Below are 144,179 nucleotides of genomic sequence, written 5' to 3' on the forward strand. Positions count from 1 at the left end.
AATGAGGTCTCATCCTAGTGTAGAAGTACGGTGGTCAATTAAAAATGTATGTATTATTAAATGGCAAGATCCTGGTATGTCAAGGACGGACATTTGCTTTAAGCCAAAAAAAATCCAAGAAAGGATAGACTCCTCACCAGCATCCATCCAAACAAGACAACAAATACGTTAGCCTTGAATGTGTTTTGCAGGTGTCAACGGACTATATCAGTTGCTATCCATGTCCAACTTACAACTTTTTTAACTTAAAACAAATGTTCAAAGTGTACATGTATTCTAGTTTTGTAAAGTATAAGGTGTGTTTTTTTTCAGTTAATTTTAATGCTTGTAAAAAGGTCATTATCCTTCATGGTAGTAGGTTACATGTAAGGTTTTTATATAGCCTTATTTTTATTAGAACTTAAATAGATATTAACATGCATATCATTCTAATCGGAAGTCCGCCACCCCTTTCGATCCAAGTGTCCTAATCCCATTATCAACCCAAAGTTTTTTTGCACCTATATCTCAGCCATATCACACCATAAACTTTTTGCAAAATTGTCCTGCTCTTTCTTAATGTAGCAAATTTCGTTAAACAATTTCTAGATCAATCAAGTGTACATGATATCCCTCTTACCACCTCCATCAAAAAAGCCATCAGGCAATCCATAGTAGCCTAACCTTCAGCATTAGATACAACCATCTCAAGAAGAACCACATATGTCTCTCGTTTGGTTTTAGGTACCAAACTCAGCAAAGCATATCAAAAACAAATCATCCAAACTATATTGAATAAGAGGTATCAAAAACACCCAAAAAAACCAGAGATTGTATCAACAAGTGTATTGTTGCCATGCCTAATGTGACAAAAAATCATAAAAAGCTTGCAGTATGATCAAAAACTCAGTGAATAGTGCAATAACCCAAAAGGTTGACATCATTATTACGCTAGTAGCCCACCAACCGTAACCCGGTAAAAAAAAAACCACCCATTGTAATAGAATGACACATATACTATGCAAAAAACCCTAATCAAAAACCCAAATTACATGTGACCGGCGCCTTTTGGGCAGGGAGTATCTAACGATGCTTACACAAACGTTTTTAGCCTATAAACATGAAGGCTATATTATACCGACTCTTCCCTTACCAACTCAGGCAGCACGGTTCTTTTTAAAAACCAAGCCAAAATCTCTTTCATAAATCATAACAAGCCAATAGCTACAAGCAAGCGGAATATTTCATAATTTTTAGGATAGTAATTTAGCAAGAGCCTCGAAAGCCAACCCAGGTGTTTTTAACCCTCCGAAAAATACTCAAGCCCATTGCTTGACATACAACACAGCATATGAAAAAAAGTGCCTAATACAGTAAAAAGCCAAAGAGAACCAATCAATGCATATTAACATGAGTTGTACGAGCTCGTCTCTTGCACATGGTCAATGAAACACCATACCCAATATCCCAACCACAATCACAATCGCACAGGTAAAACAAGGTCCACAACCATTGTAGAAAATGATCCAAAATCTCCTGAGTGCGGAGATAGCAACACAACCAAACCGTGGTGTACTAACCTCCAACATATAAACCCAGATAGTGCAGCGTAATGAAAAAAACAGAGCCCAACTCAATGTATACATCACATCACCACCCAAGCGAGAGCAGAACCTATGCTTGAAAAAACCAAAAAATGAGATGTTTTCGGTAAGGTACTGACCTGAGAAGTAACCCCATGTTCCACCAATTCCATGGCTATATAGTAGACAGTCGAGCAGAAGATTCCCTCAAAAATACTATCTTTCACATACACACGCGATACGCAAAGGACAAGGCTAAGTGAGGGGCATAGAGCAACACGCACCTCATTCAAATAATGAAGTGTATTCAACTAATGAACTCAGTAGTGCTCGCAGGGAGGATCCATTCCATGCTTGGTCATTAGTAGGTTAGAATCATGAGGCTTATGCTCCAGGCGGTGGTTGCCAAGAGAGCTCCAGTGGGAGAGGGCTAAGGAGCTCAATGCTTGCATGTATAGAAGAGAGAGGCTCATGAGCGTGAGGCAGGGAGTGGGTATAAAGTGCACAATTTCCAACAAACGTTTAAAGATGTAATATGAATATGCCATGTGCCCCATAAGGGTAGGTAAAAATCCTACACGTATCTTTTTTACTAGAGGAGGTCAAAGCTCTCTAGGGACATTAAGTGGATGACCTAAGGGGAGAAATTTAATTTTTGTCATAAGGGGTCCTAGATTGCTATGTATACAAATTATTTTTTGAATTTATATTGTGCACCCATTCCAAGGTCCAATCCTATGAGGGGAACCTAGTTTAAGAGGTGGTGACTAATCTTTTTTTGTGGGAAAAAATCCCCCGATTCTATCAGGTAGTGAGAGATTGTTTATAAGTTGATCTGGTCAGGTGTAGAGCTATTCTTGTATCAGTAATTAAATGTGTGAGTGAGTGAGTGAGTGAGTGAGTGAGTGTGTGTGTGTGTGTGTGTGTGTGTATGTGTGTGTGTGTGTGTGTGTGTGTGTGTGTGTGTGTGTGTGTGTGTGTGTGTGTGTGTGTGTGTGTGTGTGTGTGTGTGTGTGTGTGTGTGTGTGTGTGTGTAGCTGTTAAACTAAATAAATAACACGCCAATTGAACAAGATGTACGAAAAGACGACTGGCTAAAGATGTCAAGGCAAAGATATGTACAAAAACAATTCAGTATATGAATCAAAACTGTACAATATAGTAAGAATGAAGTATCATTCCGAAGGAATTTGTACAAAGGTATCAAAAACTATCCCAATTGCAGCATCAAATGCTTCCAAAGTCGGACTGCAGCAAGCTAAACCTCTTTAAGCCAAGATAGAATTCTCACTTGCATCCATATAGTCAAGACAACAGACATGTTAGACTTGGCTACATATGGCAGGCTTCAAAGAATCTATCAGTTGTTATCCATGTCGAGCTTTAAAAAATTTAACTAGCTATTGTCCTGCACATTTAAAATCTCGAAGATTTTGCATCCTCATTTTTTTGCTAGAGTTATTCATATATTTCAATGTATGCTATTCCTCACAATCGCCCCGGACTTCAGAAGATGAAGTATCCTCCTAATAGTAAAAAGGAGATCACAGTATGTAAAATTTGCAACACATCCAAGTACCATTTAGCGAGAGCATCATATTTAAGTGGTGAACACACCCTGAAGATCAGGCCTCAGAAAGGTTAGATTTCTAATGTTTTTATTAGCAGTGTTCCAGGCCAATCCACTTCTAATTATCTACACTCAACACAAGCTGTCACTAGGATGGCAAAACCTCATGTCGGTTAAGCGAGTCCTACCCAACCGAACTTATTCATGAATGTAGAAAGTAATCTATAAATCAGGTAAAAAAGACCAGCACGTACATAGCATCAAATATCCTATCGACAATTATCTGAGTATCAAGTTCAGTTAGCATGAATGCCTTCCTCAACCAAACAGATGGGGAATCAAAAAATCAGGGCCAAATAGTGACTAGCCATACCATGCATCAGATTCAATGAAACCTAATCTCGGAAACTCAAATTCAAGCCTTCATACATTTTAAGGCAGTATCTCTAAGAGCCAGATGAGTATGCATCAAAATGGTCAGATCCTAGCCACATAGCCAATGCCAACTAATGCCTATTTGTAGGTAAAACAAAGCCAGCAAGCATACCATATAGGTTTTTAGAGAGAATCTTATTTTGTGCTTCTAATCACAAGTGAGCAAGTAGTTAACCAAGTCCTACTGCAATGCCAGCAGAATATCAGTAGCAAAAAAATATATTATCTCTTTGCCTTAGGAACCAAAAAGGACATAGAGCATTCCCCTTTGCAATCAAATTTCCAAGGTAAAAGCAAGAAGCAATCTGTGTAGAACCAGCTCGACCAGGCCAAATCCTCAAGTATAAACTCCCCTATTTTTTTTGGTGAATGTATCATAACCAATTGCAACCATCAGAATATGGCAGCATAACCAGCAACTTACCTTCCAGTAATCAGAATCTTGCATGAATATCCAGCATCCCCACCAGGCATTCAGCCATTATCCTTACTATTAGTGTCAAAAACCAGAATAATAACCATATACATGAAATATTTGATGTCAGCATGCAGCTCACCACCAGTCAAGAAGCCAACAACAAAAAAAATCCCTTTATTAGTGTGAGCAGCCAGTATCCAATTTCCCAAAAGAATTGTTTCCATATACATGTGGTAGTGATGTGTGTGAACACACTAGGACCGTCGGGGCATTATTTCCCTCTTTAGGACGTTTTTTTCCCCGTGCATTGTATATACGCCCATCACTCTAGGGGTATCTATCTTTCCATTGCACACTAAGTAACACACTCTCTATTGTGTGCCTTGAGCTTCCTTCGTCTTCTCCAAGCTCTGTGTGTTTCTCTGCAACCCTAATTCCAACAATTGGTATCATAGCAGGTCACGTCCTCCCGGGCTTAGTCGCCAGCTGCTCCAGCACACGCCTGCTCACTTTCTCCGATTTCAATAAGCTTTGGCAAGCGTTCGCAGGTCGACAAATATTTTGGGAAAACCTCGTAGAGCTTGATTTGCTCAGAATTTTGATTTGGGCTCATTTCGGCCTCCGTTTCCACTACAGGTAGTACTGCACAGGCTATTTTCTCATTTTGTGCAAAATTTTTGTGAGTGTTGTTTTCTGCATAACACATGCCTTATAGTCTTCTACGGTTTGTGCTACATAGCACAGGTTGTTCCCGCTCCGTTTCTCCTATTTTCGGGCAGTTTTCACATCAGGTGCAGCATTTACCATGGCTGACAACAACAACACAGATGTGTTCAAGATGTTTGCTGCTGAGGACAGGTTGGATGGGGACAACTACCATATGTGGGCTTATATGATGCAGCATGTTCTTGTGTCAAAGGGTGTCTGGAACATTGTGCAGGGCATTGATGTACGTCCTGGTTCTGAGGATGTAGGCGATGTTGAGGATGTTGCAGGTCTTGCTGCAAGGATTGTAGCTGTTAGAGTTGTTTTGCCTATGGCAGAACAAGCTCATTGGGATGTTAAGGATGCACAGGCTCATGCATTGATTGCATTGTTGTGAAGCGCACCATTGTTCCTCACATCCGTTTAGCAAAATCTACAAAATAGGCTTGGGATATTCTAGCAGGTCTTTATGCAAGCCGCAATGAGGCTAAAATTGCTTTGCTGCGTAAAGATCTAGAGTCGAAGATTATGCATGAGGAAGATGATATGGACACTTTCCTTGCTAGTGTCAAGGATATCAATGAGCAACTTATTTCTGTAGGTGAAGTCATTTCAGACAGTTCCCTTGTGCAGACTGTTCTTGCCTTACCAGATTCTTACCAAACTTTTGCTAGTACTTGGAGACTTATGACCCAAGGAAATCCAAAAGTTGTCAATTTTGATGCATTATGCACATTGCTGTTGCAAGAGTCACTTTCCAGAAAAATAGGACTAGACAGTGTGCAGTTGAACAGGCTTTTATTGCTTCTCAAAGAAAGGGTGGTAACAGCAATGCAGCCACTTCTTATGGTTCTGCTACAAGTGGCAAAATTTCTATTCCTAATGCTTCTACTGACAGCAATTCGTCTGGAAATTCTGGTGATAAGGGCAAAAAGAAGATGCGTTTCCATTATTGTAAATCCAATGATCACTTGATCAAGTCGTGTCCTAAGTTGAGGGCCAAAGAGGCTAAGAAGAAAGAGGGTGGTTCCACTGCAAATGCTGGTTCCACTACAAATGCAGCCATTGTTGAGTCTTCTTTGAAAGGAGACTATGTTGCTGATGTTGATGCAGAATGGGCTTTTAGCACAGAGTGCACTTACAATCCTGCTGTCCATGATGCATGCTTGTCAGTTGCTGCAGATTCACATGTGTGGTAATTTGACAGTGGTGCTACAAAGCACATTAACCTCACATCGTGAATTGTTTACCTCTCTCGAGTCTGTCCCTCATGGGAATTCAGTCACTTGTACCAACAACGCCTCTTATCCAGTTCAGGGAGTTGGAAAGATTGTGCTCACTGTTGCTAATGGCAGTTCCTTCACACTTGTTGATGCACTTTATGTACCTGGGATCAAGAAGAATCTCTTGTCTGTATCCACACTTGCTAGACTTGGACTTGTAGTCAAATTTGTGGATGACAGATGTACAATTCATGATCTCAGTTTTGGTGATGAAATTGTTGCATCTGGGCTCTTGTGTCGTGGGCTATATAAGCTCACTTTGTATGACAAGTGTGGAAAAAATTTTGCAAATGCTGTTGCAGATTCAAGGGCTATTTCAGATGCAAAATTTTGGCATGCACATTTTGGTCATCTGAATTTTGCCAGTTTGCTGCGTTTGTAGAAATCTGATATGGTTGCTTCTTTGTCGCCTCTTGAAGCACCTGTCAAACATGTTTGTGAAGGCTATATTTTGGGTAAGATGTAGCATTCTAAATTTCCAAAGGATGGTTCAGTTCGGGCCACATGCAGGTTGCAGCTTGTGCATAGTGATGTTTGTGGACCCATGCAAACTCCGTCCTTGGGCAATTACCTGTACTTCGTGACTTTCATTGATGATTACTCCAAGCATGCATGGGTATTTCCGCTTAAAGCGAAGTCTGAAGTTTTTATGTGCTTCAAACAATTTCTGGCTATGGTTGAAAATGTCTCGAAATGTACTATGGGCACCCTCCGTTTCGATCGAGGGGGGGAGTATATGTCTCATGAATTTAATGCATTTCTGGCTAGTCGTGGGATAAAACGCCAATGTACAATGCCTTATACACCTCAGCAAAATGGTGTTGCTGAGAGGAAAAACAGGTCACTGACGAAAATGGCACGATGTATGGTCAAAAGTCAAGCTTTGCCACATTCTTTTTGGCTTGAGGCCATCATGTGTGCCACTTATGTACTTAACAGGTGTCCTACGAAAGCTTTGCAGTCTATCGCTCCATATGAAGCATGGCATGATAGAAAGCCTTCTATTGAGCACATGCATGTTTTTGGCTGTTTGGCATATGCTTTGGTGCCACAAGTGCAGCGCAGAAAATTGGATGATAAGGCTGTCAAATGTATTTTTGTTGGTTATAGTGCTGAAAGCAAAGGTTACAAGTTGTATCATCCGCAAAAAAAACGTATTCTGGTTTCTCGGGATGTAGTGTTTGTGGAAGATTCTGTTCAGCCCTTACTGTCATGTACTAAAGACAGTAATGTAAGCTCACAGGACATTTATGACACTTTGTTGCCTCTTTTCAGTGGTGGAAATACGAATGTAAGTTCCAATGAGGCAAATGTACAGCCTATGGGGGTTTCTGAAAATGTTTTAGATCAACCTATTACTGATGCAGATGTACATGATGTACTTGATGAGGAAAGGGCCGAAAATGAGCAGGCTAGAGGTATGCCAAAATGGATGGTGCACACTTTGCGTGACAGTAAATTGGATGCACCTTTGTCTAGTCGTACTCGTTCAGGCTCTCGCCATGCATCTTATGCATCAGATTGTTATGCTTTGGCTGTGTCTAACTTACATGATGTTGAGGAGCCTCTGTCTTTTGATGAAGCACAGAATTCAGAAAATTGGATGGCTGCCATGCAATCAGAATATGATGCACTTATAGAAAATGACACATGGACTTTATGTGATTTGCCTCTTGGCAAAAAGGCCATTGGTACAAAGTGGGTTTACAAATTGAAACGCAAGCCGGATGGTGAGATCAATCTCTATAGGGCTCGACTTGTTGCAAAAGGTTATGCATAGCAAAAAGGCATAGATTATGAAGAGACTTTTTCTCCCACTTGTCGTATGACTACTGTATGTTTTCTATGTGCATTGGAAGCTCATTTTGGTTGGGATGTACATCAATCAGACATTGTTACTGCTTTCTTGAATGGTGACATATTTGAGGAAGTTTATGTAACGCAACCTCGCGGTTTTGTCATAAAAGGACAAGAGGACAAAGTGTGCAGATGTAAGAAGGATTTGTATGGGTTGAAGCAATCTCCTCGTGCTTGGTATGAGAAAGCTGACACTCATTTGGTTAAACGAGGCTTTCGTAACAGTCCAACAGAAAGCACATTGTATGTAAAGTGTGAGGGTGATGTACTTCTCATTGTGGTTCTTTATGTTGATGATATGCTGATCACTGGGCCAAATGAGACATATTGCTGAATTTAAGGCTGATTTGAATGCTACTTTCAAGATGAAAGATTTGGGGCTGTTGCATCATTACTTGGGTATACAGTTTAAGCAGCGTGATGGTGGTATTGCCTTCTGTCAGAAAAGTTAGATAGAGACATTGCTATGTAATTTTGGACTTGAGGATTGCAAACCTATTGCCACTCCCATGGAAACAGGTTTGAAGTTCAGTCTACATGATGCTGGCGATCCTGCTGATGTCACTCTTTACCAAACTGTTGTTGGCTACCTCATTTATGTATGCAACACGAGGCCGGATATTCAGTTTGCAGTCTCACAGGTCGGCAGATTTATGCATAGCCCTGGGTCTAAGCATTGGCAAGTTGTTAAGAGGATTTTCCGCTACCTTAGTGGCACTTTACATCTTGGCTTGTTTTATCCCAAGGGGGAATCATTGCCGCCAGACTTACATGCTTTTTCGGACTCAGATTGGGCTGACACACGAGTGTCCACAAGTGGTTTTTGTTTCATGCTTGGCAGTGCATGTATATCATGGTTGAGCAAGAAGCAACCTACTGTGGTCACTTCGAGTTGTGAGGCTGAGTACAGGGCAGTCTTCACAGCTACGGTTGAGTGTGTATGGCTCAGACTCCTTATGGCTGTATTTGGGTGTTGGACAGGACACTGCCAACACTATCTACACTGACAGTCAGAGCGCATTGGCAGTTGCGAGGAACCTAGTTTTTCATGCTCGCACAAAGCACATTGAGGTGCATTACCACTATGTCAGGGAGAGGCTCTCAGCAGGAGAGATCAGCTTGGCTTATGTCCCAACACAGGACAACCTTGCAGATCTTTTCACAAAGGCATTGTCTCGTGAGAAGCTTGAAGCTTTCCGTAAAGCTTTGGGCTGACTCCCCTTTGTGGACTGATCCTGTCCCCCCTCAGGGCATGGCATTTCCCTTTACTCATGTGCCAGCTCTTGTTCACTGCATCACTCCATGGGGGATTTGTTACCATATACATGTGGTTGTGATGTGTGTGAACACACTAGGACCGCCGAGGCATTTTTTCCCTCTTTAGGAGGTTTTTTCCCCCTTGTATTGTATATATGCCCATCACTCTAGGGCTATCTATCTTTCCATTGCACACTCATTAACACACTCTCTATTGTGTGCCTTGAGCTTCCTTCATCTTCTCCAAGCTGTGTGTGTTTCTCTGCAACCCTAATTCCAACAAGAATCCCAAAAAGACCAGTATCCGAATATGGCAGTATTCTAGTAACCAGAGAGTTTTTTGCATAATCAGCACCATCACCAGGTTTTTGGCATAGGATCAGTCAGTATCACATACAGAAGCCCAAATCAGTATCATCACCGGAGTTAATGCATAACCAGCAACATTACCAGCTTTACTGTCATCTTTTATCAGTCAAGCGGCCAAGAAACAGATCTTTTGCTAATGTGAAAATACAAAAAGAATCCCAAAAGATCATTTCTTAAAAAAGGTTTTTTTTAATCCTGTATTATAGTCAGATATCAGAGCATGAGATTAACGAAAACCTGTGAGCAGTCGCCATGCCAAGTAATTTTCCAAGAAGCTAAGGAAACCAAGCCTAAGTGAGGGGAAAACACCCTCACCTTTTATAGTGGAGGAAGCAGGGATGCAATCCGATAGATATTTATTAGTGGTGATGTTGCGGCCGCCTAGAATCAAAGAATGTAAGAGGTAATCTGGGTAGGATTCCATCAATGAGTGGGAGGTAGGGAGGCCAGGGCCGGCTACTTTTCCATTATGCGAGTTTGACTGCGTTGGGTAGTGATGTAGTATGACTGTCGTGACAGCACAATGATAACCTAAGTAGGAATAGTGAATTAGAAAGCCCCTTAGGTTTTTTGGAGGGGCCAAAGAGTAAGTTTTAGCTAAAAACTAAAACTGGTAAGAGGTAGATTAGGGGATAGTATCCATAGGGTAGCCAGAACAAAATGCTGGACAGCTTTAGCTTTATGGTAACTAGCTCGAGTGTTAACCAATGTGATCCACATAACAAATTAAGCATTTGTACAGCACAGGGCAATCCCTTACTCGGCAACAACTCAATTTAACCTCTTGAGCTCAGACAGTGATTCGGAGTATAGTCTACCACCCCCTCCATATGAGGTGCTAGAGCCACCACAGCCCCAAGGCAGTAATATAGCATGTAAAACATAAGGTAAAATCCCCTAAAGCCACAATAGAACATTAACCAAGCCCCATAGATGCTATCTAGGTCAGAAGTCATGACCAAGCATTTAGGGATTGAATGATGTAGTGTGTCTCTTGGAAGTGGGAGAGCAAGGAGATCAAGTGTTCCCATCTGGCGTTGTTTTTTAGTCTCTCCAACTCAGTGAGCACGATTGCATCAACTTTGATTTGGTTTGCAAGTATTGGTTTGAGGATGTGAAGATTAACGGGATCCTTGACTCGAGAAAGAGCTGTGTAAACCAAGCCATGCGCATTGATTGCTGTTGGGTCAAATGAAACCGCTTGTATTTGCAAGCCTTGTGACCTATGAATAGTTCATGCATTTGTTGCTTGAATGGGGAGCTGTTTCCTGGATACGCTATTCAGCAAGCTCTTCCCAACCTGGAATTCTTTTGTTGTTTCAAAGATGGGTGTCCAGCGTTGTTCTATAGATTGAGTGTAGAGACGTGCATTTTCAGCTCGTTGTTTTGCCCTTGTTGAAATGTCGAAGAAATGTATCCATGCGATATGCGAATTGTTCCTTTCTTCTACGTGTTTGAGAATACCATCTGCACCATTCACTAGACCATCGTCTATGTTGATGTTGCCACTAGAAACCTCAACTATCATTTCGCGTTTTAGCTCCAAGGTGGTTGTCAAACCCGCAGTCATCTGAGGATCATTTGGAACGATAAGATTTTTAGAGCATGTTTTGTGGAAAGTGTCTTTCACGTGTACTATGTATGTCTGGGTAGCCAAGCCGTTGAAAACAAGTCGATTATGTTCGTTCTTCAATTTGTTTGTGTAGAATAGATGAGGTGTCATGAATTTGTCAAACAATTTGTTTCTAAGAGTATAGTTCACATAGAGAAAATCTTCGTCTGTTTGTTGAGCCTTCTGTATTTTGTTGAGAACAGAAATAAAATTTGTGTCTGATTGGTGCATTATTTGTGTTAACTCGTGGCATTTGATATGTGTGTGCCAAAAAGAGGGTGTGAGCAATTCAACTGGTTCTTGTGGCTCGCAAAAGATCCAACGGTCCCGAACTGGGCTAGCTTGACAAAGATCTCCACAAAAAATTACTTCCAAACCACCAAATGGTTCAATGTGGTTATGCTTGATGTTGCAAAGTCTTGTATCTATGATTCTTAGAAGTTTGTTGCCTATCAAGGAGGCCTCATCAAACACAACTAGTCTGAGGTTTTTGTATAATTGTGAAAGTTCAGCAAGGCTGCTAGAAGAGAGGTTGACATTAGCATGAAGCACGAGTGGTAGACGCAATGCAGAGTGAATTGTTGTCCCACCAAGATTGAATGCTGCTTTGCCAGTATATGCCATTAGTAAAGCTGTGGGGAGTTCAATGTCAAGTTGAATCACCAAGTTGTAGTGTCGAATCAGCCCTTGGACTATAGTTTGCAGCACGAAAGTCTTCCCTGTCCCTGCACCTCCCGTCAAGAAAAGATGAATAGGCTTCAATCGTTTCCTGGTTAAAATGTCATCATAAAGGGATCGTTGATCAGTGTTTAATTTTTCAACTAATGAATGGTATTGCTCGTTCGGCAGTGCGAGCGTCTTAGAAAGAGGGAGCAACCTCGCTGCAAGTGGAGGTCCTTGAAGATCAAGATCTAGATTGTATTTGTGAATTTCCATTGTTTCTGCACTTGATGAAGTGTTCATTGAGGACTCCACAATGGTTGAAGTTGTGGTCTCCAAGCTTGAGAATTTTTTACGGTTCTCATTTATTGTTTGAGAGTGTGTGATGTATTTCTCTCTCCAAGAGCTAGGTGTCGGTTCAAAGGTTGACTCTTCACCAATGAACGGTAAAAACAATAAACAAAGCTCACGATAATGTCTCTCAGAGTCCTTCTCCAATTTGAAATTGATAAACCTAATAATGCGAGTTTTTTTGTTCTTTTGAGGACAGCCACGAACGAGCTTGTAGTTGCTAGCGTATTCAGCCAAGCATAAGCATTGTAGATCAGGTGGACGGCGTGTGTACTTTGTGACTAGGTCATCGAAGAATATATTTGTGTCCTCAGGCTGCAAAGAATCCAACATCGCTCTTCTTTTCAACAACAATGTCCTCTCGGCGCTCCAATCAGCATTTATAAACACAAATTCTCTGCTAGCACTATGCAAAGGTAGCGACAATGCAATGTATGTTACTTGTTGTGATGTCATTTCTTGTGCGTTGATCAATGCGTCACCAATCTTTTTCAAGCGTTCCAACGTTGGTAAGTTGTTCTTCTTGCAAGCTTCAACCACGTGTTTGATTGCTTTGCTTACGGAGCTGTCAATTTTTGTCATGTATGATGTGCAATATGCAGCTGCACCGTGTCCATTGAAAATAAATTGAATATCAATATTTGCATCCCACAATGCACAAAGTTTCTTGTTTAAGTTATTTGTGAAAATGTCCTTGGGGTCTCTTTTCAAAAGAAGTGTTGGCTCTGTTATGTTTATGCAAAGTGCTTGGAGGTAGTCCTCTTCGTCCATATTCAGTGTTTCTAACCAAGCATCAAACGACAGTGTCGCTTCACGTTCTAAAGCAAGGAGCTGCTAATCGATATGTCTCTTCCTGTCGACAATTTGTTGTCTTGTTGTGTTGTTCACATTGTTTGGGCATAAGATAATTGTCCTTCTTGAGGGTGGTCGTGGGAAGCCAAATCGACACAAAGTTTTGTGCTTTTTGTATGTCTTGCGATGTGAGTGAATCTGGACAGCTCTCAAGGATTCATCAAGCTCATCCTTGTTTGTCGTTATATATGAATCAATAAAATCCACCACCTCGTCATTCGAAGCAATGCCAAATACAGGTGTGTTTTCTATCCAAAGCAACCCATGGTCATGTTGGCTTCCTCTTTGTTGGAACTCAGTGACAAAGAAATAATCCATCAGCTCACCGAGAATGGTGTTAACCCTCATGGCACACGGACACCCATCACCTACGATGGACGCGTATTATGTATTCGATAGAGTCAGGTACCGGGCTTGTCGGACCAATAGGGAAAGGTAGAGTGATCGCCGATGAGAGGCGCACTTTAACTTGGACATTCAAGGGATTAGTTGGTTAAGCATGGGCGCCCAAGTGTGAATGGGGTGAGCTCCTATAAAAGCCAACTAAACCTAATTTTTACTCATTCTCTCATTTGTGCAATTGAAGAGTGCTCTTGCTCCATCTCCATCTTCTTCTTCTTCTTCACCTCCTTGTGTGTGTGTGTGTGTGAGAGAGAGAGAGGGAGAGTGTGTGTGCGATCGAGCATTGCGAAGGCACGACGGCGGCGAAGCGGTTGAGCGCGGCACGATTGCAGCTTCTTCTTCATCGCGGCGAGGAATCCACCACGAAGGCGAGCGTAGAGCGGTGAGTGACACACCCTTTGTTTTCTTGAGCTTGCTAGTTTAGGCTTGTTGTGTGCTTGGAGCCGTTTGTGGCTCGCATACGGTGTATTGGCAAGTCCCTTGCTTCGACAGTGCGGCAAGGAGCGCACATTTTTGGCGCCGCTGCCGGGGATATGCCCTACACTAAGCTCGGTTAGCACTTTACGCTTCCTTGTGGTGCAATTTCTATCATAGGAAAGGCAGGGAAGGAGTGTGTGGAAGATTTCTGTTTTTTGCGTTTTCTGCAATTGCTGTCAAGTTTCAATTTCTGCTATTGTCTGTGTTTTTTCAATTTCTGCAATTTCTGCATTTTCAAGTTCGGCGTTTTCAATTTCTGCAATTTTCTGCATTTTTGCTGCATTTTCTGCAATTTCTGCGTTTTTTTTGCATTTTCTGTCAATTTCTGCAGTTTTCTGCATTTCTGTCAATTTGCTGCAATTTCTGCGTTTTTTCTGTTTTTTCTGCATTTTCTGCATCAAAAAAAAAAATAAAAATATAAAAAAATAAAAGGAAAAAATTCGGAAATTAAAAACGCGAGCGAGCGGGCGGCGAAATTTTTTCGAAAATAAAAAACGTGTCTCTTAAAACGGACGGGTTGGTTTGTATAAAAGGTAGATCGGGATCGGTTTCCCAAGCCCAAGCCCAAGCCCAGGCCCAGGTTCAGGCCTCAATCCTCAGTCTTATGATATATATTAGACTCACTCTTATATATATACCCTACTCCCTCAAGAGAGAATGAGAGCATGTGGGACAAGTCCTCCACTCTCCTTCTTTCTCTTCCCACTTGCACCCTTAGACTTTCTAGTTTGGGCCTAGTTCCCTACTGGAAATTGACAGTTTTAGGGATTCCGAGGGCATAGAGTGACCAAACGGAGGGCTGTAAAGCACGGCACGACCCTCTGACCGATACGCTCGTTTTGAGCTATCACACGGCCCATTCCACGACACGCTCTAAAAAATCTAGCAAAAAAACAAACAAAAAACACGCTAAAAACTAGTCACAAGGCCTCCTAGAGCAGCTTTTTTGACACCTTAGGGTATCAAAAGCACATGCACTTACGCTCTGGGCGGGTGCTAGAACACGAGCATATTGAGGGTGCCTCTGTTCATACGGACACCCATTACCCATCCACGATAAGCTCTAGACCCTCAGCGGGGACACAAGGTAGCACCACCCAAGACCCTAAAATAGCCGCTAGTGATTCCTCCTCCGACTCAGAAATCATGGAAGCATACCCTACCCAAAACACTGAGAGAGAAGGCCATGCACCTCCCGAAGCTCCACAGCCTAGTACTAGTATGTTTAGCCGTTTCATGGAAACATTAGGTAGAGCTACTCGCTCGGAACCTGAGGCAAATGAAGCACACGAAGGGGGTGGGGAAGTGGAATCTCCTTTCACATCGCACGTGGACCCCACACCCCCAAAGAGTGTCCATGTGGATATCCTACCAACTTCTTACCAAGAAGGCCCTGTTGAGCTGCCTCCTTCAGAAGTTCCCTCTAGAGTACCGTTGGTGACAAGTAAAACCACGGGGAGCAACATTGCTTCTACCTCACAAGAAACCGTTAACACGTCGACTCTAGAAGGATTGTTCATTAATGATCATTGGACATACGACCTCCACACTGAGGTGTTGACGGATCTACACTCTGGCCACGCCTACCATGTAGGATGGATAGAGATTGTACAATCCACCTCTAGTGCCACGAGCATCGAAGATCAACAGAAAATGATCTGTAATGTTATCCATGGCATTATTCAATCAGAAAGGCAAAACCGAGGGGTAAATATACTCTCAACTGGCCCCATGAGATTTCTGGATACGAGCAAGGCTCAACAGCCTACTCTATCACAAATGGAGACTCCTCTAATGAGCCCCATGGACCCATCTTACGTCATTTCACCCGGGGTCTCTATGCAATCTGAGCCTCCGAGCGACAACTTTAGCTTCCCTAACTTGGCTCAACCCTCTATTAAGGAAAACACAGTGCTCACTCCAGGGATAAGCCTGACAGAGAATGTACCGATGACATCTACGGTTAGCGCAGTGCCACTACCTAGTGTCGTAGTACCTAATATGGGGCCTCGACCATATGTGCCTCTAGCCCCTTATGCACACATGGCCCCCACACCTCCAATTGTACCACTTGCTTATGCTCCTCGAGTGCCGCTCCCTAGCTCTTATCCGAGTGAACCTATGCCCGGTTATGTTCCATATCTTGCATCATCCACACATATGCCAAGATCGGTACCCGTCCCTCTCCCACATATGATTCCAAGAGTACCTCCACCGGCCCTGCCTCCTCACATAGGTGACTTGGCAGCGTTTGCTCAAACCATAGGTCGATCTATCGCGGAAAATATGCATCATGCATCTGATAGAGAGCCTAGAAGTAAGGCAGTACAAATTGCCAAACTCACGCAAAAATTCAATGGGGACGAAGATGCTAGAAAACACATTGAAGTGTTTGAACAAGTATGTGATTCCTTAGGGGAACGCAACGAACTACATAAGTGCAATGCCTTAAGCTTGACATTAAGTGGGAAGGCTGGAGATTGGTATAGGACCCTAAGGGTGGACGAGAAAACAATCTACCCTACCCTTCGAAGGTTGTTTCTAAAGGAGTACATACGAGAAGGTGTGCTTTGGGGTGTAGCATCTCAGCTACAGAAGGCCGAACGTAAGGAAGGAGAGTCAGTAAGGGACTTCATTAGTCGTTTAAAGCACTTAAACTCTCGCTGCCCTGTAAATGAGCGCTTCAACAATAACCAACTGCTTGATCGATTCATTCGAGGGTTGAGGAATGAAGGAATCTATAATGGACTAGTGATTAGAGGTATCACAACCTGGGAAGATGTCACTGCCAATGCAATCCAATTAGAGGACAACTTGATGATAGCAGGCATGAGGGTGTCTACTGACACGAGATCCACTAGCTCACAAGCCATTGAGTATGAACCCATGACTGCAAAGCCTATTGCCAATGAGCCAAAGGTATTTGAGACATTCTTGACAGACCTCACCAAGGCAATCCAAGAGTCTCTTAAGGATAATCGACCCCCTCAAAATAGTCACATGTATCCAAGAAGGGAGCAACAATGGTGTTCCATTTGCTTAGGCCCACATAGCACTAGTGAGTGCCCTACGTTTAGAGTAAAATTTAATGGAACTTGCAACGCATGTGGTAGGTATGGTCACCAAGCTAAGGATTGTTTAATGATCAAACGTATGATGGCAAATAGACCACCTGTAGCCTGGACGGATGCGCCTCGAGCTCCTGTATTGATGCCTACTCCACCTGTTGAGCAACTACCGCAACACATGGTCCCTAGATCTCAAAATGTTGTACAAGCTACACCGTTACCACCTCCTGTGCTAGGACCGCAGCCCCCGCATCCAAGAGTCGCCCCTATGAACCAAGTGGGTTGCGAGCCATCAAATGCTTATGCAGATGGTTGTGAGGAGGAAATAGACACTAGTATTGCCTACGGACTTGATACATTGGAAGAATGTCCTATATACTACATGGAAGATTGTTGGGGACAAGTCAAGCCGGTTTATCAAGCTGCTGCTCTCGCATCCAGAGGTCAAAATATCAACACCCAGGCTAGGAGGCCACCTCTTCAATGCTACGAGTGTGGTGGACCACATCGAGTAGCGGAGTGCCCTATTAGGCTGCAAAAGAATGCTGCACAGATGCAAATGAATCAAGGGAGCACGTCTGCAATGCCAATACTCACATGTAATCGTTGTGGCATAGATCACTTGATTGCCCAATGCCCCTATAACCCAAATGCGCCTAAAATCACACCCCTAAATTTGGTCGAAATTGCTAGTGTGACATCGCCAATACCACCCGTCGCACCCGCTTATGCGATTACACGGTCCATGCTTCAAGGGCCAGGACATATCCTCGAAGAGAGAGATACCGCGTCAGTTATCCAAGCAAAGAAAAAGAAGACACGAAGGAAGAAGTCGCAGAATACGGAAAATTCAAAGCCAAGTTCCAAAACAAACATAGGAACAGGAGATGACCCCGTGTATATGAATGACCTCGAGGATGATTCAGATTCAGTCGAGACAATGGAGACTAGAACCAATACCACAAAGGGAAAGACCGACAAAGAAAACCGTAATATGGGACCAAATGAAAACCGAATGAGAGAAAACCATAAAGAGCCTCTGAAAACACCACAAGTGTTTCCAAATCCAATCCAAGACCCCCAAGATAAACCGCAGGGGCAAAAAGGGAAGAATCGTAAAAAGAAGATTGGGACGTACCCAAACCCAGTAGACGAAATTGAGCAGGTGAAACATCTAAGAGGTTTAGTGGAGGAGACTCAAAGGAAACTAGAACCAGAACCCATGCAGGTCAAAATTCATGACACGGTGTTTCCCACGCAAGTTCATCCACCCCACATGAACCATAGACCGTTAGCCATATCTAGTATCATCCAAGAAGGGAGTGAGGACAGGACATCAGAAAGTGAGCATACACCCTTCTTGTTGGAAAGGATGTTTAACGAAGGAATACCTGATCCCATTGAGGAATCTGAGATTCCATCCTCACCAGTTCCTAGTCAAGGACCTACACCCTGCAAAACGCCAATGAATGTTGCCAAACTAGTGGACTTCATGTCTTCTGAGGTCCGAACCACGATCATAGCAAAGCTGTATGGAGATCCTGAGTTATTCCTTGCACTTCGAGCATTCCTTAACGGAGAGCTACGAACGGGATTACCGCAGTTTGCGCAACCAAATAGGCCTGACTCGATTATGATTGATGAGGAAAATCATGTGCAATCACTTGACTTAGATGGACACGAGTCTGTGATCGAGGTACCCATTAACGAATTAGGGCAGTATTTTGAAGGCGACGAGTCTAATGCGACCCTACCCATCACTACCAAGGGATTAACTATAAAGGGAATTCTTGATGGTGGTGCGGGAGTTAGCATCGTTACAAAAGATTGTTGGGAATCCATGGGAAAACCCCGCCTCAGTGTTACTAACATTGTGGTAAAGATGGCAAATGGTACCATAGCCAAACCTATGGGGATGCTCAAGGATCTTAAGATCAAAGTTCTAGGACACAAGGTACGACATACGTTCATTGTAATGGATTTCTCTAAACACCTTATGTCATATGAAATGATTTTAGGACGACCATTCATGAGGGAAGCACAAATGGTTCATGATTGGTCTAAAAATCATGTCTATTTGCAATTCCAAGACTCTGTCCTTAGAGTGGATTTGGTAACTGGTAAGGTACACCCCTTAGGGAGTAAAACCATTATTGATCATCGCTCTGACACCACAGTTCACTCGGCCCCACTACAATATTGTTACACTTGTAAGAAGGATACAGACATTGGCCAAGATTCTCCTTACATGGATGTGTTACCGGGTATGACGGAATCAGACAATGTGGATTGGGTCCACCTAGCATCAACCATAGATACCTGGGGAAATAGAGGAACCACTTGGGTCACACCAGAGGGGGAAGAGGTACCACAAATTGCACCTCTGAACATGATAAGTGCCATACATGCATCTTCTAAGGGCAAGGCAATTGTGGACCAATCTGACAGTGACACCGATAGCTCAATAGAAGACTTTGACCAACACGACTTGGACACTGACTCCTAGAGTGAAACGGATTCTGAATCTCATGAATTAGAGAGTGGAGCAAGTTCAGAGTCAAAACATTCGGAAGGACCGAGCACATCAACCGATGATAGCTCCTCCGAGAGTGAAGAGGACACCAACGAGGACTCCTTTAGTGAGCCAGATCTAAATGCAAATCAAAAGCAGGTCTCAAATAAGAAAAAGAAAAACCTTAAGAGGCGACGATATCGAGCCAATGTACGTGCTAGGATAAACGAGAAGAGATCCTCAGCAGAATGGCTCAGTTATATAGGAGCATGTGATGCTCATCGAAAATTGGTAGACAATTGGGGTGAATATCTCCAAAATGTTATGTGGTGTAGACCACGACCCCATGACATAGCCCAATTAGAGATCATAGACAAGCCAAAGTTGAGCCGCACTGCAAGGAGGCGTCAAAACCAAGAGTTAGCTCGACAACACAAGAAAGCAGAAATGGAAGCACAAACCAACGCACAACCAGAATCCACAGACTTGCATCCTGCACCAGAACATTTCAAATCTTACACCACAGGGGAAGCAAAGGTTGTGTACACAAAAGCCCAAAGAATACCTATCGATGGGAATAATGGAATCTATGATGGTCCGGCAATAGTTAAAGAAATAGAATTAGCTGACCCCGGTGAAGAATCAAAACCTGTTTTTATTGCCCAAGACCTCACAGAAGTTGAAGAAGCGGTCCTCAAAGAGCTTCTCAAGGAATTCAAGGACGTATTCGCTTGGACATACCATGATATGAAAGGTGTTCCGCCTTCTGTGGTCCAACATACAATCCCTATGATTAGCACTGCGAAGCCCGTACAACAAAGACCCTACCCGATGAATCCTAAGTACGCAAAGATCATTCAAGAAGAACTAGAAAAGCTTATCAAATGTGGGTTCATATATCCTATTGAACACTCTGAATGGGTGTCGCCAATAGTTATCGTGCCAAAAAAGAATGGGAAACTCAGGGTGTGCGTGGACCTCAAAAAAGTTAATGCAGCTACTAGAAGAGACCATTACCCCCTACCATATTCCGAACATGTACTCGAAAGAGTTGCAGGCAAGGAAGCTTATAGCTTTCTAGATGGGTACTCAGGCTACAACCAAATCACGATAGTGCTAGAGGACCAAGCTAAAACTGCCTTCATCACAGAATTTGGCGTGTTTGCATTTCGTGTGATGGCTTTTGGCTTAACAAATGCCCCTGCTACATTCCAACGATTAATAAACACTGCTTTTAAAGAATATTTGAGAGAGTTTTGTGAAGCTTTCTTAGACGACCTTTGTGTTTACTCTTCTTGGAAAGAACATCTATCATGTTTGCGGAAGGTGTTTGAAAAATGTAGGTTATATCGTATCTCATTGAACCCGTTCAAATGCCAATTTTGGGTCAAGCATGGAGTTATTTTAGGGCATATAGTATCCAAGAATGGTATCTCAACCAATGAGAGCAAAATTAAAGTGATTCTAGAGTTACCACCACCAACCAATTACAAGGGAGTTCAAAGGTTCATGGGACACGTGGGTTATTATCGACGGTTTATTTTATTTTTCGCTGAGATAGCACGTCCTTTGTACAAGCTTCTCATTGAATTTAAATGGACTGAAGAGTGTGACCAGGCCTATGAACAATTGAAGAAAACACTAGCAAGTGCTCCAATTTTAAGGACACCTAACTGGGATGTCATTTTCCATGTGCATATTGATGCATCAAACTTTGCTATTGGGTGTGTTCTCACTCAACCAGGAGAACATAAATTGGACTATCCCATTAGCTTTGCAAGCCGTCAATTGAACGATGCTGAAAGGAACTACACCACTATAGAGCGAGAAGGTTTGGCAATGGTTTATGCAGTAAAGAAATTTCGCTACTACCTTCTGGCAAACAAGTTTGTATTTTATGTGGATCATCAAGCGTTGCTGTATCTGGTAAACAAGCCATGCTCCACAGGAAGAATCACACGATGGTTGTTAATTCTTCTTGAGTTTGATTTCACGATTGTAGTGAGACCCGGTAAAAGGCACGTCATGGCTGATCATTTGTCTCGCATACCCAATGGTGAAGCCCCTACAGGAGTTGATGATGAATTACCCGATACTTCCCTATTCATAGTTGAGACTATGCCTGAATGGAGTGAGAACATTGTTAACTTTTTAGTTAATGGTTTTCCACCCAAGGAACTTCGTAAGGATATCGCTCGAAGGCTAGTAAAAGAATGTGAACCCTATTGTTTGATTGCCGGAACCCTGTATAGATTGGGCAAGGACGATATTCTTAGGCGTTGTGCCCGCGAGGATGAATATTTGTATATCTTGCAAGAAGCACATATGGGCATAGCAGGAGGACATTTTTCAGGGGACCTGACTGCTAGAAAGGTGCTGCAATCAGGCTATTGGTGGCCAACTTTATTTAAGGATGCATCACTTTTTACAAAAGGGTGTGATGAGTGCCAACGTTACAAGACCACACAGCGCAAGGACAGAATGCCCTTACATCCTATTAAAGTAACCCAACCATTTGAAAAATGGGGCTTAGACTTTGTAGGTCCAATTAGTCCCGCAGCTCGCAACACTCAATCTCGATATATTCTAGTTGCTACGGACTATGTAACAAAGTGGGCTGAAGCTAAGGCTTCACAAAAAGCTGACGCGAGGACAACAGCTAAGTTTCTTTTTGAGAACATTATCACAAGATTTGGTTGCCCTTTTGAAATTGTTAGTGATAATGGTACCCATTTTATAAATGAGGTAATAAGAGAGCTTACCACGACCTTTATGATATCCCACCATAAGTCTACACCTTATTACCCGCAAGCTAATGGACAAGCCGAGAGCACCAACAAGACTCTAATCTCTATTTTAACCAAGACGGTAGAAGCTCATCGCACTGATTGGGATTTGAAGTTGACATCTGCTCTATGGGCTTATCGTACTGCTTATAAAGTGGCTATTAATTGTACGCCATTCAAAATGGTATACGGCCAAGAAGCGGTTATGCCTTGGGAGTTTGTCATTCCTAGTCTTAGGGTAGCTTCGCAAGAAGGATGGAATGGTAACCCCTTAACCGAGCGTTTGTTTATCTTAGAAAAACTAGACGAAGAGAGACAGTTGGCTGTGCAAAATGCTCTTGTGGAAAAGGATAGGAGAAAGAAGTGGTTTGATCGCCATGTGAAGGACAAGGATATCAAAGTTGGTGATAAAGTCCTTATGTATGGAGTACGTAAAGAGAAGAAAAAGTTGAAATATGCTGGTAAAGGACCATATAGAGTATGTGAAATTACCCCACAAGGTACCCTTCGTGTGGAAACTCTTGATGGAGTTGAAACCATTGGATTCCTCAATGGGAGTAAATTCAAAAGATATTATGATCCTTTAAGCCAAGAGGAACTACGGGCCATTCATCAAAAGAAGGCCGCCAAAGCACAAACCGAGTTAAACAAGATACAAGCTCAAGCTGAGGCTAAGGAGCAACAACAACGTATAAGACAAAAACGAGAGGCTAACCTTGGGGTCACAAATGCATTCCACGTGGAAATCGAAGAGGATGGGTTGGACTCTGACACACCTCTACGATACCCCATTGAGTTAAATAGTGCCTATGGAAAAGTGCTATATAACGCCTTATTGGACACGGGTGCTAAATACAATCTGCTATCCTATGGGGTGTGGTGTCAGTTAGGGAAGCCACCTCTATCTGAGAGTATTATCCAAGTCAAGGGTGTCAACAAGAAAAAAACTGCGGTTTTTGGAATCTGGCACACTTCTGTCAGTTATGACAATGGGGTGGTAGCTCAAGACTTTTTGGTCATGCCTACTGGAACTATGGAGGGTAATATAAACCTAGGCCGCACGTGGATGATAGCCACCAAATGCACTATTGATTGGGGGACTGGGGGTGTTACAACGCAAAAACCAACTCTTAGCCCTACCACTCAAGCCATAGTCCCTGAGATATTGCCCAAGGAAATAAAACCCAAGACATTGCATGTCCAGGAGGTTGAACCATACGTCCCCATAGCCCAACTCTCTAGAGCTTCAACTGATGTTATTGAAAGAAAGCTTGAGACACACAAGAACCATCCTAATATAACAGAGAAAACATACAAGTGGGTCCCTAAAACCTCTGTAGTGAGCATGGTTGATGCAAAAAAACGGAAACCTAGTAAGAACCGTACCACTCACTCCAAGAAATGTAAAGAAACGCTGCGTTGGATTCCTAAACGACTATTGGAAGCCCAAGGATACTATGAAGGAAATGATCAAATCTGGGTGCCCAAACGTAAAGTGTACTCTTACCTGTCACCTGGCCCATGTAAACCCAATCCTGTGGCTCCAAAACAAATTGAAAATCGCGGAAAGGAAAAAATCATGGAATGTTACACACCCGTTCTAGAGCTAGTTTGGGTACCAAAGAAAGAACGATTTGTTCCACCTAGCTCAGGAACAGGGAAATCAAATGAAGCTTCTTGCTCTTCATGTAGTTCCTATATGCAAATAGAAGCTTCGACACAACCTCCACCTACCACTGTACATATCCATCCAAGCACGAAAGAGTTTGCACCTTCCGGGGTAAGTTCACCACCTACAACAACGTTGCAAATAAAATCCTGGGAGAGTACCTTACCACCCTTACAACTTGACGAGGCACCTAGGGTAATAGAAAACTACTGGCAAAAATCCTCACCTATTACCAACTGGAACAATTGGTTTCAAAGGGTGACAAGCTCATTTCAAACGGTATGATCTACCCAAGGAAGGGGGGAGTGTTTGCTGATAGTCATCATTCATTTGTTTCCCTCTCAACCTTTTTCCCTGACCTCTCAATCTCCGATCTTAGGGAATGTATATATATAGCCTTATACTCACAAAAAAACAAAAATAGTAAAGAGCAAGAGCACCTAGCAATGAGAGAGCACCCTATCAGATCTTACATATAAGTCTAAATTCACCGTGTCAAGTCAAGCAACACACAAAAACAACTCTTATGTTTTAAAGGCCTAACCAAATCTATCTGTCTTGTCAGAAATGGCTACTTCACCAGAGGCATGCACTTCTATTTTTGATGAAAGGTACCCCTTGTCTTTTCAACAAGTGTTCTACGTATGCTACCCTATACTTTCTTGCGAATGGGATTTGATAGAGAGCCTTGCATGTGAGAGAAATTTTGAGGAGTTAGAATGGCTGATACGTCTATGGCTAACTAGTGATCCCTACCCAGTGGCGAATGTGTCTCCAATGGCACATGCTTATTCTTTTGCACAAGATGAGTATCCACGCATCACGAGGTTCTTGATTAGCATGCTTGCACAAGAGGATGATGAAGAGGAACTAATAGAGACCGAGGAAGACTATGGCCTCACGGACAACGATTTTATTTATCTAGATGATGAGGATAGAGGCCTGGCCTTAGGGTGGCCACCCGGTTTATATAATATCCTCTTTCCTTGATTCTAAAAGGGGTGACAGATAGGTAGGTTAGGGGTCTAGATTGTGTTTTGAGTTTTTTTTTAGGAGTTTTAATTTTTCCCACTAATGTGCCTCCTGGAAGTATTCCTTTTGTTTCCTAGTGTGTACAGGAGCGTGTTGCTATTGATAGGATTTGGACCTTCATGGAACCTTTCTCTCGTTCACACTTCAAATCAAGCGCGACCATCAACACAAACAGGTGTTTCTTGTCCATTAGCATTGCCCTTATCTTTTTTGCATCCATGTTTGTCTGCTTTGATTGTCATTGGTAGCATACTATTCAGCGCATTGGCTTAGTATCCAACATTTAATTCAATGCAATCTTTTGTCATAATCACTTGTTTAGGTGTAAAAATCAAGCAGTCCGACTAAGCTAGTTTGACCAAGCTAGGTATTAGAAATCTTCTCTTAATACCATGGGGAATGCCTTCCTAATAATCAATGGTTACTTAGGTTCTTAATCCGATTTAGGCAGCATTGTATGAAATGTACTAGGGCTTTCTAGTGGGCTTAACCCTATCGACCTTTAGCTTAAGTATTATAAAGGGAGTTTACTAATGTGATGAGCCTGGGGAATGTAACAGTGTTATATGACCTCCCAAAGTTACAAAATTAAAATGATGAAAATGAACAAGCAAAAAATCAAAGTGCCACAATGTAAAATTTTAAGCTGGAAGAGAAATCTCAGCTTGATTTGGTACTTCACTCACATGTATTGCCTATGGTACTAGAGCCCTAGAGGTTCCCAGTGTGGGCGCTTTTCCTTGAAAAGCAAAAAACCCAAGGCATACAAAATAAGCACACACATCATAATTGAATCACTGTGAAAAGACCTTGGGGGGTCAAAGAAAAAGTAATCAGCCAGGCGATGATTTCATGAGAAATTCCTTTTATGGTAGCTTAACTACAAGGTTTTCTAGATATAGCCTCTAGTCAGCCCTTGAACATGAATACTTGGCTCTCGCGATTAAACAACTTAATTGACCACTGAAAATTAAGAAGCTTACCCATGGTATTAATATTCGATCTCTAGTGCTTTTCGACCGTCAAATTAGTGACCCCAGACTTGTTTAATTTTTTACCTTTACATCTGTTTATGCATTTGATTACATTGCAATTTAATGTTCATTGCTAACAAATTGTTTGAAATTCTTTGACCAATCAATTTTTCTACCTAAAACTGCATATGCTTTTTAAGAGAATACCATTACTGTGCCAATGTTGTTTGATTTTGCAGTGACTGAAGAAGGCTAAGGACATTCATCTCAACTGCTCTTCCACCTCGACGAACCAGCTTCAACTCAATAGCTTCCGAGGACGGAATCTACATCAGGAAGGGGGGCATGTTAACCCTCATGGCACACGGACACCCATCACCTACGATGGACGCGTATTATGTATTCGATAGAGTCAGGTACCGGGCTTGTCGGACCAATAGGGAAAGGTAGAGTGATCGCCGATGAGAGGCGCACTTTAACTTGGACATTCAAGGGATTAGTTGGTTAAGCATGGGCGCCCAAGTGTGAATGGGGTGAGCTCCTATAAAAGCCAACTAAACCTAATTTTTACTCATTCTCTCATTTGTGCAATTGAAGAGTGCTCTTGCTCCATCTCCATCTTCTTCTTCTTCTTCACCTCCTTGTGTGTGTGTGTGAGAGAGAGAGAGAGGGAGAGTGTGTGTGCGATCGAGCATTGCGAAGGCACGACGGCGGCGAAGCGGTTGAGCGCGGCACGACTGCAGCTTCTTCTTCATCGCGGCGAGGAATCCACCACGAAGGCGAGCGTAGAGCGGTGAGTGACACACCCTTTGTTTTCTTGAGCTTGCTAGTTTAGGCTTGTTGTGTGCTTGGAGCCGTTTGTGGCTCGCATACGGTGTATTGGCAAGTCCCTTGCTTCGACAGTGCGGCAAGGAGCGCACAAATGGTTTTGTCACGTTTTAGTTCTTTCTTTATTTCTCTAAATCTGTGGACATAATATCGAGCTGTTGTAGTAGGATCTGATCGGACTAGTGTTTTCATGTAAGCACACCTATTGGATTGATTGTCGTCAACAATGTGTGGATTGAGTTTAATCAAGCAATCCATCAACGGCTTCCACCTTTGCTCTGCGCATGAGAATGTAATAAAGACGTGGGTTGTCCTAATTGTCGAATCATGGGGAAAACATTGCGCTTAAGTTTTTCTTTGTAGTCAGTGGAAGTCCGCAAATTCTCAAAGTCACTATATCCGACTTGGGATGAAAGTAGTTGTTCGACATTGGTTGTTGATTGAACGTCTTTAGCTTGTAGCTGCTTGCCTCACAGCTTACCTTTACATAAACGCACCCATATAGAGCCGAGGACCTTGCTGATGATAATCTTCATTGTCTTAAAAAAAATACTCTCGATATCTCCTGCAAATCTTCTGTCCACATTCTTAAGCTCCCATTGCGCGACTTTCTGATACCTTTTTTTTGCCAAGAGATGATATTGCCTTCTTTCGCCAAAGAACAATGCTGGGAAAGATAACTCTTCACAAGCTTCATTGTCAAAAAGGCTCAATGGTGCAAACCCCTCGCAAGGTGCAACACTCTTGGCTTGTGCATTGTGATCTACAACTTGCTGAGGTGTAAAGGCCATGGATAAGAGTGTCAGATGGTTCTTGGTCATCTATAGAGTTATCAAAGTTAGGAGAGATGGCAATGTCGGAGCTTAAAGAGAAGGCAGATGACCAAGAAGAATTGATAGTGGCACCATTTTCAAGATACAATGGCTTAAGCACAAGTTGATACAATGCTCATAGCACAAATGTGGGCCGGACAGCCCCACTTAGGTATGCATGATCATATTCTAATTTTCGCTTGATCTCCACAAGGACAGTAGCTTGATCGTCTGCGAAGCGAGGCAATACAGTTTGCACCCTAGACAAATCTTCCATGATGTTGACAATGCTTCCTCGCAACGCATATTGCCCCTCATAAGTAAGTTCTCTTATTTGGGCAAATGGAATTCTAAGAGACACAAGACGGCGCTCTATAGCATTCAATTGTGAAACACTCTCCATACTTCGATTGAAAACTAGCAACCCTTGCATGCAAAAAGGTGGAATTTGTTGACATTTCAATGCCCACTTGCAAGCAACACATGCACGAGAGTCCATGTGCGAAGTAGTGACAAGGACTCTCAACTCCTTCAAGAGAAGCAAGTCACCATCTGATAATAGCCTCAAATTCTTACGAAAAAACAAACCATTGCAAGAGGCACATGGATAGCATGGAACATCTAGAATTTTTCTTGCGTAAAGAGTTGTTCATGATTTTGACACCCTCACGTCACTGCTTGGTTGTAAACTCGGGTCTTTCCACATTTTATAAACCTTAGTTAAAATTTGCTTGCTTGAGAATGAAGAAGGATAGGACGCTTGAAAGAGCTGAACAATATCTTTAGCACTTGCAAATGGATTCTCGTTAATCAACGTGGTCAAGCAAGCAATGACATCTTTGCTCCAAACACAACGTGACTGTTTAAAATGCTTCAACGACATAGGAAGCCATACACATTTTGGTTCAGAAATAATGGAATCAAGTGAAGGTATTACAGATGTGGATTCTATGCTTATGCCTCCACAAAAAACATATTTGATAAACTTCTTGTTTTGGAAGACATGGACAACACATGTCACATTAAATTGTCGGCAAAACAAGATAACCAAGTGCATGCTCAAGAGCCGAGATGTTCCTCGTGTATGTATCAAAGTGTTCAAGTGGTCATGCAATGCGGTGCTATCAACAGCACTATTTGTCCATGGTGCAATCCATACAGCTCGTGTTTCATTTTTATTGTTAACAAGGTCAAGCATTATAAGGTCAAGAAGATGTTTTTCCAATTCAATGAGAAACATAGAACAATTGAAGATACAAATCAAAGCTTGCAAAACATCATCGTTACTATTATATGTAGACCAAAAATTTGGTAAAACATAAAGCTTTTTGTCATTTACAAAAAAGGATGAAGGATAGGCAGGCATACTAGCGTTCTTCAAGCAAAAGGTTAGGAGGAAAGATACAATTTAGGGTGCCTTGTAATCAATCACAAAACCGTGCTTGTCTATAGAGTATGTCCAGCTTTGCTAAAGGCAACAAGAGATGATTTCAAGTCTAACAAATTCTCATCAAAAAGGCTGAGAAAAGGTTTGGGAAAATTCAGAACTACATCCACGATATTTCCTTGCAGAATTACTTGTACAGCTTCTCCATTTTGCAAACACATTTTAGCTTGAAGAGAAGGCAACTTCACAAACTGCACAAGCTTTCCACAGGAGTAACAAAAGGGGTTGCAAATTTGACGACTAACATTTCTGCCTTTGCAAGAGTCACACACATATTCCACCTCCAAACTGTTGATGTTAACAATCTCCAAAGTTCCAAAGACCTACAAACAATTATGAGATTACAACTTGCAAGCAATGCTCACGCAAATAGATCTAGTTAAAGTAGATTACCTTCTTCCCAAATCCCATACTAGTGACTTGTTTTGAGAGATGCTGCGAGAAAACACTGTTTAACTTTTCTGGCAATGCACAAATAAGAGTTGCATCCACCACAGATAATATGCTTGATGCTGCTTTGAAGACGTTGATGTTGTGCGCAACACATGAAAAAGAACCCTTGGTTTTCAAAGCATCAACCATGAGATGATAATCGACACGCCTGGAAGGAACAAATAGCAACTGCACAAATAATCCAGATTAGAGATAAGCCTTAAGATATCAAGGCAAAATAGGTCAAATTGATGACTCACACTTGCTCTATCACTGGATGCAGGGCCATCTGCGATGGTTAAATGATAACTATCACCACCTCAGACCTTGTGGAGGTCTCAACCTTCACAACAGTGAACGCGATAGTGGGAGCGAACTCAATCATTGCCTTATCAATAAGCAACTCCTTAATTCTATGTTCAGGGTAAAGATGTAAACAGCAATCAAAGCTTTCACCTTTTACAACAATAGTGGCAACATTTGCATAGAGAGCCCACAAGCTAGTACCTCCATCTCTCCACACTTTTCTCTTGACATACGCCTCCTCAATACACACAAACTCCCCGACTTCAAAAGATTCAACAAACTCATTGACAAACACTTCTGTGACAACAAAGGTGACAGTGTTCTTGGAATCTCTGTCTATTAAGTCAGCCTTCAAATGTCGCGCATAGCTAGATTTAGGTATTTTATAAGTACCATACTTGCATAGCACTTTGCCCTCAAATGCAAAACGAAAGGTAATAGCATCAGAAAGCTCTAATATGGACAAAACCCTAAGAGAAGGCACTAATGCCAATTGCGAGCCAAAGTTGTCACTTATTGGTTCATCACTCTCCTTTGCTGCGACAAAAGCGGAGCTCGAGTCACGAGGATGTACAGAGAGGCCTGTGACATATATATGTTATTCACAACCTTAAACAAGCTTCAAATTGTGGACATAATAGAAATACATTACCACGTTCATAGCTTAGAGCTTTTCTTAAGGCTTTAGAAGGGGATGACCTCTTCAACTTTGGAGCAAGCTTTTTCGAAAGCTTTGGGGACAAATCGGATTTGAAAGAAGGAGAGAAATGTGTTTCAGGTAACTTTAACAAACTAGAGGAAGCAGGAAGGTCTATCGTAGCTTGCACACCCTCTTTACCCACATTAGAACACTCAAGGTTGTCTTCAAAATCGAAAGCAAGTTCCTCCTTATTCAAGTTAGGATCTGTAAGAATGTATTATAAGTTTCGAGCAAGAAATCAAGGCAAAACGTGTAACAATAGCTCAAAACTCAATAGAGACAAGTTCAAAAGGCCCTAACCAGACATTGGATGATCCATGGAAACCTGGTATGTAGGTAGAGCTGAGACTTGATAGTACAAGTCCACAAAAGGGAGAGCTGAAGTGAGGAAACAGCAACACAGCAGAAATATCCCAGCACGTTATCGCGAAGACCAAAGGAGCAGAAAAAGCCTTGCAAACTCAATGTATAAATGGATGGCTAGAGGCTTTTATAAAGAATGCAAACGTGATGGATATTAAAACAATAAGCTGGACAATCATAAGCTAAATATCAAGGTCTTAAAAGCAGATCTCTAGAGAGAGAAGGCTACAATTCAAGTCTTTTAAAAGCCACTTTCTAGAGAGAGAAGATAATAATAAACAAAATTGGCAAATCGAGGCAAAAAAGTTTCTTCTTTACGGTGGGTGACAGCTGGCACCGAGATATGTAACAATATCCAAGCTAAAAACAAAAGCCGATAAGATTTTTCACTGTTAACAAGGCATTTATCAGACATACAGAAAGATATAATACATCAAGGACCAAACTCGATTTAAAAATATAAACCCAAGCTCAATCAAAACACCATATGGTCACTTTCATATCCGCAACGAACCCACAGCAGGAACAACAATCCAAAATATTGTTCAAAAATAATAACAAGAAAATAGAAACTGCTTCTTCAAAATATTATCCGTTCAAATAAAGCCAGCTCAGAGCTAGATTTTCCCGAGTATCACAACTTCTATCTGCAGTGAGGCAGACCTGCATATGCCATACACCAAAACTGAAGGCTGCAAACGAACACCAAATTACATCTCTATATAGCATGCCAAATCACAAAAGCTAGAAACTTGTTACAAAATTCACAGAAAAACCAGAGCATGTTAAGCATAACACAAACCATACACAAATTTCACCCAGCAGATAACTTACAAAATTCCTGTTAATTCTGCCAGCAACCTGGAAAAGGTACAGATAACCCTCCATCCAGAAAAGAACCCAATATTTGCAATAATAATCTGCATACAATCATAGAACAAAAACGAAGCGAAAGCTGCACCATCTTGAAAGATTTCCATCCACATGATTTCTGATGTTCACGCGCATTGTAGCTGATACCCAGCAACTCACTGCCAATATACAAACATGTAGACAGTCAGATGCTCAAACCTTTTAGCAACAACCAAAAAGGACTTAAACAACCACCTGCATCAGCCTATTTCACATGCTTTCCGCTATCTAGCAAAGCCGGCACCGTCCTCCTCACGGTTAGAATACATTAGACGAGCAGAGGTCAAGCATGACATGCCTCCCATCGCATGGAACAATGGGGCACCATTCTTCTCACGGGTAGCACACATCAGGACGACAGAGGGCAAGCATGAATCGGGCCGAAGCAGCATTATTCAGAGACAGTGCTTCGACAAAGGGCAAGCATAAATTGGCCAGAATCAGCGAGTCACAGCACCAACAACAATGCTTCGGGAACAAAACAGGGGCGAAACCATCGTTGTCCACATGGCAAACCCTAGCGCTTAACGCAGGCAGCACCTAACACGGAACACCAAAACACAAGCAGAGAAACGTGCGCAGAGTTCTGCAGCTTACTCAAGGAGCAATGACACATCCCCTGTCGAACAACGACTTAAGGCACACATGGAAAGACCGACTGAGGATACGCGCGTGCCTTCAAATGCCTAGATGGCTACCACAAGCAGCAAATCAGAAAAAACAAGGCCAACACGTACTCACGCCATCTGTGCAAGCAAGCTCACGGACGTCACTAAACAGCAAGCAAGCATTCTACAAACAGAAGCCTAACCTAAAACATAACAAACAAAGCTTTAGTCTTCATTGCACAAGCTCAGACACGGGCTCGGAACCCAAAAGCAATGCAGACACAGAGGTCTCGCAAATGGCCTTTGCCCTTTAGGCAGACCAATAATGGTTGGCCAAGGCTTGAGCTCACCATGTATCGTCTCAAGAAAAATGCCTTGCCACTACCCTAGAATACACTATTTGTCACGCAAGGAAGATGGTAGTATTATAATGATTACTTTTGGCTTGCATGCAATCCTATTTCACACCAAGTTCAGTTTGTATTCACTGCGAGTTTATGTGTAGTTCACATCACTAAAGTGTAATATAGAAATCTTGTGCAGTTGACAAATCGTTCACAACTGGCTGGCATGCATGTTCACAATGAGTTCATATCCGTCAAGTGTAGTATACAAAGCTTGTGCAGATGACAAATCGTTCACAACTAGCTCGCATGCATGTTCACAATGAGTTCATATCCGTCAAGTTGACATTTAAATCACACCAAGTTCACATCTTGATTCAAGGGCCCAAATCTTTGCTAAGATGGGATGCCATTTTTGAAACATCAAAAGTTGTAGGGTCCTTAAGGCAACGTTCAGTTTGCACGAAAAAGAAAGAGAACCAGGAGTGTCCTACTTCCTGGGCAGCTCACAGGATTGAGGAAGAGGGAGGGACTACTTTTCGGACCCACCAAGAGAAAGGATCTCTAACGCGCCTTAGGAAGGCAAAGCTACATCTGAATATTTTTTCTATCGAGTCCTACCTGAAAGACCCAGTATTTGGGAAAAGTGTGTCAGCTTAGCCTTGAGCTAGTTAGAAATTCAAGACACCCAAATGGAAAAGGAAAAATTCTTCTAGGATATTGCAAGAAAATAGTACGAATATAGCTAAATATATAATTTAATTTGCAAAAAATAAAGCTAAAGAACTGGCTCTAAGGGACTTGTGTATGTTTGGGATAAGAGCAAACAATGCCTTTAGGGTAGAAAGGGGTGCATATACAGGGGCCTTTAATGGTGCAAAGGGAACCCATACACAGGAGGAAGGCCTTCTCCATGCTTTGCAGTAGCAGTAAACACATCTACTGTAGAGGGTGGTTCAACGACCCTCCAACTTCACGAGCACCATTGGCAACCTCCCATCGCCGATCAAAAGGGCAAAATCACATTAAATGTACAACACTATAATGTTGGCATGCACTATTTGCTAGCAAGGTAACAATATCTAGCGTCAAATAGTCCCTAAAGCCTAGAGTGTATTCGCAGCAATAGAGGACGAGGGTTAAATTGACCCTATCTCTTTTGTCGCTATCGTTCTAACGAACTCTTCGCTAGTCCAACTCTATCAAAAATGCAAGCACAGGTGCAGCAGGCTTTCCAAACTGAGTGACGCCATCATTACCCCCTCCAACGATGCGTGCGAATGTGCCCCTAGTCGACTTTCAGCACCACACGGGCTTTTTTAGAAGGGGATCAATGGCCAATTTTAAATTGGGGGAGCGGAAGCATCGCGGGCCGTCGATCTTACGATGCTACTCGAATTTACCAATCGGCCCGAATTTTTTAAACTAACCCGAATTTAGCAGGAACATGTCTCCCAATACTCTCAAGAAACACACGCATGCGATGTGGTTAAGGTGATAGGCCCTCAACGATGACGCCGTGGGTTCGAGTTTTTTTTTTTTTTTTGGGGAGGGGGGGTGTGCAGGCCACCCGAATTTACAAGTGGCACCCGAACTTACAAGTTTTGGTACACCCGAATTTACCCGTTTTCCCGAACTTACAAGAAGCGGATCGAATGGCTCACATTGCACCTAATCCCCGTAGTAAACGCCATTTGATCCCCTCCTAAAATGCCAGTGTGAGATAGTGAGGAGGCTAGTCGACGTCTCCAACAGCCTATGAGCTAAATTTTTTTAAGCGGACAATTGAGTCGTCCGGACGGTGGGCCGACGTGTGTGACTTCGCGTTTCGCTTAAGCGTACATAGCATGCAAAAATCATGTGGGGAATTGGGGCGTCCTGAAAATACGTCATCCGAAAACATTCGCACGGATTCGCCCGAGTCGGGACTCCGGGAGTCTTCCTCCATCCCCGTCTGTTGTTTCTCTGCTACAATCGAGCGTTCGCCATCGCCCACCTGGGTCGTCACCGCTTCCTCCGTTATTTTTCGCTGTTGCTTCTCTTAAGTTCTTCGCGAGGTCAACCCGAATCACCCACCGCCCTCACTGCGGAACCTTCGTCAAAGCCGTTCAACCCTACCCTTCGGTCTTTAGGGTTCCTGGGTCATCACCGCTTCTTTTTGCTTCTTCTCCCCCCTTCCAAACTCTTTGCTCGGTCAACCCGGATCTCCCACCGCCCTCACTGCGGAAGCTTCGTCAAAGTCCCTCAGCCCTAGCCTTCTTCCAACTTTAGGGTTTCTGCTTCAGCCATAACCATCGCCTGTAATCTCTCTGCCCTTGCTACCGATTCCAGCGTTTTGGAATGCCTTCATAGAAGACACTCCCATTGTTACTGATTTGAGGGTTTCTGCGTCAGCCATAGCCATAGCTTGTGCGCGGTGTTGCTTTCTCTTACGTCTGCAGGCTTTCTTCTCCATTGCCGTCCTGTTGTTGTCACTGCCTTCTGTCATCGTCCCTGAAAAGGAGTTGTCTCTGAACAAAAAGTAGATAGGTAAAGCAGAAAAACGAATAAGCGCGTGGAGGCTCTCCTCGTCAAAACGGGGACCTGAAAGAAAATAGCAGCAAAGGACTTTCTGTTGAATTCACTCAGCCAGAACCATAAGCAAGTTAACAGAAGATAGAGCGTCCTTGTTTGACAGGGTACTTGCAGGAAGCAAAAGCAGAAAGCAGGCAAATTTATCCATGGCGTCAGGGAACTCGAAGAAGAGAAAGTCTCCTTCAGATTCGAAGATTGCAAGTTATAAGAAGAAAAAACCCTTCATCTCATCATCAAAGAAGACGTCTGCATCTGCTCAAGACAGCCGGGGATGCATGCTGCTTACAAAGCTCATTGATCAAGGAATTGTATCAGAGCATGAACCAGTCTTCTACTTGAGAAAGAGGGACAAGTCTGTGATGAAAGAGGGCACATTGACGCGTGAAGGTGTGCTTTGCGCTTGCTGTGGCCATACCTTTTTATTATCGCGGTTTGAAGTTCATGCAGGCAGCGGGCTACATCGCCCGAGTGCGAACATGTTTCTCAAAGATGGACGGTCTCTCATGCAATGCCAGCAAGCTTTGGACATCGGAGGTGTTGGTTTTGTAATTCCTAAGCAGAATCGGACTTCAAAACACAGCCGAACTAATTCGTCTTCTTCCATTGAAAGTAGTGTTGTGCAAGCAAATTTACCGCTAGACAATGATGCAAATGACAACATTTGTCAGATGTGTGGAGATGGGGGCCGGCTTATACTATGCGACACATGTCCTTCTGCATTTCATGCAGGTTGCTTGTATCTTGATACAGTTCCAGATGGAGAATGGCATTGTCCAAGGTGTCGATGTGGCGCATGTGGAGGCTCAATCTTGAAGGTAGGCTTCCGGAGAAGTGGATTGACAGCCTCGCCAGCGGAAGATTTGCATAGCTCTCAAGAAGACCATTTGGAGGTGCAAGCAAATCCTTCTAGTCACCATTTGTGCCTGGAGGAAGATGATGTCAGGGTTTCGGCTCCGACTTGTCTTGAAGACATTACTAGCAAGAAGTCGGCAGTAGTTTCGTGTGCACATTGTCAGGTTCCTTATCACTATGATTGTGTGAAGGGGGCTCAAGAGGAAGCTTATGATGGCCACTGGTTTTGCTGCAACGATTGCGAGCGTGTTTTTAGGAAGCTTCGCAACCTTGTGGGTCATCCGTTCCCACTCAGCAGGGGCTTAACATGGCAGGTAGTCAGGTTTTTCAGAGAAGACAGGGGCTGTATAGAGAAGAGCAGTGTCAGTACAAGCTTTGAAAGTAAGCTTTCGGAGGCAAACAAGGTCGTGCAGGAATGTTTCGATCCTGTGATTGATTATGAAACAGGGGTGGATCTGCTGTCGCAAACTTTGTTTAATAAAAAGTCAGATTTGAGGCGCTTGGATTGCAGTGGATTCTACACAATGTTGTTGATGAAGGGAGAACGGATGGTTTCGGTGGCTACCTTCCGCGTGCATGGAGGACTGCTTGCAGAGATGCCATTTATTGCGACAAAGGATGAGTTCCGACAGCAGGGAATGTGCAAGACACTAATGAAAGCGTTGGAGATGATGCTGACCAATGTAGGCATTTACAAGCTCGTCTTGCCTTCAATAGACGAGCTGCTTCCCACATGGAGGGACTCGTTTGGGTTTAGATTGATGAATTTGCAAGAGCGCAAGCAAATATCGCATATTGGTATATTACCTTTCGCCGGTACCACACTACTTCACAAGAGCTTGACAAAGTCAGAAGCAGCGCACACTCAAGAACCGGTGGTGAATTCGGTCCTTGGAATCAAGGAAAAACCGGGTTTTGTTCGCATTCGAGTAAAGTCGCATGCCCCGAGTAAGTCGGCAACAACAAGCTTCCAACCTATAAGCTGCCATTGATCACAGTTCACAATGTTTTACTCTTTTTGCGCTGTGTTTTGTACCGAGCAACGGAGGTTTCGGAAGGTCAAGGAACTCCAGCCTCCGTGTTAGCAATACATACATTTGTTAACCAAGTAAAAGGTCCTATGTGTCCTATGTTTGCGAAAGTTATGTTCTATTGGGGAGGGTTGCATGGGCGTCCATGTAAGCCGCCATTACTCCGAGTGGTAAAGAAATATAATTTTACACGTGCAATTAACTAAAAGAACCCAAGAAGGGATTTTTGAAGAGAATTTCAAGTTTGTGGCAATAAATGTCTCCCTATGTACATTATTCCAATGCCCCATAAAACAGCCAACCACTGGTTGGTTTGTACAAGAAATTGTGAATGTCTTCTGACACAGCAATTTTGGTGTTGTCTGCCTGATCATAAGAAAGATATTTTTATTGGAGGTACAGGACCGTCAGTTGCTCGCCTGATTGGCACACATCCCAAAGTCAATTGCAAGATGCTAGGGATATTTAATCAGTAGATAAGTGAGGATAAGCCATATTAAAAATTTGCTATGAATTTCTTTATTTCATTGGATCTGGATGCATTAGGAAGTGGACTTTGAAAATGAGCTTACATGTCAAAGTAGGTAAAATGTACATGTGTACAATGCCCGCAAATTCCATAAACCCCGCTTTTTTTCATTTCTTCTGTGAAAGAATTCCAAGCTTCTCAACTTTGAGAAGGTATTTACTGTGAAGCTGTCTTTGCTAGCATCTGTGTCTATGTGATTGCCTCAAGGAGACCTTTGGGGGTGTTTTCTAAACATTATTCACATTTGAGTTTCAAACTCCAGGACTTTCAAAAGTTTGAAACTTTCCTTGTCAGGAGTAGCAGTTCCTTTTGACTATGCTAAGGTTTTTTGAGCTTGTGTACAGTGGGCTCAATAATAGCATGTACTCTCCCTCTCTCTCTCACGCTAATCGAAAGGCAGTGCCATTGTCTGCCGCCTTGTTAATGAAACATACACTTTGGAGGATTTTGTCAAGACAAGCTTAAAAATATGGCTGATATTTTCAGAAGTTTTAACTGGCCACTGAGACAGCGAGATCAGGATATAAGACTGACTATTTGGTGGATCAATATGACATCCAAGGAATGCCGGATGTTTATGATTAACTCTCGAGTCCGCTCATAACAGAAATTGCTTGTGTGGATTTCCTGTGGTATTTTGTTCAGCAAACAGCTTGCATTTGAGTACTTGACACCCTGTTAAGTTTTTGACAGAAGGAAGCTTTCTAGACTCAGACAACTGGAGGATCATTTTGTATGATAGCAATTCATGCAGGTAAAGGTATGCTAAGGTAGTGCATACATAAAGTTTTGTGGAAATGAGCTCTTTCCATCTATACATTATTTCTCAGAAAAATACAGTGCTTGAAGTCCAGTGCAAGAAAAAGGATGGGCAAAAATAAATTTCATACCGACTCAAGCTGCGATTGTTGGAAGCAAGATGCTCAACATTTTTAAGCCATGATTACAGAGCAGCTTTATGCTCAACAAAATATATCTCTGTACTTGCCTCTCAACTTCCAGGAGTCTTCTTCGACACCAATGATCTGTCTCTGATCTCTGTAGGCTACTACAACGTCCGCTCCATAGGCTGGCTTCCCATCAATGCGCAAATGCAATAACAAGACCAACTCTTCCTCAGTTGGATTGTAAGGTTCTTCACCTCCTGCATCCGCAGTCTTCACGTCAATTACTGCCATCTTCCTTCTAAACATGTATCTCTCAGCTTCAAAATCGAAATTGGCAGTTAAGCTCATCAATCTTGTCCTGTCCATTCCCCTCATACATGCATACAGCATTTGCTGAGTCGTCAATTGCACCTCTTCATCCTCAGTATCCTCATTAACTTGGTATTGGTTAGCCTGGAGAAATTACATACATGTCTCAAAAAGTTAGAATAAATCGGTTTTAGAGCTGGTGGTTACTACTAGGGCACAAACACGTAAAAAAGGTAATTAGACTCCAAAAATCAAAACTTGCATGTATGCAGTTGGGACGATCCACAGTTGCAGAGATGCATGACCAAACCAAAAAAGCAAGTCCTTTGATCTGAGAGTTTGCATTCCTACCTAGAGCAAAGACAGCATTACAGATTTACAGCTAAGTGCATGCTATTGAGATTGAAAGAATCTATGTCCTAAGGCAAGAATCTAAGATCCATTGTTTCATCATGAGAATTCCCCTCTTGACCCTGAAACTCTTGAAAGGTTTCAAGTGGTGCTGAAATGTCCCATTTGAAACCTGGGCCAAAACACCCCCATAATTTGTAGTGCCGCTCACAAAATTGAGCCGTTTTGGCAATGAATTTCTTTTGGGTCCAATGCTTTTGTCTCCAACTTTCCCACGGGGTGACATGTTTTAGGGCTGAAATCATTTGGCGGCTATGATGTTTTTCTAATTAAAAGAGTCAAACACCATGGGCTATTGTGTCTTCTTCAAGTACACCGTGCGCATCAGTAGGATCGGGCTCCCTATCGTCCTCGCCGTGTGCAGCATTGACCTGACTGGCAGATTTCCCATTCTGTATGTATTTGGGGTCATCGCATCAGCAGGTGTATTTCACATTTCATGTTGTTGGCACCTAGGCTGCCTAATCTGGCATGATCCGACTTGTCAGCCGTGCACTTTACAGATTGATGGGTGCTTGCGACATTGCTTTTGGGTAACGTCCATATGCTCATGTCGCTTGGCGAGCGGCATGTATGCTGCAGGCTTGATGGTTTTACGACATGAGGGGGACTGTTACTTGGCTTCAGCACTTCAGCAGTTTCCAAGGTCGCAATGAGGGGGAAGCATCAAATCCAATTTCAGGCTTGCAGACTTGGAATATAGACGAAGCACGTAGGACATGTTGCTTTCTACAATCCATGACTTTGATCCCTATCCGCATGGCATCGTCTGTGTCACAATTTGCAATTCATTTATGGATTATTTGGAAGGCTAGATGCACACATGTTTTGCGTGCTACTTTTAACTTGGTTGAGAATTGGTCAGAGTTACTGCACACCTTGCACAGTCAGTGGGATACCTCAGCCGGCTCTTCTCGGACAATGGAAGAGCGTCACGGATCTTTTCTCAGGTAGTCGTTCCACACCTTAGTCTTCTTCAGTACCTCCCGGTGATGCCTCCTTGATGTGACATAAAGCTATTTCACAGTGGTTTTCCTTCAAGTCTTGTCTCTTTAGGTGACAGCCTCACACGGGTATCCCGAGTGGTTTACACGTACACAATATAGAGCTCCATTGAGACAGAGAGAGAGAGAGAGATTAAATTATCGTCCCACAGAGGTAAGATATGATCCATAGGACCGAAAACAAAACATTACAACGCCTTCTTCTAAGTGAATGCATCGGATACATATCAATTAAGGACTGAGAGTCCACCTAGAAGGTAAAAGAAAAGAAAAGAAAACCCAAGGGGGGTCATGTGAGGAGAGAGCTGGTCTGGGAGTTCGAAATTCTTGGACAATGGCTTTCCCACCTCGATAAACTACCCATTTTCCTTGCTTGCGGGCTTCATGCATCTTCTTGAGTTCGCTTGCTTTGATCTTGAGTTGAGCCGTGGTCAATTCCTCGGCAATCCAAAGCTTTGTTCCCTTCAAGAATCGGGATTGGCGTAGCAACTTCAACCGTTCTTCTTTATCCTTGTGAGCGTCGTCAATCCAAGAAACAGTTTCAGGTTTGATGTTAATTGGTCAAAGAATGTCATTAAGCTTGATGATTGCTTCTTCTAAAGTATCCTCGTCAGTGCACCATGGTGAGTCGAGCCCCTCAATCCTAACCTTGAGCCCAAGAGATTCTTGAAGTCGACATTCTTGTAGGGCTGCTTGTATCTCGGTGTCAATCTTCTTATGTGCTACCTCATGGGCTCCCTTCTCAATGGCCATGACACTCTCCCTGAGGGAAACTTTGGCTTCGTGTACTTCAACAAGTATAGCTTGGCTCTCTGATTCCTTCCTATCTTTGAGCTTACGCAAGCGCTCCTTTAGTTTTTCATCTCGAAGAGTTCAACTTTTCATATTTGATGCTTTTAGGCTTTAAGTCTTTAAATCTGAGCGTTGGAAAGGCTTTTACATCTTGTTCGCATAGGAGTGGCCGCCCAAGTTGGGCTAACCCCAACACGCCAATCCAGCACCGCACGTATCTTTTCGAGGTCAATGGATAGACTAAACAGATTTTAGCACTTCCATAACAACTGAACTGAAAGAGATGCACGACACACGAACAGGGAGTGGCGGAATTCCACCCCAAGAGAGCACTAGCCCCAAACCTTGGAGTCCCTTTTGGTATTTCTTTATATTGCTTTAACTCAATACATTGCCGGTACTCCATCCTCTGCACCTCATGCAGAGCATACCAGAGAATGAGCCCTTGGCCTATGAAAAGCAGTTTACATGAAAAGCTAAAATTTAAAAGCAATTGCTCCTGTCAGCGCAATTCTCGGAAATACGTACAGCCTATCTGCGCAAAATCCGGGACTATCCATATAGTCTGCCACGTGGCACTGCTAGCACAAATCACGGACGTTCGTACAACTACCACATCATCATCTTCTGCACAAGTTCTTTGGATGCTTCATTTTAATGCCTTTAGTCACTTAGGCCCGATCAGAACGGTCCCATAAGTTGGTGTTCTTTTGCTGCTTCTGGGTTTACTCGATCGGGATCTGCAAGTTTTCTCCGTTCTCCAGTGGCTTGACATACCAACAGTTTGTGACATCCCTCCTTCTTGAAAGAAAGTAATCGCGGAAATCGTCCGCGATTGCAACATATCTACAAAACAACTCAAGTTAGCTCAAAAATTACCGAGGGTCATTTCGAGGGAACAAATCAGAGCTCTTGATGTCCTCGGACGTTGACTTCCCATAAGAATCTCAACCAATAAGGAGTCTCATTCCAGATCGGAACTCTTCATATCCTGGGTCGTTGGTTTCTCAGAAGTATCTCATCCAATAAGGAGTCTCATTCCAGATCGAAGCTCTTGATATCCAAGGTGGTTGATTTCCCAGAAGTATCTCATCCAATAAGGAATATTCAATGGTTGGCACATCACAGTGCAACACAAATGCTCACATATGCATGTTACAAGACATAGAAACATAAAGTCGCCGATGAGCACTCCCCCCGTAAATAACCATCCAGGTTCGGGCCATGAGTTGTTCAACGACTCCTCCATCACTCCTCCCGCATAACCTAAAAGGTCTTGGCCAGGAGATATAGAGGCCTTTTACAACGAAACGCCTCCCAGACCGTAGCCTATGTCGCTTGGAGGTGCTGAGAGTAACCATTGCTCGAACTTCTTGTCACGTGCACATCTAACCCTACGTGTACGTGGACAAACCACTTCATGACATGGGTTCAGTTCAGCAAGGTTAGGAAGTGTTCTGGCACTTTTGTGAGTTTGTTCGCAGACCGTGCATGTCCAGGCACTTAGATTAGATGCATATCCTCTAGTTGCACACAACATGATCATCAAATTTCCATCAGAACCCATCAGGAGCATGTTTACATTGCATAGACCTATTTCCCCTATTTTAGCCAATTTTCACTTATTATTTTTAAGTGACTTTTGTTGGAAACTAGGTAGGGCAATTTTGATAGCCAAGTATATAAGAAACCCTAGCGCTAGCACTTTCTGGCAGAAGAGGCAGCAGGAACGCTTTGTTCATCAGGCACCTTCTCAGCAAGATTCCCCCCCCCCCCCAACACCAGCCTAGCGTTTTTACCAAGATCAGCCAGCATTTTCATCAACAGCAAAGCACTGGCGTTTTTGCATAGCAAATAAGCCCGGCAATAGTAGGTTCCATCAACCAGCTTAGCATTTTGCATTTGCAAGACAATCTGGCGACAACAAGACAAATTCAGCCCTAGCGTTTTTGGATCATACAACAACCCTAGCGTTTTGCAGATTCTCCGCGACGGCTTCAACATATGCACCAGCGTTTTCAATTTTCAGCATAGACACACCGCAGTAGAGTCCCCCAAACCTCGCAGATCTCACCTTCCCGCAGTAGATCCTCGTCGCACGGTAAAATCCAACGTAGTTTGCAGATTCAGCCCGGAATATGCAGATTTCAGCATCTGCGTTTTCAGTGCGTTGTCGTCACATCGTCGCCATCGATATCGTCATTGACATAGAGTCAGAATTCAGCAGATACAAGATTTGCAGATTTCAGCCATTAGCATTTTCAGATTTCAGTCCGTCTCGTCGTCTTCCTCATCGTCGTCGACATCGTCGGCAAGTCCAAAGCATTGTAGAGATTTGTGCAATCAATAGTAGACCGCTCTCGCCATAGAGAGTGGGGCCTTCTGAGGAGGGTTTGACAACATTCTGGTGTCGTATTCTTCTCTCTCTATCTCTAAGTCTCAACACCTTCATTCACAGTGTTTATCCACTTTGTTTGTGATCATTTACACTCTCTCACTAAAGGAACGGAAGGCTCTCCTTTCCGTAAGTAAAAGAAACCCTTGAGCACAGTTCGAAGCACTCATCTTGAGCAAAGTTCAACATTCACTTCCGCTACACCTTACACTTCTTAATACTCCCCCCGCAAATAACCACAAGGGTCCGGGCCATGAGTATGAACAAGCATTCTCAAACATTATTTCTCATTACTCCACCAAGGAATAAAAATCACCAATCATTGAAACCAGTATTAAACAAGAGTGAAACAATTCAAATCGGCACCAAGACAAGTTCAAAACAAATACCATCCATTTCAAACAAATTCCAAACACAATCACCAAACAAGTTCTTAAACAGAACTCAAACTTAAAAAGAAATCTCGACATCAGTCGAGCTCAAAAAGTCGATTGACTTTCCATCCTGAAACTTGCATCAAAAATTAGGGTTAGGTTCCTTCCATAAGGTCGTAGCCGATAGCACCATGGTCCATAAGCTATTGGACAAACAGTACTCATGTGGCGATGATGGTAGTCTCAAGACATAGCAATCACACTAGACCTCCAAGGTTATCAGCTTGAGAAGAGACACCTGTTGAGAGATGTCAAGAAATTTCAAGTTTTAATCTGCTAAGGTTTCTATGGCAAGCCTTTCAGGATACCCCACTCTGCCAGAAGCTACACTCCAAAGAAAGATATTTGAAGGCATATGACTTCGCACAAAAATTTCCTTCAAGGTCCTTCAAGTGTGCGGCTTGGTAGCTATAGACATTTACCACTGCATGGCATTGCCTCTTGAAAAAAACAACCGCTTCAAAATTCCTTGATCCTTCTCTTGCAAGTGATCTTTGTTGCTTATGCCCTATAGGACAGAGCGATGAAGATGTGTCACGTGCATATCTAACTGAAACCGGCCCGTGGGGTGGTAGGCGTTGGCTTTCACCCGAAATTCTTTACTTTAGACACACAGAGTACTTTGCAAAGGTAACCTGTAACAGGAATTAACACTTAATCACACACGGCTCGGAAGCTAGAATGCTCCGAGCAGACGCTGACAACCTGTAGGCCCCAAAATTGGCGCCCCTTTCCGTATTTCTTTATTCTTTAATAGAGGGAATAAAACATGTGATCTCCTACAAGCTGCCCCGCACAATCTAGGCTAAGAAACACCTGTTCTGGCCCGATTTCGGCACCATAACTATACTAGGACGCTTCACAGTCAGTATCCCCACGCAATAGGTGACTTTCCCGACGCATACGGACACTTTGCAAAACCTGGCAAGAATCTGCAGCACGCTGAATTCTCTGTTTTCTGCCCCGAAAATGCGCCAGTTCACCTGTACAGCGGTCCCCTAACGTCCTCGAACCTCTTGGGGGTATTAGGGTCCATTTAGGGCTGCAAAAATACACAGCAGGCTGTAATTCCCTGTTTTGGGCTCCGTTTCGTGTGCCGGTCGCATCTGTAGCAAGACCTCGAGCTCCCGCACCTGTAGGGCTACTTGCCCTTTAAATCGGACGAGATTTCTGGCGTGAAACCTCTCCGAATTCACTCGTACCTGCGGGGGATTAGCCGCTAGCTAATCCAGTACCTGTGCAAGAGGCTCTTGCCTCGGCAATCGTGCATGAACCCACATAACTGTACATTGGTCAAATGAAAAGCCCACTAGTGGGGTATAAATACTGCTCATAGGGGAGAGAGGGGGCAGTGCATAGCGTGCACGGTATCACTCCTGGCACCGGACTGTACATAAGAGGGAAAGGAAGCACTCCATAGCTCTTAACCTGTGACAAAAGCTGAAATGAAGTCTCTCCCATCATAAAATTCAGCGCCACTTCTTCTGCAAGAGGAAAGTCCGTGAGAAAATGACACTTGGCGCATTTACAAGCATTTTCCCGTTTCGGGTTTGCCGCTTAAAAATATCCTGACAGGTTGCCCAGTTGACTTCGCGACAGAATTGTAAAATGTTCCCCTAGTCATACCGGAGGTAATGACGCGAACACATTTCTCGGCCCAAAATAGCAGTTCCCTAAATTTTAGGAGATGCTTCCGTTGGGCTCCGACTTGTCTTCTGACCATCTATCCTCATTGGGACCGCATCCAAAAATGCAATGTGGCCCAACTATCGGATACTTTCAGTTGGTAGTCACACCTTGACTTTAGGCCTTTATTGAGTTCGCTTCCTAGTATCCACCAACTTGCTAAGTGCGACGGGGGGACCTATATGATCTTGCTCTGAGCCTAGACATCCTCTTACCATACGAATTCTAGTGCCGACCAATACCCATCTGCGGGTGAAACTACCGTTCACATTGGCCATGCAATGTCCGACCGTTTGCTACTTCAAGAAGAGGGTCTCAAAAATAAAACAAAACCCCTTGGAAAGAAACCAACAACTAAAGTTAGCAATTGCCACGTCCTCGTGACATAGTTAACAGTTGCCACGTCTCCGTGACACTAACCCTATGTGCATGTTGTCACAAACTGCTGACGTGACAAAGCCTAAAGAATGGAGCCAACTTACAGATGCCGGCCGAGGGGCCTAAACCCTAAGAAGAGCAAATAACAGAAGAAGTCCTACCAACTTATGGGGACCCCGTCCGATGGGGCCCCAAGTGGCATAAAGGATTAAAATAAAGCAGGACCCGCACACACGCAAAAACTGATGATGTGGCAGATTTTCGAAAATTGCGATGGCAAGATGACATGGCAAGCTGTACGGAATTCCGCGTTTTTGTGTTGGCTGATGACATGGCAGGCTGTACGGATTTTTGTAAATTATGCTGGCAGCTTTTTGGCTTTGCTTTTGGACCAGATCCTTTTGAGTTTGAAGGCTTTTCACTCTAATTGCTTTTGAGGCCAAGGAACTTTAAATATGAGGTTAGGGCTCATTCTCTGGCATGCTTCCTCGAGAAGGTACAGAGTCTGGAGTACCAGCTTGTACTGTGTTGATGCAATATAAAGAAATGCCGAAAGGGGCGCCAAGGTTTGGGGCCAATACTCTATGGGGTGGAATTCCACCACTCCGTGTCGCGTGTCATCTCTCTCTCTCTCAGTTCTGTTTCTATTGAAGTGATAAAAGTCTATTCAGTCTGTTCTTTTCTATTGACACGTGGTGCCCATCTTGTGACAGTGGTATCAAAGCCTCAGGCGTGTGCTTTTCTGAAAGCATACCGGTCCTACAAAAGAGCAGACAGAGCTATTGGAATTTTATTTGAGGTATCTCCGACCTTCGACCCCGGACTTATTAGCCACTCCCACCCTTACTTCATCGAGCATCGGGCGCGCTCCCGTCTTCATCGCTGTGTCTTACAGGGCATAAGCCATCAAGAACCCAAAACTTGGAATTCATGGATTCAGCAAAATAATTGCAGTTTCTGCTCAACGAGCTTCACGACATTCTTTCGCGACATCCTCAGCAGAATCTTCCAATGCTGCAAAGTTTTCAACAATTTTTGAGCTACATGTTACCCCCTCTGATGCCCCAGATGGTACCTCCTCCTCCGGCACTAGAAAGTACAAGAGCTTCCAACCGGCAACCTTCTCAACCATCTGTTCCGATCGGGGGAGTCTTCAGGAATATGGTACAGCCATCTGACCCTGATCCAGTGCAACCGCCTTTGCCACCGCCATTGCCCCCACCTCCACCACCAGGCTACAATGTTTGGAGCCCATATGAATACCCTTATTATCCATATTTGGGACATGCGCCTAACCAACCCAAAAATTTCAAAGATAGTGGCACGACAGTCAAATTTTTCACTTTTTCCGAGGTGAAAGATCGCAAGAAAGCATTGCAGTTCCTACAACAATTCGACAACATCGATGCTTTGGGAACTATACAGAAGAATCCAAGATTTCTCGAGCCGCAAGATTTCTTAAAGATAAATGCTATGCAATGGTGGAGTTCAATCGCAACACAACCGCATGCTCCAAGGACCTGGCAAGCTTTCAAGACAGTTTTTGCACGTAGTTACATGACTTCGATGTTTGAAGTCCGGATTTTGGCAGAGTGGGGCAACTTGAAAATGCTTGCCACCGAAACCATGGACGACTATAACCAAAGGTTTCTCGACGTGCACCTTCCAGTGTCCTTTGGAGGACCAGTGCGAGCGCTACACCATTGGACTACCATCACCATTGCAAGAATATTGTCTCTCCAAGCAAGTATCTACCATGCAAGAGTTTATGGACCATGCCACGGTCGGCTACAAGCTCATGAAAGGAATGTTGGAGTTTACCACAGAAGAACCTTCGGCCACTAACCAAAACTCCCGACAACAACGAACAAATTCTCGGGAATCCCGTGAAAGCCAATCTCAGCGGCCTCGTCTGACACAACGTCAACGAGACGCCTTGTTACAGGAAGGCCGATGCTTCGAATGTTTCCAAACATGGCATACGTTCAATACATGTCCTGAGCGAGCCTCGACGTCCTCAGTGCAACCTTCTGCTCCCATGACATACAGATCCCCAGGGCCACCTCCGGCCAAGAAGGCTAGACCTGCTATTGGACTAGTACCCGATATTTATGGTATACACTTCGAGAGTTTTAATGAATTATGCAGAGCTTATGGAAAATTCAACGGCTTGAAAGCCCTTATTTTCTTTGACCCCGGAGCTATGGAGAACTTCATCCATCCAGAATTCTTGAAGCAGATGCACTTTGCTTATGATGCAGAGGGTGGAGAAATTGAAGTTGAGCTAGCCACGAGGCAAACTCAGAAAATGCTACCGCTCATTGGTGCACTTCCAGTGACTATACAAGATTATCATGGAAAAGCCGATTTCCACATTATGAAGTTGGGCAATTGCGACGTTCTCTTGGGCATGCCCTCGCATGACAAGAATGATGCAACTCTCCAGGTCCAGAACCGAACCATCACCGTGATGCAAAAGGGCAAGCCCGTTGTCCTCAAAGTTCGGTTCTCTGAACAAAACCCTGAATGACTTCTCTAGTTGTTTTCTAGTTGTATACTTTTGAACATTGTTTAAGAAAGTATTGTTTGAAATTTGTTTGAAATGGATGCTATCTCTTTTAAACCTGTCTTGGTGCCGATTTGAATTGTCTGACTCTGGTTTTAAATATTGGTTTCAATAATTGGTGATTTTACTCCCAGGTGGAGAAGTGAGAACAACTGTTTTGGTATTGTTTGAAAACCTCGGAACGACGCAGGCCGATGCCTGGGGAGCGTTTGGTTGTATGCTTGAACCTCCAAGCGACGCAGACTGCGGTCTGGGGAGCGTTTGGTTGTACAGTCCTTTGAGCTCATGGCTCGGACCTTTTTAGGTTATTTGCGGGGAGGGAGACGAGGTAGTCGTTGAGTAGCTTCATACCGCAGACCGTTTGTCTCGGAGGAGTGCTCAACGGCGCTGTTTGTTGTGTCTTGTAACATGCATATGTAAGCATTTGTGTTGCATTGTGATGTGCCAATTACTGAATATTCCTAATTGGATAAGGTTGCCTGGGTATGTAATTTAGTGCGGAAGATCAGTACGGTCTGGGTGTGATGGCTAATTTTACTACGCCGGAATATCAAGAGTTCTGATCTGGACGAAAGGAGAAGCTAACTCCTTGATTAAAAGAGCAGAAAGGAGAAGCTAACTCCTTGATCAAAACAGCCGAAAGGAGAAGCTAACTCCTTGATTAAAAGAGCAGAAAGGAGAAGCTAACTCCTTGATCAAAACAGCCGATAGGAGAAGCTAACTCCTTGATCAAAAGAGCAGAAAGGAGAAGCTAACTCCTTAACAAAAAAGAGCAAACTGATTGTCCCTCGGGATGACCCTCGAAAATTTTTGAGGTAACTTGAGTTGTTTTGCAGATATGTTGTAATCGCGGACGATTACTCTCTTTCAAGAAGGGGAGATGTCACAAACTGCTGACGTGTCAAAGCCTAAAGAATGGAGCCAACTTACAGATACCGACCGAGGGGCTCAAACCCTAAGAAGAGCAAGTAACAAAAGAAGTCCTACCAACTTATGGGGACCCCGTCCGATGGGGCCTCAAGTGACATAAAGGATTAAAATAAAGCAAGACCCGCACACACGCAAAAATTGATGACGTGGTAGATCTTAAAATTGCGCTGGCAAGATGACGTGGCAAGCTGTACGAAATTCTGCGTTTTTGCGCTGGCTGATGACGTGGTAGGCTGTCGGATTTCCGTAAATTACGTTGGCAGTTTTTTGGCTTTGCTTTTGGACCAGATGCTTTTGAGTTTGAAGGCTTTTCACTGTAATTGCTTTTGAGGCCAAGAACCTTTAAATATGAGGTTAGGGCTCATTCTCTGGCATGCTTCCTCGAGTCTGGAGTACCAGCTTATACTGTGTTGATGCAATATAAAGAAATACCGAAAGGGGTGCCAAGGTTTGGGGCCAATACTCTCTGGGGTGCAATTCCGCCACTCCGTGTCGCGTGTCGTCTCTCTCTCTCTCAGTTATGTTTCTATTGAAGTGCTAATAGTCTGTTCAGTCTGTTCTTTTCTATTGACACGTGGTGCCCGTCTTGTGATACATGTGGACAAGCTACTTCAGGTCTAGGGTTCAAGTCAGCTTATGAAGTGTTCTGGCACCTTTGTGAGCCTGTGCGCAAGTCGTGCATGTCCAGGCACTTAGAGTAGTTGCATATCCTCTGGTTGCACACAGCATGATCATCAGCATGACATTCAGTACCCATCATAAGCATTTTACTGTGCACAAAACCCATTTTTCCAATTTATCCATTTTTCACTTATTATTTAATAAGTGAATTTTGTTGGAAATTTGGGTAGGGCAATTTTGCTAAGCTACTATAAATGAGACCTAGCGCTAGCACTTTCTGACAGAAGAGGCAGAAGAAGTTCCAGCAACTTACAATGCACCTTCTCAGCAAGACCGGCATTAGGGTGGTCTCGTACGTCACGTACGTTTTGTCCACGTATGAAGACGTACGGTACTCATCGAACTAGAAAATTTTATGTCGTACGACATGGTTACGTACGTTCAAAAATAAAAACATGCGATTCTTAACCATAGATTTTACACTTGGGACAATTAGACAATTGCTTATAACAGTGGGGATGTCGTGGTATTTAGTCAATACTATGTAGGATGGAGCTGATGGTTATATTGTCTTGTGGGTGACTACCATGGGTCTATACCTTGCACTTTCCTTTAAGGGTGAACCTGGGCTTATCCTGGATTCATTGAGCCATTGAGCAATCTCTCATGACTCATGAGAGAGCTTGAGAATGACTCGTGAGCTTGAGCCTTGAGTTGGAACATAATGGAGAAGAACAGAAAGAGGGCATCCATATATAGATTTAGAGTGTAGATACTTGCCCTTGAACAAGGGAGAGTTAGATGAGAGGATGAGAGAGAGAGAGAGAGAGAGGAGCCTAATGGAATCCAAGGTGAAGGACCAAAGCAATGAGAGAGAGGGAGAGGGAGAGGAAGAGAGGAGTCTAATGGAATCCAAAGCAATGCGTGTGTGTGTGTGTGTGTGTGTGTGAGAGAGAGAGAGAGAGGAGGCTCAGGGCATGTGGGAGGTGGTGGGGGGGGGGGGGGGGGGGGGGGGGGGGATCCTAGGCTAGGTAGGAGGGATCCTATGCCAAAAGGTAACCCAAAAACCTCCCAAAAAAAAGCACAGTCAACGGACTAAAAAACCGGTCAAACGTACTAAAAAACCATCGGACGCAATGGACACCTTGATCGGATGGGATGCCACCGGACGCCACCGTACGCCTCGTTCCGTCTGATGGACGAGAACAACCCTGACCGGCATGAGGCCCTAACGTTTCCAACCAACAGATTCAACATAGCGTTTTCAGGTTGCAGATCAGCCTTGGCGTTTTTGCTACTGACCACCTGGCGTTTTTCAGTTGTAGGCGTCAGATCAGCCCCAGTGCATCAGCGTTTTCAGATTTCAGCACTTAGACACCGCAGATTCAACCCTTAGCCTCGCAGATCTCACCTACCTGTAGCAGATCCTCGCCGTGCCGTCAGATCAGCCAGCGTTTTCAGATTCAGCCCGCTGTCTACAGATTTCAGCATCTGCGTTTTCAGCGCATCGTCGTCACCATCGCCGTCCTCACAGACACAATGTCAGAATTCAACTGAATGTCAGCAATTGCAGATTTCAGCCCTAGCGTTTTCAGATTTCAGCCTGTCCTCGTCGTTGTCATTGTCGTCGACATCGTCGGCAAGTCCATTACATCTAGACCATTGGTATCAGATTTGTGCAATCAATAGCATAGACCTCTCTCACCATAATGAGGGGTGCCCTTGGAGGAGGGTTTGAGAACCGTCTGGTGTCGTATTCTGTTATCTCTCTCTCTCTCTCTCTCTCTCTCTCTCTCTCTCTCTCTCTCTCTCTCTCTCTCTCAGTCTCAGCACATTCATTCACAGTGTCATTCACTTTGTTTGTGATCATTGCACTCTCTCACTAAAGGAACGGAAGGCTCTCCCTTCCGTAAGTAAAAGGAACCCTTGAACATTCGGAGCACTCATCTTGAGCAAAGTCAACATTCACTTCCACTGCACCTTACATTTGTATCAAAGCTTTGGCAGTGTTCTGTATCACTCAAGGAAAGGACCACAAGAAATTTTTTGCTTGTTGCAGTCGTACGTAACCCAAGTCCACTTGGGCGTGTCGATTCCTCATCGTGTTTTTGAAGAGAGACAGGTAACCCAAGAAAGAAGGGCTTGTTCGGCCTCCCCTTGTTCCTCTTTTCCTCATTGAGAGCGGACCGTGCACTTAGTGGCAGGCATCGATGTGAGGTGGGATAAAGAAACCTTGGTGTGAGCACAAGGCCGCCAAGGGGTACACCCGCAGGGAAGAGTCAAGCTCGGGTAAGAGAAAAGCCTTCTCTAACACCAATTGCAAGCCCAAGAACCTCAAGAACCCAAGTTCCTCGTGAACTGAAGTACCAAAGATCTGTGTATGGTCATCACCCAAAGCGGAATGAATACTTTGCGTGAAGGTGATGAGCATTGAGGTGGTGAAGAAGAATTTTCCCCACCATGAGGTTTTTCCGACCCTCCTCCTTCCCCATCTACACCACGGGTTGTACCAAATCCTATGGAGGCTTTGGTCAAGACAATGATGAACATGATGCTACAACAAGAGGCGCAACGCGCCACCCTGGATCGCGACCGCGAAGACAGAAAGATAGCCTTAGAGTGTGAGCGTGAGCAAGCGCGCTTCGCGGCCAAAGAAAGAAAGGTAGCCTCGGAGCGTGAGCGTGCGTAAGCGCGCTTGGCGGCCGAAGGAAGAAAGGCAGCTATTGAGCTTGAGCGTGAGTAAGCACGCGAAGCCCAACGCATAGCGGCCGAAGACAGACGAGCAACCTTGTAATTAGAACGTGAGGCGTAGAGAGACCAACGCATGCAAGAGTTGCTCCTACACGTACTCAACTCGAAGTCCGAGCCACTCAAGGACATGGACGAATCATCAGGTAGCACAAGTCAAGAAGCGAATTCCAACAACCCCGTCACTAAGAAGTTGACGTTCAATAAGTATGACAATAAGATGGATGCTAATGTTATTCATTCTTGGTTGCATCAATTTAATACTTACTTTGCAACAACTAAGAAAACAGGAAATAGCAAAGTTTTGACGGCAGCCATGTATCTTGCCGATGATGCCATTAAATGATATCACACATGCCAAGAGGCACAATTGACCGCGCATTTAGAGGAAGCCGAAGAAGGCGTGCCCCTTTCCTTCGATGGGACCGACTTCCAAGACAAGCTCAAGGCGTGGTTTATGCCACCTCAGTACTTAGCGCGGTTGAAAGAAGATTGATACAATCTCAAGCAAAATGGTATGCCAGTCATGTCTTTCTCTAACCGTGTTTTGCAGCTCGGTACCCAATTACGCAAATCGGATGTTGAGCGCAAAGAGGCATTCCTTTTCGGGTTGAACGAGTATATGAAGTTTGATGCAGAAGTCTTTGATCCCGTGGATCTCAACAAGGCGGTAGCAATTGCTCTCTCCCAAGAGATGAAGCACAACAAAGGAAAGCCTAAGGAGAACAAGTCTTCCCACAGTACCTCTCAGACTCCTCAGAACCCACAGAACAGTAAGAAAGGTAACTCTTCTAGCCAATCTTCTTCTATTCCTTCGGAAAAGAACTCTCAAAATGAATCTAAGGGTAAAGCTAAAACACCTGCTAAACCTAAGCTAACCCCGGATGAAAAAGCCGCACAAGGAGTTTTAGGAGGATACATAACGACAGAAGAACAAGTCATTTATGCTAAGGAAGGTCGATGTTATCAATGTCACGTCAAGGGTCACATTGAGAAGGCTTGTCCTAAGACAGCACCACCTAAAGAACCCATAGCACCGACAGCTACCACAAGCACTCTAATGAACCAATCTGAGTCTCCACATGTTTCGAGCACACACATTGATGAGTCTCTCTTTAAATGTTATGGTCATGTGAAGGGTCGGCGTTTTGCCATATTGTTTGATTCAGACAGTATGCATGATGTGATTGGTGCCTCTTGTACAAAGAGCCCGCTTAGAGGTTAGCCAGACAACTCCTCTCGAGGTGTCTGGCTTCGCTCTCGATATGGACTCTCTCGTTACGCAAGAGTACCTAGATGTGATTTTCACTGTTCAACAAGCTGCCTTCCGTAGAAAATTTCTCGTGTCTCCTCTCTCAGGATGTGATATGCTTTTGGGGTTTCGTGACCATAACCCTCTCATTGATTGGGCGGACGATACTCTCACTCTAAATGCCAAAAGTGACTCTCCCATGATCATTAGTGTGAGGAGGATCTGCATTCTTTATCTCTCATTTCCCATGTGCAAGCGAAGCGTGAATTACGAAGAGGAGTACAAAGCGACATTCATCTATGCCTCTCCAGTTACCCAGAGCATTCGACGATATTCAGCTTTGGTTACCAAGTGTGAGCACCTCTTTTTGCAGGATAATCTACCACCTCGTCTCCCTCCTGAGCGGCCGAAGGACCACCACATCGAACTCACGGAAGGAGCACAGCCAATCAGTAAGGCTCCCTATCGTTTGAACAAGACTCAGTAAGAAGAGTTAGAGCGGCAACTCACGGAGTTGGAGGCCAGAGAATTCATACGTCCTAGTGTAAATCCTTTTGCTGCTCCTATTTTATTTGTCCGCAAGAACGATGGTTCATCTCGTCTCTGTGTTGATTACACGACATTGAACAAGATGACCGTCAAGAACAAGTTTTTGATGCGTCATATTGAGTATATCCTCAATAGGCTCAATGGGCCAAAGGTTTTCAGTAAGGTCAGGTAAGGGCATTCAAAGGCGACATCTATAAGACCGCTTTTCGCCCAGAGCGAGGGCAATGGGAGTATGTGGTCCTGCCTTTTGAATTGACAGGTGCTGTGGATACATTTAACCGTTTAAAAATAGGCCGTTTTGGTGATATGGTTGGCGTGTGTGTTCATCTTTCTTGATGATATTCTCATTTTTTATGCATCGTGGGAACAACATGAAAAGGATGTAGAAAGGGTTTTAACCCGTCTGGATGAGAGTCAGCTGTACATTGCAGCTAAGAAATCTAAGGTTTTTCTCACTGAAGTTACTTATTTGAGTTATATCATTTCTGCAAAAGGCGTCAAGCTAGATCCCACGAAGGTGGTACAGGTACATAATTGGGATTTGCCCAAAACTACATATGATGTGCGTTCTTTTCTTGGTTTATGTCAAGCATATAGTTCGCATATAGAGAATTTTGAACGCATTGCCGCACCCATGACCGATGTTTTGAAAGGGGTAAAGACTCGCCGACAACACGTGGATTTGCTCGAAGCAGTCATTGAGGCTTTTGCAACTCTCAAGGTTGTGGTGACAGAAGCGTCGTGTCTCATCCTTGCCTCTTGGGATGATCCCTTTGAGGTCTGGACGGATGCAAGCAATGTCGCGATAGATGCTATGCTTCAACAGAATGGTCGTTTAGTTGCATTTCTTGGTCGGAAATTGAATAGTGCAAAAAAGAACGATTCAGTTTATGACAAAGAACTTTTGTTTGTCATTCACTCTCTCAAGCATTGGAAGCATTTTCTGTATGGTAGAGAGTTCACAGTTTGCGCAGATCACCAAGTCCTCAAGTGGCTCCAGTCTATGCCTAATGCACATTGGAGTGATCGCCAAGCAAGGTGGTCACAATTTTTGAGCAGCTTGGAGGTTTGATTGAGAATGTGCCTGTTAAAGCTAACCCCAGATCCTGGCTCTTGGGTCGAGATCCACAGTTTCTCTTCAGGGTGTGTCTTTCGACAGCATGAAGAACCAGTATGCAGATTATGAGTTTAGTAAGCAATGGTTGCAGGCTCTTGCTTCCCAAGGGCCTAGCAACTATCTCATTCGTGAAGGTTCGTTGTATTTTCGTCACCGTCAATGTGTGTTGCCCTCTCTCAGGGCAACCATATTGCACGATGCTCACGACTCTCTCACGGGTGGGCACCGGGGAATAAACACCTCTGGAAAAAATCAAAAGATTCTTCGGTCCAATGCCTGATGCTAATGCTGAAAGTCATCGTTGGATGAGATTTCTGAGAGTGTGAAGCTTCGGCTAAGCAAGGCTGAGGAGTCTTAATCACGACAGGCTAACAAGCATCGTCAAGATGTTTCTATCAAGGAAGGGGATTGGGTTTATTTAAGAATCATGAATCTTAAACAAGTCGTAAAGAAGTGTCCTAAGTTGTCTTTCAAAATGTATGGTCCATTTCCTGTCATTAAAAAGATCAATGAGGTTTAGATGAAATTGCAATTGCCTAACTCATGGTCAATGCACAAGTTTTCCATGTTTCTTGGCTGAAACTGTTTCAAGGAACACCTCCGAAGGACATTTCCGAAGAAGAAGAGCCCGAGATCATCGATTAAGCTAAAGTCATGGAGCCCGAGCAAGTGTTGTTGCATCGGTTTCGCCATGGCTCAAAGAAGCAAGTCCAACAGTACTTTTTGAAGTTCAACGATTGAAGAACCCACAAGGCAGTGTGGGTTGATGAAGAGTTTTTCAAAGATTACCCAGAGTTGTTGACAGACTACAAGGAAGCCATGCAGCTCGGTACCAGTATCTCACTTTGAAAAGGAGGGGATGTCACGTGCACATCTAACCCTATGTGCATGTAGCTACTTCAGGTCGAGGGTTCACGTCAGCTTAGGAAGTGTTCTGGCACCTTTGTGAGCCTGTGCGCGGGCCGTGCATGTCTAGGCACTTAGAGTTGTTGCATATCCTCTGGTTGCACATTGCATGATCATCAACATGACATTCAGTACCCATCATGAGCATTTTATCGTGCACAAAACCCATTTTCCCAATTTATCCATTTTTCACTTATTACTTAATAAGTGACTTTTGTTGGAAAACTGGGTAGGGTAATTTTGCTAAACTACTATAAATAAACCTAGCGCTAGCACTTTCTGGGAAAAGAGGCAGAAGAAGTTCCAGCAACTTGCAGTGCACCATCTCGGCAAGACCGGTAGGAGGCCCTAGCGTTTCCAACCAACAGATTCAGCATAGCGTTTTTAGGTTGCAGATCAGCCTTGACGTTTTTGCTACCGACCACATGGCGTTTTTCAGTTGCAGACCTTGCTTAGCGTTTTGCAATTTCCAGCATCAGATCAGCCCCAGTGCATCAGCGTTTTCAGTTTTCAGCACTTAGACACCGCAGTGTTAGCCCTTAGCCTCGTAGATCTCACCTACCCGCAGCAAATCCTCGCCGTGCCGTCAGATCAGCCAACGTTTTCAAATTCAGCCCGCTGTCCGCAGATTTCAGCATCTGAGTTTTCAGCGCATCGTCGTCACGTTGCCATTTCCATCCTCACCAACACAGTGTCAGAATTCAGCAAAAAGTCAGAATTTGCAGATTTCAGCCCTAGCGTTTTCAGATTTCAGCCCGTCCCCGTCGTCGTCATCATTGTCGTCGACATCGTCAGCAAGTCCATTGCATCTAGACTATTGTACCAAATTTGTGCAATCAATAGCATAGACCTCTCTCGCCATAGAGAGGAGGGCCCTAGAGAGGAGGGTTTGAGAACCGTCTGGTGTCATATTCTTTCTTTTCTCTCTCTCTCAGTCTTCTTCTTCTCTCTCTCTCTCTCTCTCAGTCTTCTTCTTCTCTCTCTCTCTCTCTCTCTCTCTCTCTCAGTCTCAGCACCTTCATTCACAGTGTCATTCACTTTGTTTGTGATCATTGCACTCTCTTACTAAAGGAACGGAAGGCTCTCCCTTCCGTAAGTAAAAGGAACCCTTGAACATTTGGAGCACTCATCTTGAGCAAAGTCAACATTCACTTCCACTGCACCTTACATTGGTAACAAAGCTTTGGCAGTGTTCTATATCACTCAAGGAAAGAACCGCAAGAAATTTTTTGCTTGTTGCGGTCACACATAACCCAAGTCCACTTGGGCCTGTCGATTCCTAATCGTGTTTTTGAAGAGAGACAGGTAACCCAAGAAAGAAGGGCTTGTCCGGCCTCCCCATGTTCCTCTTCACTCATTGAGAGCGGACCGTGCACTTAGCGGCCGGCCAATCCACATGAGGTGGGAAAAAGAAACCTTGGTGTGAGCACAAGGCCACCAAGGGGTACACCCGCAAGGAAGAGTCAAGCTCGGGTAAGAGAAGCCTTCTCTAACACCGATTGCAAGCCCAAGAACCTCAAGAACCCAAGTTCCTCGTGAACTTAAGTACCAAAGATCTTAGTGTATGGTCATCACCCGAAGCGGAATGAATACTTTGCGTGAAGATGATGAGCATTGAGGTGGTGATGAATATTTTTTCCCACCAAGAGGTTTTCCCGACCCTCCTTCCCCATCTACGCCACGGGTTGTACCAAATCCTATGGAGGCTTTGGTCAAGACGATGATGAACATGATGCTACAACAAGAGACGCAACGAGCCGCCTTCCGAGAAGACAGAAAGGCGCCTTAGAGCGTGAGCGTGAGCAAGCACGCTTGGTGGCCAAAGAAAGAAAGGTAGCCTTGGAGCGTGAGTGTGAGCGTGAGTAAGCGCGCTTGGCAGCCGAAGGAAGAAAGGCAGCTATTGAGCTTGAGCGTGAGCAAGCACGCGAAGCCCAACGCATAGCAGCCGAAGACAGACGAGCGGCCTTGTAATTAGAACGTGAGGCACAGAGAGACCCATGCATGCAAGAGTTGGTCCTACAAGTACTCACCTCGAAGTCCGACCCACTCAAGGACGTGGACGAATCATCAAGTAGCACAAGTCGAGAAGCGGATTTCAACAACCCCGTCACTGAGAAGTTGACATTCAGTAAGTATGACGGTAAGATGGATGCTAATGTTATTCATTCTTGGTTGCATCAATTTAATGCTTACAAGACGGGAGCGCGCTCCTTACGCGATGAAGTAAGGGTGGGAGTGGCTAATAAGTCCGGGGTCGGGTCCCGAAGATTCTTTGATAACAATTTCCACGGTGCCAGAGTGCTCTGTCTGCTCTTTGGTAGGACCGGTATGCTTTGAGAAAAGCACACGCCTCAAGCTTCGATACCACTATCACAAGACAGGCACCACGTGCCAACAGAAAAGAACAGACTAAACAGACTTTTAGTACTTCCATAACAACTGAACTGAAAGAGATGCACGACACACGAGACGGGGAGTGGAAGAAATCCCCCCCAAGAGAGCATTGGCCCCAAACCTTGGCGCCCCTTTCGGTATTTCTTTATATTGCTTGAACTCAGTACATCGTCAATACTCCATCCTCTGCACCTCATGCGGAGCATGCCAGAGAATGAGCCCTTGCCTCATATTTAAAGGCCCTTGGCCTATGAAAAGCAATTTTCATGAAAAGCTAAAACTCAAAAGCAACTGCCCTAACAGCTGACGCCCAAAAGCTTTCGGCGCAATTTTTGGAAATCCGTACAGCCTATCAGCGCGAAATCCGGGATTGTCCATATAGTCTGCCACGTGGCACTGCCATTGCAAATCACGAGTGGCTGTACAGCCACCACAACATCATCTTTTGTGCAAGTTCTTTGGATGCTTAAATTAATGCCTTTAGTCACTCAGGCCCCATCGGCCATAAGTTGGTGTGAACACTTCCACTTCTTCTTTTGCTGCTTCTACTTCTACTTCTTAGGGTTTACTCTGCCGAGATCTATAGGTTGGCTCCGTTCTTCAGTGGCTTGACACATCAGCAGTTTGTGACAAACAGCAATAGTGCTGCCAAGTACTACCCCAAAGACTGCAATTGAAATGCGGAAGAGTCCTGAGTTGGCAACAACTTCTGAACAACCTGCTGTCATTACTCTACTATTAATGAATCATCAGTAGAAAGGTTGTAGGCATTGCAAAAGAGCAAATTGGTAGGCAGCATGGTCATGAATACATCTCAGAAGCTGCCAGCTCCATATAAAGTTCCTGTACTCACATACAAAACTAACAAGATAGATCCAGAAACCATCTTGGATGGTTGTGTTGCCACGACCCACACGGGTTGGAAACTATACTCAATGCCATCGGTCAGACAATGGAAGCCCAGACTTCTATCAAGCAGTCTAACATTACCCATCTGAAGGCTGAGCTGGAAAGAGAAATCATCCAATCTGAAGAACAAAGAAAAGAGCTCCTTTCCATGAAAGAAAATTTAATTAATGTTGAATGTTAGTAGGAACAGGAGCCGGAAGACCATTAAGGCACATCAACAACAAGTAGAACAAATTGTCACAACTTGGTGACGAGGCTGCCCAATACACACACAACCGCCCTGCTGTTCCCGAGAAAATGGCGACTGTGAATGCTGACGTGGCCTGCGGTACGGACTGATTGCTAACGTGGCATACCCGGAATTTGCGGCGCGATTTGCGGGTTGCTGACGTGGCAGCAGCGTACGGCACTTTTGCTTTTTGGCTACGCATGGCAAGGCTGATTTTTCCTACGCAAATGAAGGGGTAGCTTTTAGGAATAGGGTGCTTTATTTTAGAGAGCTCTTTGCTTTTATTTTTGAAGGCTTTTGAAACAGCTTTTGGGGCTCTGCTTTTGGCATCCCTTGTAAACTCTTTAAACAAGTAGTTTTGGCTCTCACTTCTCAGAGCATTTGGACGCAGAGTCTAAGAGTGAGTCCTGGCTACTCGCTTGTACTCTGAGTTGCAAATTAATACAGAAAGAAATACCGAAAGGGGCGCCAGTCTTTGGGGCCAATATCTCTAGGCACGGAACTTCGCCGGGCCAGGGTCGAATCAATTGTGAACTGTGAACTGTTTTGAAGTGATTATTTGTGGTGTCACGGTAGATTCTCGACTTGGAGTGTCCAGTCTGCTACAATGGTATCAGAGCACGGCCGATTTCTCTTCTACAGAAAATCCGATCCTTTTTACGCGGCACTTATGGCTTCAGGCATAGATCAGTCGACTTCCTTTGCATCCGGAGATGCGGAAAGAGATCACAACGAAGATTCAAGCGAGTACGGCCCACCTCGGCCTACTCAGGCAGAGCCCGAAGAGATGGAGTGTCGACGATTGATCAGCGATGTAACAAAGATGATGCTTAATTTTGCGAAGGATCAAAATTTGCAAAATATATGAGCGAGACCTCTTTCGATGAGGTGCACTCACAGTGGCGGAAGACCAGGGAACCACCCCTCAAACCGGCTCTCAAGAAACCTCCTACTCCCAGAATGTACACAGATCAAGAATTAGAAGAGGTGGTTGATGCATGAATTGCTCAGCTTTTTGACGCGCAAAAAAAAGCTAAAAAGCAGCAGAAGAAAGGCGCTGAATTCCTGGGTTATTTGGGTCGTCAGTCTACTTTTGAATCGGCAAGAAAGCAGAAGAAGCATGTTCGATTTGAAGGAGTACCCAGTTCTTCTTCTTCTTCCGATAGTTCTTCCAGCTCATTTGACTCGAGCGAAGAAGACCGAAAAGGCAAAAAGCGAAGCAAAAAGCAAAGCTTGACATTAGCTTTTATGCAAAGAAGAAGAATTTTTATAAAGCCAACCAGTATGACTTTCTGGAAGACAAAAGCAAGAAAGTCCGAGAGTTTAAGGAAGGTGGACAGTCAATTAAATTTGACACATTTTTTGGTTATAGAGATGCTTCGAAGGCTTTGTCTTTTATACAGCAGTTTGACATAGCTTTTTCGGGAGGGCATTACTCGAAGCACTCTAAGATTCGGAGGGCTACCTCTTACTTAAAGGGGAATGCTCGAACTTGGTGGTTCACGCTTCTATTAAACAAGACAGCGCCAGTTAAATGGCTGAAATTCAAAAGACTTTTTATTTCTTCATGGCTGACTCGAGAGTATGAAAGCGATATACGAACTGCTTGGAACCATCTTCGGATGACCAAGAAGGATACAGTGGACGCTTATTGCGAGAGATTCTGGAGCTCTTTTCTATTCGCCTCTTCATTTAAGAAGATCTCGTTCAAGGAACAGATTGAGCGGTTTACCTTGGGTCTGCCTACAGAGATCCGAGATCACTGCTTCGAACAAAAGTCAGCTTCCATTCAAAAGTTGATGAGTCATGGAAACGGGGTTCTGCCATTCACTCGGGCAGTTTGACCTACCCCACAGATGAAATCATGAAGAAAAGAGCCGAATAGACTTCCACAAATGAAAGTAGAAAGAGGAAGAGCAATCCAAAAAAGAAAGAAAAGGATGCACGACCCAAACTCACTCCTCGAGAGAGAGAGCTCTCTACATCAAGGAGGGGAAGTGCTTTGGATGCGGGGAAACTGGGCATATCTCCACGAAGTGCCCTAAAAAGGCACAAAAAGAACAGAATGACAAGGACGATGAGAGGCCTAAGAGTTCGAGAGCAGCTGAGCAACGTGGAAGAAAAGGCAAGATGAAAACACGACTGGTTCCAAATTGTGCGAGTATTGATCCCAGCACGATGGACGAGAGTACAGAACTTTGCCAAGCTTGGGGCAAAGTGAAAGACCAAAAAGCCTTGATCTTCTTTGATGGAGGAGCCAAGGCCAACTTCATTTCACCAGAATTGGCGGCGCGGCTCGAGATCACTCCTGATCGGATGGGACCACTAGCAGAGGCAGTTCTAGCGACACCTGACAGGGACGTAGCCATTACACCTATCGTTGGCAAACTTCGGTTGCATTGTCAGGGCTATTTGGGGCATGAGAACTTTTACATAATGCCTTTGGAAGGTTGTGATGTCCTCTTGAGAATTCCCTGGTACCACAAGAACAACGACGTGGTCGACTATCGAGCGAGGAAAGCGACTTTGACCATAAAGAAGGGCAAAACCATTGTACTTGATGTAAAACTTAAGGGCGAGTGTCCCTATTGTATCGGCTTCAGCCATTTCAAAGTTAATGAAGTCCAGTTTGTTTGTTTACTCGATCTTTTTAAAAGAGTTGAGTGATGAGGATAGGACAAATATGTCTGAACTTGATAAAGAACGCCAAGATTTTCTCCATGTTCATGTCGATTGCTTCTCAGAGGGCCTTCCAGGCGAGTTACCACCCACTCGTCCTGAAGATCATACCATTGATCTGATACCTGGAAGTACACTACCGAACCGGCCACCTTACCGTGTGAGCCGAGCCCAGAACGAAGAGATTATGAACCAAGTGAAAGACCTCTTGGAAAAGGGTCGTGTCCAGCTTAGTACTTCACCATATTGCTCTCCAGTGTTGTTGGTTTTGAAGAAAGGCGGATCTTGGAGAATGTGCATTGATTATAGAGCTCTCAACAAAATCACCATCAAGAACAAATTTCCGATTCCTAGAATCAATGATTTTTACTTGACCAACTTACAGGGATCCTCGTGCTTTAGCAGGATCGACTTGAAAAGTGGATATCATCAAATCCGAATCGCATCGGGAGACGTCTACAAGACAGCCTTTCGGACGACTTTTGGGTTATTTGAGTTTTTGGTGATGCCTTTTGGCCTAACCAATGCTCCTACGACATTTAACCGGATGATGGACAGGATTTTTCAAGAGTACAGACTATTTGTTGGCACTTTCTTTGACTACATCATTGTTTTCTCCAAGGATGAGGCAGAACATAGAGAACATCTGCTCTAGGTCTTTCAGGCATTACGAGATCACAAGTTAGTGATTAATGCGAAGAAGAGTGAATTTTTCCTACCAAAGATACACTTTTTGGGACACATTGTCTGAGCAACAGGAGTGCAGATGGATCCGGCCAAGATAGAGACTATCCGTGATTGGCCCGATTTTAAGAATGTCCATGAAGTTAGAAGCTTTTTGGATTGTGTTCGCATTGCAGGCGGTTCATTAGAAAGTTTGCAGAGGTTGCTTCCCCTTTGCATATCTTGACAAGAAAGGAGTCCCTTTCTCGTGGGGACCCACAGAGGTGACTGTCTTTCAGACTTTGAAAGAGAAATTCACTACGCGACCAGTTTTGACTTTGCCGGACTTGCAGAAGTCGTTTGAAGTATATTGGGATGCTTGTGGTCGTAGTCTGGGTGCGGTCTTAATGCAAGAAGGCCATGTCATTGCTTACAAGAGACGATTGTTCTCAAGGCCGGAATTGACAGCACAGATTTATGAGAAAGAGCTTTTGGCGGTTACCAATGCTCTTACTCAGTGGCAGCATTATCTACTCGGAGCGGATTTTACTGTCTTTACAGACCATGAGAGTTTACACTACTTGTCACAAAAGAAACTATCGAAAAAGCAGATACGGTGGGCGAACATCTTGTCACATTTTCACTTCCAAATTGTCCATATGCAGGGATAGAAGAATTTGGTGGCAGATGTTTTGTCTCGGAAGCCGTTGGTTCTGGCTATCTCTGCGATACATCATAGGAGCTTCGAGGATATGGTCGATCAGTATGCCACAGATACAGATTTTGCAGACATTTTCACACGAAAATGGGATGGGGAGACAGTAGCGGGATATTCCATTCGGGATGGCTACTTGATGAGGAAAACCATGTTGTGCGTTACACAGCCGTTGAGGGAAAAGGTTATGACCGAATTTTTACAGGTCACCGCGGCATTGCTACCACCTTGAAAGGGGTAGAGAGATACTTCTTTTGGCCGAGACTCAAGAAGGATGTGGACGAGTTTGTGCGCAGTTGCTTGGTATGCCAGAAAGTCAAGTTTGACAGGCATAAAGCACAGGGATTGTTACAGCCTTTGCCCTTACCCACCGCCCCTGGGAAAGTATTGCAATGGATTTCATTTTTGATCTCCCAAGAACGTAGAGTCGTCACGCTGGTATCCAAACTGTTATTGAGAGATTAAGCAAGCAGGCTCATTTCATCTTAGTGAAGAAAACAATCACGCCAGATCACTTAGTGAGACTGTTTGTGGCCCAGATTTTCAGATTACATGGCATGCCTGAGATGATTGTCTCCGACAGGGACCCCAGATTCACAAGTTTGTTTTGGAAGGCAATTTGGGAGAAAATTGGCACGCGGTTGCAATTCTCATCATCTTTCCACCCGCAGATTGAGATTGCCAATTCAGTGCTTTTAGATTTATTGAAGTCTTATATCTTGGATCAGAAGACTCAATGGGAAAAGTATCTACCTTTGGTGGAATTTGCCTACAATAACACGATACACTCTTCAACGGGAAAGGCGCCATTTGAGATTATTGAAGGTGCTGCGAAGGTTCCACCCTTTCTAAGCACAAAAGATAAGATTTTTGAAGGCGATGAGTACACGCGCGACTTGGACACGGCTTTTGCCAAGGTCCGCAAGGCTTTGCAGAAATCTCAGGAAAGACATAAAAAGGCAGCAGATCACCATCGTCGTGATTTGAAATTGAAGGAGAATGATTGGGTGCTCTTATGTTTTGAGAAGGCACGCCTGAGAAAGAAAAAGGGAAAGGAGAGGCTTTTTCCAAAGCTTAGTATGCGATACTACGGACCTTTCCAGATCTCCAAAAAGATCAATGATGTCTCCTTCCGACTGAAGCTGCCTGACACTTGGAGGATTCACAATGCTTTTCATGTGTCTCTTGAAACCTTTTAAAGGTGATGTGCCTAAAGACGGGGAGCCTGATGAGCAACCCGAAGTGGAAGAAAACGAGGAGATCCTTGTTCCTGAACAGATATTGGCACATAAGAACAGAAAGAATAAGGGTAAAGTCAAAAGGCGGTTCTTGGTTATATTCAAGAACTACCCTGCATTGGATGCGAAGTGGATGGAGGAGGAGGACCTAGAAGATACTCCTCAGATTGTGAAACTTTACCTTGAAGCTTTTGGTTTAGCATAGTCTATTCCAAATGGAACCCCGAATTCAGCTTGGCCGGAGATCTGGTGCAATGGGTATGCACAAGAGGGGAGTTACTCCGCTCCTTTGTCAACAAATGCCTCGATTTTTGAATACTAGAGTCACTGATGTCTCTTTGAGCTTCAGGGATACTTAGAGCTGACAGTATTATGTTGTATGACTTTATGAAATGGAAATTTAAAAAGTTTTGAAATTGATTTGTTCTTGACTTGTTTAAGTGCACGGACTAATAGACGAAATGACTGCAGCATTTTGGTCTGAATGATCTTGATAGACATGGTTGCAATAGGGATTAGTCAATCGGACATTTATGAGGTCTTGAGTGGATCTAGATACGATTGCTAATTGCATTGCCGATAAATCATGGTCTAAGATTCGAATGAATGTTGAATGTGATTTGTCATGTGATGTCTTGTGATGTCAAGTGATGTCCGGTGATGTCATGTGATGTGACTGTCGATTTGGTACATGTGTTAGATGTGTGTTCCTAGTGCGTCGGTACTAACAGTCTGTGTCTGCTAAGACAGTTTATGGCTTCTGTCTGTTTTGCAGGCGTAATCGAGGGCGATTACAATGCTTTCAAGAGGGGGGGTAAGTCACAACTTGGTGACGTGGCTGCCCAATACACACACAACCGCCCTACTGTTACCGGGAAAATGGCGACCGTGAATGCTGACATGGCCTGCGGTATGGACTGACTGCTGACGTGGCATACCCCGAATTTGCGGCACGATTTGCGGGCTACTGACATGGCAGCAGCGTACGGCACTTTTGCTTTTTGGCTACGCATAGCAAGGCTGATTTTTCCTACACAAATAAAGGGGCAGCTTTTGGGAATAAGGTGCTTCATTTTAGAGAGCTCTTTGCTTTTATTTTTGAAGGCTTTTGAAACAGCTTTTGGGGCTCTGCTTTTGGCATCCCTTGTAAACTCTTTAAATAAGTAGTTTGGGCTCTCACTTCTCAGAGCATCTGGATGCAGAGTCTGAGAGCGAGTCCCAGCTACTCGCTTGTACTTTGAGTTGCAAATTAATACAAAAAGAAATACCGAAAGGGTCGCCAATCTTTGGGGCCAATATCTCTAGGCATGGAACTCCGCCGGTCCATTGTCCGATCAATTGTGAACTGTGAACTGTTTTGAAGTGATTATTTGTGGTGTCGCAGTAGATTCTCGACTTGGAGTGTCCAAGTCTGTTACACAAATAAAGACCCAAAACTCCACTCTCAGTGCAAACAAGTGGAGACTCACCAAAGACGTGAATGCGCAAAGGATGCAATTAGATCAGAAGACTGTTGTCCTAAATAGTCTGAAAGCACATACTGTTCTGGAACAATCCATCCTAGATAAGTACATTTACGAATCCCTAGTGGATATATCTAATGCAAAAGGCAATCTCACTTCGAATTTCGAAGACCTGCAAAATCTGGTGAATACTATAAAGGAAGATCCGGAAGAGAAGACCTCAATTTATACTGGCACATTGGCCAATCATGCTCTTATTGAGCGTTTGACTCATGATGTGGATGAGGATGAAGAAGAGGAAGATGAGGAGCAGGATAAAGACAAGGAGACTGGGAGGGGGGGGGGGGGGGGGGGGACTACAGATAAGAAGGATAATGACGATGACCAACCTTCACGAGCTCCAGGTTCGGCAACAAGGGACAGCCAGCCGACTCCACAGAGTCCACACAAGAAAGAGCTAAGGGTCCTATGGACCAATCAGATGACCAAGGACAAAATCAGGGTAAACAGACCCAAGGTCAACCACAGACTACCACAAAGCAGCCACCAATAGGTCAGCAACAAAGCAGGGCATTGACTAAAGGGAACGTTGTGCAGATCGAACTCAATCCAGAGGTCAACCCCGATCCAGAGCATTCTAATCAATGTCTACGTCTAAACAAATGCCTGTGTCACGAAAGGCCCTTCAAATTCATAATTTCTTACATGATGACAATGTATGTTCAAATTTGGAGAGGTTTCGTGTATGGTGCAGCGGAATGAATGTTGTATTTTCTCAAGATTACCGATCCATATTGCTCAAGGTTCCTTTTTAATTCTTACGAAAGGGAGAGCCTTCCGTTCTTTATGGAGAGTGCTATGATCACGAACAAAGTGAGTGGATATTGTGCGTGCAAGTGTATGAGACTGAGAGAAAGAGAGAAGAGAGATACGACACCAGAGACATTGTAAAACCCTCCTCCGAAGGCCCCACTCTCGTTGGCGAGAGTGGTCTACGATTGATTGCACAAAGTGGTACAATGATGATGCATGGAACTGATGCAACTTGGGACTATGTCGGTGACGAAGACGGGGACGATGTTGACGACTTAAGGGCTGAAATCTGCGACCTTCTATCTGTTGTCCATAAAAACGCTATGGCTGAAAATCGGGGACTGTTTTGGGGCTGCTGTTTTGGCTGCGTTTTTGAAGGCTGAAAATGGCGATCTTCTGCAAGTGGCTAGGGCTGAATCTGCTGCTGTTCCTAAGGCTGAAAACGCTGCTGCAAATGCTTCACTTAAGGCTGAAAATGAAAACGCTGGCAGATTGGGGTAGCGCTAGCAAAAACGCTAGGCAATCTGGGAAGTTGGCGATGACTGCAAAGCTGAAAAACGCCAGGGCTAGGGAGGATGTGGCGATGACCTAAAACGCTAGTGCTGAGGGTGGAAAATGCCCAGGGCTTGATGGTGCTTGAGGGGTTCTTGCTAAGAGAGAGGGAGTACCTGCTCCCTGAGGGCCTCTTGTGCTCCTTGCTCATCTGCCAAAGAGTGCTAGCTTTGGTTTGTTTATAAATTTTCTTACCCAATTTGCCCTACCTACTTTTCTTGGGAAGTCACTTAAATTAATAAGTGAAAAATGTCAAAAATAGGGAAAATAGGCTAAATGCACTGGAAAAATCCCCTAACTGATTCTAATGGATTCTGATGGGAATACTGATGATCATGCTATGTGCAACCAGAGGATATGCATCTATGCTAAGTGACTGGGCATGCACGGTCTACGAATAGACTCACAAAAGTGCCATATCACTTCTAATCTAGACTGACTGGACTTGACGGAAACCCTGTTATGGTGTAGCTTGTCCACGGACACATAGGGTTGGATGTGTCACGTGACATTTCGGATGCTTTTTTGGGGGGGCAAAGAGAACGATCAAACAATGGAAGATTATCAACTATCACAAACAAGCATCCTACAGACTACCCCCACACCCCAATACAATTCAAGTACTGGACAGGTTTCAAGAGTTCGTGTTCACTAAAGATGATATGTTGGTGAACCTCGGTCCCCGAGGCTCAACAACTAACCACAATAAGCATGCAAAACCTGGGTGTTCAGTTGAATATGTTGCTAGGCAACTGGCCTTCTTATAAATGTATGAAGGACATCACATTGGAGATGCACGCTCTCTTGACAAAAATGCAGATCGTCGGGCGACTGCTCGACCGGAAGATAATCATTCTGCTAGAGAACAATGCGTCCAGCAACAGAGGCCCCAAAACAAGAATGAGTCTCCAGGAATAGGAAACTGCTACATTGAGGCAGTGTCTGATTCCTTGGTGGTCATGTATCCCTTGCCTATGAAGGATGATGAGCTTCCCACGTTTTACCCAGCCTTATACCAAGTACAAGGAACCGGCCGATCAGCACAGGTACATCAAGATAGTAGACCAAATAAGAGAATGGAATGAGCAAAGCAAGGCTTATTATGGGTAGCCTAGAAGAACATGCTCAATGATACAGAACAAAAAACGACATTCTCCGAACTAAAAGATGAGCTCATCAATTTCAGAGGAATGATGACACAGTGGCGGAGCCAGATCAGCATGCTGATAAAGTATACCAATGAGCTGCTCCAACTTCCAGTAGATGCCTCGAAGATACCTGAGAAAGACCTAGCCTAGCAAAGCAAGCGCTGAACCCCAATCTAGAGAGATGGTCGAGATACTCTTTGAAGCTAGGATCAAGGCCAACCAACCAAATCCAGCTGGTTGGATTCACACAGCATCCATATGCCACAAGCTGGCCAGAGCCAAACTTACTAGAGGAAAGAAGACACTTTATTCTCTGACCGTAGACTTGGAACGCGCTGACACCCTACGCGGTGGAGATGACGATTGAGCGCAGGGAGCAGCTAGACCAGGAGGCCATTTATCGAATCATCTAGGAGGAGTTCACACGGCATCGATATGCCACAAGCTGGCCAAAGCCACACTATACACAAGAAAGTAGACACTATGATCCTGACACGCAGACCTAGAACGAGCCAGACTTACTAGAGGAAAGAAGACACTTTATTCTCTGACACGAAGACCTGGAACGCGCTGACACCCTACGTAGTGGAGATGACGATTGAGCGAAGAGAGCAGCTAGAGCAGGAGGCCATTTATCGAATCATCTAGGAGGAGTTCACACGGCATCGATATGCCACAAGCTGGCCAAAGCCAGACTTTCCACAGGAAAGTAGACACTATGATCCTGACACGCAGACCTAGAACGAGCCAGACTTACTAGAGGAAAGAAGACACTTTATTCTCTGACACGAAGACCTGGAACGGGTTGACACCCTACGCAGTGGAGATGACAATTGAGCGTAGGGAGCAACTAGAGCAGGAGGCCATTTATCAAATCATCTAGAAGGAGTTCACACGGCATCGATATGCCACAAGCTGGCCAAAGCCAGACTTTCCACAGGAAAGTAGACACTATGATCCTAACAAGCAGACCTAGAACGCACTGACGCCCTACGAAATGGAGATGATGACTGGGCGCAGGGAGCAATTGGAGCATTAGGCCATTTATCGACTCGTCTAGAAGGAGAACACCAGCTCCAACGCTCAAACGCTCAAGGAAGTGGTCGACCTACAACACTTCAGATGCCACCCCAAACAGTTCAAAAGACGACTCTGAAGAAAGCTCCAGATAAACAGAAGCGTGAAAGCTGATATTAGTGCGCTTTTTTGAATTTAGGAAATAGACCAAAATTCAAAGAAAGGAGAGGAGAATGTACGTTGTGGGATTTGGACTTCTATAGGCACTAATATAAAGCTGGTATCTACCAACAGTAATTATTGTAGCAACTATATCAGTGCACAATCGGTCAAAACCCAGTATGGGCACCTATGAACCATTGAGCTCTTCCTTACATACAACAGTTTGACATCGCTTTCTCTAAAGCCTCCAAGGTACAAAAGGCAGCGTCTCTTCTTAAAGGTAATGCACAGATATGGTGGTCGACCCTACTTTTGCACAGAAAGTACCAAAGACGTGGATAAAGTTCAAAAGACTCTTAACTTACAGCATGGTTGATGGAGGAGTATGAAGAGGACGTCATCACGGCTTGGAAACATCTAAGAGTGACGAAAGACGATACTTGGGCGTCGTATTGGCAACGATGTTGGAACACCTTTTTGCAAGTTACTTTTTTTCAGAAGATTCCTTTTCTAGAACAGATTGAGCGGTTTTGCTATGGCTTACCAAAAGAGATCAGGCGGTATTGTTTGAAGCAAAAGTCCAAGAGTATTCAAAAGCTCATGGCATGCGCAAAAGACCGATTTTTCATGCATTCAAGCTCCTTGACTTAGCCGACAGACTGTTAAAGTTTTGGCATCTCAAGTGAACTGCCCAATGTGATCCCATTATTTAGTTTGGCTTTTAGGTATTTATTTTACTTATTTGTCAACGTCTTGGGTAGGTCAATTTACTAGGATTGCTATATAAGCAACCCCTTACCTCCATTGTATACACTTTCGGTTATTCATTGCCAAGGTTGATTGGTTCAGGAGACTCTCTCCCTCTCTCTCGTGTGCTCACTCCCCTTGGTCTCTAGGCTTCCGCATCGTCAACTTTGACATGGTATCAGAGCGTCTTGGTGAAGCTCCGTGCGTGTGAAGCCCTTGGCATGGAGGAGCGGTCATGAAGAGGAGAAGAAACTTACCTCACGGCATTTCCCCCCCTCGCACCCCACTGTCGCTGCCCACTCTGCCCATAGCATTCTAAAACGTTTCTGCCCCTTCCGGCGCCGGTCTCCCCCACACTGCCCCCCCTGCAAGCGTTTCACAACGCTGACTGCCGACAGCCTCCTCCCCTTGGCGCAAACTCCCCTGCCAGCAAGCGTTTTGAAACGCTACCAGTGTCACACTGACCTCGCTCCCTTCCTACCCAGTGTTTTGAAACGCTATCTGTAGGACAGTCACTCCCTCACCCCCTTGGCCGGTCCGCTTGGTGAAACGCCGACAACAACAATACTAAACCCTCACTCCCCACAACTTTTTAAGACGCTAGGATCTGTAGGCCATTGAAGTTCCTCTACGTCAGCGTGTCAAAACGTTGTGGGATGTGACCTAGTGGGGCCCTTTTGAGAAGCAGTGGGAGAGAAGATTGACTACGTCTTGTTGGCTTGAAGGGAAGTAAGGAGCAAGGCAGAAAAGTTGTTGAGGTGTAGCTTGGGAGACCAAGAGGTGGATATTGGAGCCACTTGGGAATTGAGGACAGAGGGAACGGCTTGGGTTCTATTTTTTGCGGCTTGGATCGTGCGGCCACACTTTGGAGTGTGAGAAGTTTCCCGGAGTTCCAAATCTAGCAACTTCACCATGGCCCTCCCTTGCTCGAGCTCCAGCGACAAATTGAACAGGAATAACTACACTCATTGGAATTTGATTATGCGACTCTGGTTCTCACGGAAAGGCTTATGGATGTTGTCGACGGCTCGAAGCCTCGTCCCGCATGGGATTCCCACAACAAGTACACCCGCCTTCAAGATGACGAATATCTCAAATTGTGTGTCGATTGGGATGCGGCTAATGCGAAGGCAATGTCGGCCATTGAGGAATCTCTTACAAAGGACCTTTCTCCAGCTATTCAGACCTTGAAGACTGCCAACGAAATGTGGTTCAAGCTTGTAAGTATGTTTGATCGGGATTCTACGATGCAAGCAGTCACCTTCTTCGACAGTTGTTTGCCATTCACTTTCCACGAGGCATGCAATCATTCCTTATGAAGACTAAAGTTATTAATGATCAACTATTGGCTATGAAGAGTGCACTGACGAGTACCCAGTTAGCTGCTTTGGTTCTCACGAAGTTGCCTCAAGAGTATGAAACAGTGGCTAGGACACTTTGACTACAAGTCACGAAGGAAAAGCTGGAATTTGATGATCTCAGCTCTTTTCTCATTGAGGAGGAAGCCGTGTTGGTAACTCAAGGCAAAATTCAGATTTCTGAGACAATGGAAGCACATGGTGAAGCACTTGCTGCTTCGGATTCCAGAAAGAGGACAAAGTACCGTTGTTACAAATGTAGAAAGCGTGGTCCTCTGGCCAAGGATTGCAAATCCAAAGGCAAAGATAGAGATTCTACAAAGGACAAAGGTAAAAGCAAGCAACAGGAGGAAAGCAGTGATAGTGACTCAGGGAAGGACAGCAAGGAGATTGCCGGTGTGGTGGTGACTACACTGGCACGACTCTCGCCCTCTAGTCACATGAAGATCGGTGTCACCACTAGCTTCAGCCAGAGAGAGGCTTATGAGTGGCAGAGAGGGGCAAGCAATGCTCCCTTTAATTAATTTGGACCCTTGTGTTGGAGTTCAAGTTATTGATGTTTGGACCCGTAGGTCGGAGTTCAATGCACATGCATCTGGTAGGGACCCAATCACACGTCTAAAACACTATGGATGAGTGCACCAATCCATTGTTGTTGGTCAGATTATGGGCAGGATGTGTTCCAACAGTTCATTATCTTGGAGTTTTATATTTTGGACGTGATGTGTTCGCAATTCACGAATGGGGATTATTGGGCGTAGTGTGGTCTACAGTTCAAAGTTTCTACAAAGGCAACCGATGCTCAAGATGGCATTACTTTCAGGTACAAAGTTGAGGAGAGCAACACCGAGGTGTATCCAGTTGGTGGCCACTTTTTGGGGTGTCCATTGTAGCTTCTTCATCGACTTGGTTTTACTATTGATGTCCACTATGAGCTGCAGAGAGGGTGTTAAAGTTTTGGCATCTCAAGTGAACTGCCCAATGTGATGATATTATTTAGTTTGGCTTTTAGGTATTTATTTTACTTATTTGTCAAAGTCTTGGATAGGGCAATTTTCTGGGATTGCTATATAAACAACCCCTTGCCTCCATTGTATACACATTCAGTTATTCATTGCCAAGGTTGATTGGTTCAGGAGACTCTCTCTCTCTCTCTCTCTCTCTCTCTCTCTCTCTCTCTCTCTCTCTCGCGCGCTCACTCCCCTTGGTCTCTACGCTTCCGCATCGTCGACTTTGACACAGACAACCCAATGTCCAAGTCAACACGAAAAAGGTCTTCCGAGGAGAAGAAGGGCAAGAAGAAGATAAAGAAATCCACAGGGCCCAAATTGGCAGAAGAGCGGCGTGCTGAGTACTGTAGACAATACTACGCCCAATAATCCCCATTCGTGAACTATGAACACATCAAGTCCAAAATATAAAACTCCAAGATAATGAACTGTTGGAACACATCATGTCCATAATCTGGCCAACAACAATGGATTGGTGCACTCATCCATAGTGTTTTAGACGTCTGATTGGTTCCCTGCCAGATGCATGTGCATTGAACTCCGACCTGCAGGTCCAAACACCAATAACTTGAACTCCAACACAGGGGTCCAAATTAATTATAGGGAGCATGTGGTTGCCCCTCTCTGCCACTCACAAGCCTCTCTCTGGCTGAAGCTAGTGGTGACACCTGTCATTTGACTAGAAATCTGACGTCGAGGCCACGGTGGCCACCACCACGAGTGCCATGGCGATCTCCTCTGTCAAATCTATATTACCATAACCTCTGTCCAGCTTGCCTTTGTCCTTGTCTATTTGTGAGTTCTTGCTTTCGACTTTGGCTTCAAACGCTCAAGCCAAACAAAGCATCGAATCACAATCATGACTGTGGTCGTATCTCTCAGGTACCGAGGCAGCTAACTGAGTATTGGTACTTCCATCTGTGTCCAACTGACCTTTGCCATTGTCCTCTAGCAAACTCCTCCATTTGCTTCTGACTTCATAAACTCGAGCCAAACAAATTGGCGGGTTCCTTGAGAACTGTGCCGGTGTATAGGCCGCTAAATGGATGGGTGACGATCCGTTATCCATAGCTTTTGGTTGTCTTTGGTCGATGTCATCACGCCTCAAGCAAGATAGGGACATATTGAAGTTGCAAGATTTGGTAATCGAGCACCTTCTCGCACTCGAAAAAATGGCCGTCAAACCAAGCCGAAAAAGATCCAAGTAGCTTCAACTCCACCGCAAAGGGAACTCCACACGCAATGGGCTCCACACAATCTGCTATCCCTCTCTGACATCCGAAACTTTGTTTGCCGATATCCGCTCCGCACGTTTGCCCTGTGGTAGGCCTTGAACAATTCCAAAGCTCCACAATAAACTCCAAGAGCTGCAAGATTGACACCAAGCCAAGGCCCAAAGCCGATCTTTCACGCCCTCTCTTGATTCCGGCTCTTAAGCCAAGACTGCTCCTCGAATGGACACTCCTCAAGCTGGTCACCACCATTGCCCAGTGGGCAATCACAAGCCCGCAGCACATTCTCCAAAGCCTTGTCGATCTCCTGCACCAAAGAGCCCACTGCCTTTAGCAAGCAGCGTTTTAAAACACTAAGGCCAATAGGGAGGCGGGAAGGGTCGTCGCCTAGGGAAATTACCCCAGTCGGTGTTTCAAAACGCAGGTGAGAAGGAGAGGGGTCGCCAAGACGCCGTCTGGCAACGTTTCAAAACACTGGGAAAGAGGGGTCAGGGCAAGGCACTATCTGTCGGCGTTTTAAAAGCGAGCTCACAGGGGAGGGGGGATGTCACTGCCGGGCAGAGGACAACGTTTTAAAACGTTGTCATGCGCTATGGGGGCCTCTGTCGTTGTCGATGGCAGGTGACGCCTAGAGGAACAACGCGTTGCCTTCCTGCTGCTAGGGAGCGTTTCGATACGCTCGCAGGGAGGCTAGGCCAATAGAAACGCTACCGGGCGCTAGCATTTCAAAATGTCTGTGACACAGGGAAAGCCGACGCCGCTGGGTGGTGCCTTTCAAAATGCAAGAGCAAGGGGGGGAATGAGTGCTGCCGCGCGGGGGGGGGATCCCTTCTTCTCTTTGCTCCGGTCTGCTCCTCCAACCCAAGGGCTTCAAGCCTGCTACTCTCCTACCATGTCAAAGTTGACGATGCGGAAGCGTAGAGACCAAGGGGAGTGAGCACGAGAGAGAGAGAGTCTCCTGAACCAATCAACCTTGGCAATGAATAATTGAATGTGTATACAATGGAGGCAAGGGGTTGCTTATATAGCACCCTCAGTAAATTGCCCTACCCAAGACTTTGACAAATAAGTAAAATAAATACCTAAAAGCCAAACTAAATAATGGGATCACATTGGGCAGTTCACTTGAGATGCCTAAACTTAACACTTCAAAGAGGGCAAGTGTTATGGTTGTGGTGAACAGGGACATGTCTTCTCAAAGTGTCCAAAGAAAGAACCGAAGGAAATAGCTCATAATTCATCGAAGTTCCGAAGATTCAAAATGGTGCCAATGGACAAGGGGCCAGTGTAGCAACCATCAGGTCCCAAGGCACAAGAAAAAGAATAAAAGGGTAAGCTAGGTCCACCCCTAATTTGGTGGACGGGAACTTTCCAACTCTCGATGCAAAGTGGATAGAGGAGGAGGACTTTGCAGATTCTCCTTAATTTTGAGTTCTACCTTGAGGCTTTTGGATTTTTTAGCAGTGTCTATTCCTTGAGTGCACGTCCAATCATCGGGTTGAATCTAGTGCGGTCAGTGTTGCACAAGAGGGGAGCCATTCCACTCCTTTGTCACAGATTACCTAGATTGAATAAAGTCACTAATTCATCTATGAAATTTTAGGGGTATAGGATGACAGTATTCTGCGGAATGACTTTTGAATTGGAAATTTCCTAGATTGAACTTGTTCATGTGTGCTCTTTTATGTGTGTATTGCTGAAAAGATGAAATGTCTCCTGCATTTTGTTTGAAGAATGATCTGATGAAGTTAGTACATCTAGCCATCTACTAGAGATCGGTGAGATCTCGATGTGACGGGTAAATGAGTCAAGGATGTGATTCTAGTGCATCGAGACTTCTATCTAATGAAATGATTGGATAATGATCTTTGTGCATCTAGAGTTCTGAAAGAATGAGATGGCTAGATAGCAATAATTCTGCATCAAGAGTTCTAGACTAGATGAGAAGACTAGATTGATTGTTTGCACCTCACTGTTCAGAGTGAACCAAGTGTTTGATTTGTGGAATGCATGCTCTATGAATGTATTTTCTAGAGTGGATGTTCATTGGCATGCGTGCTTGAAATGTGAGAAAGAATATAAATCTAATAGTGACAAGATTTAGTGGATCAAGACATCCATAATTTGTATTTGAGATCTCGACAAAAATGTGATGCGATTGTTCAATGACTCGTCTTTGTGCAAGTACAAGATGTGTGCAGTCTAGTGCATGGGTACAAAGAGTCAATGTCTATCTAGTTAGTTTATGGCCTTTCTCTCTTTTGCAAGTGTAATCGAGGGCAATTACTTTTCTTTCAAGAGGGGGATATGTCACAAGTGGCTGACCTAGCATGGCCTGGCATGGCAAGGATTAGGGCCCACCAGCGACCCACTGCAAATGGACAAAGTCAAATTGCCCTAAAAAAAACTTATTTTTGCGTAAAAGTTGCTCACATGGCAAAAAGGTACAGATTTGCGCAAGGCTTTGGAACGCCAACGTTTTGGAGTTATAGCTCTTGGAAACAGATGCTTTTTGGGAGCTCTCTTTTTACGCATCCCATGTAAGTTTATAAGGAGCCCTTGGGCCATTCTCTTATTGGAACTAGAATTTGGATATAACTTCTAAGAGTTCTTTGCTAGTGGTTGGCCCTCGGGTACACGAGATGCATTTTCGCTTGGGATTTCATGATGAGTTGGCCAGCACGGAAGACCTATCGATTGCTCTATCTAGCATGGAGGCTAAGTCCAGAGATGCAACATTTGCTTCTTGTGAGGAGTTGTGGCTCAGACTTCCCTTATCAAGGTTGGGTATCAATATTGGAGGGAAGTGTTTCAATAAACTGTGATAACATCAGCAGTATTTTCTTGGCGAAGAATCCGGTTTACATGAACGGACGAAGCATCACGAGGTACAATATACGTCAGGGAGAAGGTGTTGTGTGGTGACTCGAATTTATTTAAAGTATGTGAAGATGAATGAGCAAGCCGCTAACTCCAAAATAACATAATTTCAGAGACCCTTGAAATTCATCTTGTCCAAGCTCATTCTAAGTTTGAGAGAAAGTGTTGAAATATGGTCCTTATCTAGAGTCCAGGGCCTGTGTGCTAATCGACATCAAAAACCATATAATATACAGTTAAGAATGACTCAATATGATACAAAGTGTGAAAGATAAGAGGAGTGAGATAGAACTGCAATGGATGAGGAAGACAAAGGAGGTTGAAGACGTGTTCTCTGTAATCTCGTATATCTACACACGCACTTGTAGCCAGAACAAGGATAAGAGTGATGCCAACAAAAATAGCCATTTGGGCAGCCCACTTGCACCACCATGAGACGTAGACACATATTTTTCAACAACTTACAATAATTGAGTCACAATAACAAACATGCTTCAAGAAAATTACAGTTGCCGTGTAAAAATAGCCCCCAAAAAACCAAGAAAGATAAAACAAGATGCTGACTGTGAATACCTTCTCAATTGCTACTGATTCACTTGATTCAACTGTATCAGCTTCAAGGCTTTCATCAAGCAACTCCACGATAGGGCTAGTAGCAGCATGAGTGCTACCACCTTTTATTGACGTGGTGCCTTCTTCAAGAAAATTGGCAGTAGAGACATTAATTTCTTCCATGCCAGATACACTACCTTCCAAAACCATAGATTCCCTCAAGCTAGATATACTATGGGACTCATTGTTGAAATTTGGATAGTCATTCTGCCCTTCCCTAATGTCACTTTGTGTACAGTGCACGGCGTCATTGTTATTATCTTCAGACTGTCCAGTTTCATCCACAAATATAGGGTCATTAATTGCATACAGATCTTTCTCATACTGTGTGTCTGTTGATAGAGAATTGAGAACATGAGACTTGGCTTGGCCATCATCATCAAGAAAGAGTGGAGATTCATGATTATCAAACCTCTCAGAAGCATTTGAACAACTGGCGTCACTGTTATCATCCAAATTCTGCTCTGCGTCCCTTCCAGTTCTATTGAGATTAGAATCAGCATTCTTACCATCCAAGCCAACGATACCATCTTTATCAGTGTCATCATCCAAGATGATCAGAGAGTCAGTAGGGTTTGTATCACCCTCTGTGACATCTTCTTCAGTTGAGTTGGTATCACCCTCTTTATCATCCATATCAAGTAAGGAGTCATTGTTGTCTGCAGCATCATCCAATTCATCTTCATCATCCGAGTAAAATGAGTACACATCTTGGGCTTCGCGAATGATTTCTTCTATATCAATGACCTTGTCACCACTGTCACCAGTTCCCAGCATACTATCTTTGTGCTCTCTTGCTGCAACATCAATGATCTCATTACTACCATTTTCCACCACAACACGGTCAGCATTATCATGTGGCTCCTCTGCTACGTCTTCCTCTGAGGGAGCTTTTCTAGGATCTAAAAGAAACTCTCTTGGCAGGTAAACCACGTTATACTCGAGTGTAACAAAGTCAGGAACCCTACGTGAAGACTTGGGGGGCTTCGAGGTAAAGCCAGTACCTGGGCCTCGAGGGCGGGTCTGCACTTCTTGGAAGACAAGCACACATCCACGCCCATGCTTTGCTAGGCCCTTGCAAGAGAGGTTCCTTATCTCTGTAGCCTTAACAGGGTCTGTGCAGCAGTGCTCGAACACTTCATCCCACAGCACCATAAAGTGCTCGTATGCCCAATCTCTTGTGGGAGTCTTGCGTCCCTTCTTCTTCTGTTTGGTAGAGGCTACTACGCCATGGAAGCTTGTCTTCGAAGGTGGGCGATGAGCTACCTTTACCGCCAAAAGTTGAGTGCATTTGGGCAAGAAGGAGCTCGTGAGAGCTGTAGTAGCAACCCCAGCTCTGCTTTCCAAGTTCACGATCATTCTATTCTATCTACAGAAATATCCTCGCAAACGGCATTAAGTTCAAAACAGTTTTTTTTGGCTTTCTACGTAGTGATGTGTTTGTTCCCTTTTTGTTAGTGAAAAATGGAAGTTTTTTCCTTAAAAGCACAATTTTCTCATTGGTTAGTAAGATCTGCTCATTACAAAGATAATGAATGCTCTCAAATCATGAATTGGATTATTTGAAATCGGACACGGACATTCTCAGTTGGGCTCTCATTAAGAGAAGTCTTCCGCTTTGCGAGATTCCTCCTCCTCACTTTCATGACACGTTAGGGAGCATAGCACCCTTTGCAACCTTAGGGCTACACTCTGCACTCAGTAGGTTTAGGTTACTTCCCTTGCCTCTGGCATTCCCCTGCACGGTGCTCCTAACTCCCTTATCACGCTCACTTACAGATGGACTCCCCATTGCTGTGTGTGGTCCTAACTCCCTTATCACGCTCACTTACAGATGGACTCCCCATTGCCATCAGGTTCTGTCCTTCCACTTAACCAACGCATTGCAAAAAGCCCTCCTCAACTCATTCGAGACAACCATTGCACAGGCCTCGACGCCCCTTGCATGTTATGACTCCACAAACCAAACAACAGAGAGAGATTATGACCAAAGTCATATTGCAACTGCTTCCACTTTGCGAGAGAGAGAGAGAGAGAGAGAGAGAGAGAATGATTGTTTCCCCCTTGTACTGTTTGGGGACTCTGGTCCCACCTCCTTGACTCAACCATCGCACCTGCATCTTTAAGCTTAGCTTGGGAGCTACTATGCAAAGCAGGGATGGCCAAGGATCCAGCAATCTTCGCTTTTAGCATATAAGCAAAGCAGCAGCCACCAATGATGGGAGTGAACAAGTCCGTGGCTTTGTTGACGTGCCCCTTGGAAATGTGCCTCCACATCAACACGATGAGATGCTCTGTCTTGGCTGCATTACATAGTTGCAGATTCGATCGACATAATGGAAATGCCTACGTCTTGTGGTTGGCAAGGAATGTGGGTCTCATAAGAGCTCAATAGCAACATGGGGCAAGCTATGCAGCTCTATGCGAACAAATCTGTTGAATAATACAAGTCTTTGGAGAAGAAGAATTGCTCGCAAGAAAGGGGAAGGGATGATGGCACTTCTCCTAGTAGGACCTCAGCTTCTTTTGAACAAGATGGTAATTGGCAAAACAAAGGTAATGGAGCTAGCCACCGAGAGAGAGAGAGAGAGATTTTTGAAAAGACAGTCTTGACATTTGCCATTGCTACCTGCATGCAGACATACCTGCGTTTCTCTCTCTATAAGCCATCTCCTTGGGTGCTATTTATTTCTCGTTGCTTGCCCCATCGCCCTCAAAGTTCTCAAGTCTCTCACAATGCAGGTGAGCTCTACCTGGCCCAACCTCGCCCTTGGCCCAGCCATGTCTTCATCGCTACATCCTCTTGTACTTGATACACCATAGGGCAGTATCACGTAGAGTAGCAAGCAAACGGAGATCAGCGAGGGAGAGAGCGAGAGAAGCGAGAGACTGCCTCGTGACCTTTGAGCTCTCACTCCATGCCATGTTGCAGCACCCCAAGAGAGGTCCATCTCCTCTCTCTCTCTCTCTCTCTCTCTCTCTCTCTCTCTCTCTCTCTCTCTCAAAAAGTTGTTTGTTGACAAGCACAAAAGGGCCTTAACGTTCAAAGAAAATGATTGGGTCTTACTTAAGTTTCGCAAGGCTTGATTGAGGCAAACGACGGAAAAATCCTACGGGCCATCAAAAGTATTATTAGCAGCAAGCTAACACGGATACCATTTTTCGGAGTTCTCTTTATAAAACACTTATTATTTTGATAAATCGGGAATATTGTAACTCCTATTTTCTCGGATAAACTATGTAATTAATGAGTCGAGGCTACAAGCTTTCAGATTGTATCAACCTGTCATTTCCCAGCTTTGGTAGAACTCCAGATTATTAGTTTTGACCGCTCAAAAACCTTGGCTAAGGTATAAAATCCAATTTTTTGTAAGTTCTTTATAAGTTTTTGGATAATAGAAACGCAGTGTGAGCTAACGGTGCTCACTCCTCTCCTTCTCGCGCTTCCTACTCCCTCCCCGGTTGTCACATTGCAGTCATGTTTATTGCATTGCAACCGCAGGTAAGAGCTCTACGCATTGACGTAAGCAGTTCACAGTATTTCATAGCTTTTGGGTCGCCGCTAATTTCATTATACCTAGGAATTTACACTTTCAAATCAAAAACTGAGCATAGGCGACGGGGTATTGGGGCATCATTGCTAAGCATTTAGATGTATTTTGGGTCGAGAATGACTAGGTCAAAAATCCACTACTGTTAATAATCGCGATTTTGAAACTTGACCTAAAGTGGGGTTTGAGACCATAAGCATGTGTGCTTAGGTCTTATAAACTTGTCCTAGAAGTTTCGTTACGTTTGGATGTCATTTGATGCTGTAACGGATGTGATTTGTTTGCCGATGAGCAATTGGCTTTTGGTGATTTCAGTCACTTGAGTGTAGCGTCAGATTGGCAACCTCTTGTAGCCTCTATGCACTAGCCGAGTCAGCTTCATCCCATGGATTGACAAATTAATCGTGGTTCTCGCTAATACTACAATAAGATAGGATGGTGAGATTAGACATACGTCCCACATTTGGCGTCGCTGTCGGGGATCGAAGAGACCTAAACTAGGAAAAAACACGAGCGTTTTGTGAAGTTATCCTTTGACTTCCTCTAGGTTCACTCACCTAGAGTTCAAAACTTTCTTTTAGAAACCGCATAGCTTAAGATTGTCGTCTTTTGCTATGTAGAGGTAGCTTGGAAGTAATCTATTTGCTGAGTGCCTTTAGGATTGTAGGATAGTAGAAATAGATTAGGATTTTGAGAATGATTGGTAGACGAGAGAAGTCTTAAGATCAGTGCTCAAAAAAACATAAAAAGACAAGAAAAAGAGTTTTTGTGGACACTTTCCACAACCCCATTGCATGAGAATCTAGGAGTATGGTAAGTAGGATCCGATGTGGATTTCAAAACATTGCTCTCTCTAAAAGAATCAAGTGTGAGTTGTTTTTGGAAGTTGCAGAATTTTAGGTCTACGGCTAGAAATAGCTCGAAAAGACTCGAAACCACTCAATCCGACTGGAGAGTAAGCCAGAAAGTTTAAACCAGTTAGTAAGCTCAAAGACACTTCGAGGTAAAAATGTCAAGAGTTGACCAAAACTCAGATTATTTACTTTTTCTTGACATTTTAGGTCAAATTAAGTTTTGACTTGATTCATAGGCTTAAATAGCTCATATAAAGACCGTCTTTGAAAAAATTGCAAAAAAGTGTTCATTTCAAGCCTGAAGTTAATAATCGCGATTATTAACTTTCTGCTCTAAATTAACCAAGGTTCATACCATTGACTCATTGCATGTGTACAAACAACTTTTGTAAAGGCCCAAGAAATTTGGATCACTAAACTGGGTAAAAACTAAAGTTTGTATTGACTTTTTGCATCTTGAGTATAAATTTGGAAAAAATTTGTCCAAACTTGTTGACAGTTGATTCATAGGCTTATATTGATGTGATAAACATGTGTATATGCTAAGTTGACCAAAAAGATGCAAAAACTTGTCAGTTGTAAATAATCGCGATTATTTACATCTACCCCCTTTTTCAACTTTTTTGACCAAGTCATCATATCACTAGTCATGTTGTAATAAGCCCACAAACCAAATTTGGTAAGATTTGGATCACTGGTTTGAAAATTGTAACCAAATTTGCAAAGATAGTCTGCAGACAGATAATTGATGACCGTTTGACCAAAAATTGTCCAAACTTGATGAAACTTGGCTAGTGACCTTAACTTGAGGTGCTTAACAGATCTGTGTCAAAGTTGAGAAAAAAAGTTGCAAAAACATAGCTGGAGTAAATAATCGCAATTATTTACAGCTGCTTCAAAACTTGAGAATTTTGCACATTTGACTATACCACAAGGTCAAGCATATCAAGTGGACCTCACAAATCAATTTTGGTGAAATTTGGATCCCAAAAGTGAGACTTAAGCCAAATTCTCGAAATCAGAGTGTGTGGACACAAAACAGTAGATAAACTTGATCAAATTTTGTCCAAATTTGTTGAAACTTGTCTACGGACTTTAACAAGTTGTATACTTGCCAAACCAATCCAAAAAGTGCAAAAAACTGACAAAACTAAATAATCGCGATTATTTACTACTGCTACCCAGAGACATCAATTTTGACTTTTGAACTTACACAGTGTTAGACCAACATAATATAAAGCCAACGGGCAATTTTGGGTTCAATCGGATCAAAACTGGTACATGTTCACTCAGTTTCCAGGTTGCATATTAAACCTTTGATTTTTACTAAAGTCGAATCTGGAAGTCAAATTTTGACTCACATAGCTCAATCTGAAGTGATACACATAGACCAATCACGGGAGTTAGCAAAAAACTCTACTGTCTTTATAGAAGAATAGCTAACTTCATCAAATTTGTACAGGAATCAGGTTGTAGACGAGGAATCAGTGGCTTGACAGAAAGTTGCAGTCGAATCAAGTGGGAATTGACGACAGGTCAATCCAAAGGTAAGTACTCTAACCAGGGCTTCATAAGTCTTTATGATCCTTAGATCTGGTCATGTACTAGGAAATCAGGGCATACTCAGAGAAACCTCTAGTAGAGTATCCACCGAAGAAAGCGTAAATCAAGGCAATTTCTTGCACACAATTCTTGAAGAAGTCTTAGATACTTTTTCAGATTCTACATCCGAAATGTCTTCTTACTCGACTCACTCGAAAACCAGAACGACAATGAGCTATAAGCATATACTATCTTTTTACAAGACTAACCGTCATGGAGCCCAGGTTTACTTGGACCCTAATGAGGAGTATGCTATTCGCATTGATGACCATGGTATTGAGTTTGAAGAAGAGATTATGGCAAACAAACAAGAAAAAATATACATGGACAGAAACGGAACTCAGTATGTACAAGTTGAAAACCCTAATGTGGTAGACAAATGGGGGTTAGAAGTAAACACCATAATCCCAGATATGTCAGCAAAAGATGGACCACCAACTTTAGAATTAGAGGGATACGATCAAGTAGATTTGAAGCCTTTGAAACGGCTTAGTACGGATAATCCTAGGATCGGAGTCTATTGTTGGGAAGATAGACACAAAAAGAGATCTTTTATGGACTTCGCATGCCAAACCAGGACAACTAACGGCCATGAAGATCATCTATATCTTCAAGATCAAAGATAAGGGATCAGCGGACCTACCAACCTACCTGTTTAGGAATTGTTATAACAACAACTTTGTTATGATGACTCCTGAGGAGGTAGAGCAAACCAAATACCAAGGGTATTCCATACGGGATTGGATATTGGGACAAGGACCAAAAATGATTCCAAGAGATGAACACCGTGAAGATCATCTGAGAGTAATGTACAGAAACCAGAATCCACCTCATCACGTAGAAAACCCGGTGACACTAAGGCCAGTTTAGGGCTACATGAGTCACTATTTCCAACAAATTGGTTTGAAGGACTCGAAACAGGACCACCTGCCAAGAGACCGGGAGTTGAACCAAACAGACACGCCAGACCAGCTGATTTTCAAAAATGGTCAGAAAATACAGCGGATCAGGGGATCCATATGACCACTTAGCAAGCTTTAAGCAAGTGCTAAGAGCAGAACGTATATTCGATTTCCATACTCAATTCGAGGGGTTTGGAATGACATTAGAAGGAAAAGCATTGACATGGTTCCAAAACATTCCACCAAGGTCAATCATGGACTTGAACACATTACCTCAAGGATTTGTAGCTGCTTGCTCCAAAACAGGGATCAAACATAATACAGTAGCTCAAATCTACAACTTTAAACAGAAACATGGTGAGTCTTTAGGGATTGTGCAACTCAAATGAAACAATACATTTCCAGATGCCCAGAGCTAAAGATACATGCAGAAGAACGACTAGTGTCATTGTTTCTAGAGGGATTGCTAAACAAAGAACTCCATGCTATACTCTATAGCAAGAAGCATACAACCCTAGAAGAGTGTGTGTCAGATGCTATTGACGTAGGAGACAATTGTGATATTTTCAACGAAGAAGATGTCCCTAAGGATAACCAAAGCGAGAAAACAACATCCACTAAACCAGCACAAGTGGGAATGGTTACTGCAACACCACTTTCATCCATAGAAGACATGCTTAAAAGGATGAATGACACAATGAACAACATGCAAAAAGCACCTATGAGGGAACCAGGACAAGGGATACCTCAACAGGGACAACCAATTAGGCCACAAAAATGGTGTGCAATCGAGGAAAAATGGACCAACCATGAGACCCACGAGGGCTACTTTAGACCAAACTATGATGGGAATGTTCAGTACGTGCCTAGGAGGCCACATGGACAACCCATGTACAGATATCAACCTAATATGACCCAAGCTCAAAGACCACCAATGGGTGTGGAAAGACCTCAATTTGTGTTGGGACAACAACCTCCGTATCCAGGACATAATGCACTGCTTGTAAAGTACATGCACTCCGAAGGAGTCATAGATGAACAAGTATTAGTGCCTGTTACATCCTATGCAGAGCCTAGTCCATCTACAGTAATGGTAGAAGGAGATTGGTATAATTCACATCCACCACCAATGGAAGAAACTGTGACTTATGCTCCACCAGAGCTCGCACCAATGTATTATGTAGCTACTCAAGGTTTCAGACCTCCCATGGTAAGACCCATGATTAAGCCAAGAATAGAAAACTGTCATAACTGTGGTGCAGATGATCACTGGAAAAATGAATGTCCAGAGCCAGACAAAAACCTCAAACCAGTTGAAGCCTATTGCATACAATGTTGCAAAAAGGGAGGACATTTTCCGGAAGATTGTCCTAAAAATCCTTTGAACAAGCGTAAAACGGTAGTACACGTAGTCTAAGTGATACCTAGTAGCTCAGTAGAGAGTGAACCGATTGTTCCAATCAAGGTAATCACTAGAGCCCAGGCCAAGAAAAAGAAACACAACTCCTCTGATGATTCATAAAATACGAAAGTTTCCTCTCAAAGAATCAAAAGAAGCAGAAGCAAAAGATATGAGATAAGAAAACAAAAACAACGGGTTGAAATCGAAGAGAAAGCAAAAAAGATATTCCAGGAAAAGTTGAAAGAAACTGGAAGTGAAATCAAGGAAACAACCGTGAAATCTGGAGGATCCATTCTGGTTGATAAAATTTTTGAGCCTATTAATGCCACCTTGGAAGCCTACCAAGCAGGAATTAAAGCAAGCAAAAACATGGAAAACAAATGGAAAAACTATCCTTCTCCAGACATGGAAGCAGCTAAGCTGGAAGCTTATCAAAATTTGGTAAGAATCACGCTAGAAGTGCTTGAAAAACAAAAACCCAAGCTCGAAAGTATTGCAAAACCTGAAGAGCTTGTGGTAAGAGACACTAAAGAAAAAGCCGATGTGGTGGCAGAACCCCACCTTGAAACAAAAGAACCAGAGCTTATAGTGCCTGACAGCGAAGAGGCCTTAGACGGAATTGTATTCGTAGAGGAAGACTGGCCAGGACACTTATGGGAAAAAGTGCGAGAGATCAACGATGGGAGCGTAACTCTAAAGTAAGCTCCTATAGAGGAAGTCTAGTTGGATAACCTATCTTCTAATGTAAACATGGATGTACAATCCTTGTACGAGGATTGCGGATCTGAAGCTTTAGGAATGTCGAAACCTTTGACCTTGAAAACATTACCTTCTTACTTGGGAGATAACGAAGATGAATCCATAGTGTGTAAGACCACTTAAGTAAAAAGAGTTGAACAGACCCTAGAAGTAGACAACATTCATTCAATCATGTCTACACCCATCCAATGCACTCTTACCTTGGGAGAATTGTTAAAACTCATACCATACTTATGGAATGATTTATAGAAAACCCTAGAGAAGGTGGGGATAACGGGGTTAATCTCAAAAAAATTGGGAAAATTGAAAAATGAATGGACAACAAAGAGATTCGATCTGTTCCCATGAACAAAGTCGGAGAATATTACGAAGGGGAAGAAGGAAACACCACCCTCCTAGTGAAATATAATGACATTGAAACCATGACAATACTGGATAGTGGAGCAGGCATAGCCATAGCCACAAAAGCGGTATGGGAATCCTGGGGACAGCCAACCATTAGACAAACTCGAATGAAATTGCAATTGACTGACGGACACATTGAGAGACCATTAGGGCTGCTTGAAAAAGTGGTAGTCAATTCTTGTGGAATTGAATATTAACTTTTTCCATAGTAGACTTTGGGAAAAAACTCAACTATGAAATCATATTGGGAAGACCTTTCATGCGACAGGTACAACTTATCCAAGATTGGGAAAACAATTATCTATACTTGAAGCAAGTGGGATCTATAACAATAGTAAATCTAAAAGATCACACTTATAGAGATGTCTTGAAAACACCCATACAAGAGTTTGATTCAGTCTCTTCGGCTGAAACTAAGCTTCCATTCTGGTTAAACAGAGACACTCCTATTTGGATGTGTGGAGCTTCAGAAAACGAAAGCTTAAGACGAGAAGAATGTATCCTAGAAAGGGACTGCACAGACGAAGCCTATGTACATGAACCCTTTCCAGAGCATTTGTTTGAGCTATTTGAATGGACTCAAATTTTAGTGACCATGGATGTATGTGTGAATACGTCTATGTCTACTCAATTTTGCAATGAGGACGGCTACGACATAGTTCCCATCCAAATGATTTCAATCCTCAACATTGAAGATGAAGATGAGGAACCCAAGGACTTAATGAAACCTCAACAAGTCTTTTCAGAACTCTATTACGATGCAACTGATGAGTTAGATGAACACTCAGCTACCTCAGAAGGTTCGGGGTCATAAAAGGAGCATATGAGAGCTAAGCTACTCTTAAAAGGAGGGGAGGAAATTTTTTTTGACTTTCCAAACCAGAAATCAAGAAGACAAAAATGGTATAGACGAAAAAGAGACACCAGAAACGTGAAAACACGACCTATGCCATCAGTCTCCAGTAGAACACAATTCTTGATGCAGATAGATGCAAATGATTGTGTCAAAGACAAAATCACTGGTAGATATCCTTCAAACAAAAATTCAGAAATGTCTCAAACATCGAGGAAAACAAGGAAGGGTACTCAAGCAAACCCACAGGATAAGAAATCACTCATGACTCGAGTCTAGGGGAAAAAGAAAAATCAAGAGTTGAAAAAAGCTCTAAAGGAGATATACACAACCGAATGGAAACCACGTAAGAGGATGGTAAGGATGTAATGCGTGTTCCATCCCATTACAAAAAGTATACTCTCCAAGATCGAAAAATCATAGTCGAACAACCTGTTAGGGAACTACGGAAACATGGCGAGTCTTACGAAGGACGTGAAAACGCTAAAAAGATAGACTTGATTGAACTAGGAGAAGAGCTCAGACCGTCTTACATTGTGAATGACCTAACAGAAGAAGAAGAAGAGCTCTTGTTGAGCTTGTTAAAGGAATACCAAGATATCTTCACTTGGTCTTACAAGGATCTCAAGGGTGTTGATCTAGAAATCTGTCAACATACCATACCCATGAGAGATGATGCGAAACCAAGTAGACAAAGGCCATACACGTATATTGAAACATTTGCCAGGAAGATAAAAGAAGAGATTGAAGAACTAAAGGAAGCCGAATTCATTTATGAAATAGAACACACAGATTGGGTGTCTCCAATTGTGGTAGTACCCAAGAAGAATGGAAAATTACAAGTGTGTGTTAATCTCAAAAAGGTGAATGCAGCTACCATTAGGGACAACTTTCCTCTTCCAATCACTGAGCATTTTTGAGAACGAGTTGCAGGAAAAGAAGCTTACAGCTTCTTAGATGGATTTTAGGGATATAATCAACTTTTGGGTGACCCAAAAGATTAGCATAAAACTGCTTTTGCAATAGAATGTGGTATATTTGCCTATCGGGTTATGCCGTTTTGGTTAACAAATGCTTCATCCACGTTTCAAAGGTTGATGAGCCATGCTTTTAAAGAGTATCTTAGGAAATTTTTAGAAGTGTATATAGATGATCTATGCGTACATTCATCAATCCGGGCTGATCATTTTGAACACCTCAAAAAGGTATTCAAAAAATGTAGACTTTATAGGATTTTTTTAAATCCTGAAAAGTGCACATTCATGGGTAGACAAGGGAAAATTCTTGGACATATAGCGTCTAAAATGGCATAGCTACTGATATTGAGAAAGCTAATGATATTGAGAAGATTCATGTCATTGCTGATTTGCCTAGACCAACAACAGTCAAAGGGGTACAAGCCTTCATGGAACATTGTGGATATTACCGACGGTTCATCTACATGTACGCTATAATTGAAAACCCATGTATTGCTTGATTACACACTTTGAATGGACCGAGACATGTGAAGAATCCTTCATGAAGCTTGAGCAAGCTCTCACCTTAGCTCCAATATTGAAAGCACCATATTGGAATAAGGTATTCTATGTACATGTAGATGATTCCAATTTTGCTATCGGTTGTATTAGCCCAACCAAGAGATGGGAAAATTGACTATTCTATTTCTTATGCTAGCCGACAATTGAACATGGCGGAAAAAAATTACACCACCACCGAAAGGGAAGGATTAGGAATGATCTATGCTGCTAAAAAGTATAGACATTACCTATTAGCCAACAATTTTGTGTTCTTTGTGGACCACCAAGCCGTGTTGTATTTGGTCAAGGAGAATAGTGAGATGGTTCATAATTCTTATGGAATTTGATTTTACTGTGGTGTAAAAGAGGGCACTACACATCAAAGAGCAGATCATTTGTCAAGGATTGTTTCAGGAGAATCGCCTAAAGGGGTAGATGATGACCTACCAGATGCCTATTTGTTCTCCGTGCAGATGATACCTAGATGGTCGAAAAACATTGTGTCATTGATGACAATAGCTCAAGTGGATTCATAAATACCACTTCCTATCACAATCGGATTAATCCAACAAATCGGCTATGTATCAATTACTAGCTGGTAGGCCATACAAAAGAAATCGAGACGGGATATTGCTCATGCATTAATCCTGAACAAAAAGAACAGTACCTAAGTTAAGCACATGTTACCATAGTAGGACTTCACTTTGCGGAAGACCAAACTATGCAACAAATCTTGAGACTTGGAGTATTTTGGCCGACTATGAGTAGCGATGTTCGATTTTTTGTAAAGGATTTTCCCTCAATGTCAAAAACAAACACCCATACCTCATGTAACATTGTTTCAAATGTCACATGTTCCTAAGTGGAGTAACTATCTAGTTACTTACTTATCGAGCCGAACATTTTGTGAGGATATGAGTAAACCCTGTCAGAGAGCAATTGAAACTAAAGCAAGAGATTATGCTCTTATTGGGAACCAATTGTATCGGAGAGGTAAAGATCAATATTTGCGTCTTTGTGCAAATGAAAACGAGTATATTCCAATTATAGAACAAGCACATGCTGAATTAGCTGGAGGTCACTTTTCTAGTGAGACAACCGCAAGAGCAATCTTGATAGCAGGCATACGGTGGCCAACACTTTTTGCAAATGCCAAAGAATATGTTCAAAGGTGTGATGCTTGTCAACGAGCAAAAATGCCAACACGTGTAGATAGCATGCCCTTAAGACCAATGATGGGTGCTAGAGCTTTCACAAAATGGGGTATAGATTTTGTTGGGCCAATACAGCCACCTGCTTATAGAACCCAAGCTCAATATATCATTGTAGCTACAGACTATTTGACCAAGTGGACCAAGGCTAAAGCAACTCAAAAGAACGATTCCAGAACCACTGCTGCATTCTTATATGAGTATGTATTCACGAGATATGGACTCCCAATAGAAATTTTCAGTGATCAGACAACTCGTTTCCTCAATGAGGTAATCGAGTATTTGCTTAATGAGTTTATGGTCATCCATAACAAATCAACTCCCTATCACCCACAGGCAAACGAACAAGTTGAGCATACGAATAAAATTCTTAGCTCGGTGCTGACTAAAGTGGTTAGTTCAGGAAGAACAGACTGGGAAATGAATCTCCATGCTGCTCTATGGGCTTATCGAGTTTCATTCAAAACAACTTTAAATGCTACGCCCTTTAACCTTGTTTATGATCTTGATGCCGTACTTCCAGTAGAATTTCTATTGAGGACATTAAGGGTAGCACAGAATCTTGAATGGACTGAACATAAATTGTCAGAAAGACTTGAAGACTTAGAAAAGCTAGACGAGAAAAGGCTAACTGCTGTAGCTCACACCTATGCACAAAAGCGAAAACAAAAACAGTTTTTTGATTCTCACTTAATCACAAAAATCTTCAAGAAAGGGGACTTAGTTTTAGTTTATTCCCTTAAGCAACACATTTCCAAGTTTAAGAAAAAGAAAAATGGTCCGTTTATCATTGAAGATGTATCTCTAAGTGGAGCAGTAAAATTGTCCACCCTAGACGGTGGGCCAATGGCTAATTGGATTAGTGGATGCCGTTTAACCAATGAATTGCTGGAAAGAATGCATGCAGCCAAGCAAAGGAAGACAATAGGTTATTGATGAAGCCCAAGAGGAAGCTATGCTTCGGGTACTTAAACAGAAAGCTACTCTCAAAAATCAGCAGATACCGATCTCCATCAACACTCTGGAAATAAATGACCGACAATGGGAATTACCTAAAGACGCAGTTTCAACAGATGATGACTGGTTAGACGTAATAGACCTGTGCATCAAAGTACAGCTCAACAATCATAGCACCAATGCTTTGGTCGACACAGGAGCTAGAGTAAATGCAGTCAGTTCCACATACAAGAAGGCAACAAGTCAAGCATTGACAGCAGGAATAGCAACAATCAAAGGGTGCAACAAGAACCCAACCCCAACATTGGGAGTAGTCAACTTGAACGTGATAGTACATGGATGTTCATGTCCTCATTAGTTTGTATGCTTACCATATGAACACATGAATGAGATGATGATTCTTGGAATTCCCTGGATGCAAACATACAAAGCAGTACCAGATTGGGATACAAATCAGCTAAAGCTTTCACCTAAAGGAGGGCAATTCATTATTCCAATTGCACCAAGCAAGGAGGAATGAAAAAGAAGCAATCAATAGACCAAACCACGAAGTAGTCAATCTTCTCCATCCCCTCGACAAGCAAATGCTGCAAGTAGCATGCAAGGAGTTAGGCAAATTTGGGTACCAAAAGCACAGCTTAAGGATAAGCCGATTCAAATCTGGGTGCCTAAAACTTCACCGACAAAACAAAAGAAGGTTCCAAGGGTTAAAAAACAGAGACAAGCATCTCCGAGCAAGGAATCTAGCATGAAATTGGTTTGGAAGAAAAAGGAGCACTTATCTTCTCCACCAATCGTAACACCAATCAAGCAATGGCGAGTTAAGTCTCAAAAGACTACACCATAGTCTTCACCGACAGATTCAAAAGTGAAGAGGGAGATTAGGTGGAGTTGCAACTCCTACCTAAAGAAGTATATGATGTCGTTGCGAAGCCTGAGACCAAGGAAGCCAACCGTAGGCTGGGACTCGGAGACATTTATGAACAGGAGCCTTGCGGAGTGGATTTTCAGAAAGCTTACGAGCTTTTATCCACAATTAAAGAGGATGGAACGGCCCAAATATCTGACACTCAGGGAAACAAGGTCGAAGTGGTCATAACTAAAGATATACTAGTAGAGGCACTCAGACTGCCTACAAAGGGAATGACCATGAGAGCAAGGGACAGGAAAACAACAAGGACTTTAACCAAAGAGACCGCCGTGGCTACCTTTGCACGCCGAATCATACCACAGTCTTCACCTGCAGATTCAAAAGTGAAGAGGGACATTAGGTGGAGTTGCAACTCCTACCTAATGCGAAGCCCGAGGCCAAGGAAGCCAACCGCAGGCTGGGACTCGGAGACATTTATGAACAGGAGCCTTGCGGAGTGGATTTTCAGAAAGCTTACCACTACACGGGATTCTTCACTTGGTGAACGAAGATATTTGCACCAGTGATCAATAATCTTACCTCAAGATTTGTAGGCTACTCAGCGGTAGAGCTGAAGAACAGAGTGACCATGCAGTTTCTACAAGTGCCAGATAAAGAAATAAGAATCAGATACCAGAAGGCACTGAATGCGCTTAAGGACCGCCTCGCCAGCCGCCAGCTCGAGGACTATTTCAGCCCATAAACCTGTGTCAAGGGACGACACAGGCGAGGAGGGGGGGAATGTTAGCAGCAAGCTATCACGGATACCATTTTTCGGAGCTCTCTTTGTAAAACACTTATTATTTTGATAAATCGGGAATATTGTAACTCTTATTTTCTCGGATAAACTCTGTAATTAATGAGCCGGGGCTACAAGCTTTTAGATTGTATCAACCTGTCATTTCCCAGCTTTGGTAGAACTCTAGATTATTAGTTTTGACCACCCAAAAACCTTGGCTAAGGTATAAAAGCCAATTTTTGTAAGTTTTTTGGAAGTTTTTGGATAATAGAAATGCAGCATGACCTAACGACGCTCACTCCTCTCCTTCTCGCGCGTACTACTCCCTCCCTGGTTGTCACATTGCAGTCGCGTTTGTTGCATTGCAACCGCAGGTAAGAGCTCTACGCATTGACGTAAGCAGTTCACAATATTTTATAGCTTTTGGCGTTGTCGACGCTAATTTCATCATAACAAGGAATTTACACTTTCAAATAAAAAACTAAGCATAGATGGGGTATTGGGGCATCATTGCTAAGCATTTAGATGCATTCTGGGTCGAAAAAGACTAGGTCAAAAATCCACTCCTGTTAATAATCGCGATTTTGGAACTTGACCTAAAGTGGGGTTTGAGACTATAAGCATGTGTGCTTAGGTCTTATAAACGTGTCCTAGAAGTTTCATTACGTTTGGATGTCATTTGATGCTGTAATGGATGTGATTTGTTTGCCGATGAGCGATTGGCTTTTGGTGATTTCAGTCACTTGAGTGTAGCCCGAGTTAGATGTGAGTTGTTAGTTGTTTTCCCAGAGACTAACAACCTCTTGTAGCCTCTAAGCACTAGTTGAGTCAGTTTCATCCCATGGATTGACAAATTAATCGTGGTTCTCGCTAATACTGCAATAAGATAGGATGGTGAGGTTAGACATGCGTCCCACATGTATTATGCTAAACTAGCAAAAAGATACTATGGTCCTTTTAAAATTTTGAAGCCAATCAATGACATGGCTTATCAACTCAAGTTGCCCAACCATTGGTTCATACACAATGCTTTTCATGTGAGCCTACTTAATCCCTACAAAGGAGTGCCACCAAGAGAACCAATTATTGAAGACCCTCCAGAAATTGAAGACCAAGAAGAGGTGCTACAAACGGAAGCTACCTTTTTGCATGAGGACAAGATACTACGTCATGGTAATATTATCTAACGGTGTCTTATTAAGTTCAAAAATTATCATTTTGAAGATGCTAGATGAACACAAGGAATACAACTTAAGGATAGTATGAACCTTGTCAATGCTTACAATGCTACATTAGAGTAAGCAAATGTACATGCTTCTTTTAAATGATCAATGTTTTTGGCTTATAAGAGTAACTCTCTTTTTATTGTGCACAAATTTAAGTAGCATGCATGCTTAGAATCATGTTTGTGATGACGACGTCTCTCAAACACCAAGTATAATTTATCACTCTACTTTGCAAGAATGAAATGGACTTGTGACATTTAATGCACTAGTAACTTGTATGTAGCGTAAATTGATAACATAGTGAGCATTTCATTAAGAACAAGTTCCTAATGAGTAAAGAGAGTACTTAATTTGAGAAAAAAACATACCAATTTACACCTAGCTAATTTGTCATTTGACAATACTTGAAAAGAGAGAGAAATAGAACAATTGACAACAATTGAGGACCAGATTTACATGGAGCCGGTCCCCCCTCCATAAAGGTTTTGTATTATAGCTTCTCCCATCAAAGGAGACTTTTGCACAATACAATTCCTGTGTTCCTTGACAAAACTCATTGGTGCCATGAAGATGGAAGCTTCATCCACCAAATTATGCTTGAAAAACACACCAGTGTCCCTAGCCTTAGTCCCAAGACCTCACACACCTTCAAAAATGGTGAGAGCTAGTAGGGAATGAGGATGATTGAGAGGAAGAAGTATTCTCCTCACATAACCACTCTAATAGCATAGCTTAGCTTAGTAATTAGCATGGTAGAGGAGATGAGCATGCGATTGAAGCTTGGCTCTTGGTTGGATTTGCATTCCATAGCCAAGAGTTTTTGGTGTAGGCCTCAACTTCCCAATGCTTGGAGAAGGAGATGAATTTCTTCTTGCACACATGAATTGTGTGTGTGTGTGTGTGTAGCAAAGTGTTAGACTAAAATGCAGCCCTCTCTCTCTCTTCTTGGTCGACCTCTCTTGCAAATTACTCATGTTGGCTTCCCATTGGCCCCTGCAGAGCCTAGGCAATCACAAATTAGAAGCATAATTGATAGCCTTGTGACATGTGTCTCCCTTTCCCGTTTTGTGAGAGCTGTAGGTAATTAAAGTAATTTATTAAACTCTCATTGGACCTTTTAGTCTTCTCGCCAATAGGAATCAGGCAAGCCATTGGGCTGCTTGATGCTCATTGGACTCTTGGTAGAGTGTCCAATAGTCTTCTGGGGAACTTAACTTCTATTGGTTCTTTTATCAAGCATTTTAAAATTAATTAAGCTAATTTTACTCTAGCCTAATTCTCATTGGTCCACCTCTATGGACATCCAATAGGATTTGAGAGGAAATTGGGGGCAACTGGTCTAGGAGCCTGCCATGTGTCGATTCTTCCATTTGGGGAGAGCTTGGGAGTGTGTGTGTGTGTGTGTGTTTCTCTCTCATCCCCTACAATTAGGCCTCACCCCCTCCTTCCTAGGGATGTGGGAAGAAATTTTTGGTCTTCCCATGACCATCTAATTTTCCCCTACTTTGGCCTTTGGCCAATTGAATTAAATTTAGGAACTTAAGGCTATGGAAATCTTAATGGAGTTGAACCTTAGGTCTTTTAAGCCCCATTGAAGCACCTTCCTCTTTTGCAGAATGTCCCCCTTTGGATCCCTATTTTCCCTCCTTTGGATCCCCGTAGAGACCGGTCTGACAGCCTTACCGATATTCTAGCTTTTACTACTCCCTTGGTACTTCCCTATATTAAATGATCATTTTAACATGAGAACATCATTTGGGAGAATTAGATATTAGTTTTTATGACATTATCTCTCTCTTGAAGTCATAGTCGTCCTCGACTATGAGGTAGAGAAGATAAAGCCTAGTCATTAATCCGTTTGCCAGCGGGTAGAGGATCCCTATTTTACCCTACAACACCATCGCTAGTCCGTTTGGTGCTTGAGAGCCTTAGTTGCCGCAAGCATGTCTGCACTTTAGTCCGTATCAATCTTCCATAGTAGAGTGAAAAGCTCTACTTGGTGTTCGGGAGATGTCGTCTCCACAAACATGATCCTAAGCATGCATACTTATTAACATTTGTGCACAATAAAGAAAAAGAGAGCCTTTTAAGACAAAAACTTTGCTCATTTAAACATATTTACAATTGCTTACTCTAGGGGATCATTGTAAGCATTGACAAGGTTTAGGTTATCCTTTAATTGTATGCCTTGCATCCATCTAGCATTTTCAAAAGGATAATTTTTAAACTTGATAAGATATCGTCAGATAGCCTTACCACCTCGTAATACCTTGTCTTCGTGTCGGAGAATGGACTCGAGTTGCAACACTTCTTCTTGGTCCTCGATCTTCGGGGGGTCTTCAATGATTGCTTCTTGAGGTGGCTCTCCTTTGTAAGGCTTTAGTAGGTTCACATGGAAAGCATTGTGTATCAGCCAATGGTTGGGAAACTTGAGTTGATAGGTCATCTCATTGATTGGCCTAAGAATCTGAAAGGGACCATAGTACCTTTTTGCTAACTTAGCATAGTACTTTTGGTGTCCTGTAGGATTCTTGCCCGTTGTGTACCTTAATTGAGCCTTGGGAAACTTAAGCAAGACCCAATCATTTTGTTTAAAAGCTAAAGCTCTTATGTGCTTATAAACAATAGCCTTTTGCCTTTGCTAAGAGATGGAAATAGAATCCTTGATCTTTTGGAAAGATTCTTGCAGGTCTCGGCTATATTCATCTGCAACGAAGATCTTCCCATGTACCTTGAGTAGCAAGGGACTTTTTGATCTTCCCTCTATTACCTCAAAAGATGCTTTTCCCGTGGAAGTATGTAATGTTATTGTACGCATACTCCATAAAGGTAAGTACTTCTCCCATTGGGACTTTTGATCTACTTTTGTGAAATAAGCTTTTAGTAGATCAAGAATTGTTAGGTTAGCTATTTCACTTTGGCCATCCGTTTGGGGATGACAAGCCGAAGAGAAGTTTAACCTTGTACCTAAATTCTCAAAGAGACTCTTTCAGAAATTACTGGTCATTCTAGGATCTCTATCCAATAGTATGGACGTTGGCAAGCCATGGTACTTGAAGATTTGTGATATAAAGAGGGTTGCCATTTGATGGGCTTTAATAGTCTTTTTGACAGGTATGAAATGTGTTTGTTTGCTAAACCTGTCTGCTATCGTCCATATTCCTGTATTCCCATGGATAGACTTGGGTAATCCAAAGATAAAATCCATGGATATGCTCACCCATGGTGAATTAGGAATTGGCAAAGGTTGAAGCAATCCAAGTTGCTTCCCTCTATCAAACTTCGTCTTTTGGCATACCACACATTTTGAAACATACTCTTGTATGTTTGCTTTCATGGTAGTCCAATAGAAGTATGTTTCTATCCTTTTTAGGGTAGACTGAACCCCTCTATGCCATGTATGAGGAGGAGCATTAGATTCATACATTACTTTCTCATGTAGTGAGTTAGTAACGCATAGTCTATTGCCATAGAGAAGATAACCATCTTGTAGGGTAAATGGTTCTTCCTTCTTCCCCAGTGCAAGGAATAAAATCATATCTCTAAAATCGGGATCGATACTTACTCATCTATCATAAAAGATAGATCATTGTGAGTTGCTATGGATACTGCATTCACTCTCAGTCGTCTTGAGAGTGCATCAACCACTTGATTATGCTTGCTAGTAACATGAGCAATATGAAAATGAAATTTGCCCACCTCATTTATTGGTCGGAGAGCTTGGTCTGCGCTATGAAGTACTTAAGGCTTTGGTGATCCGTTCGCAGAATGAAAGGCGTCCCCAATAAATAGTGCTTCCATGAGTCTAAAGCATGTAGAACTGCTAAGAATTCCTTCTCATTTATCCCTAGAGCTTGCTCAATAGGGTCGAGCCTTTGACTTTCATAGGCTATGGCGTGCCCTTCTTGAAGCAAAACAGCTCCAAGGAAATCACCACAGGCATCGCATTGGACCTCAAAAGGCTTTGAGAGATCCGACAGTGTAAGCACAAGTTGAGAGATAAGCTTCTCTTTAAGCTTTTCGAAATCATTGTTCTCCATGGTGTACCATATATACCTAACGTTTTTCTTTGTTAGGTCATGTAATGGTCCTGCCATTTGTGAGAACTTTTCTATGAAGTGTCTACATTATGTACACATACCTATAAAGCTTCTTAGTTCATGCAGATACCTTGGATTAGGCCATCCTTTTATTACCTCTAGCGTTGATGGATCCATTTGGATGCCATCTTGAGAGATAATGTGACCTAAATACTGAATCTCTTGTAGGAAAAAATCACTTTTCTTCCGATTAATATAAAGTTTATTCTCTTATAAAACTTAAATATTACCTGGAGGTGTTGCTTGTGTTCATCTAATGAATTAGAGTAGATGATTATATCATCAAAAAACACTCCAGTAAAGGTTCGATGAGGTGTGAATAGATTCTCCATTAGACGATCAAATGTGGCTGGTGCATTGGTCAAGCCAAAAGGCATGACAATGTACTCGTAAAGACCAAACATAGTGCAAAATGTGGTCTTTACGATGTCTTGATCGACTATCCTCATTTGATGTAGCCATTTTTTAGGTCAATCCTACTGAAATAGGTCGACCCCTGTAGCTTATCAAAACAGGTCTTCTACCCGTGGAACGGGAAACCTGTTCTTGATAGTGATCCTATTTAGTGCTCTATAGTCGACACACATACGATATGTGCCATCTTTCTTTTGCACTAATAACACTGGTGAACAAAATGAAGATGAAGTAGGCCTAACCATTCCTTTCTCAACCAACTCATGCACTTATCACATAATCTCCTCTTGTTGAGCTTGGGAAACTTGATAAGGAGGTTTATTAGGCGGTGAGATTCCTGGAAGAAGTTCAATTGTATGTTCGTCGTCCCCTCGTTTGGGAGGTAGTTCCCAAGGGATGTCGTCAATAAAAACATCTTGGAACCCCTTGAGGAAATTGGATAAGTACTCTAATCCCTTTTGATTGTTTATATTTTCTTTTGCTAAAGCATTAGGTTCATTTCAAGAATCTTTAACAAAAATCATATACACGGAAATAGAGCTCTTTATTGACTTATTGAAAGCTTGCTTATGTACAATGGGTATGGTACCACCCCACTCCTTAGCATCTATGCACATATCTTTTTCCCTGAACCTAAAGTAGATTTTTCTTTCAGGGAATTTAACATTGGCAGCCATGTGATCAAACCATAGTGCCCCGAGGATTACATCCTCATGCTTGAGAGGAGAGATAAAGAAATCCTCCTTGTCCACATAGCTTTGGACATGGATCCTCAATCTCCGAATTAAGGGAGTGACTGAGGCTTCTTTCCCCTTGAAAGCACCATCGGCAGGTTCCTAGGACATCTCCCATCTCATAGGCTTGGATGCCTAGCTTGGTGGCCAACTCTGTGGATATGAAATTGTGAGTAGAACCAGGGTCAAAGAGAATGAAAGCATCACGTTTTCTTACCTTTCCCCAACATGACATAGAGGAGATCCTTTGTGATGAGCATGCTCTTCTTGAATTTTGACCAAGGTAGCTCTAGGATTCTCATTATGTGTATTCTTGTGGGGGCAAGCATGATAGGCATGCCCTTGCTCCCTACACTTGAAACAATGGTTATCTTTTTGATAACGCTCTAAATCTTCAGGAGAGAGTTTATTTTTGCCTTTATAAACTCCCTTCTCCTTATCTTTGTTGTTGTTGGCGTTGCCTTTGGGAGACTTTTGGACATCGTCCTTCCCTTAGGCTCATTACGGTCTTTGTTTTCGATGGGCTTAAGATTTCTCTTAGCCCCTTGTTGGAAGTTGATTCTTGAAGCCACCATGGTATGGTGTATAACCGTAGATATGGTGCGTGGCCTGTTAAGTATGGAGCCTGATTTACCCCTTGTAATTTTCTGTGTTAAAAACACATATTTGTAAGGCCCCCATTATGAGGAGAAGCCATCGTGCGTGAAGAAAAATAACTCGTCGAAAACCAAAATTTTATCAGAATATTCATTTTTGTCGGAATATTATGGCCGGACGACGGACGGAAAGTGGTTGGAAAACGATCGATCGGCTGGCCGGTAATCAATGGCCAATGGCCAGTGGCCAAATTCAATGGCCGGACTTGTCTTCTCAAGGGCTGCCACACATGGGCGGATTGGAGGGTCGGATTTGGACTTATCTACACAAGGGCGGCTACACATGGCTTCCTCTCATGAGAGAGGGCAACCCTTTTGGCCTATAAAAGGAAGCCATTTCTACACACATTTCATAGTGTGAAGTTGATGCAACAAGGTGGGTGTGAGGTAATGAGAGTGAAGCAAGGCGGGAGCTCCAAAAGGATATAATCCCTTTGTAACCTACTTCTTGTTTTGAAGTACTGAAGCCATTGAGTGGCTGCTTTTCCGTGGACGTAGCCCACATTAGGTGAACCACGTATATCGTGTATACTCTCTCTCTCTCTCTCTCTCTCTCTCTACTCTATAATCTCTTGTGTGTGAAAATTATCTCTCTCCATTAAGTAATCTACTCAATTATCTACTTAGCTACGTCATATTTCCTAACATGGCCTTTGGGAGTTAACATACACAGTCATATCCTCAGTTAAATTCGCACAAAATTATTGTTTTTGCTCTCCAAATTCCATCTTCTTGAAGACAGTGGCTTTGAGATGTAAATCCCAAAACTTGTCTACATATTTGTGAATAGATTTGTAGGGAGAGAGCTTCAAGCTTCGCCATGCGGTGAGTACTTTGTCTTTGACATCCGTCAAAAACTGCTTCATGATGGAAGTTCTTAAAGCTTTCCATGTTCGTGGAGCTCTACCGTTTACTCGTAAGCTAGACCACCATTGCCTGGCGGACTTTTGAAAATGCATAACTACATGACGTAGCTTGAAGGCCTCCGTGAAGCCCTCATCTCCAAATGTCGCATTGATTTGTTGGATAAAGGCCAAGACTTTGTCCGTAGTACCAAAGGTGCCATCGTAGGTAAGGAAAGAGATGTTCTTTCCTCCCTCTTTGAACTTTTTGAGCTTGGACGAGATTTTCCAGGCAGTATAGGATTTGCTATGGCCTCTTCTTTTGGGTGGTTTGAGAGCTGCACCATCATTCTCTCCAGAAGAGGAAGAGTATGAGGAGGATGGAGAAGAGGGTGACCTCTTTCTCGCCTTTTTCTTCCCTTGTTGCTCCAAGTCTGCACCATCACTTTCTTTAGGAGAGGAAGAGGATGAAGAAGAGGGTGACCTCTTTCTTGCCTTTTTCTTCTCTTGTTTTCTCTCTTCCCTCTTTGAATTATGGTGTAGAGAAGTATGCGATGGTCTTCTCCGTTTAGGGGGTGTTGGAGAGCGTTTTGTCGGGTGTTGGAGAAAGTTTTGTCAATTGTCTTCGTGGAGCCATCTCCGCCGAGGTGGTAGGAGACTTGCTTAGTTCTCGTTCTTTTGGTGGGGCTCTACCGTTGAAACTTGGGTTCTCCTTTGGGAGGGATATGTCTCGATCTTTGGGGGGTCTTCAATGATTGCTTCTTGAGGTGGCTGTCCTTTGTAAGGCTTTAGTAAGCTCACATGGAAAGCATTGTGTATGAGCCAATGGTTGGGCAACTTGAATTGATAGGTCATCTCATTGATTGGCCTAAGAATCTGCAAGGGACCATAGTATCTTTTTGCTAACTTAGCATAGTACTTTTCGTGACCTGTATAATTCTTGTTCGTTGTGTGGCTTAATCAAGCCTTGGGAAATTTAAGCAAGACCCAATCATTTTGTTTAAAGGCTAAAGCTCTTATGTACTTATCATCAGCAACAACCTTTTGCCTTTGCTGAGAGATGGAAATAACATCCTCAATATTTTGGAATGATTCTTGCAGGTCTCGGCTATATTCATTTGCAACGAAGATCTTCCCATGTACCTTGAGTAGCAAGGGACTTTTTGATACTTTTTCCGTGGAAGTATATACAGTGTTATTATAAGCATACTCCACTAAATGTAAGTACTTCTCCCATTGGGACTTTTGATCTACTTCTGTGATGTAAGCTTTTAGTAGATCAAGAATCGTTAGGTTAGCTATTTCACTTTGCCCATCCATTTGAGAATGATAAACCGAAGAGAAGTTTGGCCTTGTATCTAAATTCTCAAAGAGACCCTTCCAAAAATTACTGGTCATTCTAAGATCTCTGTCTAACACTATGGAGATTGGCAAGCCATGCTACTTGAAGATTTGTGATATAAGAGGGTTGCCATTTGATGGGCTTTAATAGTCTTTTTGACAGGTATGAAATGTGCATGTTTGCTCAACTTGTCTGCTATTGTCCATATTCCTGTATTCCCATGGATAGACTTGGGTAATCTAAAGATAAAATCCATGGATATGCTCTCCCATGGTGAATTAGGAATTGGCAAAGGTTGAAGCAATCCAGGTTGCTACCCTCTATCAAACTTTGTCTTTTGGCATATCACACATGTTGAAACACACTCTTGTACGTTTGGTTTCATGGCAGGCCAATAGAAGTATGTTTCTATCCCTTCTAGGGTAGGCTGAATCCCTCTATGCCCCGTATAAGGAGGAGCATGAGATTCATACATTACTTTCTCACGTAGTGAGTTAGTAACGCATAGTCTATTGCCACAGAGATGATAACCATCTTGTAGGGTAAATGGTTCTTCCTTCTTCCCTAGTGCAAGGGCTGAAATCACATCTCTAAAATTGGCATCGATAACGTAGTCATCTATCATAGAAGATAGATCATTGTGAGTTGCTATGAATACTGCAGTCACTCTCGGTCGTCTTGAGAGTGCATCGACCACTCAATTATGCTTGCCATCAATGTGAGAAATATAAAAATGAAATTGCGAAAGGAAATTTGCCCACCTCATTTGTTTGTCGAAGAGCTTGGTCTGCGTCATGAAGTACTTAAGGCTTTGGTGATCCGTTCACAAAATGTGGATAACGATATGCATAAGCAATTTTTTTTGCTTAAGTTACGATTTTTTACTTTAATACATGATATTTTTGACACATGTTTATACCATTGTTTCTAACAAGTATGATTTGAAGATTCTTAGCTTAGCTATTGAGGAGGATTATTTTTTTAATGGAGGTGTGTAATGAAAATGATAAATATATATATTATTACACGTGACATATGAAAAATTAAGATTGTTCTATGAAAAATATAAAAGATTACCAAGTTTATTGATATTGTAGTATTAAAAAGCTCTTTATGAGTTATGGTCACTTTATGTCCGAACGGACAATTTATAATCATTTTGAGCATTCAAAAAATCTATAAATAGATACGTGCAAATAAAAAATTCTCACTCTTGCACGGGGGGAGATTGGAGCCAGTGCTCTGTGTTCTTTTTCTTTTCTAGGATAGTGAAAGCGAGAATTGTTTTAGATAAGCAACACAAGGATTATTTAGGAAGAAAAGTTAATACTATTGTAAGAGATTATAAAATATAATTGCAACTATGCGACTATGCGCTATGTAGTTCAAGATAAAGGTTTTATATATCTCTTGTAATGGAAGCTCCTTTGGAGAGTAGCTTGTACCATCCTTACCCCACGTGTTTTTTGTTCTAGTTGCATAATCGTAATAATAACCTGCTCCATTCCAATAGCCACGTAGGCAAGGAGTAACAATGACACTTAAGGTTATCGGCTCGCATTCAAGCAATCAAGGCCTAAAATTCTTGCCATTGGTGCTTGTAGTTAGGTTGCTAAGGCATGTGATTTAATCCTATTTCATTGGTATAGCACTCTTTAAATGAAGCTTTTAAGTGTACTCAAAAACTTTTTAAAGGTGAAAAGGCTATGTTTAAAGGTGATCACACTAAATCTAAATGTTTCAATTTTTCAATTTAAATTTAAGGTAAATGTCAAACTTCATAAATGAGAAATTTAGAGGTGAATGGCCTATGTTTGAAATGCTTACACTAAATCTCTCTAAAGATTAGTTTTTCAATTCGAATTTTTAGGAGAAATGTAAAACTTTGTAGATGAGATTGCATTAAGCGTAGGTTTTTCTTCAGTAAGGGGTGTGTATATAAGAATAATTTTGAAGTTTACAACATACGAATTATATTTCAATGATTATAAGATTAATTTTGAACCTTATAATTTTCACCATTTCAATGATTATATATACAAGATTATTTTTGAACCTTGTAAATTTTCTACCTAGAGCTTGGTCTAATCATTCTTAGGTGCAACTTGCTCATTGGAAGAGCTCGTGATTTTTTCACTTGTTTTTAATCTCAAGATCAAGCATTAAAAAGTAATCAATAATATAAAGGTATCCACTTACAACCATCTTTGCCTTTTCTCTTGAGAGCTTAAAGAAATTGAGAGCTTAAAGAAATTAAGCAAATGCTAAGACCTTTTCCACTAGCTCTTAAAAAAGTGATGACCTAAAAAATGTGGAGAGAGAGAGAGAGAGAGAGAGAGAGAGAGAGAGGGAGAAGTAAGGAGAAACAATTAGACAAACAAGATTGTTGCTAATTGTGTGAAAGCAAAGTATGGTAGCAAGCATCTATAAGCAAGGAGGAGAGCAAACCACACAAGATAAAAGATTGAGAGAACATACACCAAGCGAGTATCTATAAGAGACGAGGAGAGCAAACCACGAGAACGAGAGAGAGAGAGAGAGAGAGAGAGAGAGAGAGAGAGAGAGAGAGAGAGAGAATGCATAACCTACCATATTGGTTGTTATTAAGATCGACAATATTGGGCAATGCCAACAAAGAACACAAGATAAAGTGTAAGAATATACACAAGCGAGCATCCATAAGAGACGAGGAGAGAGAGAGAGAGAGAGAGAGAGAGAGAGAGAGAGAGAGAGAGAGAATACATAACGTACCATATTGGTTGTTAAAATCGACAATGCCAACAAAAAACACATCTATAAGAGACGAGGAGAGCAGAGAGAGAGAGAGAGAGAGAGAGAGAGAATACATAACCTACCATATTGGTTGTTAAAATCGACAATGCCAACAAAAAACACATCTATAAGAGACGAGGAGAGCAAAAAGAGAGAGAGAGAGAGAATGCATAACCTACCATATTGGTTGTTGTTAAGATCGACAATCCACGATATTGGGCAATGCCAACAAAGAACACAAGATAAAGTGTGAGCACACATGCGCGCGTCTCTTAAGCATCTATAAGAGACGAGGAGAGCATACCACGAGAGAGAGAGAGAGAGAGAGAGAGAGAGAGAGAGAGAGAGAGAGAGAATGCATAACCTACCATATTGGTTGTTGTTAAGATCAACAATTTGGTTGTTGTTAAGATCAACAATCCACGATATTGGGCAATACCAACAAAGAACACAAGATAAAGTGTGTGTGTGTGAGAGAGAGAGAGAGAGAGAGAGAGAGAGAGAGAGATAGATAGAGAGAGAGAAAATGCATAACCTACCATATTGGTTGTTGTTAAGATCAACAATCCACGATATTGGGCAATGCCAACAAAGAACACAAGATAAAGTGTGAGAGAACACACATGCGCGCGTCTCTTAAGCATCTATAAGAGACGAGGAGAGCATACCACGAGAGAGAGAGAGAGAGAGAGAGAGAGAGAGAGAGAGAGAGAGAGAGAGAGCATAACCTACCATATTGGTTGTTGTTAAGATCGACAATCCACGATATTGGGCAATGCCAACAAAAAACACAAGATAAAAGTGTGTGTGTGTGTGTGAGAGAGAGAGAGAAAATGCATAACTTACCATATTGGTTGTTGTTAAGATCGACAATCCACGATATTGGGCAATGCCAACAAAGAACTCAAGATAAAAGTGTGAGAGAACACACATGCGCACGTCTCTTACGCATCTATAAGAGACGAGGAGAGCATAGAGAGAGAGAGAGAGAGAGAGAGAGAGAGAGAGAGAGAGAGGATAACCTACCATATTAGTTGCAATGTCTACAAGACTCTTTCCTTTCGCTAAAGCATTAGGAATGTCAACAAGACTCTTTCCTTTCGCTAAAGCATTAGGTACAAGGATATCAATGTTGAAGAACAACCCCAACAGAATTAAGAGAAAAAACAAGAGAAAAAAAACAAGTAACAATGCAAGAGACCTTATAGACGTCAATACCTACTTAAAATTATGTGGAATGCTGAACAAGACATGAAATGTACACATGGCAGGAACTCAGCAACTCATTGGCCACGGCCGCCCGTAACACGGTTGATGGCATCCTTGGTGGCATCGACGGCCCCGTTAACGGCCCCAGTCACTTGGTCCTTGGCAGCCACAGCAGAGTCCTGCACATAGCGAGCAGTGGCGCCCGCCTTCTCTTGCACGGCGGAGCCTGCCCCAGCAGCTTTGCCCTTGGCCTGCTCCCAAGCGCCCTGTCCGGCCTCACCAGCCTCTGACGTCTTCACCTTGGCGGTCTCGCCAGCCCCCTGTATAACAATGCCACAGTCAGGAATCACATCACATGACACACACACACACACACACACACACACACATACACAGATTTCCCTTTATGTATTGATTGGTAAATGTACCTGGGCGGCCTCCTGCGCCTGGCCGGCCGTCTCCTGGCCAAACCCCTTGGCCTGTTCAGCCTTCTTGGCTGCCGATTCCTTCATCTGCTGTGCATGTAGGTCTGCCATCGCCGATAATCAGTCAGTCAGTCAGTCAGGAAGCAGGATGAGCGATACTCTAGAAACGATGCCCTTCCTGATTCAAGTTCGAATGCTTGAGTGACAGTGACTCCTCGGCAAGAAGGTTCGGCCCGTTTATATGGAGCCAAGCCCAGCTCATTCGTGTCAAGCTCCCAGCGCTTGGAACCTCTTCTCTACGACGCGTGTCTCTATTCCAACTGACGACCGAGGCGCTTGCCAAAGATCCTTTGACACGTGTCTAATTCGCTAATCCTTAAAGTGGAAATTTCGCAAATTAAACTATGGGCGATTACACACTGTGAAGGCGCCCGCCAAACCAAGCGAATCAGGTTGCACCACATCAAAATTGGGCGGTGGACAGCTTACACGATGCCAAAAATTGGAGGCGACGTAAAACCTTCCTGGCTGCCAAATCTGTGCCATTTCGAGCAACGATTTGGACGGGGGTCTTTCAACGTCCAAATATGGCTGAGTACTCGGCATTTGGTCTTCTTTCTTCCTCGCCAATCACACGTAGGCATTTTCCATGTCCATTGTAATTAGGAAATGGCTGTGTGTAACGCATGAACTTTGTTCCCCGCGTGCCACTTTGAAATTGGGCGCCATCTGATGGGTAGTCTGTGATTTGGAAATGGCTATGTGTAACCTCCCTATATTTACAGGATTTCTTGCCCTTTCCGCTCAAGGCTAAGCTTTTTAGTGAGACACACTTTTCCATACAATAGTCTTTTTTTTTAATTTGCAAAACTCACGAACGTGAGTATATTATATTAGTAACCCAACAAAATTACAAATACTAGTCGTGCTCTTGACGAGCCATGACATCTTACAATAGACACTAGTACATCAGCTTAAAGGGGAGCCACCCCACGACAATGGTGAAAAGTTAGAGGCATATCCTTACCCACGCAGTTTCGACAATGCTGCAGTCACCACCATGTCCCACTCTTCACTATTTCTCCTTTTCCCAATGGCAATTATCGCTACCTTGCTTTCCTGAATAATATCCATAAACGTTGCTATTTCAATGTGGTTCTCGAAAAGTCGACCATTCCTAGCCTTTTAGGCGTGTTTAAAGTAACAGAACCTGACGATTTGAGTACTGACGAGGATTGGTTGGCTCGTGATTGCCTTCCCCCCAAGAAAAAGATCGTTTTTGTAGAACCCAACCTTCCATGTCGTTTGAATCCACTTGCAAATCTTCCCTGCCAGGCCACATATCCCCGAACAATCCTTGAGTAGGTGAGGGAGGTTCTCACTTGTATATCTGCATTGTCGACATCTATCTGGCCCAATACCTCTAGCTAGGACCTTCACCCCAATCAACAACGTCCCCTAGAGCACTTTCCACGTAAAGACTTCATCCTAAGCGACCATCTTGGGCACAAGATGTTCCATACAATAGTCCTACCTTCTCAAGAATATCCCCAAGCTATAATGAGGAGGCTTTCATGCTACGACAAAATATTTCACATCTTTTTAGTGCATGGAGCTTGGAGTTGGGAAACGCGTTAGATAGTGAGGCCCATGCTCTTAAGATGCTCTCTCACACACATAAAATAGGTTGTCTAATATGCCCCCTCATGACTAGAGGGTTTGCATTTCGTTAAGAAGGTTGCCCAAAGGCCCTTTATGTCAAAGCCCCATGACAAAAAATAGGTTGTCTAATATGCCCCCTCATGACTAGAGGGTTTGCATTTCGTAAGAAGATTGCCCAAAGGCCCTTTATGTCAAAGGCCCCATGATTTAGAAGTGGAAAGCTCATCCATTAGATTAAGAAATTTCATTAAGAATCCCGTCTAAAATGTAAATGTACAACCTACTTACAACCCTTGTGCAAATAAGTTCAATATGTACTTCACAATCTACTATATCTAATGTGCCTTGTAAAGGTGTTGCCATGTGGCAAAAGCTAAGTCTCTTTGCATTGCCCCTTGCAAAACTTGCCCACGCTAGAAGAAAGATTTGAAAAAAATGGAGGGGTGTGGGGGCCAAGCTCCATGGTAGGAGTGGTAGCCAAGGCAGATAGGGGTCTTCACTCTCCTCCTTCGCCCCCCTTCCCCTTCTCTCTCTCTCTCTCTCTCTCTCTCTCTCTCTCGTTTTTTTTCCAATAGCCCTCACTATTAATACCTTGTGAATTCTTTTGCTAATATCAACATCTTGCGTAGTTCCATAGGCCTTCAAGATGCACGCATACATGATTGAAACGGGAGAGATGTCCCCTGGTTCGCATATGTTGAAAGCAGCCCAAAGCTTCCTGACCTTGCCCATGTTTGGTATATCCAAAAATCAACGCACTCAAGAGTTGACATTCTGGACAGGAAGCTCCTCAAGCACTTTCCGTGCTTTCTAAAGTGCACCACACCTCGCATACATGTCGACCAAGGTAGTGCAAAGCACTATATATTCTTTTTAATGGCACATAACTATTGCCACACGCCTCAAGATGCAAGCATAAGTGATTGCAACTAGAGAGACGCCCCTGGTTTGCGTATACTGAAAACAACCCAAAGCTTCCTAGCCCTGCCCCTGTTGGACATATATGGAAATCAATGCACTCCAATAGACGATATCACAGAGAAGAACTTTTGTGCTTTCTGAAGTAGACCACAATTGGCATACATGTTGACCAAGGTAGTGCCAAGCATCACGTTTGTGAATTCTTTTGCCCATATCAGTGTCTTGCGTAGTGCCACATGCCTCCCAAATTCAAGAGTATTTAATTGCATCTGGAGAGATGTCCTCACTTTGCATACTCTAAAAACATCCGAGAGCTTCCTTGCTACCCACATTGGGCATATCCTACAATCAAAACACTTCAAGAGATGGAATCTCAGAGATGCATCTCCTCAAGCACGCTTTGTGCTTTCTAAAGTAGACGACATTTGGTTGACATGTCAAACAAGGCATTCCCAAGCACATTATTTTCTTTCAATGGCCCGTGACTAACAATATGATCATGAATTCTTTTGCCCATACCAATGTGCTACATAGTGCGACATGCCTTCAAGAGAAAAGCATTAAGTGATTTTTCTTGAGAGATTTTCACACTTTGTGTCCGCTGAAAATATGCCCGTGTTTGGCATATCCCACAATCAGTGCATTCCAAGAGTCCACATTCTAAAGAAGAATCTCCTCAAGCACTTTTTGTGCTTTTTGAAGTGCACCACTATTAGCATACATGTCGACCAAGGGAGTGCCAAGCACTCCATATATTTTTGAACAACCCATAACTATTGCCACATGCCTTCAAGATGCAAGAATAGGTGATTGCAACTAGAGAGATGCCCCCGATTTGCATTAACTAGAAACAACCCAAAGCTTCCTAGCCCTACCCCAGTTGGGCATATCTCGAAATCAGTGCACTCCAAGAGAAGACATCATAGAGAAGAAGCTCCTCAAGCAATTTTATGCTTTCTGAGGTAGACCACAATTGTCATCTGTAATGAAATTGGCCTATTTACTAATTGAGAGTAGCGGAAATTAGAGAGAGTACTTTTGTGAAATTACTCTGTGAGCATAGTGGGTGGACATAATTGAAGGTAGCAACATAAACATAGCATTTAGTCAACTTGGCATGAACAATACTTTTGCAAGAGGAGAATTTAGAGAACATGATAACAGTTGAGGACCAGATTTATGTGGAGCTGGTTCCCCCTCCAATAGGCATTTGTATTATAGTTTCTCCCATCAAGAGAGACTTGTTACAATACAATCTTTGTGTTCCTTGTGACCTAGGTGATGCAATGAAGATGGAAAGCTTCATGCATCACGAGCATAACATAAACTTTGTAGAAAGCATTAACTATCCCAAGCCTCAGTTCCAAGACCTCAAACACCTTTGAAGGTGGAGAGAGCTAGCAGGGAATGAGAGTAGGGAAGAGGAAGAAGAAACATTTCATAGGAGAAAGAACTAGTTCCTCACTTATCATCACTCTTCTTGCTAGCATACGTAATAGCATAGTAATGAAGATGGAGAAGATGGAAAGCTTAAGCATTAAAAGCATGGCTCTTGGTTGGATTTGCATTCCATAGCCAAGAGTGTTGGTGTAGGCTCCTCTCTACTTGCTTGGAAAAGGAGAGGGAGCTCTTGCACTTTGCAATTCACACAATGAGAGTGTGTGTGAGTGTGTGTGGGAGAGTATACCCCTCAAGCAGGCCCCTACTTGCTTTGGTCGACCCCCCCCTTGTAGCTCATGCTTGAAGCTCATTGGACCCCTCCAGGCCTAGCCAAGAGTGTTAGTGTAGGCTCTCAACCTCTCTACTTGCTTGGAGAAGGAGAGGGAGCTCTTGCACTTTGCACTTCACACAATGAGAGAGTGTGTGAGAGAGTATACCCCTCAAGCAGGCCCCCTACTTGCTTTGGTCGACCCTCCCCTTGTAGCTCATGCTTGAAGCTCATCGGACCCCTCCAGGCCTAGCCAATCACAAGCAAGAGTCCTACCAAGCAACAAGGGTAGCCTTGGGACAAGTGTCCCCCTTTCCCCTTTGAGAGAGAGGGCTTGATAAATGCTAAATCAATTAATTAAATCCACTAAATTATCATTGGACCCCTTGGGTGGCCAACCAAAAAGATTTAGGCGCACCACGAGGGTAACCTAGCTAGGGGCTTGACATGTGTCCTACTTGCCTCTTGGGCAAGGGGTGCCCTTTGGGGGAGAGAGTGCTCAAGCAACCACCCCCCCTTCTTGCATGGCTTGCCCCCTCCTTGTAGAGATTTGCTTTGACTTTTATGCCACCTCAAGCCTCTCAACCTTGGGCCTAGTTTCTCACCACAAGCTTGGTACTTAAGCCCCTCAGCCACTATGGCTCCTTTGTTGGAATTGGGGTTGCAGAGAAACGCACACAGCTTGGAGAAGACGAAGGAAGCTCAAGGCACACAATAGAGAGTGTGTTACTTAGTGTGCAATGGAAGTATGGATAGCCCTAGTGATGGGCGTATATACAATGCTCAGGGGAAAAAACCTCCTAAACAGGGAAAAAATGTCCCGCGGTCCTAGTGTTTTCACACACATCACTACCACATGTATATGGTAACAAATCCCCCCTGGAGTGATGTGGTGAACGAGAGCTGGCACATGAGTAAAGGGAAGTGCCATGCCCTGAGGGCATGATCAGTCCAAAAAGGGGAGTAAGCCCAAAGCTTTGCGGAAAGCTTCAAGCTTCTCATGAGACAATGCCTTTGTGAAAAGATCTGCAAGGTTGTCTATGTTGGCACATAAGCCAAGCTGATCCCTCCTGTTGAGAGCCTCTCCCTGACATAGTGGTAATGCACTTCAATGTGCTTTGTGGGAGCATGAAAAACTGGGTTCCTCGCAACTGCCAATGCGCTCTGACTGTTAGTGTAGATAGTGTTGGCAGTGTCATGTCCACAACACCCAAATCAGCCATAAGGCGTCTGAGCCATACACACTCAACCGTAGCTATGAAGACTGCCCTGTACTCAACCTCACAACTCGAAGTGGCCAAAGTAGGTTGCTTCTTGCTCAACCATGATATACATGAATTTCCAAGCATGAAACAAAAACCACTTGTGGACACTCGTGTGTCAAAACGACCAGCCCAATCTGAGTCCGAAAAAGCATGTAAGTCTGGTGGCAATGATCCCCCCTTGGGATAAAACAAGCCAAGATGTAAAGTGCCAGTAAGGTACGGAAAATCCTTTTGACAGCCTGCCAATGCTTAGACCCACTACAAGAGGTTGTGTGCTCTTGTGACGCTTATAGCGACGAAAATACACTGGGTTTTTAAAACCCCCGGCGTCACTAAAAGCGTTGCTATTAGCGTCTATAAGAGAACGTCGCTATAGTAGTCGCTATCGCAGTCGCTGTAAGCGTCGCTATATAGCGACGCTTATAGCGACGCTGCAGAGCCTAATATAGTGACGCCCGAGATTAAAATTTTTTGGGGACAGGGCATTGAATGCCCTGCACCCATCAACCATATTGAATGTTTCATTGGTCTATTTACCTTTGAAAAAAAGTGCAAAGGTAAATATAGACCCAAAATAGTCACCCACAAGACAATATAATCATTAACTCCAACATCCATAGTGCGTATTGTTTGCAAAATAAAGATACAAAAATGACAAGCGTGAATTGATGGAAGTAAATAAATGACAATTGTACACAACAACAAAATCACTTGATTGTTAATCATTGCAAATGTAATAGTTACAAACCATTGTCATTATTTAAAAAATATACATGGTTTTCAAAAGTACAAGTTACATGGTCTCATGATACATAAGCTAGGGCAAAAAGAAACTAATGCTATCTAGCTATGGCTAAACTGACGTCGTCTAATCAGACGTCTCATCGTGTCCAAGCGGTGTATCTGTCAGATTCTGAAAAAAAAACAATAAGATAGCCCATTGTAAGTATAAACATATAGCGAGCGACGTTTATAAAACAATACAATAAATAGAAAAGAATAAACCCTAATACTAACCATGCCGCCGCGAGAAGTCAGGATGTCTATAAGGGCGTTTAAGCCCTTCCTGCCTACGTACTCACGCTCGTACGGAGTGGGATCACGTCCTGTAAACGACCACTGTCAAAACATACAAAGAATCCATTATGTTAGAATTTCAAATCCCATAAACCCTAAACTATCGAACATAGATGCGAAAACACTTACAAAATCGGCCTCAAATGATGCCCACCCACCGCTCCCCAAGTGGTGCGAGCTCCCTACCTCTACTCGCGCTCTGGCTGCCTCCTTTTGTTGCTTCCACTTGTCGGGATTCTCGCGCGCTTCTTTCTTCGCATTCTTCCAATCTTCTTTGGCCAGTCAATCTAGTCTGTTCCATCCATGCTTGATTGCTTTTTGCACTTCGGAACGCTTATGCTTGCAGTATTCGCGCATTCGAACCTTCATCACATCTTCATTGAAGCAGTCATCCCGTGTTGGAATGGGAAACTCGTCATGAAGCATGCCGATGACTCTGTTTTAATTGATTCGGTACTTCACTCTAGGTGTTTAGTATGTAGTGTCTAAACACCTGAGAGCAAAGACTGCGCATGCGTGAAATCACCTTCTTGCCGTCATCATCCAAGATGATGCCGCCGCTGAAGTTGACGGAGTAAGGCAAGCCCTCTCGCCGCTGACGCGTGAACCTGGGTGTCTCGACAGGGGTCTCTAGCGGTGTGTCAACGGGGGTACGGACGCCAGGTGTCTCCACTGGAGTCTGAGCCCCGAAGCGAGGAGTGTCCACTAGAGTGACTCCTGGAGGAGTAGCTAGTGGTGTGTAGCTAGTGGTGTGTAGCTATGGGGAACGGCACTCAGCCGCGCAAAACCTAGTGTCGATGGCGATGCCGTGGCTGGTGTCGGGACGGGCAAATAAGGGGAGGGTAAAGAGCCTCGTCGAACACGAGGCGGTGTCGAAGCATCGGTGGTGCCACCCCCACAACAACCGCCACCGCCACCACTAGAGCGCCGGTGCCTAGACGAGTGTGAAGATCGTCTCGTCGACACTGAAGCTTCGGAGCGCGCTGAGGACTCCGAAACAGAGGGAGATGCGGATGGAGTAGGAACGCGCGATGACGCTCCACGTACCACTGTCTTTGCTGGGGTGACAAAGAAGAAAGAAACTCATCATCATCCATACCTGCATTAAACACACGAACATTTAAACTTAATATTGAATGAATGGAGTAGAAAACATGGACAAGTAAATAGAGAGAGAGAGAGAGAGAGAGAGAGAGAGAGAGAGAGAGAGAGAGAGAGAGAGAGAGAGAGAGAGAGAGAGAGGAGGTGCTCGTCGTCTCTGCTAATGAGAACATACGTAGAGCATACGTACCTGGAGTGGACGCAAAGACCATTAAATACATTGACGCAATGACGCAAATACTTAAAGAGCCGGAGAATCGTACAAGAACTTGAATGTGCATGTAGCTTTGGAATGTTCAAAGGCTAGCAGCAACAGAAAGCGTTCTTCTTCTATTCAACTTGAGTGATGAAAGAGGCAAGTGCATAACTCTGAATTTACAAAACGGAGCCATCTTGTTCAAATACAATATTTATGGCTTTAAGAGATCTCTCTCTCATCCTCACATAGCTCAGCATAACTTCCTATATCTATATAGAGCTCTCCGTGAAACAGATGTCCTCTGTTTCATTTTGTAGATCCTCTGCATGCACCCCATAGAGAGTAGCAGCTTGATGTTCGTCTGGCACCACCTCCATGGCTGCTGTGTATGACTTATACTACAACCAACAAAGATTATGAGTGGCCGTTCAAACATCTAGAAAGTTACTAGTCGTACATTGCAAACTTACCTTGGTCGCGCAACCCCTAGAGTACTCCCACTCTTCCTCAATCACTTCTTCACCGCACTGTTGTGCACTTTTCAGTTGGTTGTGCAACCATCTTAAGCTCATGAATGTTGGTAGGCTCTCTAGACCCGTCGGATAGTGCATCGGTGGTCGTCCATCCATAGCCAGGTCTAAGTGCAAATTTCGAGCTTCCCTGGCAAAATCCGTCCATGTTCCATCTATATGTTTCTAGGCTGCACAATCTGCAGGAATCCGTAGCACACCATCCGAAGATTTATTCTCATCATGCCATGATGCTAGGGCGGCCATGGACTTACATTCGTAGAAATGCTTGATGCGAGGAAGCAGAGGAAAATGTCGCAAAACCTTTTGCAGAATTTTTGTTCCGTGGAGATCTACTCAATATCTTTCGGAATCACATTTCGGACACTTCTCCATGTCTATGTATTCTCTTTGAAAAGAATGCAGTCATTAGGACAAGCGTGGATCGAATTGTAATCCATCCCCAAGTTTCGCAAAATCTTTCTTGCTTCCTCTCGAGAAACTGGAATCACATTATCAACTGGTAGTATGTGCTCTTTGAGCAATCTACACAACATAAAAATACGGTACAATTGTGTAAAAATCTATTAGATCATTATACATTTAGAGTTTTATTAAAGTAAACTAATTGTAATAGATCACCTGAAAAGCGCTGTGACGCTAGTGTCACTCCATCCAAACTTTGTTTGCATGTTGAGAAGAACCAGGAGTGCTTTCAATCTAGACACACGTGCTCCATTATACAATGGCGTATCAGCTTCACTTTTCATATCATCATAGACAAGCCTTTCTGAATCCATGATCGTCTCGATCATTTCATCAATTTTGGGCTCAAAAATTGCCTCGTTGGGAATGTGGTATGCATGATCATCCCCCGACCTGTCAGAGGCTACATCTTGTGGCCTCACATATGCTGCTTGACCAAAGCGCCTGCGAACACGTCTATTGGGTTGCAAGATTGCTGCCTGTTGGCCAGCGTCAGAGTCTGACGAGTTATAATTGGCAACAACTCGATCTATAATAGATGGATCGAACTCGCCAAATTCGTGAATGTGCTGCAAAGAAACGCGTCTTGTCCGTCGCACAACATGCTTGCAATGGTTACAAGGACATAAGATCCTCGCTGAGAGATAGGTGTTTCGGTTGGACGGCCCCACATCCTCGTCACTACTCATAATGAGGGAAAAAATCTTATAACCTGGACAACAAATTTAATCTTCTATTGACATTTAGAATCTTATCTCTCTCTCTCTCTCTCTCTCTCTCTCTCTCTCTCTCTCTCTCTTTGTTCACACTGTAAACTACCTCACATTCTCTAGTCATGTCCAATCCCCGCACACCTCGGTCTAGAGGTGCACGAAGATCAGAACCACCGGGTTATAATCTCGTCTTTATTGGTCAATGCCTATATTTGTGGGTACAAGAAATCTACACACCCACGTCTACATGATACTGCATGTAGTGGACAAAACCCCTTTGCCTCTTCTCTAGCTGTAGAATTTCACAGCATCTTAACATCTTTTCATAGTAGATCTTTGTTTGTAGCATGCAGGTACGTCATTCTTGCAATGTAGCTGATGTCTGCTCAAGGCACTTAATTCTTATTCTAGATTTGACGGGATGTGCGTGGTGTGTGTGTGTGTGTGACCCTTGAAATCGTCATCTTGCATCACTAATTTCTGTGTATGCTCAATTTTCTCTTCCATTAGCTGAACATTACGGCTTATTGTATGGTAGCAGCAGTCGAACATGCAGGTGGAATTGCTAGTCCGTATGGACTGCAGAGGCTATGAGCGCAGGAAATTTTCTCACCATTTCTTCTAACCTTATCTTAAACGATTTCCTCGCCATTTCTCCTAACGTTAATTAAATAACCTAAATCTAATTTAATATAACAACCCTAAACCTAAATTAATAAACCTAAATCTAATCTAAAATAACGTAAATCTAAATCTAACATAAATAAACCTAAATCTAATCAAACATAAATCTAACTAAAAATAAACCTAAATCTAATCTAATTTAACTTAAATAAACCTAAATCTAATTTAACGAAAGTCTACATCTAACCTAATCTTTAACGTCTTTTGGGATAGTTTTCTACGACGTTAAAACTCTCTTCTTCTTGTGTGTGTGTGTGTGTGCGCCAATAAAAAGAGGAAAATGGTATAACCTTTCTATCACCCAAGTGTGGTAGATTGGTTATGCCATTTTCCTCTTGAATAACAAGTCTTGGTTTCAACTCCTCGTCGGCTAGATATTTAGGTCTCTTTAATTAGTTTCCTACGACGTTAAATTAAACTCTCTTCTTTTCGGGTGTGTGTGCACGCCAATAAAAAAAGGAGAAAAATGGTATAACTTTTCTATCACCGAAGTGTGATAGATTGGTTATGCCATTTCTCTTATGAATAACATGTCTTGAGTTCAACTCCTGTCGACTAGATCTTTAAGGTCTCTTGGGATACTTTCCTACGATGTTAAGACTCTCTTCTTCTTCTTCTTCTTCTCTCTCTCTCTCTTTGTTTTATCTCTCTCTCTCTCTCTCTCTCTCTCTTTTCCTCTCTCAACGTGTGTGCATTTTTTGATTATTCATGTATGTGTGCATTTTTTTGGTTTATATATGCATGCTCTCTCTCTCTTTTCCTCTCTCAATGTGTGTGTGATTTCTTTGATTATACATGTGTGTGTGCACATTTTTGGTTTATGCATGCTCTCTCTCTTTTCCTCTCTCAATGTGTGTGTGCTTTCTTTGTGTATGCATGTGTGTGCGTTTTTTGTTTATCCTTGTGCTCTCTCTCTCTCTCTCTCTCTCGTTCTATCTCTCTCTCTCTCTTTCAAAAACACAATGTGTGTGTGTGTGTGTGTGTGTGTGTGTGAGTGTGTGTGTGAAAGAGAGGGAGAGAGAAAGAGAGGAAGGGACCATGAGAGTGAGGAGAGGGAAGGAGCAAACCTGGCTCTCCTTCCTCTCGTCGTGTGTGTGTGTGTGTGTGTGAGAAGGAGAGAGAGAAAGAGGGGAAGGGAACATGAGAGTGAGGAGAGGGAAGGAGCATACCTGGCTCTCCTTCCTCTCCTCGTGTGTGTGTGTGTGTGTGTGTGTGGAGAAGAAAGAGAGAGAGAGAGGGAGAGCGTTACCTTACTTGCTTGAGCGCGCGTCGAAAACTCAGATTTGAGATCTGAATTTTTGGACGCTTCCGGTTATTTTTTTAGCCTTGTCGGCGTCGCTATATGCGTCGCTATATGTTACAGCTTGTAGTGACCCTGGGCTATGCATACATCTTCTGACCTGTGAGACTGCAAACTAAATATTTGGCCTCGTGTTGCATACATAAATGAGGCAGCCAACAGCAGTTTGGTAAGAGTGACATCAGCAGGATCGCCAGCATCATGTAGACTCAACTTCAAACCTGTTTCCATGGGAGTGGCAATAGGTTTGCAATCCTCAAGTCCAAACTTACATAGCAATGTCTCTATGTAACTTTTCTGACACAAGGCAATACCACCATCACACTGCTTAAACTATATACCCAAGTAATGATGCAACAGCCCCAAATATTTCATCTTGAAAGTAACATTCAAATTAGCCTTAAATTCAGCAATATGTCTCTCATTTGGTCTAGTGATCAGCACATCATCAACATAAAGAACCCCAATGAGAAGTACATCACCCTCACGCTTTACATACAATGTGTTTTCTGTTGGACTGTTACGAAAGCCTTGTTTGACCAAATTGAGTGTCAGCTTTCTCATACCAAGCACAAAGGGATTGCTTCAACCCATACAAAGCCTTCTTACATATGCACACTTTGTCCTCTTGTCCTTTTATGACAAAACCGCAAGGCTGCGTTACATAAACATCCTCAAATATGTCACCATTCAAGAAAGTAGTAACAATGTCTGATTGATGTACATCCCAACCAAAATGAGCTGCCAATGCACATAGAAAATCCACATTAGTCATACGACAAGTGGGAGCAAAAGTCTCTTCATAATCTATGCCTTTTTGTTGTGCATAACCCTTTGCAACAACTCAACCTTATGGCGACCGATCTCACCATCTGGCTTGCATTTCAACTTGTAAACCCACTTTGTACCAATGGCCTTTTTGCCAGGAGGAAAATCACATAAAGTCCATGTGTCATTTTCTATAAGTGCATCATATTTTGATTGCATGGCAGCCATCCAATTTTCTGAATTCTGTGCTTCATAAAAAGACAGAGGCTCCTCAACATCATGTAAGCTAGACAAAGCCAAAGCATAACAATCTGATGCATAAGATGCATGGCGAGAGCTTGAACGAGTACGACTAGACAAAGGTGCATCCAATTTACTGTCACGCAAAGTGTGAACCATCCATTTTGGCATACCTCTAGCCTGCTCATTTTCAGCCCTTTCCTCATTAAGTACATTATGTACATCTGCATCAGTAATAGGCCGATCTGTAACATTTTCAGTAACCCCTATAGGCTGTACATTTTCCTCATTGGAAATTACATTCGTATTTCCACCACTGAAAAGAGGCAACAAAGTGTCATAAATGTCCCGTGAGCTTACATTACTGTCTCTAGTACATGACAACAAGGGCTGAATAGAATATTCCACAAACACTACATCCCGTGAAACCAGAATACGTTTTGTTTGCGGATGATACAACCTGTAACCTTTGCTTTCAGCACTATAACCAACAAAAATACATTTGACAGCCTTATCATCCAATTTTCTGCGCTATGTTTGTAGCACCAAAGCATATGCCAAACAACCAAAAACACGCATGTGCTCAATAGAAGGCTTTCTATCATGCCATGCTTCATATGGAGTAATAGGCTGCAAAGCTTTCGTAGGACACCTGTTAAGTACATAAGTGGCACACATGATGGCCTCAAGCCAAAAAGAATGTGGCAAAGCTTGACTCTTGACCATACATCGTGCTATTTCCGTCAGTGACCTGTTTTTCCTCTCAGCAACACCATTTTGCTGAGGTGTATAAGGCAATGTACATTGGTGTTTTATCCCACGACTAGCCAGAAATGCATTGAATTCATGATACATATACTCCCCCCCTCGATCGGAACGGAGGGTGCCCATAGTACATTTTGAGACATTTTCAGTGATAGCCAGAAATTGTTTGAAGCACATAAAAACTTTGGACTTCGCTTTAAGTGGAAATACCCATGCATGCCTGGAGTAATCATGAATAAAAGTCATGAAGTAAAGGTAATTGCACAAGGACAGAGTTTGCATGGGCCCACAAAAATCACTATGCACAAGCTGCAATCTGCATGTGGCCCGAACTGAACCATCCTTTGGAAACTTAGAACGCTGCATCCCGGAGGATTCACCATGGAAAACTTACCGCACCATGTAAGTGCAAGGGAGGGGTATTATTTTACAAGTTACATAAGCATATAAGGTAGGGGCAGGCCCACAATAATTTATCTCCTAACCTTAAAAATAAGGGAGGGGGGTATCACGTTTATGGGGGAGGGGGGACCTGACCCGGGTTGATTAGTTGTAATGATTGGTCACCGGTGTGCACTATAACTTGGATGAATTTTGGGGAAGTTTTTTATTAGGTCACACATCAAATTTTGCATTAAGCGGGTCATAGATAAGGATTGATTTACACAGCTTTGGATAGGCCAAAATTGGACGAGTAGCTAGAGTGCAGGTTGATCGAGCACATAGTTTGAAAGTCAAAGTAAGACACATTAAGGGTACATCTAGTTATCAATAGAAGTGGTTCCTTAGTACATTGCCAATCATTATGCTACACACTCTTTGACTAGTTTTACTCAGTTAGATTATGTGAGACCTAAATTTCATATGTAAGATAGGGGTATCATAGTTTTCTTCTTTGAGTGTTGTATAAGCGTAGAAAGGGGGGTCATATTCCCTAATATGGGTCGTATATAGGGGTTATATCAAAGTGGTCTGCTCGTAGGTGGCATCCCGTTTTGTATATAGAGTGAATCACTCGGGGCTACATCTTACCCAAAATACAACCTTCACAAACATGTTTGACAGGTGCTTCGAGAGGCGGCAAGAAGAAACCATATCAGATTTCTGCAAACACAGCAAACTGGAAAAGTTCAGATGACCAAAACGTGCATGCCAAAGTTTTGCATCTGAAATAGCCCTTGAATCTGCAACAACATTTGCAAAATTTTGTCCACACTTGTCATACAAAGTGAGCTTATACAACCCATGGCACAAAAGGCCAGATGCAACAATTTCATCACCAAAACTAAGATCATGAACTGTACATCTATCATCCACAAATTTGACTACAAGTCCAAGTCTAGCAAGTGCGGATACAGATAAGAGATTCTTCTTGATCCCAGGTACATAAACTGCATCAACAAGTGTGAAGGAACTGCCATTTGTAGCAGTAAAGGCATTGTTGGCACAAGTGACTAAAGCCCATTCTGCATCAACATCAGCAACACAGTCTTCTTTCACAGAACACTCAACAATGGCTGCATTTGTAGTGGAACCAGCATTTGCAGTGGAACCACCCTCTTTCTTCTTAGCCTCTTTGGCCTTCAACTTAAGACATGACTTGATCAAGTGATCATTAGCTTTACAATAATGGCAACACATCTTCTTTTTGCCCTTATCACCAGAATTGCCAGACCAAGTGCTGCCGGTAGAAGCATTGGGAACAGAAGTTTTGCCACTCGTAGCAGAACCATAAGAAGTGGCTGCATTGCTGTTACCACCCTTTCTTTGAGAAGCAATAAAAGCCTGTTCAACTACACGCTGTCTAGTCCTGTTTTTTCTGGAAAGTGACTCTTGCAACAGCAATGTGCACAACTTCTGGATTTCCTTGGGTCATAAGTCTCCAAGTACTAGCAAAAGTCTGGTAAGAAGATGGTAAGGCATCAAGAACAGTTTGCACAAGGGAACTGTCGGAAATGACTTCACCTGCAGAAATAAGCTGCTCATTAATATCCTTGACACTACCAAGGAAAGTGTTCATATCATCTTCCTCATGCATAATCTTCGACTCCAGCTCTTTACACAACAAAGCAATTTTAGCCTCATTGCGACTTGCATAAAGACCAGCCAAAACATCCCAAGCCTGTTTTGCAGATTTTGTTGAACGGATGTGAGGAACAATGGTGCGCTTCACAGACAACGCAATCAATGCATGAGCCTGCGCATCCTTTACATCCCAACGAGCTTGTTCTGGTGTAGGCAAAACAACTCTAATTGCAGCAATCGTTGCAGCAAGACCTGCAACATCCTTAACATCGCCTACATCCTCAGAACCAGGACATACATCAATGCCCTGCACAATATTCCAGACGCCCGTTGACACAAGAACGTGTTGCATCATATAAGCCCACATAGGGTAATTGTCCCCATCCAACCTGTCCTCAACAGCAAACATCTTGAACACATCTGTGTTGTTGTCAGGTAAATGCTGCACCTGATGTGAAAACTGCTCGAAAATAGGAGAAACGGAGCAGGAACAACACGTGCTATATAGGACAAACCATAGAAGACTGTAAGGCACCTGTTATGCAAAAATTGGCATTGACAGAAATTCTGCACAAAATGAGAAAATTGCTTGTGCAAACCTGCTTGTAGTGGAAATGGAGGCCAAAATGAGCCCGAATAAAAAATCTGAGCAGACTAAGCTCTACGAGTTCACCCGAAAGTTTTTTCTACCTGCAAACGCTTGCCAAAGCTCACTGAAATCGGAGAAAGTGAGCAGGCGTGTGAGTAGCTGGGGACTAAGCCCGAGAGGACGTAACCTGCTCTGATACCAATTGTTGGAATTAGGGTTGCAGAGAAACGCACACAACTTGGAGAAGATGAAGGAAGCTCAAGGCACACAATAGAGAGTGTGTTACTTAGTGTGCAATGGAAAGATGGATAGCCCTAGAGTGATGGGCGTATATACAATGCTCGGGGGGAAAAACCTCCTAAAGAGGGAAAAAATGCCCCGGCGGTCCTATTGTGTTCACACACATCACTACCACATGTATATGGTAACATCCTTTGTAAATAGGACAGTGAGAACCCACCCTAAGAGGGTCGTTCAATAAACTACTAGTATATACCACTCATTACTTAAGTGGAACTAAAGTGCAAAAGAGGGGCCTCCAATTTTGGCACCAATAATAAACCAAATATCAAATACCAACTCCACAAGAGAGGTGCCGTGGAGTTTGGGGCTATGATTGTAAGTCTTTTTTGTGTAGATTCTCTCAATTTTCCATCTCTCCTCTCTTAAGGTATTTTGTATTTGTTGTGTATTCCTCAGTTAACTCTACATCTTCTCTTCCATGCTCTTACACCTTCTTACAGATTGTCTCTATCAATTCTATGATTTGTGTGTGTGTGTGTGTGTGTGTGTGGGTGATAGTCTAGATGTGTGTGTGTGCGCGCTTGGAAATTGGGGAAAGAGGTGGACAGGCTGATGGTGATGTTTGTGAGCAATTGTTGAAGTGTTCTAAGCAACCGGTCCCCACTTTCTCCCAACAACTTTTGCAAGACAGAGAGTTTAGAGAGCTTGACAACAGTTGAGGATTGGATTTATGTGGACCCGGTCCCCCCTCCAATAGGCTTTTGTATTATAGGTTCTCCCATCAAGAAAGACTTGGTACAATACAATTTTTGTGTTCCTTGTGACCTAGGTGATGCAATGAAGATGGAAAGCTTCATGCATCATGAGCATAACATAGACTTTATAGAAAGCATTAATTATCTCCGGCCTCTGTCCCAAGGCCTCAAATACCTTCAAAGGTGGAGAGAGATAGAAGGGAATAAGGGTAGGGAAGAGGAAGGAGAAACATTCATAGGAGAAAGAATTAGTTCCTTACTTATCATCACTCTTCTTGCTAGCATACATGATAGCATAGTTATGAAGATGGAAGCTACATTCATTGAAGCATGGCTCTTAGTTGGATTTGCATTCCATAGCCAAGAGTGTTGGTGTAGGCTCTCAACTTCTCTAATATCTTGGAGAAGGAGATGGAGCTCTTGCACTTTGAAATTCTCACAATGAGAATGTGTGTGTGTGTGGGGGGAGGGGGGGGGGGGGGGGAGTATATCCCCCAAGATAGCTCCCTTCTTCCTTGGTCAATCCCCTCTTCTAGCTCATGAAAGAAGATTATTGGACCCCTTCAAGCATGACCAATCACATGCAGGGTGCATATCAAGCAAGCCTGCTAGCCTTGGGACAAGTGTCCTCCTTTCCCCTTTGAGAGAGAGGACTTGATAAATTCAAAAACAGTTAATTAAATCCACTAAATTGGCATTGGACCCCTTGGGAGGCTAACCAATAGGCTTTAGGCACACCATGAGGGCAACATGAAGAGGAGCTTGACAAGTGTCCTATTTGCTTTCTTTGTACCAAGCTTGCCTTTTTTGAGGGTGTGTGTGTTCTCTCTCTAGCCCGTAGAATGAGGACTCACCCCCCTTGTGTAGGGATAAGCATTGACTTTGTGGAACACCTTACCCTCAAGAACCTTAGTCACAAGGAGCACCTTATCACACACTCACACACACTCTCATTGTGTGAAGTGCAAAGTGCAAGAGCTCCCTCTCCTTTTCCAAGCAAGTAGAGAGGAGCCTACACCAACACTCTTGGCTATGGAATGAAAATCCAACCAAGAGCCATGCTTCAACGCTTAAGCTTGCCTTTTGTGAGGGTGTGTGTGTCCTCTCTCTAGCCCCTAGAATGAGGGCTCACCCCCCTTGTGTAGGGATAAGCATTGACTTTGTGGAACACCTTACCCTCAAGCACCTTAGTCACAAGGAGCACCTTATCACACACTCACACACACTCTCATTGTGTGAAGTGCAAAGTGCAAGAGCTCCCTCTCCTTTTCCAAGCAAGTAGAGAGGAGCCTACACCAACACTCTTGGCTATGGAATGCAAATCCAACCAAGAGCCATGCTTCAACGCTTAAGCTTGCCAGGTTCTCCATCTTTAGTACTATGCTATTATGTATGCTAGCAAGAAGAGTGATGATAAGTGAGGAACTAATTCTTTCTCCTATGAAATGTTTCTTCTTCCTCTTCCCTACCCTCATTCCCCGCTAGATCTCTCTACCTTCAAAGGTGTTTGAGGCCTTGGGACTGAGGCTTAGGATATTAATGCTTTTCACAAATTTTATGTTATGCTCATGTGATGCATGAAGCTTTCCATCTTCATTGCATCACCTATATCACAAGAAACCCAAAGGTTGTATTGTACCAAGTCTCTCTTGATGGGAGAAACTATAATACAAATGCCTATTGGAGGGGGAACCGGCTCCACATAAATCCGGTCCTCAACTATTGTCATGTTCTCTAAAATCTCTCTCTTGCAAAAGTATTGTTCATGCCAAGTTAACTAATTGCTATGTTTATGTTGCTACCATCAATTAAGTTCACCCTCTATGGTTACAAAGTAATTCCATAAAAGTACTTTCTCTAATTTCTGCTACTCTCAAAGTTCATAGTCCATTTCGATTACATTGGACTAGGTGAGAAAATGGCTACCAATATGGTTGCTTTCCTCCATATTTTGTTGAACTATGGAGATTCAACAAGGTTTCTAACTTGTAGAGAAATGGAGGAAGGTGGACAAAGGTCGAGGATCCCAAAGGAAGCATTAAACAAATGGGATGGATGGATGAAGAAAAAACAAGCACAATGGAGGTGCAATGGATTTTTGACTAAATTAAGGCCAACAATATACATAGAGTTGCTTAGAAAATTGATAAGGGTACATTAACCAAGACTCTTGATGATTAAACAAGGTACTTTTTTAGAATGTGCTGTCTGTAGGATTAGTGCAGCTTCCATAATTTGCACTAAAATACAATTTGAACTAAAGTCGGAGTCTTTGGCAATGGATAAATATTTGTGTGTCTTATGGTATGTGATGTAAGTAGTTATCAGTAAGATGTTGTTGATACAACTATGCCCAAATTGACATAGTTGCATATACGGCAAATAACTTGTGCATGTGTGATCATGCATGAGACACAATCATCCCAAAAAGTAACTGGTGAATATGCATCACATGACCACTGCCTAAGCTATTGCGATCACACAAAGGTCCAAAGATCACCATCGAATTGGTGGGGAGCTAGCCCCAAGGATGAATATATGTCAATGCCCCAAAGTGTATAATCAAATGGGCTTTGAACTAGGTGTTAGATTAGTAGTTTATTTTTTAAGAGTTAGTAATTAAGCTTATTGTAAAATTATAAATGAAATTTGAACATGATATATGATAACTAGAGCCTCATGTCACAAAAACAAAAGAGGTATATATCACTAGATCAACCATTCTTTCTATTGTAGTGACCTACTAGCACTAATCTTTTTTAAAAAAAGTCCTTGAAGATTCCTTGATGGAAAACTAAAGCTTCTAAAGCTTCCAAGGCTTCACATCACCAATGATGCTACCTCTCTTTTTGTGCAAGAGATGGGATTTGTCTGCCCCTTCTCATTGAATCGCAAAATGATGTCTCTACCCTTGTGCTGAAATGCTACCAACCTCTTTGGAAATTTGATGGAAACAGCCATATGATTGAACCATGGTGCTCCAAGCAACACATCCTCATTCTTGAGTGTAGAGATGAGAAAATTCTCTTTGTCCACATACACTTGAACATGAAGCCTTAACTTTCCAATCAAAGGTGTGACTGGAGTCTCTTGGGCTTCAAAGGGTCCTTCAATAGCATGTGTTTGTCCCATCTCATGAGCATGTATCCCTAGCTTTAATGCTAATCCCACAGATATATATTTCTCCGTGGAACCAAAATCAAAGAGAATGAGTGCATCATACTCTCACTTTTCCCCATGCATAACATAAGGGACTTCCAGGTGGAGGAGTGGCCTCTTCTTGAATAAATAGCATTGAAATTCTAGGGGGTTCCTTCTATGGATGCTTTTGAGGGCATGCACAATAAAAATGACCTTGTTCACCACATTTAAAACATCTATTATCCGTACTACAATGCTCTATATCTTCAAGAGATAATCAATTTTTACCTTGCTAGACAGATCTAGCTATAGGCTTCCAAGTTTTGGTAAGAACATTTTGTGAATTTTGTGCTTTCTCCTATGGCTTGTCTCTCCCATTCTTTGGCTTTGAATGTGTGGTGGATAACCTCTAAAATGGTTTGAGGTCTTTGTGTATTGATGTATTTTCTCCAATCTTCAAGGATCCTTGCATAGAATTGATGCTTTTCTCTAAGAAGTTGATGCGCTTGTATACCATAGCTTTGAGATGTACATCCCAAAACTTTTCCAAATAGTTTTGTATGTGATCTATATCATCAAGCTTTAGGATTTTCCATGTTGTAAGCACTTGGTTAGAAGCCCCAGTGGATAAGAATTGCTCATGATAGCAACTCAACATGTTTTCCAAGTCTTTGGAGCTTCTCCTTTGGAGCATAGGCTTGCCCACCATTGACGAGCCGCTTTTTGGAGATGCATAGCAACATGTCAAAATTTGGATGACTTTAAAAACAAAGGCCACATCAGAAAACTTGAACTTTACAGACTGATCTTATACACCAAGATATAAAGACCACTTAAGATAGACATAAGAGTTATGCTGACCCTAAGCGATATATTCAATTTTTTGACGAGGGAGATATGGTATTTTGAGAGTAAAACCCAAATGCAATTCTATATCAATGGATTTGTGAAAAAAACTTAGTGTGAGATTTTGAGGGCCTTTTGTCACACAGAGAGAGTCATTCACCAAGCTTACAAACTTTTGTTACCACAAATATCAAGATTTATGATGTTTTTCACGTCACCTTACTCAAGAAGTATGTACCTAGTTCAAATCACATTCTTGATGATTATCTATTATTTACTTCCACTTATGGAGATTTTGAAGTATACCATTGAAGCTATTCTTCAAAGTAGGATTAAACCTCTTTGCAACTAGACCATCATTGAACACAGTGGTTAACATATCCTAAGGAGGATGCTACCTAGGAATGTGATGATGCATTGGAGGAAGCCTAAACCTCGAGAAAAGTTTCACAAGCGATCCCAAAAATTGAGCAAAATAGGAAAAAATAATACATAGAAAATCACAAAGCATTAAGACTAACTTTTAACACTATAACAACAGGGTGAAAGTATGTGTTTCTATATAGTTCAAACTTAAAACATGGCTAGCCCATCGTCCTTGCCCAAGTGGGACACCCCTTAATGGATGGCCTATTCTCATTGAGAGCAACTCAAGCTTAATTTCCTTTCAAGATTCTCCACTGCGTGTTACGCACATTTGTAGGGCATTTGGGTGGATGGAATTCTTCATAAGCCCAATCACTATGGATGTGGTGGTGGCAGATCTTGCGGGTAGCAATGTAAGTATCCATGCCCAAAGCGTTGATGATGCAAAAGCTGTTGTTGAGTAGTGAGAGGTTGTGGTCGGTGGGGCAGGGGCATTGTAACACGCCTGGTTGAGCCTAGTGATGACTTGGATAAACGATAGCCAAGGGTGAAAAAATTAGAAAGGGGGCAAAGAGAGAGAGAGAGAGAGAGAGAGAGAGAGAGAGAGAGAGAGAGAGAGAGAGAGAGAGAACCTAGTTTAGGAGCTTTGAAGCTGCTAGAGGCAAATCGGCAGGCCATGTTGAAAGCTATTTCTAGTGAGACAAATGGTGGATAGATGGACCTGGCCAAAATTTGGTGCATTCTTATTTTCCCCTCAAACCCTTCTAGGTATTGTGAGATTCATACCCCTTCTAGGCCTTCTTATGAAACTAGAGACACTCTAGCAATGGGCAAGTCTTTTTTAACCTTGCACTATGCAATCTCATTTCACATGCAAGAGTTTAAGGCTTAAGGTTTAATGTGATATGATATCTAACTTTACCAAATGATTTTCTCATACTAAACTGATCATTTAATGTGGGAGAATAATTGGGAACAAGAGTTAGAATAGAGACATGTGCTTCTAGACCTATCTCAACACGGGACCAAAAGGAGAGATGGTTGCATCTCAATAGGGGTCCAAAAGGAGATGATCTATCGAAGAGCAATGTGCAATAAGTGCTTCTAGACTAACTTCAGCAGGGGACCAAGAGGAGAGATTGTTACATCTCAATAAGGGTCCAAAATGAGGTAGTCTATCAAAGAGCAATGTGCATCTAATGGAGCTTTAAAGACCTTAGGTTTAGCTTCATTAAAGACCTCCAATGGTTAGTGTTAAAAATTCCTTTGACCTTAGGCAACCTAGGACTGAGCTTGAGGTGGGAACCCAACCTAAACTTACCTTTGACCTTAGGCAAGCTAGGTCTGAGCTTGAGGTTATAACCCGACCTAAACTTGCCTTTGACCTTAGGCAAGTGCTAGCTGAAGACTGGCGGCCACACTCAACTGAAGATTGACGATTTCACTTTGGAACATGAGGTTTTGTATTTGAAAGGTATATATACGAAATTCTAACCTTAATGAAGGGACCCTTTTTTGTTCATTCTATGAAGTGTCTGTGAGAAGCGTATTCTGTGTACGAGAGAGAGTGAGAGCTTATCTTGACGCTATGCGCACACTGGTGGTTGGAATCGAGTACGAAGAAGTGTAGCGTGTTGCCCCCGGAGAGAGCTACGCGCCAATACCCACATTGCGCGTGTACGGTCCGGCTTCGCAAGATTGATCCGCGAGCTATTTCTAGGGATTCGGTAAGCAAACGGTTTCTGTTTTTGCATTTCAGCATATCCACGCATTTGTATTGAGTAGAGCTACACATTAGGCACCTTAGTTTTAATAAACGTTGACCTGCAAAACCCTATCAGACATCCTACCGGATTTTGCACTGGGTGTTTATGGATAGGGTTTTGGATCACGGACCTTAGGGAGAGTGGCCTATTGGTGTTAATAGGATATCCCTCAAGTTTCGTAGCATTTCGAGAACATCTAATGGGTATTTGGCTCATGGAGGCGTTGTAGGAAATCTCCTCCTGTGCACAATAGTAGGCTGTAACTTAGACATTCGGTGTAGAGACCTCTGTAGGAAGTAGTCAATAGTCGGTCGTGTAGGTTGACACCCTATGCTTGCTTCCGTGCGCCTGCGGGTCGAGCTTCGTCCTTAGCTGACAATTCTTGTTAGGTGAGATCTCACTATGCTGACGTCCGTTGTGGCGTATCTGCCAACATTGGCGCCGCTGCTAGGACGAAAACCCTACGTAGGTGACCGAGACTAGTCCTTGAGGATAGGGATTCTCTGGCTTGCCAGAGTCTTATTTTACATTTAGATAGGATCAGAGGGTGGTGGACTCTCTAGGTCTTAGGAGGAGTCTAGGGAGCGTATGGCTGGCCTAGATTGTCCATCTTAGGTAGTGTTAGATAGGAGTTAGGTTGTAGTATGGAGAGTAGGAGTTGGAGTGGTAGATGCGGTGAGAAGATAGATTGAGAGTCCGTGCGAGGCTAGGAAGCAACCGAGGGACCAAAATCACCATCTCACATGATGAGTAGGAGTAGGGTAAGTAGGACATCATGATTTATGATCTGGAGCACTTCATGCATGTTATATTTGCTGTTAGGCTCATGGAAGAAATAAAAAAGACGGTAAGTTGTGTTTAGAAGCTGAATTGAAGGCCAAAAGCTTCTGTGATTATTGCTGAGAGGTCTACAGAGCATAGGGAAGTCCAGTGGTAGAAAAAAAAATTAAAAAAAATCTAAGACAGTAGACACCCTACACGTAGGATGTCTACAGGGTGATCTGAGAGGAATTTTGAGAATGTGAGTTGACCAGAGTGTTTAGAAGGTAGGTTTTATCCTATTTTCACTTGGAAAGTGGAAGATTGACCATATCTTGACAGATTGTGGCCAAAAGATAGGAATTGCCAGACATCCTACCAAAATTGTGCCAAGGCATAATTTTGAGACCAAAACCATAGGATGTCTTCATGTGCATGATCTACATGGTTTATTGAGTGCAAGTGAAAGGTTTGATCTCAATTGGGTGAGAAAATTGGGGTTTAAGCAGACTTTAGCTTTTTGACGAAAAAAGGCCCATAGGATGTCTACAGGGTCATTTTTAGGACAATATTAAATTGTGGACATACAAGGAGGTTCTAGTTGACTTAAGGGTTTCTTAACTTCTTTCAGAAGTGAAATTGGACTTTGTTTGGCCTATTTACGGAGCAAAGACGAGAATTAAGACGTTACCTCTAGACTGACAAACACGTAGGTGGTGTACAATTCAAAATTAGTGGACCTAATCAAGAACATCAAAAGTGTATAGAGTACAATAGTGGTTGGGATTAACCCTCTAGTTATACCAATCATTACTAAGACCACCTCTAGCGGTTAAATTCTTTGATTCGATTGCCGAAATTAAATGATTTTGTACATGGATAATCAGCAGCAAAGCAAGAAGTTGTGCAAAAACTGATCCCTTGCCAGGTGAGTGGTTGGATTTGTGATAAATTGCATTGCTAAGTTTGATGAATTTAAGATCAGGAAGACACATTCCAAGAGACCACAAATTGGCATGTGATCAGGATAGCTTAGTATCCACTGAGGAGAGTGTAACTCAGGCAAGGCTAGATCCATTAGCCCCAATCATTGAGGAAGGTAGTGATATTGACACTTCATCAGACAAGTCCTTCTTCATGATGGGTAGTTAGCAGCCATGAGGCTTCTTCGGTGAAGGACCCATGCTAGGAGGAAGTACCTCCCAAAACCCTTTGAACAAGGCCAAGTTCACTATAATCTTCTTAGAAGGAACAAACTCTCGAGGAGCCCTAGTTTATTCTGACTATCGGGGATGCAAATGTATTTGTATAGAGGAACGGACTTCTCAGAGACTGGAGATAATTCAAGTCTATGATGATGGAGATAGATTCCGAGATGAAAGGGGGAACCACTATCTGATAGTTAGGAACCCTGAGGATTATAACAGGTATGGAGATAATGTGGCAAAAGGAAAAATGGTCTCAGAAACTCAAGAGCCGCCTCCTAAAATTGATCGACTTGGAGCTCATTTTATGTATGATAAAAAAACAACCAGAGTCTCTACCTATAATGAGAATGTGGGAATTTGCAAGCATGAGAGCGAGGGAGTAGTCTCTTATTTTCGATGCAAAGAACCCTACCCAAATGAATTAAGCGATGACAAGGTTCTTTACTTGTTCTTATGAAATTGCTATGGGGAAGGATATCATTTTTGTTGACAGGTACGAGCGAGAATACAAACGAATTCTACCAGAGGAGGTAGATAAGGCAACAGTTCCAAAAACATCAACATATGCCCCCGAAGAAGTACCAAGGTCCACCTATACCCCTAGCAAGTCTACAAATCCATTTTTAGAAGAGTACGATGCAACATCACACTCTAACCGGCAGCAGAATTTCAACTATCAGAACTAGCAGGCAACCCAACCTAATTGCAGACATGGCTTCAACAAAATGCAACATCCGAACAAGACCTAAACAGAGGTTGTTATCCAGCCGCACGAGGGCTAAGAGAATTACAAGAACCATCACTCCATTCACATTACCAAGGCGAGAGTAAGCCGAAAACTCAAGAGTCGGCAGAGCCCAGAAGACAACCCATAGAACGAGAACAAAGAGAACGAGTTCGGAGAGATGAACCACCTCTTGCAAGAACCATTAGAAATTATGGCTTAGGAGCACCTCTTGGAGAGGAACCCTCCCACTACCGAAGGCCAGAAGAGGCATATTGAGGAGGACGAGGAAAACCAATGATGAGATTTGTAGACCATCGTAGAATTAGACCTTCTCATGTGCAAAAATGGGTAAACAAGAAATACTCGAGAAACAGAGATCCTAGGGATCATGTAGCAGCCTTCGTGCGTGTAATTAGAGTTGAAGAAGTTTTGGATTTTTCTACTCAATTTGCAGGGTTTGGACTTACCCTAGAAGAGGATGCAGCCACTTGGTTTGATTCTGTGGAGCGTAGAGATTTTGAGTCTATGGAGGAGGTTTTTGACGAGTTTATTGAGGAATTATCACAAAGGGGAATAGCTCATAATGCAGTCTCATAAATCCATAAATTCAAACAGAAGGAAGGGGAATCTGTGCGAAAGGCAGCCCTACGACTAAAGAGATATGTGAAGTTATGCCCTGTGGAAGAACTACCAACCCAGTCCAGACTTATGCTTATATTTATTCAAGGACTGAGAAACACAGATCTCCAAAAGGACTTACATATGAAGAGGAGCACAATGTTAAATGAGTTAACTAAGGAAGCTCTTTACCTTGTAGACAATTGTGCGGTCTACAAGGAGGGTGAATTCAAGGATCTTGATGATGATTCATCCTCACAACAAAGTGGAAGCAAGTCCACTAAGTTAGCACAGAAAGGAGAAGTAGCTGTAAGCCAGGAGAAGCTGGTGAAAGAAGTGCTAAAAAAAAAAATATGTATGCCAAGCCTCAGGCTAAGCAGCCGAAGTGGTGTGCAATTGAACAAAAATGGACAAACCATGTGACCGAGGAATGTTATTATAACAAGGGATATGTAAGAGAGCGACCTTATGCTCCCCAAGCTCAAGTAGCATCTCGTCAAATCCCACCGATGCCTAGGTATCCAGCAGGTAACCTACCAGGACCTGTAGGAGTGAAAGACCACAACCACTATTGGGGCAACAATCACCCCTACCAGGAGTAAGACCGGTCGGCATAAGGTATGCATCGATGGTAAACAAACCAGAAGAGAAGGCTTTGGTACCCATGCACGCATATTACAAAGATCCCAATGGATATGCAACAAATCCTGTCTATTATCCACCTGAAGAACCTAAGATGCAAGAACCTTGGAGCATGATTGGAAGTACAAGACCACCAACAGCTGCCCAGGCTGCAGGAGAAGGAAGATACAGCTTGGATGAACAAACACTATTGTTCATAGCCAATAGAGGCATGGGCGGGCAGAGGCATGCTTACCAACAGAGAGGAGCTCAAGGAGCACCTCAACAGCCTCAGGGACCCTACTACAAGTGTGGCGGAGATCATTGGCTAAGGGACTGTCCTCACGATGAAATCATTAGGGTCAATGCGTATTGCACCGAGGGTGGAATTACTCACTTGATTCCTGATTTCCCTAAGAACCCAAGCAAAGGAGCAAAAACTACTTTAAACATGCTAGAACCAGTGCCATCTAGTGGGGGGGTCAGAAAATGAAACAGTAATACCTATTTAGGTAGTCACACGGGCACAAGCTCAAAGAAGGATATACGAACCCATAATTGAAGAGCCAAAGACCGATGCCCCTACTGCAGAAATGAAAAATCAACAAAGCACTTGGAAAGCTAGAAAGGCTCGTATGAAAGCCAGGAAGGAACGAGAGCAAACGGCTCTATCCGAGGAGCTAAAACACACAAAGGATAGATTGGAGCGATTAGAGGATCTAACTAGTTTAAGTTCACACACTGCTGCAACCATAGGGCCCAAGGAAATAGTGGAGCCCAAAAGTGCAGGATCAGTAATGGTAGAAAAAGTAAATGAGCAGCTTGACGCACTTTTAAAAGCATACGAAGCTAGACTCAAAAACAATCAAAACCAAGAGAAACAATGGATGACTTATCCATATGTGGAACTAGAAAAACAGAGGTTGGAAATGTGTCAGAAGATGATTGGAACATCCCAATCCTTGATAGAAAACCCACCTAATAAACCTGCAAGTTGGCACGAGGTGCAAGCTCCAACCCCTATCACACCAACTCTAGAGAAACAAGCAGACACAAAGGAGGGACTCATGGCTACCTTAGAGGCTAAGCGGGAACCTATCATAGTGTCAAATATAACAGATGAGACATTTGATGGTTTCCAATCCAAAACATCGGTGGGAATGGGTAAAGAGTGTGACAATCTAGATGACCTCTGGAAGCAAATCGGGGAAGCAAATGAAGCTAATGGGATAAACTACCAACTAAATCGCGTTGAGAAGGAGAAAAATGAGATCTTACCTCCCATTAAAGAATTTGAGGAAAGATCACAAATGAACTTTGATATGCATTCACAAGGGGGGGACCAGGGGTCAATTAGCTCGGGGCACAGCCAACTTGACTCGCTAAAAACTCTACCCTCTTACCTAGGGGAGTATGAAGCTAAGTTTGAAGTGAGAGCAATCCCATCTCAAAGACTTTCTCCCAACAGAGTAATGGATTCACAAGGGTTGATTGAGTTACTGTCCACCCCTATGGCATGCACAATCATGTTAGCCGAACTCCTGAGGTTACGACCAAACATGTGGACCACTGTAAGAAAATGCTTAGAAAAATTTGGAGTAAAAGACCCTACCTCAAGGATTCAAGAAGGGATCAGAGAACTGGACAAGCCTACACTGAACACTAGGCCTGTACCTTTAAACAAGGTTGGAGAATATTGTGAGGGAGAAGATGGAAATACCACACTACCAATAGAATTCCAGGGAGTAGTATCCAAGGCTATTCTCGACAGTGGAGTGGGAGTCGCTATCGCCACAAAAGAAATCTAAAAAAAAAGGGAAAAACCGGCTTTGAGAGCAACCAAAATGAAATTACAAATGGCAGATGGGTTCATGGAAAAGCCTCTAGGACTTTTAGAAAAAGTAATTGTCACCTCTTGCGGAATTAAGTATGAGCATACATTTGCAATAATTGATTTTGACAAAAAGAACAATTACGAGATCATCTTGGGAAGACCATTCATGAGACAATTAAAGATGCTACAGGATTGGGGTTATGACCACATATACCTCAGGAGTGGGGAGACTACAACCAAAGTATACCTAAAAGACCATAGTTACAAAGATGTGAACCAGACACCAGTGGAAGAGTTTGATTCGGCTATGTTGGCAAGGTCCGAACTCCCAGCATGGTTAGGGCAGAAAAAAGAGCTATGGATGTGTGGAGCTTCACATTGTGGGAGGTTGAAAAGAGAGGAATGCATTGTAGAAAGAGCTATTGAAGACAAGGATTATATTCTAGAACCTTTTTCCAAATATGCATTAGAACCTATGGAATGGAAATACATACTAGCATTGTTGGACGTCTGTGCCATTACAGATAGCCCAACGATAAAATTTTGTCATAAGGACGGCTATGATGTGTTACCCTATTACATGGTAAACCTTGTACCAGTAGGAGATGATAATGTAGACTCATCAGAACAAGAAGAGTTTTATGACTCCTCTGAGCATCTAGAATTAAGTAACGATGTAGATAACGAGTGTTCAGATAGCTCAAGCGAGAGTAGGGAAAGAACCGCAGATATCAAGTTTTATGATTTTGCAAATCAACACCCTAGACGCCAGGAACGCTGTTAAAAAAAAGGGAGCAGAAAACAAGATTAGAGAAAACCCGATGCCCAGGATAAAAGACAAAATGCACTATCTAATGCTAGTAAGGTAGAGGATTGTATAAAATACAAAATATCAGGGAGATTCTCAAGAGTTCGAGGAAAAAAGACACATGAGGTCATAAAACAAGTATGAAAAACTAAAACGGAAACAAATTCAAGAAAAGCTAAACAATCAAAACGTGAAAAGACAAAAGATCCAGAGTGGACCAAAATGGAGCGTGAAAAGAAATACTGAGGCGGTCCGGGGCGGGCAACAAGAAGAGCGGCCTCTAAACACCCTTCGAGGCTCCGCTGCTGCTCAATTGGGGCTGGGGCAAGCACAATCAGAGACAACAACAATCCACAGCCAGAAACCAAACAAGAAAAGGGGCACCACCTAGTTGTAGATGCGAACTAGGACGCACGTGATATCTCCTTGTACTCAAATGCACAAAGAGAGGGGAATGCAAGATAGCCACACACACCAAACACAAACATTCACCACGCCAGAGAGAGGTAAAGCGCACAAATCAACTTGAGCAACTCAGTCTTAGTCTTAAAGACTAGATGCACACAAAGCTTGATAAGAAATAGAGAGACAACACAAAACTTGACCTTGTTGCCAATACACAAATTGTCTTAGGGTCACGGAAGCCCTCTCAACGAGCACCCTCTTACAATTGAAAGTTTTGGCAAACAATTCAACAAGCCCTCAAACTACCAAACATGAAATGGCACAACAAACTTCAAGGACAATATACCTTCAACCACCTGATGAGTCAACTTATCAAGTCAATTTGGAGAGAAGAGTCGTAGTTGCAGCATACAATTGCACCCAAAACTATGAATCTTATTTATGGACAAGAGTAGGCTACAAGTGTGATTGCAGAGTATAGTATCACTCCACTCCTCTAGATGGCATAACTAACTTCAAGCTTCTCCATGCACTTATGTGTAGTGATGGAATAGAGCACTCACAATGCACACACTCTACACAACTAGGCTTGAAGAGTGGTGTGTTATGTGTTGAGAATGGTGTGGTGTAGTGTGATCATGTGATAATTTACAAGGGAGAGAAGGGCTCTATTTATAGGTTTTAGAAGCCCCGATTAGGATTAGGCCTAATCAAGTTTATTTGAAGGAATAAAAGATTATGCATATTTTTATTTTTTTTCATGAGGGTGGGTCTCTCTTGTCCTTTTAGTCACATGGATGTGGGCTCAAGGGAAGAGAATTATCGAGGATGAAAGGAGAGAGGATTGAGTGAATAATTTGGGAGTGCTTACTCTAGTAGAGGGTGCATTTTACAATAAGGTTAGTGGTTAGTAGTTAGTAATTATCACTAAAAAATATTTACAAAATTTTCAACAAATGGTGAGATATATGATAAGAAAAGTTAGAGAAGGGATGAGCTTGTAAAGAGAGGTTGAAGCTTTGGAGAAGTTGACATTCACCTCTTTACATCACCGGAAGAAGAAGCAGTTAGCATGGCGAAGTAACGCGTGTCGATGAAGCTATGTTATCTTCAAAACTTGGAAAATTCATGATAAAAGCCTTCATTTGCAGAGGTTATCCTTGGATTTTTGCTGATTTTTTGAAGTTCTTTACAAAGTTGAAGAGAGTATGGTAATATGGACATATATGTAGAGAGAAAGGGGGACACATAGGGTGTAGAAATGGAGGATGAAGGCTATGGAGGTGTGAGAGATGTGGCAATGGTGAAGAGGGTGAATTAGGACATGGGAGTTGCAGGTTTGGGAGTGGGAAGGAGAGGGAGGAGTGTGTGTGAAAGAGGAAAGTGATAAAGTGGAAGAGGGAGTGTGGCTGCATAGCATGGGCAAACTGGGGTCCACCAATAAAATAATAGCTCACAGCTCGTAGCTCAAAAAAATATGAAAAAATTTGAGGTGAAAGTTCAGCTCACGAGCTACAACCTATATTTGTATCACCTTTTCAAATTCGGGGAGCACGTGATCTTTAAAAATTCAGCAAAACCGACTGTTTTTTTCAGTGCACAAGGTCCTTGTGAGGTCCTTCTTTGGATGATTCTTTTGAATACCTCCAAGAGTGAGCTCCCTATGGTGCATGCATGCATTCCACATACCCTTGACCTTATTTGGTAGGTCTATAATTGAAGATATTGTTGAGATCATGATATAAGTGAATAGTACAACTAAGAAAATCAAATATTGAGGGGTCTAAAAAAAATATGTACATGTCAAATATAAATAATATAGGTGGAAAAAATATAAAGGGGTCAAAATAAATATCTCTCATTATAAGTCTACCATAAAAAGATGAATATTTTTGGTGGTCTAATTTATGAGAGTAATAGAGAATAGATGTAGGAAGGAAAAAATCACAATAGTGAAAAAATATACACATAAATAAAACTAGTTTTTTTGGATTTTGTTGGGATGGAGTTACACCAAAAATAAGAGAAGCTTGCATGAAATTATTTTTATATGGAATAAATAGTATGCAAAATGGTAAGAAAAAATATGGTAATGATGAGTCAATGTACATAGCATAAATAATACACACCTAAATATAAATATTTAAATAAATACCAAAATAATTATGAAAAATCATTTTATTTAGACCCTATATACAATGAAATATTTACACACAAATGTGCCATAATATTTATTATTATTATTATTATTATTATTTTTGGCTCAACTAGCCCAGTGACTAGCTTATTAAGGGTTTTTAAGAAGATATGGGAAAAGTCCCTAACTCACACACGCCTATGTATAGTGAAATGGTAGGGATAACCAAAACGTTTGAGTGATTTGATAGGGTGAGGTAGCTTACTATGGCAATTATGGAAAGCCAAAAAACGGCTATCATTAGCCCCTCCCTTAGATAATGGTACATTCATGTACCATTTATCTGATCATACAACATGTAGATTGTGTAACGTTTGTCTTTGTCTGCTCTCATCTTTGAAGAACCTTTGTTGTATGATTAAGAAACCTTGTGTGATATGGAAGGTTCTCAGAGCCAGTAGCAAGATGTAATGAAGTGACGGAGTAAACCTCCTCCATTGAGAAAGTTTCCATAAGCACCCCCCAGGATCAAAGATCTTGAAATATCTTTCCCAAAGAGAGATGTATGGTAATGAATCACTTACTGATTTCGGTTGAAGAAACTTGTAGATTTTATTAATGTCCATCATTGCATCTATCACTATGAAGGTGATATCAAAGATTGGTTGCTCTTCCTCCTGTGTAAAGTTGATGTATCTGCTACGATCTTCAAGAGATTTTATGAGAAAATTCTTGAACTGTAGCTCATAAAATTCATTCAACCTAGGTAGGTCATCAAGTCAAAAATTCTATGACCTTCATGATTTAGGAAAGCTTGATCCATGGTTCCAGCTGCTATTGGAAGATATTGCAAATAGTTCACCACATAAGTAGATAATAGACGAAGGTTTCTATTGCTTCCAACACATGGGAAGAGAATAGATTTTGGTACTGATTGATAAACTATCTACATGTAGCAATCAAAAAGTTTTTCATCTATGATAAAGACCATAAGCAACACAATGTGTGACCTCCATACACCAAAGAACCAAATGTAGAAGGTTTGGAAACATTTGTTCATCACCAAGTATTCATGTCCTCTTCCACTTAAGAAGGTATGGTGCCCCGGATGAAAGGTATATATGAAGAGAGGAGAAGTTGACTTTGAAGAGGTGAAACCCAATGTGAAGATGATTTGGGCTTCAAAAGCTTGGACTTTCTTGCTAAGAGATTGTCCCATGAATGAAGAGCCACCCACTAAAACACCATTAGAGAGAATGATACCCTTCTGACAACACTCACAATGCACGCACTCTACACAACTAGGCTTGAAGAGTGGTGTGTTATGTGTTGAGAATGGTGTGGTGTAGTGTGATCATGTGATAATTTACAAGGGAGAGAAGGGCTCTATTTATAGGTTTTAGAAGCCCCGATTAGGATTATGCCTAATCAAGTTTATTTGAAGGAATAAAAAATTATGCATATTTTTATTTTTTTTCATGAGGGTGGGTCTCTCTTGTCCTTTGAGCCACATGGATGTGGGCTCAAGGGAAGAGAATTATCGAGGATGAAAGAAGAGAGGATTGAGTGAATAATTTGGGAGTGCCTACTCTAGTAGAGGGTGCATTTTACAATAAAGTTAGTGGTTAGTAGTTAGTAATTATCACTAAAAAATATTTACAAAATCATTCACCAAATGGTGAGATATATGATGAGAAAAGTTAGAGAAAGGATGAGCTTGTAAAGAGAGGTTGAAGCTTTGGAGAAGTTGACATTCACCTCTTTACATCACCGGAAGAAGAAGCAGTCAGCATGGCGAAGTAACGCGTGTCGATGAAGCTATGTTATCTTCAAACCTTGGAAAATTAATGATAAAAGCCTTCATTTGCAGAGGTTATCCTTGGATTTTTGCTGATTTTTTGAAGTTCTTTACAAAGTTGAAGAGAGTATGGTAATATGGACATATATGTAGAGAGAAAGGGGGACACATAGGGTGTAGAAATGGAGGATGAAGGCTATGGAGGTGTGAGAGATGTGACAATGGTGAAGAGGGTGAATTAGGACATGGGAGTTGCAGGTTTGGGAGTGGGAAGGAGAGGGAGGAGTGTGTGTGAAAAAGGAAAATGATAAAGTGGAAGAGGGAGTGTGGCTGCATAGCATGGGAAAACTGGGGTCCACCAATAAAATCATAGCTCACAGCTCGTAGCTCAAAAAAATATGAAAAAATTTGAGGTGAAAGTTCAGCTCACGAGCTACAACCTATATTTGTATCACCTTTTCAAATTCGGGGAGCACGTGATCTTTAAAAATTCAGCAAAACCGATTGTTTTTTCCACTGCACAAGGTCCTTGTGAGGTCCTTCTTTGGATGATTCTTTTGAATACCTCCAAGAGTGAGCTCCCCATGGTGCATGCATGCATTCCACATACCCTTGACCTTATTTGGTAGGTCTATAATTGAGGATATTGTTGAGATCATGATATAAGTGAATAGTACAACTAAGAAAATCAAATATTGAGGGGTCAAAAAGAAATATGTACATGTCAAATATAAATAATATAGGTGAAAAAAATATAAAGGGGTGAAAATAAATATCTCTCATTATATGTCTACCATAAAAAGATGAATATTTTTGGTGGTCTAATTTATGAGAGTAATAGAGAATAGATGTAGGAAGGAAAAAATCACAATAGTGAAAAAATATACACATAAATAAAACTAGTTTTTTTGGATTTTGTTGGGATGGAGTTACACCAAAAATAAGAGAAGCTCGCATGAAATTATTTTTATATGGAATAAATAGTATGCAAAATGGTAAGAAAAAATATGGTAATGATGAGTCAATGTACATAGCATAAATAACACACACCTAAGTATTAATATTTAAATAAATACCAAAATAATTATGAAAACTCATTTTATTTAGGCCTTATATACAATGAAATATTTACACACAAATGGGCCATAATATTTATTATTATTATTATTATTATTATTATTTTTGCTCAACTAGCCCAGTGACTAGCTGATTAAGGGTTTTTAAGAAGATATGGGAAAAGTCCCTAACTCACACACGCCTATGTACAGTGAAATGGTAGGGATAACCAAAATGTTTGAGTGATTTGATAGGGTGAGGTAGCTTACTATGGCAATTATGGAAAGCCAAAAAACGGCTATCATTAGCCCCCCCCTTAGATAATGGTACATTCATGTACCATTTATCCGATCATACAACATGTAGATTGTGTAACGTCTGTCTTTGTCTACTCTCATCTTTGAAGAACCTTTGTTGTATGATTAAGAAACCTTGTGTGATATGGAAGGTTCGCAGAGCCAATAGCAGGATGTAATGAAGTGACGGAGTAAACCTCCTCCATTGAGAAAGTTTCCATAAGCACCCCCCAGGATCAAAGATCTTGAAATATCTTTCCCAAAGAGAGATGTATGGTAATGAATCACTTACTGATTTCGGTTGAAGAAACTTGTAGATTTTATTGTTGTCCATCATTGCATCTATCACTATGAAGGTGATATAAAAGATTGGTTGCTCTTTCTCCTGTGTAAAGTTGATGTATCTGCTACGATCTTCAAGAGCTTTTATGAGCAAATTCTTGAACTGTAGCTCATAAAATTCATTCAACCTAGGTAGGCTCATCAAGTCAAAAATTCTATGACCTTCATGATTTAGGAGAGCTTGATCCATGCTTCCAGCTGCTATTGGAAGATATTGCAAATAGTTCACCACATAAGTAGATAATAGACGAAGGTTTCTATTGCTTCCAACACATTGGAAGAGAATAGATTTTGGTACTGATTGATGAACTATCCATGTTTGGAAATAAGACGTAGCTAAATAGATAATTGAGTAGATTACTTAATGGAGAGAGACAGATTTATATACACGAGATTATAGAGTAGAGAGAGAGAGAGAGTACACACGATATACGTGGTTCACCCAGTGTGGGCTACGTCCACGGGAAAGCAGCCACTCAATGGCTTTAGTACTTCAAAACAAGAAGTAGTTTACAAAGGGATTATACCCTTAATGGAGCTCCCGCCTTGCTTCACTCTCACCACCTCACACTCACCTTGTTGCATCAACTTTACACTATGAAATGTGTGTAGAAATGGCCTCCTTTTATAGGCCAAAAGGGCTGCCCTCTCTTATGAGAGACAG

General features: G+C 42.8%; 3 protein-coding genes and 1 pseudogene across 3 annotated transcripts; 1 reads left to right on the plus strand and 3 right to left on the minus strand.

Moving 5' to 3' along the window:
* Positions 1-28,805: 28,805 nt before the first annotated feature.
* LOC147445921 (uncharacterized) lies at positions 28,806-35,325 on the minus strand (annotated as a pseudogene).
* On the plus strand, positions 34,335-37,459 carry LOC147445922 (increased DNA methylation 1-like). The gene has a single exon (XM_086525253.1). The coding sequence runs from the start codon at positions 35,324-35,326 to the stop codon at positions 37,019-37,021; it is 1,698 nt and encodes a 565-aa protein (XP_086381379.1). The 5' UTR covers positions 34,335-35,323; the 3' UTR covers positions 37,022-37,459.
* Positions 37,460-38,299: 840 nt separating this feature from the next.
* Positions 38,300-79,791, minus strand: LOC147445923 (uncharacterized). Its single transcript, XM_086525252.1, has 2 exons — positions 78,357-79,791; positions 38,300-38,929 (listed from the first exon to the last, which is right to left on the minus strand). The coding sequence occupies exons 1-2, from the start codon at positions 79,752-79,754 to the stop codon at positions 38,552-38,554; spliced, it is 1,776 nt and encodes a 591-aa protein (XP_086381378.1). The 5' UTR covers positions 79,755-79,791; the 3' UTR covers positions 38,300-38,551.
* A 27,543-nt stretch (positions 79,792-107,334) lies between these two features.
* On the minus strand, positions 107,335-107,992 carry LOC147445924 (uncharacterized). Its single transcript, XM_086526129.1, has 2 exons — positions 107,781-107,992; positions 107,335-107,672 (listed from the first exon to the last, which is right to left on the minus strand). Exons 1-2 carry the CDS (start codon positions 107,886-107,888, stop codon positions 107,427-107,429), a joined length of 354 nt encoding a protein of 117 aa, XP_086382255.1. The 5' UTR covers positions 107,889-107,992; the 3' UTR covers positions 107,335-107,426.
* Between the last annotated feature and the right edge of the window lie 36,187 nt (positions 107,993-144,179).

Source organism: Adiantum capillus-veneris, chromosome 12, assembly GCF_014529385.1.
Source record: "Adiantum capillus-veneris isolate H3 chromosome 12, ASM1452938v2, whole genome shotgun sequence".
Classification (NCBI taxonomy): Eukaryota; Viridiplantae; Streptophyta; class Polypodiopsida; order Polypodiales; family Pteridaceae; genus Adiantum; species Adiantum capillus-veneris.

Coding starts and splice junctions, on each gene's coding strand:
- LOC147445924 (XM_086526129.1), bottom strand. CDS start 107,888: ATGGCAGACCTACATGCACAGCAGATGAAGGAATCGGCAGCCAAGAAG. Junction 107,673..107,780: donor AGGCGCAGGAGGCCGCCCAG/GTACATTTACCA, acceptor ATTGTTATACAG/GGGGCTGGCGAGACCGCCAA.
- LOC147445923 (XM_086525252.1), bottom strand. CDS start 79,754: ATGATCGTGAACTTGGAAAGCAGAGCTGGGGTTGCTACTACAGCTCTC. Junction 38,930..78,356: donor AATCAGTAGCAATTGAGAAG/GTATTCACAGTC, acceptor TAATTTCTCCAG/GCTAACCAATACCAAGTTAA.
- LOC147445922 (XM_086525253.1), top strand. CDS start 35,324: ATGGCGTCAGGGAACTCGAAGAAGAGAAAGTCTCCTTCAGATTCGAAG.